General features: G+C 36.0%; 10 protein-coding genes across 21 annotated transcripts; 6 read left to right on the top strand and 4 right to left on the bottom strand.

The window, feature by feature from the left end:
* The first annotated feature begins 7,484 nt into the window (after positions 1-7,484).
* Positions 7,485-12,181, top strand: pnp4a (purine nucleoside phosphorylase 4a). The gene is made up of 6 exons (XM_042734177.1): positions 7,485-7,779; positions 8,159-8,322; positions 8,659-8,762; positions 9,715-9,890; positions 9,987-10,177; positions 11,405-12,181. The coding sequence occupies exons 1-6, from the start codon at positions 7,757-7,759 to the stop codon at positions 11,620-11,622; spliced, it is 876 nt and encodes a 291-aa protein (XP_042590111.1). The 5' UTR covers positions 7,485-7,756; the 3' UTR covers positions 11,623-12,181.
* A 1,722-nt stretch (positions 12,182-13,903) lies between these two features.
* Positions 13,904-17,557, top strand: LOC109098705 (uncharacterized protein C20orf96-like). Its single transcript, XM_042734178.1, has 4 exons — positions 13,904-14,762; positions 14,870-14,956; positions 15,080-15,201; positions 17,018-17,557. Exons 1-4 carry the CDS (start codon positions 14,703-14,705, stop codon positions 17,076-17,078), a joined length of 330 nt encoding a protein of 109 aa, XP_042590112.1. The 5' UTR covers positions 13,904-14,702; the 3' UTR covers positions 17,079-17,557.
* Positions 17,558-19,686: 2,129 nt separating this feature from the next.
* LOC109098947 (GTP-binding protein REM 1-like) lies at positions 19,687-27,530 on the top strand. 2 transcript variants are annotated; one of them, XM_042734175.1, is made up of 5 exons: positions 19,687-20,023; positions 21,260-21,606; positions 24,069-24,151; positions 25,415-25,622; positions 26,292-27,523. In XM_042734175.1, the coding sequence occupies exons 2-5, from the start codon at positions 21,279-21,281 to the stop codon at positions 26,567-26,569; spliced, it is 897 nt and encodes a 298-aa protein (XP_042590109.1). In that variant the 5' UTR covers positions 19,687-20,023; positions 21,260-21,278; the 3' UTR covers positions 26,570-27,523. The 2 variants fall into 2 exon arrangements, with proteins under 2 accessions (XP_042590109.1, XP_042590110.1); XM_042734176.1 differs by lacking the exon at positions 19,687-20,023 and adding an exon at positions 20,045-20,340 and having other exon boundaries at positions 26,292-27,530.
* A 3,961-nt stretch (positions 27,531-31,491) lies between these two features.
* rbm39a (RNA binding motif protein 39a) lies at positions 31,492-38,269 on the top strand. 7 transcript variants are annotated; one of them, XM_042734168.1, is made up of 17 exons: positions 31,492-31,742; positions 32,254-32,319; positions 32,488-32,548; positions 33,651-33,701; positions 33,795-33,982; positions 34,366-34,431; positions 34,534-34,587; positions 34,683-34,800; positions 34,894-35,046; positions 35,134-35,271; positions 35,362-35,427; positions 36,489-36,693; positions 36,808-36,888; positions 36,976-37,096; positions 37,186-37,291; positions 37,392-37,470; positions 37,596-38,269. In XM_042734168.1, the coding sequence occupies exons 3-17, from the start codon at positions 32,543-32,545 to the stop codon at positions 37,694-37,696; spliced, it is 1,533 nt and encodes a 510-aa protein (XP_042590102.1). In that variant the 5' UTR covers positions 31,492-31,742; positions 32,254-32,319; positions 32,488-32,542; the 3' UTR covers positions 37,697-38,269. The 7 variants fall into 7 exon arrangements, with proteins under 7 accessions (XP_042590102.1, XP_042590103.1, XP_042590100.1 ...); XM_042734169.1 differs by having other exon boundaries at positions 32,229-32,319; XM_042734166.1 differs by lacking the exon at positions 32,488-32,548.
* An 89-nt stretch (positions 38,270-38,358) lies between these two features.
* Positions 38,359-41,113, bottom strand: si:ch211-15p9.2 (uncharacterized protein LOC562650 homolog). The gene is made up of 2 exons (XM_019112491.2): positions 40,604-41,113; positions 38,359-40,378 (listed from the first exon to the last, which is right to left on the bottom strand). Exon 2 carries the CDS (start codon positions 40,343-40,345, stop codon positions 38,855-38,857), a length of 1,491 nt encoding a protein of 496 aa, XP_018968036.2. The 5' UTR covers positions 40,346-40,378; positions 40,604-41,113; the 3' UTR covers positions 38,359-38,854.
* Positions 41,114-41,475: 362 nt separating this feature from the next.
* Positions 41,476-46,750, top strand: LOC109061163 (cysteine desulfurase, mitochondrial-like). Its single transcript, XM_042734173.1, has 13 exons — positions 41,476-41,794; positions 41,955-42,031; positions 42,137-42,253; positions 42,428-42,511; positions 42,684-42,836; positions 43,473-43,566; positions 43,651-43,785; positions 43,860-44,017; positions 44,103-44,208; positions 44,296-44,377; positions 44,662-44,746; positions 45,713-45,801; positions 46,033-46,750. The coding sequence occupies exons 1-13, from the start codon at positions 41,686-41,688 to the stop codon at positions 46,094-46,096; spliced, it is 1,353 nt and encodes a 450-aa protein (XP_042590107.1). The 5' UTR covers positions 41,476-41,685; the 3' UTR covers positions 46,097-46,750.
* Positions 46,751-47,198: 448 nt separating this feature from the next.
* LOC109098751 (dynein light chain roadblock-type 1-like) lies at positions 47,199-48,432 on the top strand. The gene is made up of 4 exons (XM_019112286.2): positions 47,199-47,360; positions 47,654-47,729; positions 47,862-48,029; positions 48,224-48,432. Exons 1-4 carry the CDS (start codon positions 47,358-47,360, stop codon positions 48,271-48,273), a joined length of 297 nt encoding a protein of 98 aa, XP_018967831.2. The 5' UTR covers positions 47,199-47,357; the 3' UTR covers positions 48,274-48,432.
* A 2,465-nt stretch (positions 48,433-50,897) lies between these two features.
* Positions 50,898-81,669, bottom strand: LOC109098941 (segment polarity protein dishevelled homolog DVL-1-like). The gene is made up of 15 exons (XM_042734165.1): positions 80,931-81,669; positions 68,111-68,180; positions 67,554-67,675; positions 62,940-63,052; positions 59,284-59,422; positions 59,038-59,131; positions 58,635-58,704; positions 58,414-58,553; positions 56,504-56,580; positions 56,354-56,421; positions 56,168-56,245; positions 55,953-56,087; positions 55,563-55,730; positions 54,709-54,927; positions 50,898-51,697 (listed from the first exon to the last, which is right to left on the bottom strand). Exons 1-15 carry the CDS (start codon positions 81,221-81,223, stop codon positions 51,198-51,200), a joined length of 2,286 nt encoding a protein of 761 aa, XP_042590099.1. The 5' UTR covers positions 81,224-81,669; the 3' UTR covers positions 50,898-51,197.
* A 624-nt stretch (positions 81,670-82,293) lies between these two features.
* Positions 82,294-99,640, bottom strand: LOC109098939 (matrix remodeling-associated protein 8-like). Its single transcript, XM_042734164.1, has 10 exons — positions 99,401-99,640; positions 95,177-95,203; positions 94,301-94,603; positions 94,066-94,167; positions 92,365-92,832; positions 85,299-85,460; positions 85,005-85,062; positions 84,836-84,918; positions 84,680-84,754; positions 82,294-83,995 (listed from the first exon to the last, which is right to left on the bottom strand). The coding sequence occupies exons 1-10, from the start codon at positions 99,447-99,449 to the stop codon at positions 83,970-83,972; spliced, it is 1,353 nt and encodes a 450-aa protein (XP_042590098.1). The 5' UTR covers positions 99,450-99,640; the 3' UTR covers positions 82,294-83,969.
* Positions 99,641-103,561: 3,921 nt separating this feature from the next.
* LOC109098936 (pleckstrin homology domain-containing family G member 5-like) lies at positions 103,562-137,890 on the bottom strand. 5 transcript variants are annotated; one of them, XM_042734161.1, is made up of 20 exons: positions 137,579-137,890; positions 137,259-137,479; positions 129,924-130,003; positions 119,992-120,133; positions 119,713-119,812; positions 118,379-118,439; positions 118,061-118,152; positions 117,833-117,969; positions 116,794-116,954; positions 110,041-110,232; positions 109,119-109,280; positions 108,107-108,202; positions 107,668-107,868; positions 107,101-107,211; positions 106,703-106,852; positions 106,061-106,198; positions 105,786-105,905; positions 105,392-105,640; positions 105,179-105,309; positions 104,366-104,541 (listed from the first exon to the last, which is right to left on the bottom strand). In XM_042734161.1, exons 2-20 carry the CDS (start codon positions 137,311-137,313, stop codon positions 104,517-104,519), a joined length of 2,403 nt encoding a protein of 800 aa, XP_042590095.1. In that variant the 5' UTR covers positions 137,314-137,479; positions 137,579-137,890; the 3' UTR covers positions 104,366-104,516. The 5 variants fall into 5 exon arrangements, with proteins under 5 accessions (XP_042590097.1, XP_042590095.1, XP_042590094.1 ...); XM_042734160.1 differs by having other exon boundaries at positions 137,259-137,452; XM_042734163.1 differs by lacking the exons at positions 137,259-137,479; positions 137,579-137,890 and adding an exon at positions 134,011-134,228 and having other exon boundaries at positions 103,562-104,541; positions 105,174-105,309.
* Positions 137,891-144,179: the final 6,289 nt, after the last annotated feature.

The raw sequence follows: 144,179 nt of genomic DNA, 5'->3' as shown, positions 1-144,179 counted from the left end.
CACAGTCTCTCTACTCCCCAGAGTGCTCTCTGCGTCTCTCTCTCTCTCTCTCTCTCTCTCTCTCTCTCTCTCTCTCTCTCTCTCTCTCTCTCTCTCTCTCTCTCTCTTGTTGGCATGGCTACTAAAATACAGTATTGCCAGAAAATGTAAACTAGGAATTTATCAGTTAAAACAATAACATACAATAACAAAATGTGGATGTGGTTGGAAAAGACCAACAAACAACAAAACAAATTTCATTACAGCACTTACAGAATTTTGAAAAAATGTCTTCTAAGACAAAAATGTGATTCATTCTCTCTATCTTCTTCCTCCCTCTCCTTCTCTCCCTCTCTTTTAAGCAGGATTAAAGCAAGAGCTTCCTTCGAAAATGTTTCTTTAATCCCAGATGCAAGTAGCATCACACAGACCTCGACTGATGGGTTTACACTAATGCTGTTTGAATGCTGTATTCCTGTTTGTTGATATATGCTGAATGACATATATCAGGCATAACTGTCTGCTTGAGTGTATTGTTATTGCATATAGATGAGTTCAAGCATGCAAATAAAAAAAGATCTATATTCTGTTCACAGTAATATTGTAAAATATTTTTACAATTTAAAATGTGTATTTTATATTTTAATACATTTAAAAATATAATTTACTTCTATGGTGACAAAGCTGAATTTTCAGCAGCCATTATGCCAGTCTTCAGTGTCACAAAATATGCTGATTTTGTGCTCAATAAATATTTCTTAACATTAATGTTAAAAACAAATGTGCTGCTTATTATTTTTGTGAAAATAATTATAAAAAAAAAATCTTAATTCTTTGAGGAATATAAACCTTTTATAACTGTCATTAAACAAATATCTTTACTGCTACTTTTGCTAAATTCAATGTGTCTTTGCTGAATACAAATATTAATTTCTTAATTGTATTTTTTTACTGAAATTCTGCATAGACAGACAGACAGACAGACAGACAGATAGATAGATAGATAGATAGATAGATAGATAGATAGATAGATAGATAGATAGATAGATAGATAGACAGACAGACAGACAGACAAATAGATAGATAGAAGCATGTGCTTGATGTATAAATTCATGCTTAAGGGTAACTTAAAAAAATCAGGCTTTAAAAAAATATGTTCTGTGAGTTATGGGACTGACAGGCTCCTGGTGTACTCAGCTGCTGTGTGCACACTTACCAAGAATTACCCATCTCAAAACCTGTCCTGTCATAACACTGCATGCTACCCTTACCGACTTCTCGGAGGTCTGGAGAAATATCTCCATATCTCTGAGCGACAGTGCCACATCCCCTTACAGTAAGTGTAGCCGAGCGTAACCTCCACGCAGGGCCCCCCTCTGCCTGTGTTGGCCTTCCTCACAGCAGGGGTCCCATTATTGGACTCAGCCAGCCGAATGTCAGCAGTCCCCTCTTAATTCACACCGACGGTGCATTCACTCACACATCACATGGATACACAGATCCAGCTGAGGTGGGGCCGCAGAGACCAAAACGTTCAAACAAATCTGCAGATATGTGCAATGTGGAGCGACACTCTAATGTGAACTTATATGTGTACTTTGTGTGTAAAAGAGTTTTAGGACGTGTTCTTAAGCATGTATGCACGACTGAAGTAGATATCAATAAAAATATCAAGGCATTGTTATATACAGTATGTACATAGTGGTGGAGATTTTTCAGTGACTCTTTCTGCTAGTTACATTGTTTTCCAGTAGGTGGTGACAAGTGACTGTCTTTATGAGTAAGTCATTAAATCATTCATTCATTGCTTCAATTAATTCAAAAACACTATTTTAGCAACAAAACTAATTTTTAGTTATTTATTTTTTAACTTAGGGCTCTTCAAATAACAAGCAGCCATTCCCTAGTGAAAAATAAATATACTAAAATTAATTTGAAATGTATTTATTTCATGCTAAGTATACTACAGTACAGTAAGTACTTTTAGCATACTAAACTGGTATACTTAATGTCTGCTATACTGGAACTACTTATTTTGTACTTAATGCATTTTAATTGTGTGGAAGTAGTGCTGAAGTCCAACTAAATGTATACTGAAGTATATTTGATTGTGCTAAAGTGGAACTATTGCAAGTCTTGTATTTAAAGACCAATATAATTTAAAGATTATACAATCCTCATCAGTAGTGATATTAATACGTTTTAGGCTTAATATTAAGATATTTGCATTGTGCACAAGTAGTACTCCAAAAAAAAGTTTAAATAACTTTTATATCAGTAAGTCTTGATTAATATGTCATTAAATATGTTAATAGATTTGAACTTTAAATAAATGTATTTTAAATATGTAACTTTTTTACTAGGGCTATCGTTGCAAAAACCACTTTATCCAAACAATACATTGAAAGAGGAAAAAATAAATATGTATTAAAAATAATAATAACAAAAATATTTTGTTACAAATAATATACATAAAATACACAAAAAACAATTATAGCATAAATTCAATTTAAACTTAAGGGGGGTTAATTTATATAAATATATTGCAAGGTAGTTTTAATGTATTTGTTTTAGCTTCTTAAATGATAGAAATTATAAAATCTCTTTAAATGCCATTGAATCATTTATGTTTTCATTCATATTCACACAGGAAGTGGTCCTGTGACTCAGTAGTAGAGCATTGCGTTAGCAGCGCAAAAGGTTGTGGGTTCAATTCCCAGGGAACACACATACTGGTAAAAAAAAATTATAGCCTGAACGCACTGTAAGTCGCTTTGGATAAAAGTATCTGCTAAATGCATAAATGTAAATGTAAGTCAACACCACTACTGTGAATCCCTACAGCGGATTGTGCTTCAGATTGGTTTGACTGTTTTCATTGGTGAAACAAAAGTAAACTGCAAATACTTATGCAAATAAATGCAAGTTACTCAATATTTAGTTTTTTCTTGAACTGTTTCATAAATTATATATGATCATTTGTACATTGTGGGAAAATAATAGTAATCTAGAGAAGGGTGCCCTTTTATGAAACCGTTTCATTTTAAGATTAACAGTTTGTAACTCTCAACAGCAGTTTCGCACAGGCGTAAGACTGGCCTGACGTGCCTGTTTGTGTTTGTTTATGTGTGTGCTAGCCAAGATATCAGCTATGACCTTGTTAGCCCTGCCCTTCTGTCTGCCACCTCCACACTGATCTACAGACTGCGCAAGAGATTATGCCCAGCGCGGCTAATCTAGAATAATCCACAGCCCAGGCAGCGATGCTCTCAGCGCAGAGGAGCATTCTGGCAATGACAGCAGCTTACTGAACGATACCAAAACAGAGCATCAGGAAGTCCCATCGAGTCAAACGCCAATGCAAATCCCCCCGTTGGGTGGAATAATAACAGAGGTAATCATTTTCTGGCAACCCGATTAACAACACGTTTTCTCAATGCAAGTCCTTGTTGTATTTGTGAGCCCAGTGAGGACAGACTGTCAACCTTGAAATCCTCCCAAGTAAAGGGGGTCACATATGGTTTGGGACCGCAATCGCTGAGCGGTGTGTGTGTGTGTGTGTGTCACAGATGTGTGGCTGAGATTGTTTGTGTGTGCATTGAGCAGTCACGCTTATAACGCTAGATATCTGCCATCATTTCGCCCCATTTTTGAGACCCCCAACAGAGGGTCTGACATCCATGGAAGCAATTACCGGCAATTACAGCCAGGACAGTTTGATGGGAGCATAGAGTAGATTAACTGTAGCTGTGAGAGGTGAAGTGTGTCCTATCTTCATGGACATCTGCAACTGTACTCCAGAGAGGGTCTCCTCTTGTGTACTATATTTCTCTGCAATTGGTCAATTAAGTGGCTCTTAACTTCCCTTTCGCTCTCCGCCCACTTTGAAATGCAATTATGTCCTTTCTTTTCACATGGCTGATTATCAATGCGGGTCCATTAAAATCAGATTTGCATAATATAGCATGCTCTGTAGCATCAGGCTATGACAACAGATTAATCAAGCAGAAGGATGTGTGACTGTAGGACAGAGTCATCTTTTAAGACAGTAATAGAGGCTGTCACAGCTCCTCGTATGCCGTGTGGCACTAGTCGGGCCAGAGTGCACCCTTGATTGTCGCCCTACATGTTTGCTGGCTGTCCTTGGCTCTTGGCACCTGGCAGTGGAGCCAGATGTACATGGATGACCCTGCTCCATATGTGTTCAGAGGATTAGGGTCAGCTGCTTAAGATTCAGGCCCACACTGGCTCCCTGACTCACCTTCATATGGCCTGTGAAAGGGCAAAAGTGGAGAAGGGTTCCCTTTTTGGTTTGGGTCAAGTTAGGATAAATGTGAAACATTCAACTGATAAATTAAAAATGAGTAGCTTCACTGTAGTAAACTACACTGTAAACTGTAAATGTGTTTGTTCATAGAAATAACCAAGTGCCAACTAATAAAAAGAACAGTTGTGAGGTAAGGGTTAGGATGAGGACTCAGACATATATATGACCCTTCTTCAAGTCACAAGTTTCCCAGCGGATTCACCAAAAACGAATTACTGCACACCTCCACATGACCAGCCCAACGTCAGAGCATAGAGTGAGTATTGTGAAGCACGTGAAATACCTCGCGCATGAGAAATGCCTGGCACGTTCCAAGCACTGTGCTTTTATTTAAGAAATTACATAGCCTACAGAGCTCATTTTTTATATTTTATGTTTAGGCCAGAGGTCTTCAGGCTTTTTGAGGCCAAGGATAACTTGATAGATAGAGATATGGAGCAGAGATCCCCTGTTGCATATTGTATAAAATTATTAGTGTTACATTTTAAGCCTGCCTTGTGAGTGTAGTTCCTTATGAATGAATTTACATACTTTATAGTAAATGTATTGCAAAAAAAAAACATTTTCACTTTACTTTACTACTGGGAAGGAGATTTAAGCTTTGGTTGAAGTTAACTTTATGTGTAAGACATTTATAGAATATTACATCAAAAATGAAAATTTGCTGAATATTTACTCACTCTCAGGCCATCCAAGATGTCGATGAGTTTGTTTCTTTATCAGAACAGTTTTGTAGAAATTTAGCATTACATCACCTGCTCACCAATGGATCCTCTGCAGTGAATGGGTGCCGTCAAAATTAGAGTCCAAACAGCTGAGAAAAATATCAGAATAATCCACATAACTCCAATCCATTAGTTAATGTCTTGTAAAGCGAAGAGCTGCATATTTGTATGAAACAAATACATTATTGAGAGGTTTTTGACTTCAAACCGTTGCTTCAGGCTGAATACGTGTCCTTTATCCATAATATTGCTTAATACTCTCATTTTTACGGAACCCATTCACTGCAGATTATCCATTGGTGAGCAAGTTATGTAATGCTACATTTCTCCTAATCTGTTCTGATGCTATTTCAGTATTCACTTAAAAAAAAAAACTGTACACAGAGATTTTTCATTTCCTCTCTTATTTTGTGTTTTTATTTAGAATCCATTAATAATGAGAGAATTGGGCAATCAGATTCCAGTGGGTGAAATCACATGTGCCTCATATGCTACAGATTACGTCTGAGCAGATGGAGAGAGAGCAACATGCATAGGGTATGCTTGGCACTCAACATTGTTAATGAAGTTACAGAGAGAGGGATACGCTCTCTCTCTGTGTCTGTCGTTCTCTGACTTTCTCTTTATCTGTCTTATTACATTGTGTCACTCACATGAGCCTAGTTAGATGTAAACCAGTATGCGTGTTTCCACATTTTTCCATGTCCTCTTGGGACAAAAGGTTTTCATGTGCCTGAAAGCTATCTTGACTCTGGTGTGCATTGTCAGACTGATGGTATGTGAGAGAGCAATGCTGAAAATGTAAATATTATTGTCTGGAGCTGAATTTTCCTCATAGGAATGACCACGTTTACAGGATCGAGTCTGTTCTTGAAATCAAAATACAGCATTTTAGATTCAGTTAGTTCTAGTTTTCTTGTGTTATCAGTTTTGTTTGGGGATGCACTGGTATTAAAATTTTCATTTATACAATAAGCAGCGTGATTAATCGCATCCACAATAAAAGTTTGTTTACATAATATATGTGTGTGTTCTGTGAATATTTATTATGTATATATAAATACACACACATCAATTAAAAAAATTAAAATAAAAAATAAAATAAAATATATAAAAAAAAATATATGAATATAAATATATACATGTAAATATTTTCAAAAAATATACTGTATGTGTGTGTATTTATAAATATACTTAAAAAATATACACAGTACACACACACATATATTATGTAAACAAAAACTTCTATTTTGGATACGATTAATCGTGATTAATCGCTTGACAGCACTAATTGAAATATCCTTAAAAGTGCTGAATATCAGGTTATTTCACTGCCTGATGAATGAGCTCCTTTATTACATGGCTCTCTGGAATACTTGGTCCTGATTGGTCATTCACTTCATTCCACTGACAAATATTTTTCTGCAATGACCGTTAAACTTTATAATTAACCGCTGTGCCAGGCAACTGATCTCCTTCACATCTGTGTTAGTTTCACATATCTTTAATTTTCTAAAACTTGATTCAATATTCCAAGTGCATTTATTTATCTACTTATTCATATTATTCATTTATTTGGTAAGTAGTCATATAATATGCAAGAAAAATACATACATGTGAATCTGTGTTTATTTTGTCATAATGACCTTCAAATTGTGCATAAGTTAAAATCATTGCTGTGTTTTCAGATTTTTTTTTCTTTCAGATCTTGATTCTAAAAGTGAAGAATGTGTGGGAATGCAAGAGCAATGCAAGGGCAATTCTATGCACACCGATGAGAAGCTGGGATAACCACTGTGTGAAATGCATTACTCTTAATAATAGTAATGTCAAGAGAAGTTAAGTTGCATTATACATATGAAATGTTTTTTCAATCCTTTGCATCTGCATCTAAAAGTAGAAAATTGCTTGCAATTAGACAAATCTTGTGAGGTCCCCAAATTAAATTTTTTCTGGTCCCGTGCTTTGGATTTGGGTTGGAGTCTGTACCTCTGGTAATGGGCCTCACATGTTACCGATCCTGTGGCAGAACTCGAGTTCGACCCATTGGCACATGTAATTCTGCATCCTGGATCTAAACACACTTTTTGAGCTGCTTTAAACTGGCCTAATTGTAATGTAAATTCTGCATTAAAGTTTTATTGAAAAGTAAGAATACTGATCATCTGTTTCAGCATACATTAGAAAATACAACAAGAAAACAAATGCAGTGGGAAATTAATGTGTCTAATTTATCTATAGTCACATGTTGGTCTTGTTCTTGTTATTTATTTCTGCTTTCTTCCCAATTTATGATTTCTGGTTCTATGATTATGATTCTGTCCAAAAAATAAAACTTCCCTTGTGAACTGTTAAATGTGCAATGCATTCACAGGCAAAAACATTATGTAAGAAAAACACTGAAGAAAAACAATCTCTATTGATATGAGTGCCAGATATTCTTATGTGGTAGGTTTTAAAATCTTTTGTCCCCCAAATCAGATTGAAAGTTTTGCTTGCAACTGATATTTAAACCCAGACACACCTACAAATTACAAAACATTTCATTAGGCATGACTAAACTATAATACTGAGTTGTAACCAATCAGAGCATTTGTGTCTGTTAGTGAGGTCAGGCATTTGGTTTACTTAAATGGAGAGGGCTGCTCTCTCATTCACACACTGCTAAGAACCAGGATCACTCTTCAGTTGAAAACGTTCTTCAAGACGAACACACAATACTAACATGCATAGTAAAGATCAAATCTGGTAAGTTTTCTTTCCATCTTAAGTTTGAAAATATATCTTAAGATTGTGTGTATGAAGGAAAATAGCATACATAACTATTTTTTGTCAAAAATGTAAAAGTTTAGCTTTGTTTAATGTTAGATATTGTATGATATTTTATAGTATAGAGCATGATTCAGGTTAAGCAAAGGGGTATTTGCAATTTTGAATTAATAATGCCAATATAATACTTTTTAATAGTCACAATAGACCTGAAATGGAACAGTCCACAATATGCAGCAAATGAATAATGTTTTATTTTTGTTGAATTGATGTTTTAAATTGCACAATTTTCTTTAATGAATATAAATAGGGAGTCAGGCTTTTAATTTAATAAAGATTTTCCTTTTTTCATCACCAGCCATGAGGACTATCAGAGAACTGCAGACTGGCTGCTGTCCCAGACACAACACAGACCAAAAGTAGCCATCATCTGCGGTTCCGGACTGGGAATGCTGGCAGATGCACTCAAATGCCAAGACTCTTTCAAATACTCTGACATCCCTGGCTTTCCTCAGAGCACAGGTAAGATACAGCTCAGAGCATGTAACAATGTGTTTGCATCAGTGGTTTTTGTTCATTTGCAAAAATAAAGACAAAGTATTAGCTAAAAATGTCATATCGTGCTAGCAGAAGTCTACAGAAATCAAGGATTTTAGTTTAAATGGTGCCTTAAATTTTAAAGTGACAAAATTAGAGCTAGCAGATTCATTGCACCATTTTTGATTAAATCGGTTGAAACTTGAATAATGTTGACATTGTAATGATGTTAAATGGATGGAAACAAAATTCTAAAACCATTTTTGTAGTGTGTTATGTTGTATGTAGTAATGCTTGTGTGTGTTGTGTGTATTGAAACAGTGAAGGGTCATGCTGGAAGGCTGGTTTTTGGAGAGCTCAAAGGGAAGACCTGCGTGTGCATGCAGGGCCGATTCCACATGTATGAGGGACACTCACTAAGCAAGGTTTGATCTTTTTTAAAACAATGGCACTAAATGCTACACTTCTTTTCCATAAATTATTGTTCAAATTTAGGCTGTAGATGTTTTATTGTTTTGTTCACCAAAGCCGTGTTTATTTGATCAAAAATACAGTAGAAACAGTAATATTGTGAAATATTATTACAAACTGAAATAACTATTCTTCTGTTTGAATATATTTTAACATTTATTAACTGAATTTGCAGCAGCCATTACTCCAGTTTTAAGTTTCACATGATCCTTTAGAAATTATTCGAATATGCTGATTTGATGCTCAAGAAATATTGCTTATTTTTTTATTATTATAAATGCTAAAAGCAGTAATGCTGCATACTATTTTTTTGGGAACAGCATATTTGTATATGTTTTACTATCGCTTTTAATAATTTTAATGTGAATAAAAGTACTCTATTAATTTATTTAAAAAGCATCTTGAACCTAAACTGAACGATATTTTACATTTTTAACAATATTCACTTCAGTTCACCTTGGTATGTTTGCATCTTTTTTAAACTAACATATTTTAATGTCCCATAAAGCTTTATTTGCATAATGGTTCAGGATAATACAAAATCTGTATCTTGGTAGTTTTATCACGTGTCACAAATGCATTCCAAAAGTGACTCCAAAACACTGTTCTATTCATGCTGTGTCATGCTGCAGTCTAGAATGATGATAGAATAAGGAGATTTTTTCTTTTTGGATGCCCGCACAGTATATCCACTCCATACTGGTCATGCTGATTTGAGTCACATGCTGTAATCAGAGCACAATGAACTATTCAGTGAAACTTTTGAGTGATTTATATAACAGAGTTAGATTAAAATGGCTTATTGGAGGAGTCCCTGTACAGTACACCCGCAAGCTTTTGAAAGTTCATTATAAAGGTACTGGATGTTGAAACTGGATTGACAGAATTTGCACTTGTGTTCCTCAGGTCACTTTTCCAGTAAGAGTGTTCAAGCTGCTGGGTGTCGAAACCTTGATTGTCACTAATGCTGCAGGGTCATTAGCGGACAGTTATAACTGTGGTGATATTATGATCATACGTGACCACATTAACTTCCCTGGACTTGCTGGACTGAACCCGCTCAATGGCCCTAATGATGATAAGTGAGTATCAATGTACATGTTGAAGTGATTTAAGAAAGCATCCATTCATTAGAATCACCAGTATAAGGAATGAAATCATTTATCTGTTGCTGTCAAGTTTGGTCCTCGATTTCCACCCATGTCTGGGGTTTATGACAAAAGCCTACGGAAGATGGCGTTTGACATCTGTAAGAGCATGGGCGTCTCCCAGTATGTCCAAGAAGGCGTCTACTGCATGGTGGGAGGACCCAACTTTGAGAGCATAGCTGAGGCCCGCCTCCTGCACAAACTGGGAGTGGATGCAGTTGGTAAGCTGGTGTCTCTTTTAGAAAAATCAATACAATTGGTATTGAATCCAAATCTCTAAATTGCTTTTCAAAAAATTCAACTTTCACTTAACTTTGACTGATGATGTAAATTAGCAACAAATTCACCTAAAGAGATGGTTCACCCAAAAATGAAAATTGTCATCATTTACTTAACCTTTGGTTGTTCCAAACCAGAGTTTCTTTCTTCTGTTGAGCACAAAAGAGGATATTTTAAAGAATGTTGAAAAACAATCAATTGCTAGTAGCCGTTGACGTCCATAGTATGGAAAAAAAATCATATGTAAGTCAATGGCTATTAGAAATGATACAGTTAATATAATAACATTCTATTGTATAGAAATAGTAAGTTAATTTAGTTCATATATTGAGATTAGTGATTACATTTTATTGCATTATAAAAATGTTAGTGTTTTATTAAATGTAACAATAGAAATAATTAGCATGCACAATTAAATATCCAATATCAATCATTGCCAATTAATTATAATAATCTAATATTGACTTAATATATCATGCATCCCTAGTTTTTGTTTGTACTTTTCATGTTTTAATGTCCCTGAAAGTGCTGAATTTTAGGTTATTTCACTGCCTGATGAATGAGCTCCTTTATTACATGGCTCTCTGGAATACTTGGTTCTGATTGGTCAATCACTGCATTCCACAGACTCATATTTCTCTAAACTGTATAATTGACCACTGTGCCGGGCAACTGATTTCCTGCAAAGCTGTGTTAGTTTCACATATCTTATATCACTCTGTGAAATTATAGATTTAAATAATAGTCATAACAGAATTTTTGGTCACACTTTATTTTAAGGTCCAATTCTTGCTATTAACAAACCATTAATTATGACTTTTGCAGCTTAATAATAGTTTGTAAGGTAGTTGTTTAGTTTAGGTATAGGGATGTAAAATATGGTCATGCAGAATATGTGCTTTATCAGTACTAATAAACAGCCAATATGTTAATAACATGCATGCTAATAAGCAACTGGTTGTTGTAAGAATTGGACCCTATACTAAAGTCTTACCGAATTGTTCTACTGACATAATAGAATAATTTCTTAAACTTATATCAATATTCCAAGTGCATTTATATTTGTAGTTGTGAAGTAGCCATATGTAAATACACACCTGTGTATTGTATAAAAATAGTAAGTAATTTTATGCATTTATTTTAAATTTATGTCTAACTTGCTTTTACAGGAATGAGTACTGCACCAGAAGTGTTGGTCGCCAGTCATTGTGGCATGAGGGTCTTCGGTCTCTCCCTCATCACTAACAAAGTGGTGAAAAGCTATGAGGATAATGAGTCTGTCAATCATGAAGCTGTGCTGGAAGTGAGCAAAATGCGTTCGGAGACGCTGCAGGCGCTCGTCACAGAGCTCATCAGCCGCATGGACATAAACAACAACACGGCGTGATGTCATCAACACTAGAACTGCCGATCAAAACCTCATCTGCAGCTACTATGATCATGTTTTTCATTTCTTTATACTTTTCAATGCAATTACAGAGCATCTGTTTCAATAACACATTTTAAATATTTAAATGTTAAGATTTTACTATTTGCAGTGATCACAAATATAATCTAGTTTGATGGTGCCATAACAACAAATGTAAAACACTGGGCTATTCCATATGTTATTCATTAAATGTTAGTCTTTTTTGTGCTGTGAAGGCTGTATATGCATTTGTATATTGATGATTTCATAATATTAATCCCACCTTTATTTGGGGAATTATGCAGAAAAAAAATTTATGTACTGCTATTCATTAAACAAAGTAATATAATTCCCAATGTTAATATGTTGACGATAAAGTTGGATATTTGAATCATTGTTATGCTATTTATAATACATTTTATATTTACTGTTTGTGTTGTAAATGTGCCACTAAATATACACCTTTTTGTATAACCTACTCTTCTATAAACATGCATCTTATCTATAATGCAGATATGTCAGCAATTAAAGTGTATTTTGAAAACAAATATATTGTAAATAATTTCCATTACAACATCATAAACATTTTTATAAATGTATTTACAGAGGGTTAAAAATAGACAATACAATCCTATTCGTTGAACTTATTAATTTCCCATTAAATAAAAAAGAGCATTAGGCCTAGTGTGTATTTAAAGATGACAGGAAAAAATGTAATAATAACAAAAGTGGCATTTTGACAAGAATTGGGAAATATCACAACTGAATTCTACATACTCTCAATTATGCTACAGTCACATAGAATATATAGGGATTTATAGAAATTCATAAAGCTCTTTACTGTTAGGCCACATGTTGTTAGGCTACTGTTAGGTATGTGCACTAGATGGCAGCAGAAGTATGCTGTACCCAGTCGTACTTCTCCGGTTGCTATGGCAAACTTGTGAAATGTTGAAATTGTCGGTAATTTTGATGTCGACGGCTCTGAAGAAGAAAACAACATGGCAGGTCAAGATATGCATAACTTTAATTCCGTGGTATGACTGACTGTGTTATGGTAATGTTTTGTAATGTTAATGTAGTGGTCTAGCATTTTTTGGCATAATGAAAAAGTTTGCAGTAATGTTACACACCCCATTTATTCTTTCATGTATGAGTATTGCTTTCTGACTAAAAACTTACAAATATTTTTCAGATTACAGAAAATGGGAGCAAAATACAAGAGCTAAACCTCTGCTCTGGGCAACTCCTCATCATAAAACAGGCATATCATCTAACACAGGAGAAATCAGACCATCTCAGACTGGAAAATCAGGTGTAAACATGGGTGTGTCTGGATCAAAGCTTCTACTGTAGTGAGGCATATCTGTCTTTATGAATTCTTTTGTAATCTCTGCTTTATGAATAGGAAAGTCTCAATCTCATGTCCACAATGACTTCACAACACTCCCCAAATTCCCTTAAAGAAGGACAGCTGAAAAAGTGGAACAGGACCAGGTCACCTCAAAGACGAAATACAACATTAAAGAACTGATGATGTGTACTATAAAGAAGGAAAGCAGACTTGTTCACTTGTGCTTAGATTGATGTATATGCCATGTCAGCGGCTGCACTCTGTTGTAGTTACTCATCAAATCCAGGAAAGAAGCAATAAAAGACCTGGAGGAGCTCTGTGAACAGCTTCAAGAGAGGAACCTGCAGATGGCCAGAAGCATAATGGATACAGACAGAAGCTCATTCGCCAGAACCAATGAACTACTCATCCAGACAGAGCAAAAGAGGGTGAGCGAAATTGTATCACATCTTTAGATCCTATAGTGTACACATTGTGCACTGAACTCAAACTTTTTACAAATTTAACATACACTGAATATCCCTAACCAATCAAACATGATCTTTTAAGTTCTTTCTAGAGATCAACGGTAGCTTTGAAACGATGGAAAGAAAGTCTTGTTAAAAGTGCCAAAACAGAGCTGAGAGATATAAAGGAAGCATCACAGACACATCTCAGCGGTTAGTTTATAGTATAGTTTATAGTTCATCAGTTAGTTTTCATCAATTTCAAATGCAATATGTACACTACACAGTCAAAAATGTTAATATATTTTAGAACGTAATGTATTCTTGTGACAGCAAAGCTGAATTTTCAGCAGTCATTACTCCAGATTTCAGTGTCACATGATCCTTCAGAAATCTTTTTAATATGCTGGTTTGGTGCTCAAGAAACACTGAAAATAAAACTTGAAAACAGTTTCTGCATTATATTTTTTCAGGATTCTTTGATAAATAGAAGCAGCATTTGTTTGATACACAAATCTTTGGAAGTGTAATTGTCTTTTACCTTTCTTTTTTGATCAATGCAATGCATCCTTGCTGAATAAAAACATTATTTTATGATTATTTTTATTATTATTATTATTATTAATTATACTGATCCCAGAACTGTAGTTCACTTGAACTGTAGTGTATATCAAAGCAGGTGCATAAAATCAAGCATGCTAAAACATTTAATGTAGAATGAGGCCCTCTTCTGTTCTAGCATGATAATGCCTCTGTGCACACAGAGAGGTCCAAATGTTTGGGTATCCACATTCTTTGCGCAGTTATAGTGTTGTTTCTGCAATGGCTTTTAATGGTAAAGCTAAAACAAATAACCCCAAACTGCAGCAACAAATTTCAGCTGACTTCATCTGATAAATGTAAGTTTGCAGAATCAGTTGGATCTGCTAAAAGTGAAGGTGGTAGAGGCTCAGAAAGAGCTCCGCAGACTGAAGACATACAAAGATATGGAGTTCCCAGTCAAGGGTTTGCAGATTGCAGACATGGAAAGAAAGCTGGACAGACTGAAAGAGATGGAGCAGGTAAAATATGACCAGGACTGGATGACTGAGTAAAAAGTAATCAAAGTTATATCCAGGTAAATCCTTTATTTATTAAAAAAACACATGTGGTTCCAGCTCCCATAAGAACTCATCAGTGTGCAATAACATTGTAGTGTATTTGCCCCTTTTATAACTGACAGAAAGAGCAAAAAGAATTGAATCTGTTTTTTAAAAGAAATGGTCAATTTGGAGAGACGTCAATGCGAAAAAGAACAAGTGCTGTCTGCTGTTGTTGAGGTAAAGAAGTTCTTCTGTGTTGATTTTTAGATTGATGTTATTTTAAAAGTAGATAAGTTTTTACGTAAGGAGCTTCATAAAAAATGTGTTTGTGGTTTGATTTTCAGAAACATGCTTCCCACTTCCCTTCCATTGTCAAACTGATGGCCTCACAGAACGATACAATGAGGGAAGAGATTCATAAACAGAAAAGGGTAGTTCTTTCTTATTTAAAAATGTACTTTAAAGTTTATTATTGAGTATTAAAGTGGAATGAATCTTTTAAAATACTACATTTATTTGCATTGTAAATTTAATTTACTGTATATGTTTTTAAGTTGGTAATGGAGATGGAGCGAAAGAATGAAGAGCTAAGGAAGTGTATTCGAGAACTGCAACTATCAAGACCGAAAAACCTCAGGAGAGAGATCTTTCCAGATGTTTTTCTGAAATCAGACAAGTAAGTGGATGAGGACATTAAGTTATTGTGGCAAACAGCTTCATCATCACAAACAGTTCTTATGTCCTCAATTAACACAAGAACATTGCCAAGCTCTTCAACTGAAGCATTCCCAAGTTATACAATAATTGCAGCTGCAGAAAAATGTTCTCACAAAATTGACCACTTGAAGGGAAGTTCAACAAACCCCTCGAAATGTCTAACAGTGTTAGTATGACCCGACCCCTCCCATAAACAGATATAGAACAGCAACACTTTACTTTCAAGAGCCTTCTCAAACATACTGACAGCACACAGCCCATGAGAATTTAACTTCCAATATGAGATAAGATGCTCATTTAATGAATTGAGAAACAGTTTAAAGAAATGTAATGAAAATTCTGCCATTATTTAGTCAATCATCATTCCAAACCTGTAAGACTTCCTTGCAAAAGAAGAAATTCTAACGGAAGTCACAAATGTTTTTGTCCATTTAAAGACAATAGGGTCCAAAATACCTTCCTTTTTTGTTCTACAGAACAAAATCATGTTTCATTTCCTAAAAGCATCATTAGCCTATGGTTGCAAGTTTCATCATTACTAAGATATGAGTGTACAGTACAGTAGTCATCAAGATCTCCACCACTTTTGTTTGACGTCATTAATAACACTCCTATTGTTGTTGAAATAATGTGTGACCATATTGGAAATGACATGAGAGAGTAAGTAAAAGATGGCTGAATTTTAATTTTTGGGTGAACGACCATGCAAATATGTATGATAAGCAACATGTTCACTAACCCATTAAGCTTTTTTGGAGATTGGAGTGGAGTGTTGCTAATCAGATACTGTAAACTAGAGGAAAAAGTACCCTATCTACTTTCAAACAAATGCTTGGTTTGGAAAAAACATTGAGCTGTTGGAGATGGTGTTATATTACACAGTACTGGAAAAGACTCCAAAGGCCATCTTAAAGATAAATGAAGAACAAGAGATTGCTGTGCATTCATGGAATCCCTGGCACCCATTAAAGGTTAATGAAGGTTTCACATTTCCCAACAGTCTGTTCCAAAACAGCATGTCTTTTTTCTCTCCATGACAATCGGTCATATCTCCAAAACAATCAGACACTTTATTCCAAGATCCTGCGAGTGCATGCACAATAGGGTGGCCATATGCACCATTCATACGGGACACGTCCTGGCTAAGATTTTATCCAGATAAGATTTTTTCATATGGACCTTCTGTCCTTCAGTGTTTTGCGCTAGGGGACAAAGAACGTGGAAAACAAGCAAAAAAACATTCACTGTGTTCACATATCATGTCACACTGAGCACTAAGTTATAAAGGTTTCCATTAAATAGAGTTAATGATAAACAGATCTGGGATTTCCTGCTTCGCTCGTGACAGAGACGTGGGTTTAGTATCTGCAGATGTACTGAGCCCCAGCAGAGAAAGTTCTCATGTTTCCTGTCTTAAACAAACTGTCTCAGGCTGTGGTGACCATGTTTAAGGGCAGATGTCCTGTAAGGAGTCCTCCTGATTTACATGATCTTTGCACCAAAAAAATGAAGATTCTGTCATCATTTGTTGTTCCAAACCTGTATGAATTTATTCTGTGGAGCACAAAAGAAGTATTGTTTGTCCATTGTACATAGTTCTGGACCATATTGACATTCATTGTATGAGCAAAAAATGTTCTTCTGAATATCTTTATTTGGTTTGCAGCAACATGAGGGAGAGTTAATGACTGAATTTTCATTTTTGGGTGAACTATCCCTTTAAGGTCATATAATGGCTTTATACAGTTACTGTCACTGTGTTTTCTGTATTTTAGGTGCACTCCAGATATGGACGTCCATCTCAATGTACCCCAAGTGGATTTGCTCCCTGTGTAGCCTTGTGCTGAAGGCATTACCTTTTTGAGTCTTCCCTTGAGCTGCTATATATTACTGATGAAAATGAATGAAGCCCCTTCAGTAAATCATTTTAGTCAGTCAAACAATTGTACAAATCTTCTTTTCTTTATTTGGCTTTGCTTTCAGTTTGTTTTATAGGCTTTATCATCTCCTTTTTTCTAAAAACACAATATATTGCACTCTAGTGCAAATGGCATGATTTACTGATGTGCTTTAAGACATGCAACTGCATACATGTATTTTTGTATTTTCACAAACTAAGCTGCAAATGTTAAATGAACACTTTTATTTGGTAAGTACTAACAAAATACCTCTTTAAAAGCCAGACTTTTTATATTAGCATACCTACAATAGTCTCATTGTAAATATACTAACATTCAGACATTTTTGAAAGAAGCCTCTTGTGTTCATCAAGGCCATTTATTTGATCTAAAATACAGTAAAAATATTTATATTGTGAAATATTACCATTTAAAAGTAATTTAAAACTGTTTTCTGTTTTAATAATGTTTCAAAATGTAATTTATTCCTGTGCTGCCAAAATTTAATTTTCAGCAAACATTACTCCAGTCTTAAGTGTCACAATAAAATGATGATTTGGTGTTCAAGAAACATTTGTTATTATTTTTGAGTGTTGAAAATAGTTGTGCTGTTTAATATTTTAGTGGGAACCAACCGTAATCCTTTTTTTTTCAGAAATCTTTGATGAGTAGAAAGTTCAAAAGAAGAGCATTTATTTGAAATTGAAATATTTGTAACAATATAAATGTCTTTACTGTAACTTATGATCAGTTTATTGTATCCTTGCTGGATAAAGTACTTGTAACGGGGCTGACAAGTCGTGAGATGTGCAGATACATGTGTGAGCTTTTATTAGACAGAGACGTGGTCATAACAGGCATGGGTCAAACAATGGCAAACAGGTAGATAGAGGGCAAAACCCAAGAATAATCCTAGGGCAAGCGTGGGTCTTCGATGAGCGAACAATATCCAGAGGGCTAAGCAAGAGGGGTAATCCAGTATCCAGAGCAAAAGGGTCAAAACACGAGTAATAGGGCAAGGCAAGAAAAAGACTAAACTATGAAAACTAGAAACAGAGACAAGACTATGAAAACAAGGAACTGAAATGAGACTATGAAAACTAGAAACTAACACAGAAAGGCTTATGTATCGCAGCTATCGCTGAGAGGGATATGTGCAGAACAATACTCGGCAGTATGTGAGAGGAAGTCCAATGCTTATAAAGTGTGTATGATGATTATGCTGTCTGTGTGTAATTGGTGGCAGCTGTGTGTGATAGTTTTCAGGTGAATGTGATTGGTGCAATGGAGCATGGGAAATGTAGTACAGGGTGACTGTGTAGTGTGAGAGTCTGTGTTGTGGATGATGACCTCTGGTGGTGAATTAACGGAAGTTCAGTGACCTGATCATGACAGTACTAAATGACTTTCAATCAATCAATCAATAAAAATAATAATAAAAAAATATTTGCCATATATCACCTTTCAAATGTTTGAGGTCAGTAAGATTTTTTTTAATAATTATTTTTATTTTTACTGATTCATTGATTGAAAGACATTTATTACTTTATCCAGCAAGGATACAATAAACTGATCAGAAGTTACAGTAAAAATATTTATAATGTAATTGCAAAAAATTGAAAAAAAAATTGAAAAAAAAAAATTGAAAAAAATTAAGCTGCAATTGCATTTTTATGTGCTTTGCAAACAATACAAAGTACTGTGAAAAATGTTATAATACACCCTGTATTATAACATTTTTCACAGTACTTTGTATTGTTTGCAAAGCACATAAAAATGCAATTGCAGCTTAATTTTTTGCAGAAAATGCTCATAATCGGTCCACGTTCCCATGTCGGCGGACCACAATGTTAAAGTTTGGTACCAATCAGCAAGCAAATGTTATTGCAGTTAAAGACACTTTAGTGTCAATATTCCAAGTATATGTGCTTCATTTTATGACTATATATGACTCATTTCAAAGCCATTTTGCTAACTTTGAAACAGTAGTTTTGTGACATTAATGTAAATGACCAAAGTGTGGGAACAAGTCTTGCTCTGTAAACAGTTATGGATTTCAGCACCCCAGTGTATGGGCGACTGGTTTGATTACTTTTGTTGTTTCATTTGGAAAAGATTCAGCTGAGCCTCAGAGAATTAAAAATTTCTGGTAAAAAAAAAAAACTACAGCGAGATCGAAGCAGGGGATAAACCTACTTTTCTCTATTTGACTGTTGCAAGGATTCTGAGCTCTTTTTTTCCATGTGTATTTGGGGCTGGAATGCTTTTTCCAATAAATAAAACTTATTTTAGAAACAAAAATACTAAATAGATGCAATAAAATCGCAACATTTGTTATCCAATTGCATAAGCACCAAGAAAAGAAACAGCTGTGGATGTTTGTCTCTAAAGAAAAATAAATGCAATGTGTGTGGTTTTGCTTTGCATGACTTCCCAGTGATGACATCATTAAGTCAAGATGCGTTTTACATCAAAGCAGCCGGACTAATGAGAACCTCCTGATAACATGATATCTCAGCTCAGCTTTAAGCAGGAAATGACAGACCATCGACGTCATGGGGATGGAGTGGGACGGTGCTAAAAAGGCACATTATAACACTTCGTGGCCCTGGATGATGTTGAAAGACGCTCAACAAGGACCCACGAAACTTACAATTGAGGGCCCATTTGTTGAGCTGTGTTTATGGATCATGTGAGTAATATAAACAGAAAGCTCGAGCTGAGTTGGCAACAGGAGCCCACCTGTGTTTAATCACAAAGACACGATACATGCAACTTCACCCCGATCCAGCTCTGAGGGCTGACGCTCGAAGTCTACAAGTGGAAGGATGAACTGAGAAATCGCGCTTGGGACTCCTAAAACTTGCTTGTGGGGAGATAAAGGTGAGTGAAAGGTCACAGATGTGAACTCGCCGATGTTTTTCCTTCTTGTGCGCGGTGCGTGTGAGATGAGATGAAGCTGTGTGACAGACAGCGCGGGAGATTAAGAGAAATTCTTAATTCCGCTCTTAAATTTTTAAAAGCGTTGTGGAACTCGCGGGGCTGTTGCTATGACTGCAGCGGTGTAGCGTTTCCCTGCAGCCGGTACGTCAAACTCCACTGCGCGCAAACTGATTGGTTCACTACCAATAGCTTCAAACTTCATTCTGCGGCTTGATGAGAACCTGTATGCTTTAAAACCTTCTTTTACGGACATGGTTGTGAGTACACTTCATTTTCTCAAGATGTTGTTGTCGGAATATGTCTGATTTGTTCAGCTGTTTTGTTATGAATGCATGAAATATGATAAAATGCATGAATTATAGACAAAGATTTCAGCAACTATTATGTTTAGAGTAAGAAGTACAAATAGTCAAATGCTTGTTTTTCGCTCTCAGTGGTTTCGTGTCAAACACTAGTTCACTTAATTAGAATAATTACGTTAAACTTAAATGAGCATTTTTCCCCCCTAGTAAACAAGTGAACACAAAACCACAATGGCATATATATACACAAGAGAAAACTTACATTTTGTTCTTAGAATGGGGTAAGTTGTCACATACTTTAAATGTCATACATGCATACAGTTGACAATTAAAAAAATATATATTTTTTTTACATTTTGAATCCAACAGTGTATTAAGTATTATAGCTATTATTACAATGTAATAACTATTTTAAGTTATAAATATTTGCTGTATTTTTGAGTAGGCATACCGAAATTGACTTCATAAATAAAAAATAAACCAAATTATATTCACTGGAATAAAAAGTGTGACAACTAGCCCCGTTCTCTTCAGTGCTACTAGTTACAAAGTTTACACATGTTTATGTTTCTAATGATTTAAATATCCATTGCTCAAAATAATTTTATGTAAGCACATATAAACAGTGTATAAGGTCTTTATAAAATATGTAAAGAAATCAGCTTTACATTTTTTAACTGGATAATAAAGGAGAAGCAGTCAACAAGTGGCTACTAAAAAAAAGCATCTCAGGATGCACCTGAAGTTTTTTTACTAGTTGTGTATGGTGTATATGCAGTGAATCAAGAATATTCAACAGTATTGCATTAACTACAGGGTAATTGTAACAAAATATGCTCATTCTGTTTGGTTTCCTGTCACTTTTTTTTTTCAGGCATACCTATGTTTATAAGATGACACTCAACACACAGAAAGAGGGAAAGGAACCACTGAGGAGAAGAGCGAGTACTCCCATCCCCTCCTCTCGTCAAGGAGGCAAGGGAGTAAGAGACCCCTCCGCTGACCCCTATCACCCTCCGCTCGCCCAATCAGCCTCGTACCACCCCGGAGACAAGAGCTTCCACTCACGGGCCAGCTGGTCTTCAGACTCAGAGTCAGACAGCTCTGGAGCTGAGTGTCTTTATCGAGTGGTTTTGTTGGGGGATCACGGCGTGGGAAAGTCAAGCCTTGCAAACATTTTTGCTGGAATACAAGAGAAGGATGCCCACAAACACATTGAAGGTATAAAATCCAAAATATATTATGGCTTTTGTGGATATTTGTCAACTGAATGTTATTGTTTAACAGTAAATACAGCATTGATACACTACTGTAAAAACTCATGGCACTGTAGGGCCTAAAATAACCTTGACTAAACTGTTAGGTCTGCCTGATTGATTGCACTCTCAAACTGTCACGTGTCAAGATTGATCCTGAAACATTAATTGTATGGTGATATTGAATAATACATCGGTCAGACCAAACAGTACATACAGTACATTGATTTGCATCTGTTATCTAGAGCATTGTTGCCTATTTTATTCCTTTAAGCACAGATTTTTAAACTTTGCAACAGTTTAAACATTGTTTTTATACTATAAATGTAGAATCATTTCACTTTATTTTGCTGAAATATGGTCATTACTTATAACCGGACAGCACATGTATATCACTATGTATAAACCTACCAATTTAAATATTAAGCACACAGATTTATGTGTCTCCCTAATGCATTGAACTATGCAAAATGCCTTTATCAAAGCAGTAAATGAGCATCTGTGAATGGCAATCTGTTGACCTACATGTTGTTTTTTGTCTAACAGCATAGGACCTTATGGCTCGGCTGTGTTGGCTTTGACCTGAGCAGAACATTATCCTGTTAATAATCATGTCATTGACAGACTGATGTTTGTATACTGATTCTTGTATCAGTGGAGACATATTAGTTGGCTACACTTCTGCATGCAAAATAAAACCAATTTTTAATATTTTTAAATCTCCTTTATGCATTTAGATGATTGATTTAACTGTTTTTGGAACATCTTCTATGCTTACCAAGGGTTCATTAAGAGTGCAATCGTATTGTGAAATGTTATTACAGTTTAAAATGTTTTAATATAGTTTAAAATGGAATTTATTCCTGTGATGGCAAAGCTGAATTTTCAGCAGCCGTTACTCAAGTCTACAGTGTCAGTCTTCAGAAATCATTCTAATATGCTGCTATTTGTGCTCATTTCACATTGTAATCAAAGTAAAAATAAAAAAAATGCTCAATATGTGTTTTTTAGGATTATTTAATGAATTAAATGAAAGTTCAAAAGTATTAGTAAAAAATTCCTCAAAAAACCCATTGGCTTTTAAAGGCTTTATAAGGTCTTAATGGCTTTCCTTGAGTGATATAGTTGTTTTAAATGCTTTATAATTGCATTGCATTAATTAGACTGAAGAGTATTAAAAAGATCAACATGGTGCTATCATATTTGTAAAGATGAAATATGCACTGGCCTCCAAGTTGAGGACACTCTTCTCTGTAGGGCATGTCTGGATTATATTTTAGCTTTGGTCTTAACATTTAGATGTTAGCTGACATGAGGCATTGAAGTTGATTAAGAACACTGTTATTCTTTATGGTGAATTCACGTTTCATGGCCAAATTTGTCCTTAAGTGCTATACATCTTGTAGAGGTCTCAAAAAGTGACAGAGTAAATGTGGAAAATGTGGAAAAATGAGACAAGGTCAGTATCAACCTAGACTGGAGCAAAGTGTGTTTTAACTTCTTGTCAAACTAGCTGCGCGATCAGTTCATCAGACACAGCTCAGTGATCTTCCCACTCTATCACTTCACATGCATTTTTCACGCTTGTTATTGTAATAAAGCACAGATTAAAAGCAGCAAAAATGTTGTTTTTTAACAGTTTGGTCAATTCTTGATGAACAGGAAAAATACTTAAACAAAATTACTTTAAAAAGCAATAATATAATATAATTTCCTTATACATTGTGTTTTGCAGGTTTTGCATCCTTGCTGAACAAAAAAAAAAAAAAAAAAAAATATATATATATATATATATATATATATATATATATATATATATATATATATATATATATATATATATATATATATATATATATATATATATAATTTCAAGATTTAAAAAAGTATGTTTTTGTGAAGTCTCATGTTGTTGTTGTTGTTTTAGTTTTTAATGTAATATTTTTTTTTGTGTGTTGGGTCACATGTCTTTGATTTGTTGACAAAAGTTTTATTTATTAATATGCAGTGAAATGCTTTTATAAACTTTCATAGTTAAAATACACATTTAAAAACAGATTATGCCAAATTACTTTTTCAAATTATGTTTTCTTTTTAAGAATTTTAGAATAAGTCTATTGCTTTATTATTAAATCTTTGCTGAAACTTTGTCTGCCACAAAATAAATAAAATAAATGTAATTGTTAATGTTATTAGAGAAATTAAAAACATGAGCAATATAGAATACATGAGCTTAAGTTTAATTGATTTTATTTATTTCTTTAAGTATTTTTAGTAAATTAAATAGGACAAAAAATGAGTGTCAGTGTCATTGACGTAGCTGTTTGTAGCATCTATCCTTACATGACAATGCTGTTTTGGATGTCAGATTGATGTCACTGATGTTTTGTGCCCAATCAACTAAAAGTAGTGTGCATGTTTCTATAGAGGATACATATGAGAGAACCCTCGCGGTCGATGGGGAGGAGACGACCCTAGTTGTGATGGACACATGGGAAACAGAAAAACAGGTATCATACTTCATACATCTATTTCTCTACATATTCGCCTCAGTAGCCTACTCATTGAATTACCGAATGTAAATAAAGCAAAATCTGAAGTCAGCCACGAGTCTGTGCTTTGCAGACACAAGTCTCACCTATAGGGCCATAATGCCCTTTATGCAGTGCTGTGGAAAAAACGTGGCCACTTGCTGCCAGTGGCTAAACTCCACTGAGCGATGCCCTGCAGTGAGCAAGCAACATAGAGCTGGCCCCTGCTGCTGACCACACAGCCAAGTACACTGATCGCTCTGGGGCCTAATAACACTGCTATCGACGACTCTCCTCTGTGAGGTCAGTCTGGCAACAAGGCTTCTCTGGTCTCAAGAATTGTTTACAGAGATAAATTATTCTGTACTTACAGATTACAGGGGGGAAACATCTTACAATGCACAACTTTTTTTGTTTGTTGTTCATCTCTCAGTACATGCACAAAGGGGATAAAGGGATAGTTCGTCTAATACAAAAATCTGTTATTATTTAGTCACCCTCATGTCATTCCAAATCCAAACCTCCTACCTTTGACTTGCTTTCTTCTGTATCATTTTTGAAGAACATCCTGGCTGTTTTTTTTCCTTATATAAGGAATGAGGACTACAAAATGACAACAAAAAGCAACTTGAAAGTATAATAAGAGTGCCCTGACTATTCAAAAGATTATTATTTTTTTTACATTTTTTATGTTTTTTGAAAGAATCTCTTATGCTCAGCAAGGCTGCATTTATTTGATTAAAATTACAGTAAAAACGGTAATATTGTGAAATATAATTACAATTTAAAGTAATTGTCTGTTGCAATATATTTGAAAAAGTTAAAAATGTATTCCTGTGATGCAAAGCAAAATTTTCAGCATCCATTATTCCAGTCTTTAGTGTCGCATGATCCTTCAGAAATCATTCTAATGTGCTGATTTGGTGATAAGGAAGGGTGTTATTATTATAAGAAGTTCTTATGTTCATTGAAAAAGTTGTGCAGCTATTTTTCTTTTCTTTTTTTTGGGGGGGGGGGGGTGCAAATATGAACCTTTATAAGATTATAAATGTCTTTACTGTTGTTTTCGATCAATTTAATGCATCCTTGTGATAGTTTTAGGGAAAAGAAACAGAATTATTTCTTCAGTAAAAATATCTTGTGTTTGTCACTTATTTGTGTTCCATTAAAGAAAGAAAGTTAATGTGTTTTTTTTTTTTAAGTATTCCTTTAAATTGTTTAACCACTTTTTTGATGCCCAAGGAGGAAGATGAGAAGTGGGTGCAGGATTACTGCATGCAGGTGGGCAGTGCTTACATCATCGTTTACTCCATCACGGACCGCAGCAGCTTTGAGAGTGCATCGGAGTTACGAATCCAGCTGCGACGCATCCGGCAGGCTGAAAACATTCCCATCATCCTTGTGGGCAACAAAAGTGACTTAGTGCGATCTCGAGAGGTGGCAGTGGAAGGTGAGAAGAGTTTTGATTTGTATCATTCCCACAGACAGATCATAGTGGGATGTTATACACTACCATTAAAAGTTTGGTTCAGTATAAGGAAAGATTTTAAGGAAAGAATCTGAAGAAATTAATACTTTTAATAAGCAATTAAAACGATCAAAAATGACATTTATAATGTTACAAAAGATATCTATTTCAAACAAATGCTGTTTTTTCTATTCATCGAAGAATCCTGAATACAATGTATCACTGTTTCCAAAAAAAAAAAATGTTCACAAAACATCACAAGTGTTTTCACATTGATAATAATAAGAGATGTTTCTTGAGCACCAAATAAGCATATTAGAATAATTTTTGAAGGATCATGTGACACTGAAGACTGGAGTAATTCAGCTTTGCTATCACAGGAAGGAATTACATTTTAATATACTGAAATAGAAAACTTCATTTAAATTCAATATTACTGTTTTAGTGTATTAAAAACAAATAAATGCATCCTTGCTGAGCATAAGAGACTTGTTTTAAAAACACTTCAAAATCTTACCCCAAACTTTTGAATGGTAGGGTATATCACAGTCTAACTCATGAATGCACAATTGTTTGACATGGTGCAGATGCATAAGCCTTCAAAGCCTTGTGACGGGTTTGGTTTTACACAATCCTGGTCTTCTGTGGCAGAGGGTCGGGCTTGTGCGGTGGTATTTGACTGCAAGTTCATAGAAACCTCTGCCTCTCTCCACCACAACGTTCACGAGCTCTTCGAGGGCATTGTGAGGCAGATCCGACTGCGGCGAGACAGCAAAGAGATCAATGAGCACCGGCGCTCCATCTACAAGCGAAAAGAGAGCATCACCAAGAAAGCCAGACGCTTCCTAGATCGACTTGTAGCCAAGAACAACAAGAAGATGGCCCTGAAAGTGCGCTCCAAGTCCTGTCATGACCTTGCAGTGCTGTGAACCCATAGATCACTCTCAGTCCTTCAGCTCTGGGTTTATTTGTTTTCGGTTCGTAAGGCAAAAGAGGATTTGTCTTTCTGATAAGACTTTTTTTAAAGTTGGACATTAATTCACATTTCTGATTTGTTTTGTTTATTTATTTAATTCAAAATCTAGCATTAACAACCTTTTTATTGACTCCCCTGAAGATCTTGAGGTTTTGCTCATTGTTCTTCATCTTATCCCTTAGATCACATTTTTGAAAGATGTTTGAATTAAATCAAAGGATTATTATTATTTATCACCAATTAAGTGGACTTTGTTTTGTATTGAACATTTTATCAATGTTTGCCTTATTTGACAAACTGAATAGGCAATAGAATTAACAAGCAATGTTTATTATTTATTGTTGTTTATATGTTTTCTTTAAAAATGATCGTTTCACCTTTTTCACCAATTTTGTATACACTGAAAGACATTAGCTATGAGAAAAGCACTGCCCAGTGGAAAAGTTAAAGCAGAGAGAGCTAAAACCAATCTTTTTTTTGGTTCTTCTTCTTACCAGTTTATTCTGTTAAAGCAAAAAATATTAAGGACATGTCAATCATCATTAAAAAAGGGCATGTGAATATCCTCCATAAGCCTGTTACAGTTTAGTTTATTTGAAAGAGATATTTGGTCAGTAAACATTATAAAGGTATCAGCTATTTTTGCAGGAATAACAACAAAAATAATGGTTTATAGGCTTTTCTCTCAATGTATTTTTGTCTACTTTTTTGGCACTGGACATGGAGGGGAAATGTTTTTTGTACAACTTAATGTTGTTGGTTTGTAAATATTTCTTTCCTAAATTTGTATAATAATAAATGGTTTGAAATATGTAAATACAATTATGCTTTGCATGAATGCAGATATAACTTTCAATGTTTTTTATTATTAAATCCCAATCTGAACTGAGTTTCTGTTTTTTTCCCACCCAGTCTGTCTGTTCAGAAAAACATAACAGTTGTTATATTTCGTTGTCGCAAGTCTTCCATACTTGAATCTTTTTAAAAGATTTAAATTGTTTAAAAAAATAGTATATTGTTTTATCCATAAGGTGCACTGCTGTTCATAATGGAAGTATTTGCTCGTGTTCCATGACCTCACCCTTTGTTCAGATTTGTTCAGATATCCAGATCAAAGTGGATGCTGTCTTGAACAATCCCGTATCGTCCTTGTTCTCTGATACAGTTGAATGCCTCTGAGGGATTTTCTACAACAATATGGAAACAATCAGTGAAATCCAATCACTGAAATTATGTTCCTAAAGGAATACGATGAAATGCCACTGTCACTCCGTTTTAGTTTAGTGCTCCATTTAAAGCTATTAGGCAGATTACTCTCTCAAATGCTAATTTTTAGAGGACGTTTGTTGTATGGGTCATACATAAGGTCAAATATATTCCATACCTAAAGGCAATGTAGCTGAAAACCATTATGCCTCATTGATTGCATGCATGGTGCTATTTGTATTCTTAACATCTTCAGCTATAATACAAAAACAGTAGATATAGACAAGTTCTGCATACCCAAAAGCCAGCCCTCAAAATGTCCAAGAATGCCACTGTAAAGACGTCAAGGTCAAGTTTGTGGATGGTGGCTTTCCCAGATGCCAATTAAACCCTTATGTATAAAGTTACACTCTCAGTTAAGGGTCACCAATAAAAAGTTTACTCTTAGACTAGATTTGATTTATGTCCATCTTCCTGCAAAATTGCTGTTTTATTTAATTTTATTTATTATTATTATTATTATTATTATTATTATTATTATTATTATTTTGACACATAGACATACCCCAGGCATAGTTCACCCGAAAAATTAAATTGTCATCATTTATTCAGCCTAATGTTCCAAACCTGTATTGTATTTTCTTCTTTCTGCAGAATACAAATATGATTTTTTTAAATAAAATAATAATAATGATAACTTTTTGGTTCCACAATGATAGTCAGCTGGGGTCAATATCTTCTTTTGTGTTCCACAGAAGAATAAAAGTCAGGTTTGGGACAACATACATGATGACGGAATTTCTATTTTTGGGTGAACCATTTCCCTTAAAAGGAAAAGTTCACCCAGCAAAAATGAAAATTACCTGAAAATGTACTGACCCTCAGGCCATCCAAGACGTAGATGAGTTTGTTTCTTCAGAACAGATTTGGAGAAATGTAGCATTACATCACTTGCTCATCAGTGGATCCTCTGCAATGAATAGGTGCCATCAGAATCCAAACAACTGATAAAAACATCACAATAATGCAGCTTTTTACTGTAAATATAAATTCAATTATTACTGGATCTCCTTCAATACTTTAAGAATCTTTACTTTAAAATGATTTTGTTTCTGTATTTTATTTTTTATATTTATTTATTTATTATATTAACATATTTTAATCACATTATATTTATTGAAAAAAATGAATTAATTCTTTTATTTTTCAAAATAAGCAGAAAATAGTACAAACTTTGCTTGATTGCTTTGAACAAGTATTAACTTAGACATTATTATTTAAAAAAAAAAAAAAAACATTATTTTAGCTGAAGTACCTTTATCAAAAAAATCCCCCCTTTATACCTCATACACATTATATTTATTGAAAAAAAAAGAACTAATTAATTCTTTTATTTTTCAAAATAAGCAGAAAATAGTGCAAACTTTGCTAAAGTGATTGTTTTGAACAAGTATTAACTTAGACGTTATTTAAAAAAAAAAAAAAAAAAAAAAAAAAAAAAAAAAAAACATTATTTTAGCTTAAGTATTTGTATCAATACTGTGTGCCTTTTGCCCCATGCTGGGGAGCCTTTTACCCTGTGTGTGGGGTAAAAGGCCCCCCTTGCTACCTCATACATTTATAAGATTTTTAAAAAAAATAAACAACTTTTTGCTCCATTAATGTTCAATACAACGTATATGTTGTTTCTGCAACTATACATTTTAGATGCAGTGAATGGCACATTTTTTCTTAATGTGGGCCTTTAGCCCCATTGTACCCCATGTTTTGTTGCAACAGTTGCTTCAGTGTGTTTTAGTATTTATCCACATAGGGAGGACATGTGCTGGGGCAACCACTGTCCAGCACCAGGAAAAGAAGCAGGAGGCCAGAACTGCAATTAGGCCAGTCAGTGTGCTGCGCCTGGGTCAGCTCTTTCCACTGGCCCCCTTGTCACCACTAGAGTGGGGGAGGGGAAGTGGTGTTCTGGCTGGGAGCTCAGTGCATTGATTTGGTCAGGGTAATGGAAAGAATGCTTCACTCCACACTCAACCTTTCCCCCAGCCAATACAGCCTACACACATGTACATGCAGATCGCACGCAAATAAACAGTTTTTGTTGTCTTTCTGTACATTTAACAGGATTTTTTCCCCCTGTATGGTCATGCACACAGTTAACATTTGAAAAATGTTGGAACTACCCAACATATGGTGCCGTCTTCAGTTCAGATGTGCCGTTCTCTAAACAGCTTTGTACTATGATTCATCTTCCAAGCTGTTTAACAAAGTAACAATTAACTTCTGAGCATACCCAGCAGGTATTTTTGTGGTGGAAACGCATGCAAGGCTGTTTCTTCTTTTCATAATAAGTGGAAGTTTTCTCCAAATACCAAAAATAAGGGTGCATTAAGTGTCTGACATGAGATTAAAGGGAGTGCATTCACCAGAGCCATGCAGTTAAAAACTAACACAACAGGGAAAGAGAGAGAGAGGGAGTGCAGAATGGAAAAAGTGAATAAGACGAAGGAGGTGGCAGTGCATACAAGAAGACGAATGGTCCTGCACTGGTCGCACTGACTGGTTCTTGTAACGTGTCAAGAATCTGGCGTCCTCCAGATGTGTGTCATGTTCATACTGTGGAAAGCCTCTGGAGAGATTTACATTTGGCTGCACTCTGCCTCACTGTGAGCGCAGGGAGTGAGAGAGCTAATTACGGAAAGTTGGCAGCCAGCAGAACATCAAGCAAGCTGTGGCGAGAGTCAACGGAAAAAATGAGATTAAACCAAGAAAAATGTGGGGTCATATATTTTTTTATTTTTTACTCATCAAAAAGATGAGTAATGAATTTTTTCATGTGTATTTTACTTTGTATAAGCCTGCTTCTCATGGTATATTTGAGTGTTATGTGGTCTCAGAGGTATGGTGTAAAAACATAGTCAGCTGAGAGACACTGACTGAGACAGGAAAAGAGCAGCAGTTTTTCCCCCCATTGATTTTAATCTTTTTAATCTTTTTCTCCTCATTGTTTGTTTTTCTTTTGTACCCCCACACTTCCCTTGTGGATTTGTGCCTTAAAAGCACATTATTCAATCTATCTATACAAGGGCGTAGTTTTGGTTTGAATGTGAATGTGTGTGTGTGTGTGTGTGTGTGTGTGTGTGTGTGTGTGTGTGTGTCTATATATATATATATATATATATATATATATATATATATATATATATATATATATAGATTTAAGAACTTGTGAAATAAATAAAATTATTTTCAGCCATAGGCTAATACATAAAAAAGCACACATGAGTGAAGTGATGGAGTGAAACTCTAAAACATTAAGAGGACCACAAGACTCAACTAAGAGGTTCTGACCAAGCAGTCTTGGTCATTTTTGTTACATTTTTTTATTAAATTTTGATGCTGAACTAAAATTATGCGTAACATTATATAAATGAAATGTTGCATTACATTTACAAAAATTAAATCATTATACAATCATAGTCTCCTGGTCGGTTTTGACAGCGAAAAACACGAGTGTGACTCGTAAACGAACAATACCAGAGGATTAAAATGAAAAAGAAAGTTTGAAAGTGGGTTAATTGTGCGTGTCACACTTCCGTTGTCAGTGTGTGTGTGACACGAGTTCCCTCTGGTGGACAGTTTCGCGCGTTTCCGCTTATGCAACAAGAACGGTACGTGCACGCGCATTGTCTGTTTGCAGCCAGTCAGCTTGTCGGTTGGAACAGCAACACGAGCCTTGTGATTAATATTAGTTCAAACGACCAAGTTTTGGCTTATTACAATTGTGTTTTTTAGGTTTGTGTGGATTCGAATTAATCTACTGGGGTTGCAGCTGCAGCAGAAGTGGACAGTCGACCCGGGTTATACCGCTCGCTCGTTTGTGGAGTCGGGATTGTAAAGCTTTGTAGGCCGCAGTGTCTGAGGTAAGGCGGAAAGGCTAATGGCTTCTTACTGTTTGGATCTATTCATAAGAACAATGTGACCAATATCAATGTATTATGTATCATACGAGAATCATATTGATATAAAATTCTTGTATTTAGGATGTTTAATGTGGGTTGTTTCAGCTAGTTTGCAAAGACGAAGCGATTTTAGCTAGTTAGCTATTGTGCTAACAAAGCAAGCTTTAAGATTCTCTGCTGATAATACGAAAGGTGTGGATTTATAATATCCAGATCTACCTATAAGTCTGTGATTATGTGTTCATGTTGTCTAAAGCTGTTCGAGCTATGATCTATAAAAAGATGGTTCGCGATAGTGTGTGAGAAAAACAGTTAGCCTGGAAGCTAATGTGGTTAAACGTGCGTTTCATGACCCCGTCCAGTTACGCATGTCAGAAATGTATTCTACAGTCCGAGTTTAGAGTGCTATTTTGGGACACAGTTCAGACAAATGGTTTCTGTGTTTAGATTAAACCGCTTTCCTCGTCTGCAGATCAACAACAACAACATGGCCGATGATTTGGACATTGAAGCAATGCTGGAAGCTCCATATAAAAAGGTGGGTGTTTATGCAAAATAATGAACTCGGTCAGGAATCTGTATAGCTTTCATTTGAAACTGCTAACCAGTCGTGTTTTCTCTAAGTCTTTATTGTCAGATCAATAACTTGAATGTTTCTGTCATAGTGGTTTCAATGAATAAATTGCCCATCTATCTCTTTTTGTAGACTTGCCTATATCTCACCTCTACTCCCATGAATTCCAGTGTGAACTGTCAAAAAAATGAAGGTAGTAATTGCCCAATATATTGATGTACTGTGGTACCCTTGGTTGAAATACATAGGCAAAAGTATACATAGGTACCGCCAGAATAAATGCAGTGGGTGCACATAAGAGCTGGTATAAACTCTGTGGAGACTGTATTCATGTTATTGTATGCATGGTATTCTTAGCTTCATATTTTTATCATCAGGAAGTTTACTTTCTAAATAACTAGAACTAGATTGCATGCTTTATAGTATAAATATATGGCAGGAAACCACTTAAAATGTCCCCAGTGCAGAAATCCTGGAGTTGACAAACACAAGAAAATCCACAGAGTCTCTTTATTCTCCATTCGTCACTTTGAAAATAATCTGAAATGAATATACTGTAAATGTCATCTCTTTTGGTGAAAAAAGTATTTATGCATGCTGCTGACATTTAAAAGTATTTATAAATGGTTATTCTGCGGTTTTATAAACTGGAAATGATGGAGCTCAGCATATAATGTCATAACGTTCACCGTAAGATATATTTACCTTATAAACAATGTAGCCTTTTAACAACTGCAAAAGAACAACTCAACTTTAGATGGTCTGTGGGAGTCGCTATTACTAAGCCGTGTGAATCCCTGTTTGCTTCAGGGCGAGATGTGTGACTGAGGTGGCATCGAGCTCTTTCAATCCACGAAGGCAAATGGGGTGAAGATCACTGGAATGGCATCCACCACTGGAGCTCGTTTAGTGGCTGGCTGCTAGCGTTGCCACTTTGGGTCTTAGGCTCAGATAGCCTTGGTACTGAACATGTTGGGCTGCTTAATGAATGAATGAATGAAGTGTCTAAAAAAGCAATGCAATTTTACATACCCAGCATAGCACTAGCACTTGAATTTTTGGCCGTCTTACACAAGTAATGCAAGCACTAGTAAGGAAGAATGACATTGGCAGCCATGTGGTTGGTTTCTTTCTAAAGGTTCCCCTTGTATTTTTCGTCCTCCCACTCAAACCCTGTAATGAACTCCTATTTAATGATCATATCATATTCTCTTTTGTTCCCATCCCTTCTTTATCCTTACGACTTGAAATGTTTCGCCGTCCTCCTCATGCTGTCTTCTATCGACCCTGCTTAGGATGACAACAAGTCCTTAAGTACCAATGGCCACGAGGAGCGGAGTAAGAAGTACGTTTTGTTTAACCCTTTTAATTAATTTTATATCTTACAAAACTCTTCATTAATGTTTCACTTACTAAGCTTGAATTTTTTTGAATCGCAAAAAAAGAAGAGCAAAAGTCGCAGCAGAAGCCGCAGTCGGGAAAGGAAGAGAAGCAGGAGTCATGATCGCAAGAAGAGTCACGACCGCAGGAGGAGCCGCAGCAAAGATCGGAAGCGCAGCCGCAGCAGGGAGAGACGCCGCAGCCGTTCCAAGAGCAGGGAGCGTGGTGGTCGCTACAGAGCTCCATTGTACGTAGCCATCTTTGGCTTTGGGTTTTAATCTTCATGTCAAGTGTCCACACAGTTCGGAGAAACACCGCTCTTTACCATAGTGAGCATGTTAACCTGAAGTAAAAGGTTCCAACAGTGCTCCTGATGAGTGAGAAAATGTCTTCCAGAGAATACTAAGTATGCGGAGGAGTTTAGCTGCCATCCCAATTTACATGTCTGTTTTGAATCAGCAGAGGAGATGAGTAGATTTCCCCTAAAACAAGGAATTTGTTGTAATGTGTACAACAATTACCCTTGTGTTCCCCGTTGAAGCTTTCAGTATATATTTGGAGTTAGTAGTAGAGTGAGTAGTCGTAGCTACTGAGATTAAAAACCTTGAAAACCTTGTTTTTAAATCACAGTTCTGGCCTGAAATTTAACGGTGGTCCCAGGGGGAAGACTGGCCCACCACCTGCCATCAAACTAAGGTTTCTATGATATTATTTTTGTTGTGTGTGGGTAGTTGCTTGTTCTGTGTATGGCTCAGACATGGAAAGTCTTTCCACAAGTAATCATAGAAATTCTCTCAGCCGTAGAAGGTCTAGAAGCTGCAGTCCTTTCAAGAAAGACAAAAGCCCTATAAGGTAAGTTTATTTCAGCCTTGGTAATTACGTTTCCCTCAACTAAATTATTTGCTGATTATAGTAATTCATTGCTTGTTTTTGTCTTTTGCTAACAGACAGCCCATTGATAATCTCACCCCCGAAGAAAGAGATGCACGCACAGTGTTCTGCATGCAGCTGGCAGCAAGAATCCGACCACGAGACCTGGAAGAATTCTTCTCTGCAGTGGGAAAAGTCAGTGTTTGAGCATCTACAGTTCTACGTTGGTAGCCTATTCTGCTTTGGATTTAGATTGACACCTCTAATTCCTATTGTTCTTCTGTAAAGGTGCGAGATGTGAGAATCATCTCTGATAGAAACTCCAGAAGATCCAAAGGAATTGCATACATTGAGTTTGTGGATACCACCTCTGTACCTTTAGCAATTGGCCTTTCTGGTCAAAGACTTCTCGGAGTACCAATCATTGTTCAGGCTTCACAGGTAACATTGTCACTCTGAATATGAGACATTTGCAAAATTTTTGCTTGTCAACGTTATCATCTAATCGTAAATTGTGTGTTTGACCAGGCTGAGAAGAACAGAGCAGCTGCGTTGGCCAACAACTTACAGAAGGGCAGTTCTGGACCTATGAGACTATATGTTGGCTCATTGCATTTTAACATCACAGAAGACATGCTCAGAGGCATCTTTGAGCCGTTTGGAAGGGTAAATAGTGTCATGTATTTTTTTTTTTTTTTTCTCACTTCATGTTATGATTTTGTTTTTATTCATGTTGATGTTTCCTTTTTCACACAGATTGATAGTATTCAACTGATGATGGACAGTGAAACAGGACGATCAAAAGGATATGGCTTTATCACAGTAAGTTGTGTGGTCGAGTTGATTTGGTGCAGAATTTCTGACATTACAAGACAAGTAGTTGGTGTCAAGCTCCAGAAGCAGTTATTCATCTTCTCAAGAGCTTATTAGCTTTCCTCTTTCTTAGTGGTTCAACGGAACACAAATCTCATGGTTCGGATCACATTATGGTTTTTGACCCACGGATTGGATCATTTTTAGGATCAGCAAGAAAAGAACATTTCCAATTAAACTTGCTTTCCATTTATTACTTTAAGTATCAAAGTAGTACTTTGATACCACAGCAAATACTACTAGATTAACTAAAAAAGTTTTAACATGATTAAAGAGACTAGAGAACAGCCAGTAAAAATAAGAACAAATACACAAATTACAAGCATAGATAAATAGATTTTTATCACAGCTGTTTTGGTGTTTGATGATCATTAATGACAGCAGCAGTATTTATAGGCCGCTGTCCCTTTAAGATCTGATGCACGGATCCGATATAATGATACATATCACATTTGATTTCTTTCTCAAGTGGTTTTGGGCTATATATAGCTAATTTTGCCCCTCAATACAACTGTGAGGGGGTGAATTTTTTTTTTATAACTCTTCCATTTAATTATATTAAGTCTTAAAGTTTTGCATAATTAAGGGTCTGGCCACTGCTGCTGTCACCACTGTCGAGCTAGGTGGGCGTGGTTTCAGCAACTGGCTCCTGCCTTTAAAAATGCTCTTCGGAAATCTACGGGTGACGTCACAGACACTATGTCCATGTTTTTATACAGTCTATGGTTTCAGTTCAGTGTTCACGCACTGTCTGAAATGTGTGCGCGCTTCATGTGTGTGAGGCTGTGCGCATAGAGAACAGTGCGCAAGTAACGAATCGAGTTCCCTTTTGCCTTTTCTCTCTGGAATTGTTAAATTTGCTTGTGTAAATACGAAAAAATGATAAACTTATACTCTATGGTACTCTATGGATCTATTCCACAGATCATGTGCATGTTGAACCATGGGGTTTGGTCCATACGGATCACAGATCAACTACGATTAGTATAACCACTACTCTTTCCCTACAGTTTGCTGATGCTGAATGTGCTAAGAAGGCTCTGGAACAGCTTAATGGCTTTGAGTTGGCTGGCAGACCAATGAAAGTGGGACATGTGACAGAGCGCACTGATGCCTCAACCGCCAGCTCCTTCCTGGACAATGATGAGCTGGAAAGGACCGGCATTGATCTGGGAACGACTGGTAGACTTCAGCTGATGGCCAGACTGGCCGAGGGTAAGGATGTACTCTTTGATCTGCTGTGTAATTTTCAAACTGTTATGAAGTGAATAATGTCTTGTGAGAATTTTTACAGGGATTAAAAATCTTTTTTTTTTCTTTGTCTGTTAGGTACTGGTCTCCAGATCCCACCTGCTGCTCAACAGGCCCTTCAGATGAGTGGCTCCATGGTAGCCATGGCTGCAGCTACGGGTCAGTTCCTTGACTTTTGGGTTCAGTAGATATGCCTTTAATAAGGCCTATGGGGTTTTAAATTAACATCCATTTCTTTTCTTTCAGCTGCTATGAACCCTGGATTGAGTTTTAACATCAATGTGCCCACAAACCAAGCTTTGAATTTACCATCACAACCAATTGCAACACACTGTTTCCAACTGTCTAACATGTTCAATCCAAACTCGTAAGTAGCAGGAGTTAGCAAAATTACAGGTATAAAGAGAAAGTACTGTTAAAGAGCATTTTTGCCTGAACTGCATTGCTTTCTTACAGAGAAAATGATCCTGGTTGGGAAGTTGAGATTCAGGATGATGTCATTGAAGAGTGCAACAAACACGGTGGAGTCATACACATATACGTGGACAAGAAATCTGCTGAAGTATGTTTCTTCCCTTAAACGTTATCATTAATTATTATACTAATAATGTATATGGAGCTTTATATATATTATCCAATATTTACTTTATCATTCTTTTCAGGGTAATGTCTACGTGAAGTGTCCCAGCATTCCTGCTGCTATGGCTGCAGTCAGTGCATTACATGGACGTTGGTTTGGAGGTAAATCTAAATTCTTTACATCTTGATTTGAGGATTGTCTGTCTAAATTCTAAAGCAATATGTGTTGTGTCGGGAAGCATATGTATTATGGCCTAAATCATCTCACATTAAATTTTATTTTCTAGGTAAAATGATCACAGCAGCTTATGTTCCTCTTCCTACATACCACAACCTTTTCCCAGAGTCAGTGCAGGCAACACAGCTTCTTATGCCCAGTCGCCGGTGATCAGTCACCCCTGGAAGACTCAACCTTTTCAGCCTTGCTCTTTTTAACTTTGGACAAATAATAACAGTTCTGCAAGCTGTGGCTCAGTTGTTTTGTTTCCTTTTATGTTGGTTACAAAACCAGTAAGGTTAAACGTTTCACTTGCATAGTGTCCTTAAAGGTCATGGACTTTGAGAGAAGTTCAGTGGTGTAAAAGATGTTTCTTATGTACAGCCTACTTATTGAATTTTGCTTCTTGATCTTTTATTGTTCGTACATAATTTTTTTCCCCTTCAACATATATTGTCTTTGTGATAGATCTGATTGGCATGTTTCTCACTCGAGGAAGTGTACAATATTGACAGATACACAATATAAATGGCTTGGATTTAAACTGCAATATTGATCAGACATGAATATATTCAACTTTTTAGCTCTATGAGCTGTGGGAACTAAATGGCTGACAAATCTTTTGTTCATTTAGAGACCATAAGGTTAAGAAACATCTTGTTTTTCGAATCAAGATTTGATTTTGATTTTTGTAAAGTCCTTGATGAAAGTTCATTTCAAATAAAGCCAAGATAACAAAAAAAATCCTCATTTCATTTGAACTGTGAATTCCTGTTTTAAAAAACAGCAAAAGAGAGATTTGTGTTTTTTTTTTTTTTTTTTTTTTTTTGCTGTTTGCTGTTTGCTGCTATATTTGTTGGTTAATGTTAATGAGTATAAATTTAACTGAAAAAAGGGGTGTCCAGAAAGTATCCAGCCATATATTATGAATAATATGAAATGAGAGTTGCAATAGGATGATAAAGACTGCAGCTATGGGCAACTGGTGACGACAATGCACCTGCCCATGTGTCACATCTTGTACAAAGTTTTTTTGGCAAAACATCAAATTACCCAACACCCCTCCCCTGAAGCCCAGATTTGGTGCCTTGTGACTTGTTTTTCTCAAAACTGAAATCACCTTTGAAGGGGATTGAGTCGTCATTATCCCATGTACAAAGTTTTTTTGTATTTTGTATCTTCTTTAATAAATGTCTCTATTTTTCATATTACCTGACAGGATACGTTCCAGGCAGCCCTTACATATTAACAATCATTATTTAATGTGTAAAATTTAAAAGCAAATTATTATTAAATTAAATTATTTAAAAAAGTAAAGTGTGAAGTAGGTTAACTATTAAAGTGGATGACTATAATTGTTATGTCATCTCTGTACATCCTTGCCAAATCCTGTGGCAGACTGAGCATTTTTGATAAGCGCTTGGGTTCAACGGAGCCGCTGCCATCGCTACCCAGAGCGTGACGGATCAGATGAGTAGCACTGTTCTCATCCTCCAGAGCAGAAAAAGCTCTACTCTTCCTCTCTTGCAGCAGTCTATGAATCTGTCCCACTGTAAAACACAGTCCAGAAACTGGCTTCTTCCACTGCATGTCAGACAGATGTTCCCCCAAGACCTGCACCACAGTCTGCCTGTGCATCAGTTCCCAGAGACCATCAGTAGCTAGAATCAAGAATTTGTCCTGTGGTCGCAATTTGTGATATGTAATTTCTGGATCTGCTATGAGGTAAGGTGGTGTGTGGTAGTTCGGTAGCAGCATTTTTGCATTTTCGTTCCCGATCAGCAGCTCTGGACGTGCCTCGTAGATGCGGTTCAAAAGCTCACCGCTCCACTTAAACTTAATGTCTCCAAAAGCCCTGAAAGGAATCAACAGGACCAATAACCTGCCATGTCTCACCACTGTCTTCCGCTCAGAAGAAGAATGCTCTGAAAGAACCCGTTGCATCTCGTCTTGGTTGTGAGCATTGTGGTCATTGGTAACAGTGACAGCTGACCACCTCCCATCATCCCCTTGTACCCCGAGCACTGCTCTGCTGTCACCCAGATTGGCCACATGAAGATCTTCTCGGTCCACGTGAGCCACACAAGCTGTGCATCCAGACAGAGCCACTCTGAGAGGTGTGAAATGAGCAAAAGGAACCCCAAAGTCCACCTGGGCCTCCAAGGAAATATCATTATCCAGTCTCTTGAAAGCGTTTCTTAAAGCTGTTTGTACATCACTGTCATCATCCTCATGCAGTTCTATCATCTCCTGCCAGTATGCCCTCAGGCTATTGAAGTATAGTTTGCCAGCATCTGTGCTAACATAGTCGTTGGGGTGCTTGTGCCATTGTAGCACCGGAAGTACAGGCCGTTCACTTTCCACAGCCTCCTCTATCTCAGTTAAAGTCTTCAGTGGAAATAGAGACATGGCTATGTAGTAAAAGAGGCGTTCACTAACTGCTTGTACACAAGCAGAACCTGCATGGCCATCAAACACTCCAAACAGCATGCTTCGGCTCTGTAGACACGTTGCAGCACTCCGTCTGTCTTCACATGGGGAGTTTGATGGTAGGATATTACTATCAAACCCTTTTACTGACCCGTTATACCGTCCATCATAGCCATTTGATTTTAAACTATATTCATTAGCCTTCAAAACATGGTTTATTTGTGTTAGAGACATCTCTTTTGCTTTGGCATGGTATTTTCTTCTGGGGTTTTGAATCATTGGTGGATTTGTGCAGATTGTAGATTGTAGAGTCAAATATCCCTGCACTGCTGTTACCCATCGCTGTAATAAACACTGATGTCTAAAGTGGTGCACTGAAGTTGGAGACATTTATGCCAAGAAAAGTTCTGGTGGATTCTGAACCTGTAAATGTGTTTGGTTAAATAAAAGCAAACAAACAATCAAACCAAAGTAAGCAATCAAGATTTACTGTGCTAAGAAAGTAGGCCTATACATAAACATATAACTAAGTAAAGTTCAGCCATACTGTATAGTGGGAAAAACAAAATGATTAAATGTTACTAAAGGCTCTCTAGACACCAAATGATTCATGTTCAATAAATACTAGATATAAATGGAATTGTATACCTGTAAAAGCCGATGTGAATATTGTAAACGTACTTTTCCAGACGTTTTATATTTCACAAATCTGCTTCCTCATTGTCACACGTTGTTTTAAAATAATTTTCAAGGAATAAGAAAGTACAAAGTCCAATCTATTTATATTCTTGCGCGGAAGCGCGCCTACCTTGTGCTGTCTTTCTGCTGCTCGTGGCAGAACGAAAATTTATTTCAGTAACTTTATTAGAAAAGTAAAACTTAAGAAAGCCGAAACCTAACAAACACAAATGTCATAATTCTAACATAAAAAGTCAAGATTAGGACAAAAACGTCATCATTATGACAACGATACACTGAAATATTAATACATTAAGAAGTCGTTTTTTGTAAAATTGTGAATTTTCATCTGTTTTGGCATAAGCTCGGTTTTTATGCAACGATTATGTTTTTAATAATTTAAAAAAAAAAATAATTATGATTCTTCGTAACGACGTAGCTTCGTTTGATCATATTAGAACATGACGTAATTACGTAACGAAACAAACAACCACCGAATCAGTTCTTTTAAACCATCTGTTCAAAAGAACCGATTCTCGGAAATGATTTGGATTTCCGATCACTACTTGTGGGAACATAATATAAACTAAAGACAAACAAGACGTCTTTCATTAAACGCTGTTGATATTCGCAAAATGGACTGGATATTTATATTTCCAAGGACAGATGAACGAACCAGTTGGTTAGAACAGCATTGTATTGGTTCATATTCACAATTTCCGGTAAAAAAAAAAAAAAGACATGCAAGGTTTAGGTTTCAACCAATAAACTCCGTAAACGTCACAAAAACCCGCCCACAAGTGACTCAGATAACCAATGAGAGTTAAAATAACAGTCGTCCCGCCCCAGCTCTGTGGGCTTCTTGTGTAAGCATTGGAGTGTGTTTCGAGGGCTGATGACAAACTGTTCTTTGAAGATAGTGGGCATGTCGTCGCCTCTAAAGTTGCCCGATTAATACATTTGTTTATCTTTTGGTTGACGAGGGCTTTATAAGAAGCTATTTTCATTATTTCTGTCATTGTTTATGCTGAGAAGACTGTAAATGCATTAACATGATGAACAGGACTCTATCAAGAAAACTTCTGGTCTCCATGTGTGGGATCTGCAGCCGTCGACTGAGCTTCGCTCAAAGCGCTGTTAACACTGTGCAGAAGCAGAAAGGTACAGTATAAGTAAATCTAATTCTCTAATCTAATACTCTACAAGGCTGTGCTAATAGAGGTATTAGCAAGCTGGCGTGCAAATACTTTCTAATATGGCTTTATTTATTCCAGTCACTGTGTCCTTTGATGTTGATGAACATGCCTGTCTTTTTCAACAGAGTTGATCAAGAGTAGGGAACTAGAAAAGGATGAACTGAGACCACTGTATATGGACTTTCAGGCCACCACACCCATGGTACCCATCTGCTGTAGTCATCCTAATTTAACTCCTGCCATGTAGATAAAGTAACTAATCAGACTCCTTTTTACATGCCATTGTTTTCATTGTAAAATGTTCCAGGACCCAAGGGTTTTGGATGCCATGCTTCCCTTTCAAGTCAATTACTACGGGAACCCACATTCCAGGACTCACGCTTATGGATGGGAGAGCGAGACCGCAATGGAAAAAGCCAGAAAAGTTAGTCTTTATTCTGCCTTGCGTGTTTTTATAAGAGAAGCAAGAACATTCTCTGAATTATTAGCATTCTTCTCAGATAGCTGAGAGTTGCATTTATGAGTACTGAAGCATAATATTTTGGTTAAATCAAAAATGCACTGTTTTTGATAGCACAAATGTTTATTTCCTCTTCAGCAAGTAGCAGATCTTATTGGTGCTGACCCGAGGGAGATTGTGTTCACCAGTGGTGCGACTGAGTCCAACAATATGTCAATCAAAGTAAGTATGTCATTACTGTGAGGCAAGATTAGGAGGAAGTGAAACGCAGGGACACAAATGGCTAGGCATATTCTAAAATAAACGAATATGTGACGTTAATATAATATGCTCTGCAAGTAACTAAATATCTGTTGGTTGTTCTTTTATGTCTTGTCTTTTTTCTTTTTTAAAGGGGGTGGCTCGGTTTTATAAGGCTAAGAAAAACCACATCATCACCACCCAGACTGAGCACAAGTGTGTGCTGGACTCCTGCCGAATTCTGGAGGCAGAGGGTTTTGAAGTAACATATTTACCTGTGAAAAATAATGGACTGATTGATTTGAAGGTAAGCTTTCTTAAAGGGGAAACGTCAAATTTTACGAGCCAACTACAGCACCAATCAGAATAGCAAAAATGACAATATTACTAAACAAGTTTTATACACTCAACTCCCTTATTTGACAAATTGGTAGTCCTGCATCAAACTAACTCAACTGGATGAAGTAATATAATTTTATGGATGCTTAGGTAGATTGCAATCAGTGTTAGAGAGTAACTAGTTATATGTAACTGAGTTATGTAATTATGGGGTTACATCTGAATACACACACACACACACACACACACACAAACACAGATTTAATTGATTTCTTTCCCAAACTGACTTGACTGCAAATAGACTAAAATAGAAATGCCAGTGTTTCAGAATTTTAAGAAACAGAATAGGACACATGCTTAATTGATTACGGTGTTATTTCCCATTTGGTTTTATGTATATGCTTTATTTTTTCCAAGGCATTGGTAGATTATTACATATCAAATAGGGTAACTTGTAATTGTAATTACATTTCTGAAGTAACCTTCCCAACACTGATTGCAATCCTGCTGGTAGCTAATTTTGGCACATACAAAATAAAAATAAAAATAATAATTTTTTCATATTTCATATATGTATCTTTTTTCTTATATTTTGCGTTCTCAGCAATTACAGGAAACGATCCGTCCATATACCAGTTTGGTGTCCATAATGACTGTCAACAATGAGATTGGTGTCAAACAGCCAATCAAAGAAATAGGTAACTCTTTTTATTAATTTAATGCTCTAAACATATACCTGTCAGTCTTCATGTCTTCTATATCAACAATGTTTTTGATTTCAGGTCATCTATGTAGGTCCAGAAATGTGTTTTTCCACACTGATGCTGCTCAGGCTGTTGGAAAGATCCCCATTAATGTCAATGATTGGAAAGTGGATCTGATGTCCATCAGCGGCCATAAGATCTATGGGCCCAAAGGTAGTTTATTGTACATTTAAATACACAATGGTTACATTATCCAACATATATTAATGAGTGGTTGTGTTTATTAGGAGTTGGGGCTTTGTACGTGAGGAGGAGACCCAGAGTTCGTATTGAGCCTTTGCAGAACGGAGGGGGACAGGAAAGGGGTCTACGTTCAGGGACCGTGCCCACACCTCTAGCCGTAGGCCTCGGAGCCGCCTGTGATATTGCCCAGCAAGAGTTAGAGGTAGAGCCTTCAGAGATAGAGTTAAACTTTCTACTGCTAGTCCAAGTTTGCTTATATGCGGGTTTCACTTCCTGTTTATTTTCAGTACGATCACAAGCGTGTGACATCGCTTGCAAATCGCCTCGTGCAGAAGATCATGTCAGAGATTCCTGATGTTGTGATGAATGGAGACCCAGATCAGAGGTACCCGGGTAAGATTAAACTAGCTAATTGTCTCTTTTTCTTAAAGGTTCCAAGTTGACTTGAGTTTGTAATTTAAAAACACTTTCCTCCTGCAGGATGTGTCAATTTATCATTTGCCTATGTTGAGGGGGAGAGTCTGTTGATGGCGTTAAAAGATGTTGCACTTTCATCTGGAAGGTCAGTAGTTTAAAAATATCTTACCAGGGTTTACCATTTTTGAGTAGATAAAACATGGAGAAAGACTACAGCTATACTACTGATATTTTTACATTACATTTACATTACAAAGCTGGTTTATATATAAATATATAAATAAGTAAAATAAAAGTAGGAATGACAAAATTACTAAAAATTTAATTAAAATGAGAACTACAAATATCAAAATAAAAGGTGATTCAAAATATTGATAGAAACTATAATGGTACATAAATAATACTGACGTAACATTGTTCTTGTTGCAGCGCCTGCACATCTGCTTCCTTGGAGCCCTCGTATGTCCTTAGAGCAATAGGGGCAGATGAGGACTTGGCACACTCATCTATTCGGTTCGTAGAGTTTATATAATATCATTGTAAACGTTGTTTTTTTCCTTCCCCAGGTCATGCTCAACACGCCTTGTTTCTTTCTCTCTATGCTTTTGTTACATAATCTGTGTTCAGATTTTATCTTAACTCTTAATACACATTTACATTTAGTCATTTAGCAGACACTTTTATCCAAAGTGACTTACAAATGAGGACAATGGAAGCAATCAAAATAAACAAAAGAGCAATAATATGCAAGTGCTAACAAGTCTCAGTTAGCTTAACGCAGCACGTAGCAAGGTGTTTTTATTTATTTTTTTATTATATAGTAAATCAAAAGAAAACAGAAAAGAAAAAGAATAGAGCAAGCTAGTGTTAGAGGCCTTTTTTGCTTTTGTTAATTGTATAATACACAAAAAGAAAACAAATAGAATATAAAAAGATTAGAAAAGCTAGTTTTTTTTTTTTTTTTTAAGAAAACAAGCATTTAGTAAATGAATGCAAGTCTAAAAGAGAAAAGTTTTTTTTTTTTTAAAGAATAAAATTAAAATATAGAGTGCTAAAGTTAGAGGGTCAAATAAAGATGGAAGAGATATGTTTTTAGCCGATTCTTGAAGATGGCTAAGGACTCAGCTGCTGGGATTGAGTTGTGCAGGTCATTCCACCAGGAGGGAACATTTAATTTAAAAGTCTGTGAAAGTGATTTTGTGCCTCTTTAGTTTAGCACAATAAAGTGACCTTCATTTGCAGAACACAAGCTTCTAGAGGGTACATAATTCTGAAGTATTGAATTTAGGTAAAGGGGTGCAGAGCCAGTGATGGTTTTGTATGCAAACATTAATGCCTTGAATTTAATGCGAGCTGCTATTGGTAGTACATAAATAGTAGCAGCTATTGTTGAATACATACATTTCTTGCTTGAACCAAGACCACACAAACTGTAATGAGGTGATCTGATTCTGATGCACATTTTTTTCTTTTTTGTAAGTTTGGAATTGGCAGATTTACCACAGAGGAGGAAGTGGACTATACAGTGGAGAAGTGTATTCAGCAGGTCAAACGGCTGAGGGAGATGAGGTGAGCTGTTCATGCTTGATTTGTCTGATAAAATAAATACTGTTATGTAATGTTTTATTTGTTTGATGTTTAGAATGTTGTACAATTTTACAAATCCTTTTTTTTTTCCAATGTAAAAAATCATTGATTAAAATCCCTGTGAACAAAATATTTTGTGGGGAAATTAGGATTGTTCATGTTTTTTTGTTTTTTTTCTTCTTCTCCTCTTTTTTGTCTGTCTTTGTCTCTTAGTCCATTATGGGAAATGGTTCAGGAAGGTATTGACCTTAAAAGCATCAAATGGACCCAGCACTGAGTTGTTCTGAACACATGGAGTATGAAGCCCTGCTGGGGTTGTGAACACTCATTCTGTAAAGCTTGATTAGGCTGCCATACCTCCATAGACCCTATTCTCCCAAAAAACACGCACAATTTTATTTCTTAATTTTGGAGAATTGAACTTGTCTATGTGAAGATGATTTTAAAGTGCAGTTGAATGAATCGCAGAGGTTACAGAGATTTGCATTTTGTCAATTCTATCACTTTTTGTCCTAGTTCTGAGACCAGCAAAATTAATTTCAGTGATATGTTGTTTCATTAAAATTAGCATTGTTTTAGGCAAGTCAGGTGCTAATTAATAATTACAGTTTTTGGGTAAAGTTTTTTTCATAAAAAAGTAAAGCACCAGCTTGAAACATTTAATGTTTTGGCACAAGACAGGATTGAAAATAGGTGTCATTATATTCACTTGCCTGTTAGAAAGGTCTTGTGTAAGAACTTTGTGCTTATTGTCTGGTCTGAGCATGCATTTCTTTCATGATTGCAGTTTACAGATTCTGTAGCCTCTGTTATTGTAAAATCATTGTTTTATTCCAGTATGTGTGTCATACCAATAAACATCCAAACTAACTGTTTTGTCCTTTTTGCTAGATAATAAATGAATAAATACAAATAAATGTAATAAATTACATTTATTGTGAATTGTGTTGTGATTTTTTTTTTAAAGAAATTAAAACCTTACAATTAATCAGAAGTGAGACATATTACAAAATATTTCTATTTCAAATAATGATGTTCTTTTGAACTTTCCATTAATCAAAGAATACTTAAACCATTTCCTCAAAAGATTCAGTAAAATGGATAAAAATCTTTCCTGAGCAGCAAATCTGAAGGAATTTCTGAAGAATCATGTGACAAAACTGGATTTCGTTTTTATATTGATTTGTTTTTATATTGATTTGTTTTCAAAAACGACACCGTTTTCATTCATTTTCATAAAAACAGCCCAACTGCAGTTTGATTGATATTAATTGCAATGGAGGATTAATTAAAAAAAAAAAAAAAATTCCAAATGAACTCTTAATATATTAATTGGTTTGTTTGTTTGTTTGTTTGTTTGTTTGTATGTATGAGAGAACACTTTCCTCCAGTCCAGCAGACCGCGGCTGCGCTGCTGGCGTTTTCACGAGATTTTAGGAGCGACATGTGACTGCCCCTAACCGACCGTTGACATACTACACATAATTTCAAAACAAAACGAACAAAAACTACATTTAGGTCAGCGACTTTCTTTCAAAATGGCAAGTAACGTTACATTTCAGCACTTAAACATGTGTTTCTAAAAGTAACAAAGTACGTGTTTGTTAGCTTATTATTGTCGGTTAAGTTTTTGTAGGCTAGCTTTAGCAAGGCGTTGCCATCTAGATATGGCACTTAGTAACCAGCTACCACTAGAAAAAATAAAAAAAAAAAAAAAAAAACACACATTTACCCACTGACAGATATATAGATAACACACAGATCCTCCTCTCTAAATATATATTAGATACTAAGCAATTTTGCCATTTTAATGACTTGAGGGTTTATGTTGCAGAACGAGGCAGAGAAGACGATCAAAAGGATTCAGGCTCAGAAAGGAGTGGAAGGAGTAATCGTGGTTAACGCAGAAGGTGTCTGGCAAATGAAAATGTTTCTGGTTGTTATTATTATAGTTTGGTTGCAAACGATGTCATGTGCTTCAGTGGTAACATGAAACTGGTCAGTCAAAGAGATCTTTGTTATTTCTGTGTGCTTTTTAATAGGCATCCCCATAGAAAGCAATCTAGACCACCAACGTACACTTCACTATACCTATAATTTCCAACAGCTGCTCGCCAGAACACAGAGAGTGATGAAGGACCTCGACCCTCAGAATGAAGCCTCCCTTCTCGATATTCAAACTGAGAAAAATAACATTCTGATTTCCACAGGTAAAGAAAAGTACATTTATGTAATGCTAATTTTACAGGTGTGATATTTGGTGTGATATTTGGGACACTTTTTTTTTTTTTTTGCAGTTACATCTAAAATACTCCTATAGCCAAGTATACATTTGGTATTTATCTGATATAGACTGATGATTATGATCATAAATTAGTAATGTATTTTATTGTTCTTTCCACAGACAAGGACTATTTTATGATTGCCATTAAAAATTCTAGAGAAGGGCCCTGAATTCTTCATTTATACATCATTTATTCTTCAGAATTTTTTATTTATTTTTTGTAATTAATGCATAAAAGTGTTACATTCCATGTTCCAGGAAAGTTACGTTTATATATAACACAGTTGTGGTGAAGTGAGAAGCTTCCATTAATAAAAATATTGAATGTACTGCCTTTGCTTATTCTTATAGTTTGCGCTCTTTTGTAAGTACTCCAGCTGTTCATCATCTGGAGGCACCAGCATGACACTATAACATACTGTACCTGTTTATATATGCAAAAAGAAAACAATGCATTTTCTTAATTATTTTGTGATTGATTACCCTTTTTTTTGATTGATTTGAATATACAGGAAATACTGTTATATATTGTACACTCAAGAAAAATAGTAAAACAGTTCTGGAGGTCTTCAGCTTATTTATAAGTTTATTTTTAATAGTGGTAGTTTTGTAAAATTATTTATTCATTTATATATTTTTACCCCTCTAGCTGCAAGGTATTATAATACCTTGTAGCCTCTACTAAAGTTTGACATCAAAAACAACAGCATGTTGTGTCAGTAGGTGGTGTATTAGCATCACCTATCTCTCAAATGGACCATTGACACTCCTAATTGAGACTATAGATATTGTCAGTGGTCCATTTGAGAGATAGGTGGCTGTAATGTACTTGCAAGTCTGCGATATGCCGTGAATCGCTGGCTGTTGAGAACAAGCTCAGGACAGTTCAGATATTGCAGTGAAAATCAGAGTTCATTTTTGGGTGAACTATCCCTTTAAAAGGAAAAAGTAATAAATCATTGGATAGCTTTAATATGGATCATAATCATAATAATGATCAAATTCATTACCTTGGTTACTTATTGAAGAAGAGGAGAGAAGTACAGCTGATCACACTTGTTCTGTTAAAAAAAAAAACTCATTGGCAGGCAAAACAGTTAAAATTTTGAAGTTAACGTTAATAAACATTTTAATAAATTATCTGTTAAGAGTGGGCATGACAGTATATAGGTGGATAGCTGAGCTCAAGAGACATAGATTTGAAAAACAAAAAGGCAGGAATAAATGATCTTGAAGGCTAAGAAAATCTGAAATTGCAGTAGTAATTGGCCTACTTCATTGTCTGACAAGACAGACGTTTAGATGAATCATTTATTTCAGACAATTTCACTTACAAATGGTTAGACAAATACAACACAAAAAGCAGAATGAGATTTAGAAAACTGCTTTAAACTCACAAACAGACAAGTCCAATTTACATCATAACTACAAAAAAGCATGACCAGAAGCTCTGTACATAAACTTTTTACAATTATCTATTTTCATATATACAATAAAAATGAACTATGTACAGCATTCCTCCCCAGTCTTCCTAAGAGAGAAAAATAGACAACACATCTAAAGATGTAGATTCACAATAAAAGGGCAGATCAGACCTTGTAAAAGTGCCAATTTGTCAACCTTCAAATGGTTAAATACTACACATACAGTAGTACACAGTCCATATGCTAACTAGTTCCCTTCATTCAGTTACTTTAGCTTTTTGAGCAAATGTTTTCTCTTTGAGATGAACAGGTTACCAGCACCAGATATCACATCATACAACTGACACATTATTCCAGGGGCAAAACATTTGTTAGGACTTACAGACAATATTTAAGAAAATACAACTAATTTCAGATGTTCAGCAAGCGCCAATTTATTTTGTGCACACCGTTTAAGTGCTGGTTTTTGAGTTTACCCTGATATCCAGCAGCTTTTTTTATTTCCTGAAAATACATTATTCTAGCTAGTGCTTAAGAGCCAAGATTCATAACAGTGACATGCTACCATGTTTCCAACCTGAAAATAATTTGAAACGTGTCAAAAAATGATTTATTCCACCTATATCCATCACCTGTGCAGACAGTTTGTAGTGCACAAGAGCTTTAAGCAGTAATCATGTGCACCATCGAAATGAAACGACAATATAAAGATTGTTTTGAATAGCATTTTAACAGGAACAAACACAAAATGAAAATACTTCTTAATGTTGCTGGATCATAAAGGTGATCGATCAGTAATCTAGTCTGTTCATGGACAGCTTTGGAAAGGACTATAACAGCTCCTGACCAGCAGAGGGCATTGTCTGATTGTCTTTACAGTTTGCTAATCTAGGATTAAAAATGTGGCTGCTGGTGTGCTATTTTATTGCTAAATGTTTAATACTGGTCTAAAAAGCTGTGCTGACCCCAATTTATAATATAAACCTTTTGTGTATGTGTTTTGTTAATGGTGACAGAAATAAACAATAAAATAGTTTATTTCTCCTTTTTTGTTGCCATACTTGTGGATGTACACTGCTGTTTAAATGTTTGGGTCAGTATATATATATATATATATAATTTTTGCAATTTTTGAAGTGACCGAAAAAAACATTTAAAATGTTACAAAAGATTTCTATTCCGAATTAATGCTGTTTTTTATGTCATTTTATATTCTTCAAAGAATCCTGAAAAAAAAAAAACGTACCACATTTTCCACAAAATTAAGGTTACATTAACTTTTTTCAACATTCCTAAGAAGAAATGACTTCTGAACATTTATTTTGCCATCACAAAAATAAATTATATATTAAAATAAACTGTTGTTTTAATTTGTAATACTATTTCACAATATTACAGTTCTTACTGTAATTTTGATCAAATAAATGCAGAGACTTCTTTCAAAAACATTAAAAAAAAATCTGACCGATGCCAAACTTTTGAACAGTAGTGTATGCAGGTATTTGCCCTCTGCTAAACACATGATTATCTAAACACATCTGTTCCTCAACCTTCCACGGAAACTTGTAACTACAGCACAGCCACATTTGCCGTTGGTAAAAGTTGAGCATATATTCATGGCTCATCCTGTAAGATTTTACTGTACTGTCATTTATTATTTGTTCATCGGATTACATTATATCCACAAAAAACTCACAAGGGTTGCCCATGGCATGCTGGAAAGACTGGCGACTGGCGGTGAGCTCAGGTGGTATGGCCCCTATTTCCCTCACTGGAGGGGCACCTGGGGGACCGCTGCTGATAGCCCCCTTAGGGGTCAATCTGGCCAAGCTGTATGGAGGAGGCAGGCCTGGGGGTCCGTAAGAGGAAGCGTGGCTCCATTCGCTTAACGCACAAGAGGTGTGGCCATACTTGGAAAAGGGAGCGTGACTGTAGGAGAAGGATGTACGGCTGTGCTGGGACGGGACACGGGAATGAGTGTAGCTGCGAGATGAGAGAGCATGGCTCCAGTGGCTCAACTGGCTGGCTGAACGCTCAACCCGCCTCCCACCTGCTCGCTTGCCTGAATCCGATTCGCTGCCGCCGCTACCTGCTGATTTGCGGCCCTTGTCCCTTGGCACAGGGCGCTGGCTCCTCCCAGCACTAGGGTTGGAACTACTGCTTCGACTTCCTGAAAAATAAACAGAGGTTTTTATGGTTATTTGGAGAACAAGCAGTGATACTGCAAAGGAATAAATCATCCTAATGTATTTTATTCTTCAGTCTTTACATTACAACAGATTTCAAGGTTAACCTGACAAAGAAAAACAAAAATTGTGGTTGTGGACAGCAGGAAAAAATAAATATTTATAGACTGCAAGTAACTACACAGTTTGGGGTTGGTTAGGTTTTTTAATGTTTTTAAAAGTATCTTATGATCAGAAAGACAATCTTGTGACATATTACAATTTAAAATAAAGGTTTTCAATTTTAATATAAAAATATAATTTATTCCTGTGATGGCAAATCTGAATTTTCAGCAGTCATAATTCCCGACTTGAGAGTCACATGATCTTTCAGAAATCATTCTAATTTGCTGATTTGGTCTTCAAAAAAACATTTCCTATTGTTAGCAGTGTAGAAAACAGTTTTGACTCTTAATATTATTGTAAAAACCTGAATTTTTTATGAATAGAAGGTTCAAAACAAACAACAGCATTTATTTAAATGCCTGCTGTCACTTTTGGTCAAATTAATGCAGGTTTTCTGCATAAAAGTTTTAATTTCTTTAAAAAAAGTGTTGATTGATAATTGATTGATGATGTCATAGGCTGTGTCGAATCAAACTCAGTATTGAGTTCTGTCACTTAGCAGAATCTATCTTCATCCTTAAAAAACCATAAACAACACAGTTCAACATAAACTAAAATGAAATCTATAATACACAGGCTCACTTGCTGTAAAAAAGTAATGAACAATGTAATTATTATTTTTATTATTTTTTCATTTTGTTGGGCGTATGCAGCTATTGTTAACATAAAAAAATTATACTGTTTGATTTGAACAATTTTGGTACTGACAACAAATGTAATATCTGGATCTTTAAGCAAAACTAATCAGTGCTCCCTCCTTTAGTATCTAAAGTAACAGCTCATAAGTTTGCAGTTAATAAAGATCTGCCAACGCTTCTGCATTTCTTGCTCTTCATTCAGTCATGCCACGATCCAAGAGAATGATTAAAATCTGATGAAAAATGATGGCAATTAAAGCGCTGATGAAATACATCTATCAGATGTGCAATTAAAACTGGATGACATGAGACGTGAGTCAAGTGATGATGCAAATGAGTTCATGAGGTGCGCCATCCTGAATTTAAAACACTGTCAAACAAAAGCCACATTATTCCACTCTTACATAACAGGCATGGCAAAGCTTTACATACACATATGGGATCTGCATTGATATTGTCATGTGCATTCCCTAGACTAGTGTGTATGCATCTCATTTTTTTCCACAACACATGACATGCTGAGAAATACAGAAGACGAGAGGCGAGGCAGCAGAATAAATCCAGCAACAGAAATACCCCAGTCATGGAGGGAGACATGACTGTAAGAGAGAGAAAGATATAGGGAGAGAGAGAGAGAGAGAGAGAGAGAGAGAGGCTGCCTTACCGGACACCCCAGGGTTGGGACTACCTCCTTCATCAGTCTGCCATTGCACAGCAGAAATAAACAGGAAACAACACAGTTAAGCCGTCTGTCTATCTTAACACCAGAAGCTCTATCAAGTACAAATCATCCTCACAGCCTAAGTGCATTACTGGAATCTGCTCAGTAAAAATAAAATCTTATATGTACTCATATAAGATATTTATTTACATGTTGTGATGATATGTTAGATTTTACAGTAATATAGTGATATGTAGGGTGGTCAGAATGCCAACATTTCAGTTGTTGATACCAGTTGGACTGAAATTTAGTGCACAGTGCTTTATTTAGTTAAAAGTTTAAAATTAAAGTTACATCATAAAAATATTTTTAAAAAGTCTTCAATAATTTCTCTGTTAAATCAACTCAATTAAATAATTGTTTAAGTAATCAGAGCTCAGTATTTTTTTTTTTTTATTTCATGTCAGTATTGTTTGATTAATATCTTATACATAGATATTTTATACTGAATGGAATCAGTGTATTGAATATACTTTTGACATCCCATGTGATATCTATTTAAAAAAAATACCAACACTACCATTCGAAAGTTTGGGGTCAGTAACGTTTTTTTTTTTTTAAGAAATTAATACTGTTATCCAGTAAGGATGCATTCAAATGGTAACATTTCAACAAAAATATATCTGAAAAAAGAATAAAACTTTTTTCAACATTGAGGATAAAAATGTTTTTTGAGCACCAAATCAACATAATACAATAACTTTGCCATAACTGGAATAAATTACATTTTAAAATATATTCAAAAAGAAAACTGGTCTTTAAATTGTTATAATATTTCATTATATAACTGTTTTTAATGATAACTGCAGCCTTGGTGAGCATAAGAGGCTTCTATCAAAAACATTTTTAAAAATCTTACCAACCCCAAACTTATGTACGGTAGTGCAGATATAGTATATAAAATCCATGTACTTTAAATATTTAAATGTTTTTTCACACAGCCAAGCATCTGCTCTAATATTATTTTCTTTGACTGCTATCCATATGCTGCAAACCTCACAACACACCCAAACCTTCACTCAGGAGATGGCAGATCACTCCAACTGCTCTTTACAGGCAACTCACGAACACATACACAACAGGCTGCTGAGTTTCCTTCCTGACATCTTCACTGAGTTAGTGCGTGGCATGTGTGAAATGAGCAACAGGTTATGCATTAATGTGAAGCAGTGGATTGAGATGGATGTGTTTGTGCAATGCATCAGCGTTGAAGGCAAAAAGCACTAGAGAATGAGATGAATGCAAGCACTGCAGATGAAATCATGACAAGAGCTAAAATCAATTCTTAAAATGTTGAGGACAATAAACTGAGAGATGCCTGAACGGTTTTAAATGTATAGTCTTAAGAGACCCCATAAAATACTATAGTAACTACAAGATCTTATTTTTTCTAGTTTTGAACTAGGCTGATATTTATTTCGGAAGCTCTTACTGTGATGTCTTAAGTGATGGATAACCTTTCCGTACTCACCCTCACTGTGATGACTTCCTGCGCTGCCACTGTGGAAACTGTGGCAGGGGTCGGAATATCCTGGGGGGAAACCAGAGGGTGGTGTGGAGAAGGGTGGGTAGGGAAAGGGCTGGCCGCCCATGGGCCATGGGTTTGTGGACGGAGGGGGGAGAGGGGCCAATGTGTCCTGCTCTGAACCAGCACCACTCGAGCCCTCATTCAAGTTGAGTGTAGCCATATCTAAGAAGAAAGAAGCGAATATAAAGAGGTTAAATGTACCTTTTAAATGGATCGGTATAAAACTTAAAGGAATAGTTCAGCCAAAAATTGAATTTGGCTGAAAATATATTTGTTATTTTTTTTTTAATAACAGATTTAGAGTCATTTTTTATTACATCACTTGATCACAAATGGATCCTCTGCAGTGAATGGGTGCCATCAGAATGAGAGTCCAAACAGCTGATAAAAACATCACTAAGTTAACATCTTGTGAAGTGAAAAGCTTCTTGTAAGAATGGGATCCATCTTTAAACCCTAATAACATCAAAATCCATCTACATATCAGACTGTTTTTGCTTGTAAATGGTGCTTGATCTGTGCATATTTCTCACCTGATTAAAGAAAGCAATATTATAGATAGAGGCTGGAGCTAATGGTTTGAAGATGTCTTAGTGATGCATTTATTACAAACATGCAGCTTTCCACTTGACAAAACATTAATTTGTGTTAGACTGTTGTGTGGATATCTGTCATATTTTTTTTATCAGTTGATTATCAGTTTAAGAAACAAACGGCCTGATGGTGAATAAAATTTCACCTAATTTTAATATTTGGGTGAACTATTCCTTTAAAGGAAATGTAGAGATGTGTTGTACTTTGGCAGAGATCTCCAAATGTGTAGTAGCACTGTTCAGAGAAGGTGATCTTGTTGACAGTGTGTCTGAGATAGCCATGTTTCAGCAGACTGCTGGCGTATTTTCTGGCATCCCGTCGGTCTTTGAATCCCTCGACCCGTGAGTACAGCCAGTCTACTACATCACCTCCTGTAACGTGAGATCCAGACAGATTACAAATAAAAACCTATACACCAGGTATATTTAGTTATCTAATCCCATGAAAAACTAACAACATAGAAACATTTCTGTTAACTGAAATAAAGTAAAATATAGAAGAAAAAAAACTTTAACAGTCTAATATAACAAGCATCATTTTTGTAACATTAACAGTAATAAAATCTCACAAACAGGAAGAAAAAGAGAGCTCACCTATAACAGCATTAGCTATAGTAATCTTCAGCCACATTCTGTCCCTTATTTCTAGTCCTGAGTCTGGGAGCTGCATCACCTTTACAATAGTAGCCATGTCTGTCTTTCCCACTGTAAGAGGGAGATCGTCAAACTCTGTGAAAGACAACAAGATGATTAGCATCACGCTTTGCAAAAAGAAGATGCTGTGATCTGTCAGAAAGAAAAGACTGTACCGTTTTGTGGGTAAGATCCTGTAAGTGCAGTTGTGTGGGAAATCCATGCTGCCGGGTCAATGGGTCTAACTGGTTCCGCTTTGGAAAAGAAAAAACAGAGTAAGTCCGAGAAGATGGATAAGTATGTCTGTGCCTGGGTTCTGTGTATCTGAAAGAAATGTAAACAAAGCATTTGTGTATACTGACCTCTGGGTATTGTAAAGTAACTGCGAGGGGAAGGGTCCCAGCATTTGGCAACAGTGAGACTGATGGGCCTACAGAGGACAAGTACAATAGTTAGTTAAAACACACTTACATCTAAAACAATTCTGACATCTTGCTTCTGTTCATTCTTACCCATTCTTTGAGACAATCTCTCTGAGGATCCTGACTGCATCATCATTGCTCATGTTTTCAAAGTTCACGTCATTTACCTGCAAGTCAAAATGTGGCATAAACATACATTACCATTTTGAATATTAATTATTTACAATATATTTATAACTATTTTAAATTATTATGAGGCACCAGCAAATTTCCAAGAGGGCCTCAATATGAGTTAAAATTATTTAAACCATTAATTGTATTAAAATTATTTTTAAAATATATTTAAAAGTGTGATTTATATACTTGCAAATATCTTGCAAATTAATACCAATATAAAAAGTTATTTTTTTTTTATAATGAATATACATTTTCTTCTATGTATGCCAAGCACTATAATGTAGGTAAATTTTTTTAAAAAAAATATTAATATGAGTGCCTTTGAATATTGTTTTGAACTTTGTAGGAGTCAAAAAGGCATAATATATTTGGCAACAAATGGTTGAAAATGTAACCCTTTTAAATCATTTCAGAGTTTACCTATAAACCTAGTATAAACTCAGATCCTCAGCACTATTTTTAAATTACACACAAGCCAACCGGGACCTTCTACATTCCTGTATATAAAAACAGCAACAAATTTGTATTTAACTGACCTAATACTCATACCTTAAGGTAATGTTCCTAATATCAGTGTGCTACACTGTGCCATGCCGATATAAAGCTGCAGTCTAATCCATAACTATTACTGTAATCTGCTGCTCAACAGGGATCAGCAGCTGCTGCAGGCATTGAAGGCTGCGTCTGCATCTACAGACGATCGCTAAAGCCACAGAGCACGGAGCCAGAGGCCAAATTTCATCCCTAAAAACTAATGTAAATACAAGCCGCATGTTCCTGCAGTATATAATCGCTTTAATACACCACAGTATCTTCAAACGGCAGAGCCAATCCATTGCATTATACTAATCTGCTTTTCAAACAAGGAGTAAAAAACTGAACTATTAGGTGTTTTTACAGACAGTCCACACAAAAATTTACATTTTGTCTCATTTGCTCACCCTCATGTCATTCAAAGGAAGATATTTTGAAGAATGTTGGTAAGCAAGTAGTTTTGGTTCCCATTGACTTAAATTGTGTGGTGAAAAATAAAATGGAAACAAACTGTGTGGTTAACAACATTCTTCAAAACCAGTGTTGGGACCCCTCAACATCTGGCCACATGCAGGCTTCTGATGACAGCGACTCAGAGATGAAGTTTGGACCTTCCCAAGGTACGTCTAGTTATTTATCTATTGTGGTCATTTTTTAGGTAGGGTCAAAAAGTGGTTGGTTTAGATAAACAGCTGTATTCTGTACGTTTAACTCGTGTACAATAATTTTCTTCCAAATACGATAATTTTGAGCTTCTGGTACGATACTTGGACATTTCCAATCTGGCAGCACTGTTCAAAACATTCTTTCATGATTCACAGAAGAAAGTAAGTCATAGAGGTTTGAAACAACATTAAGATGACTAAATAATGACAAAATTTGCATTTTTGGGTGTATTATCCATATAATGCATTTTTATTCTTTTGTTAAACTACAGGCCTACATGACCACTTTAAACTTTTTTTTATCCACTTATAATGTAGTAAAATTATTACATTTAATAATTCAGTAATTTAGTTTTTCATTATTATTTTCCACCATCTCTGAGCCTTTGTCTGCAAAATAAGAGGGAGAACTTTGCTCTTCTAAAATCACAGGCTGCGGTTTTGCTTATTTAGTATTTAAAGCCCCATCTTTTGACAACAGCGTCTTTGCATTTTCTTTTTACATTGTCAAATTTACAAAAACTATTGCTGCTGAAATAAAAAAAATAAATGAAAATTGACTAAACTTATCACAAACAGAAGTAACCTTTCACAAGAAGTTTCATTCTGGACACTAGAACCTACCTGCAGCAGCATGTCGCCTGGCTCTATCCTGCCATCTGCTGCCACCGCTCCTCCCTTCATTATAGAGCCGATGTAGATGCCGCCGTCTCCTCTATCGTTACTTTGGCCCACTATACTGATGCCGAGAAAGTTATATTTCTCTGTGCAAATGAAAGAGAACATGGAAGAGGTGAATTTGTGAAGTACTGTATGTGTACGTGTACAAGGCAAGCTGATCTTACCCATATTAAGGGTAACTGTGATGATGTTGAGGCTCATGGTTGAATCTGTGATACTGCTGAAGGAAGATGACTGTGCAAACAAAACCAGAGGAGATATGTGAGACCCCTAGAAGCCACATACAACAAAAACATCACACACATACACATTTACTTAACTATCTAAATTATATTGTTTTTATGTACAGTACTACCAGTTATAAATATTGTAATTCACAACCTAAACCTAACAGAAAACATTTAGCATTTTCTTCTAAAAACTTTATTTACTTCATTTATATACTATTTTTACATATGAGGACATGCTCAAAAGGATGTTTTTCGGGGGTGTAGCTATTTTCTGGGTACAAATTCATCCCCAAAATATGGTTAAGTAGGTGCACACACACACACACACACGTCTAACCCTGTCGATTTTTGCCACTTTGTGTCGCCGGCGCCTGCGCTTATGTCTCTTCATTAACTGAAAAGAAGAGCTCTGCTCTGTGGAACTGCTCAGCCTGAGAGAGACAAACAGAGGAGAGAAGAATAGATTGATTATTGAACATATAACTATGCTCCAAGAGCCATGGCTAAATAATAATTCAGTTACAATGCTGGCACAAAGTGTCAATGTCAAAAACTTTATGCTTATAATCATTCCAAACCAAACCTGCTGGCATTCTCATCCTCCTCGCTGTCAATGAAGGAGCTTGACTCCAGCTCACTGCTCATCATAGAGCCGCTGTCACAGGCCATGGCTGTGTCCCTCACCACCCGCTCAGATTTAGAGTGACCATTCACACGTGGGACTGAGAACAACGAGCATATACACAGTGAGGATTGTCAAGGCCTTGTTGCAAAAACAAAATACTAACAAAGAGGTACAAATACGTGGATATATTCATGGCTTGATCAAACCTCGAGTGACAAGCTTTAAAAGAAGAAAACATACACTCCCGTGGGCGTGGCTCTGCCTCAGGGTGGCATCTGATTGGCTGGAAGGCTCTGATGAGGCGGCGGCATCCCAGTGAGCTGGGCTTTGTATATTCCCTTTGGTGGAACCCGAAACACTCCAGGAGAGTTGGGTGGCCAGCGCTTCTTTCACTGGGCTGATATCGCTCTCTCATACTGTCTATGATATGCTCACTTACATGCCAGTCTTTTGATTTTTATTTGATTTATTTGCAGTGGTAAATTGGTATAGGTTGGTATCTACCTATAAATTGGTATAGGTAAACTAGTAAGTTTGGTTAACAAAAGACAGGGAGAAGAACAGAAGAGATGCAGGGAACTGCACAACAAACGGAGAACAAAATATGTTTAAAAATGTAATTTATATTACGTATTTTATTTAGGATGGAGAGCAAACCAACTACAAAAGATGGAGATATAGCTCAATGTATCTAGACATAGAGAAGCAATCCTTTACAGAGCCATGTTTGGCTTCCAGCAATGAAATGATAAAGTACTCAATACATCACCACTATTCGTGTGAGCAGCCTATTTAGCCTAAAGATATATAACATGTTTGGAGGGATAATATAACAATACATCATATGTGGTGGATAAAGATATTATTAGATTAGGTTACAATCGACTGAAAACTAGTTCTAGACATGCTAGTCAAAATTGTAGATCATTCCCACTTATTTTATTTTTTGTAGTCTTATAAAATGTACTCTTGAAACTATCAAATAGGGATAAAAAAATATAAAATTAAAATAAAATATATTAAAACAAAATAATACCCTTTTAAAACAGCTTTTAAAGCTATGGTGTTTAAATATTTTTAAATATTGTAAAAATTGTGTTTAAGAAAATCACCTCATATATATATATATATATATATATATATATATATATATATATATATATATATATATATATATATATATATATATATATATATATATATCATCTGTAGATATTAATTTACATTTTTTTCACTGTCTACCCTTTTCACTTGCTCTACCCAAAATACACGTCAATTACGAAAGTCTTCCTGATAAATTAATAATATTGAAACACTACAAAATATATATATATATATATATATATATATATATATATATATATATATATATATATATATATATATATATATATATATATTTAAAATCTGAATACTGTTTATTTGAAATAAAATATGTAAATAAAAAAATGCCTTACCTCAGAAAGCGCTAACGAGAGAAGACCTGCTCTCCGCGGTACACACAAATAAACTAATACTACACAGACAGAGCTCCCGCGGGAGCGCGCAATATGAATTTATTACCCGCCCCTTCTGTTCGCGCGCTGCCATTCATCAACAGCGGCACTTGGGACTGTGCGCGCGACTGTTTCGACTTTTGCGTCCGATGCTCGAGCGTGAGACCATGTGCAATTACAATTTACGAGCAACATATGACCACGACGAGATAATGGAGCTTGTTCACAAACCCCACGAGGCGAGAAAAGAACCTGTAAAGTAATTTGAGGATAAAATATATACTGTCTGAAATGTAAAGTTATCTTTGAAAATAAATAAATAATTAAATACTTAATAAATGTTACGCCTGACTTTTCTTCACGTTCTTCAAATACACGTCTACATTTTAGCTAATTAAATAATTGTATTTATTTACTTTATTACTACTTTATTTAATACTAAATATTGTAATATTTAATCAATGTTGTATTTCCTGGAAAAAACATAAATAAATAACTCCATGTTCTCTAAATATAGAATACATTTTTTTTATTTTTTTTTTTCGATATGTGACCCTGGGCCACAAAACCAGTCATAAGAGTAATTTTTTTTTAAAAATTGAGATTTATACATCATCTGAAAGCTGAATAAATAAGCTTTCCATTGAGGTGTGGTTTTAGGATAGGACAATATTTGGCCAAGATACAACTAAAAAATCTGTAATCTGAGGGTGCAAAAAAAAAAATTTAATATTGAGAAAATTGCCTTTAAAGTTGTCCAAATGAAGTCCTTATCAATGCATATTACTAATCATAAATTATATTTTGATATATTTACGGAACATTACATATCTTTATAGAACATGATCTTTATTTAATATCCTAAAGATTTTTGACATAAAATAAAAAATTATCATTTATCATCTATAACTACAAATATACCCATGTGACTTACGACTGGTTTTGTGGTCCAGGGTCACTTATTAATTAATTTATTTTCGTAACAATACATTGCTAGCTATTTGGACGTCTTGTTATATATGTAAATGCTTTGTGTTGGGTGTTTAGCATTGGGGGAAAAATATACATATATGCATGCATACATACATACATAAATCCACATCTGTGCTTTGCATTTTGTTGGAAAATCAAAAAGGGGCACAGCACAAAATACAGCCCGGATGTCCAGAATTCGTAGCTTCTGCTAGGCTATTCCCAGAGAAACAGTACATCTTGTATACCTAATATTTGTTTCTCCTTTCTGTCCTATTAATTGTGAACTCAGTGTTTCACTGTCACCACTGACACTGTCTCCAGACTGGCTGCCTAATTAAGCCACACTGATTAATGATCAGCAGGAACTAATGGGCCAACAGAGAGCACCACGCTACCATCACAAACACACAGATAAATTACTTTGAGAGGTCTGGGTGTGTTTGTGTGTGAGAAAGCATTTGTTTTGGTAGGGTGAGGACTATGTTGAATGGACGACAGGAAGGGTGTGTGAGTCTGCCCTGTTGAATGCCTGTTGTTGTAAATGAATGTAACAGTTTTGTCATTGTACGGTCTACAGATGTGTTCATTATTTGTGCAGTTATTTATTGTGCCAACAATCAGTGAAGGGAAAATCAAATACAGAACAAAGTAATAAAGGGAAATAAAGTGCACAATGAGAGTGTCTGTTAAACGTCATTTAAATGGCAGATTGCTTTATTTGCATTGTTCTGTAATATTAATGTGAGAACATATTTTAAAAAAGATGAAGTTGTTTCAGTCTGCCATGGCAAGTAATTAAGGATAAATTAAGACTTTCCCCTGAGATGATAAATGAGCTTAATACAAGCCAATGCACACATAAAAAGACTGCAAAGATGAATACAGCAATATTCAAAAAACAAACATACACAAAAAGATATGACTTTTTGACCCTGCAATGACAAATGTATTTAGCACTCTAATGAGGCAAATATTCTACATAAGAGGGGGGTAAAAAAACACTTGCCATTCTCACGGTAGGATCAAGCCATGATTATATCACTTTTGTTCAAGAATGTTTTTGGTAAAAATAAATGGCATGTGCAGAAGGAATTTGGTCACATATGCTAAAATTACAGTGTTTATTCTCAGAGCTACACTCACATTCATCTCTCCTCCGTCTTGTCCTTTCTCGTTCCCGCTCTCGACGGTGACGGAGAACAGACTCGCTTCCAGTTTCTGTGTCCATCCCATCTCGGCTGTTCACTGCATTAGCACTGCAGCAAGCACACATACAGAAACATGTGCAGCAAAAGCTCTGAGTGACAGGAGACACTGCAATAACTGCATTATCTGATACACACTGCTTATGTGTATGTCACCTATGTGCATGTAAGATATACATATGCAAGTGATGGAATGCAGACTGTTATAGCTTTCGTGAGAAGGGCAGAAAGGGGACAAGAGTGAGAAGGAGAGAGATAGTTTACTCAGTGAATAATGATTATGACACATAGGGGGTGTTTCATCATGAAAGATTGGTTTCTGAATTACACCCCTGGGGCAGGCAACTGTACATCTATATGTGCTTTTGGCAGAAACCCGAGCAAGGTGAGAAATTTATTCCACCTTCACTAAGAAATATTACAAAGCCCTCAACCAACCAGACTTAATACAGTACAGGTGCCCCATGAAGGACATGTATATAGGTCATAACCCCTGAATGTGATAACCGTTGGATTTTTTTGTAAATATAAAGACTGAGTCTTTCCTTTCCAAAGTGGAAGACACAATACTTTTAAATACACAGCAGGCCAAAGAAATTGATGGATCTTTAAGGACAAATTAATAATTAAACCAGAAAAAGCCATTTCAGTTATTGCTACTTTAATACAAACATGGTGATGTAATAAAAATAATTGTAACTAATTTTTAATTAGCACTGAAACAGTGACACTGAAAAATAGACTAATGTTTGCTGAAAATTCTGCTTCGCCATTACAGCAATAAATTATATTAATTAAAATTAATGAATATTGAAATGAAAATAGAAAACAGTTGTTTTAAATACTTCTTTTACTGTATTTCTGGTCAAATAGATGCAGTATTACAACAAAAACTTTTGAACGGTAATGTATTACAGTATATTATTTCTAACCAAAAATGTTAGTTACGCTGCATGAATGAAACAAATGTGCAAGCAGCGAATCAGTCAACCAGTGTAAGAAATTAAGGATATGCCATCATAGTTATGTAATCTGATAAGTTTTTGCTTTGCTGTACATTTTAAAAATCAACCACAAGAGGGCAGAAATATCACAGCAAAAGCATAGTGATGTACTGTACATTCCCATCTGTATGGCTCAAATACAACTTCATAGCCACCAACCATTTTCACCATTGGATATCATTTGGCATTATCACTAATCAAGTTAAGAGCTGCAAAAACATAACTTTATATTCTGCAACAAATATAATTTGTTTTGCTTTCTTTCCTTATAAAAGTAAAACAGGATGCATGAATGTGTGACAAAAAAACTGTTAAAAACTGTTAAGTTAAAGTTACCTTTCCATACACAGTAAAAAACAACAACAACTGATTATATGTAATTTTACTGTAATTACTATTTTTTGCAAATAGAATCTATGAATTACTGTATAAATAATGAAAACAGCAGTTTAACAGGATATTTTGTACAGTGCAAGCATCATACATTATAGCTCCTGTATAATAGTTACTACATCAGTCCTGCCCATGAAACATTTTTACTATTTCTGATATTTTAATGAATTCACAGCATTTTCTCTATTTATAGACATTCATACACTATCATTCAGGTGACCTATTCTATTTATAGTCCTTTTCATCTGCACAGTACTGTTCTCTTGCATTCTGAACCCCTTTTTTCACTTTCAAAATATAGTGTTCTTTTCAGTTCTAGTTAGATGTTAACTGTACTCTGCATAATGACAATAAAGATTAATTTAATCTAGTCTAAAGGTCATTATCTATGAAAATGCAAAAGATGTCTCTCTCTGTCCTCCCCTCTGCACATTAAAATCTTATTATCTATTATTTTTATATTTTGTCATTCCATTGCATAACAGTGAAGCAAATTCATAAAGATCCCTTCTGGGGTGTTCTGCTCTGGGCAGATACACCATTCATTGTTTGCCACAACTCCCTTCAACATTTGTGTCTCATGCTTTCTGGATGACTGAGCCCAGTGGGGGAGCAAGAGCCAAAGGGATCTGCCCTCGTTTTGCTGTTGATATTCCTACATCCACAATATAAACATGTGTGTGTGAGAGAGATTATTATGTAAATCAGGGATTCCCGACCAGGGGTAAAGGTTCCCCGGGGATTACATCAGCAGGATTTAGGGGGTTCTTGAAAAGATTTTCGATTTTGCTTTGAAAACAAAAATTATAAATGAAAAAATGTAGAGCTGTAAATTCATTTAATAACTAATTGTGGTTATTGGGATAGTGTTGTATTGCCACAGTCATTGTATTTTTTTATATATAACTTATATATAATTCTATATAATTTTGTTAAGGCAATACACCAAATGTAAAAAATTTTTCTCCAACAATATATATATATATATATATATATATATATATATATATATATATATATATTATATTACATATACATATATATTTATATACTGTAATTTTTTTACTTAAAATTTAATAAATGAAAAAAATAAATTATTAGATAGAATTATATTAAAATATAGATATTTTTTAAATATATAATTTTTTTCTGATTTATGTCGTAAGAGAATGAGATGTCAAAAAATCTTTGACTCTAAAAATGACTGAAATGAAAGGAGATTTTTGAACCTAGCTTTATCCAGATTTTAGATTTATGTTCTGGAAATGTATGCAAAATGTGTGCACATTTACTTAGATAATGTCTAATTTGCATATTTAAATTAACATTTCATAAAACTTGTGACAGAAAAATGTTTGCAATTCTTAATGTTATCAATCAGCTGGTGAAGTATGGTGATATCTATAAGTTAAATTTTTAAGGGTCAGAGAGCTCTTGGATTGCATCAAAAAATATCTTAATTTGTGTTCTGAAGATGAACAAAGGCCTTGCAGGTTTGTAACAACATGAGGGTGAGTAATTAATGACATAATTTTTATTTTTGGGTGAAAAGAACAGAGGTGTGACCTCGGCATCCTGGCTAAATTCGCCCATTGGCCTCTGACCATCATGGCCTCCTAACAATCCCCATACACTGATTGGCTTCATCACTCTGTCTCCTCTCCAACAATAAGCTGGTATGTGGTGGGCGTTCTGGCACATTATGGCTGCCGTCGCATCATCCAGGTGGATGCTGCATACTGGTGGTGGATGAGGAGATACCCCCTGACAATGTAAAGCGCTTTGAGTGCCTAGAAAAGCACTATATAAATGTAAGGAATTATTAATTATTATTATTAATAACTTTTCCTTTAAGCAAGAAAGCAAAAAGACAAAAAACGGCACACTTCCTTTAAAAATCAACCCTTTTCTGGTTTGATGTTGATGAAGGACTACTTGAGCCTTATAGAGGGGGGCTGTAGGGATACATAAGACAAGTTGTCTTGGGAAACAATGATGTACATGAATGATCAGAGAGTCTGTGGGACTGAAACATTTAGTTCATGTAAAAGAAGCATGGAGGAAGGAGGTGTATAAATGTGTGCAGGTGAAGGAAACACAGATTGTGCAGAATGTGTGAGAGGGAAGGAGTGTATCAATAATGCAAGTGTGCATGTGCATTTAGAGATAATCAGCACATCTGGTGCACACTAGAAATGGATATTTTCAGTGGTTAAGCATAAAACACAATGAGAGCATACAATTAAGTATTAAATAACTAGAACACTAAATGATTACACTTGACCAGGCCCACACAATTTAGTTATATAATACAATTGTATCATACCAATATAAAGAGGTCAAACCATTTCTCACATCACAACATATGTTTAATTGATCCAATTGGAACAAATAGCATTTTGTACCTCTTAACTTTTTAGCAGAAGATCAGGTGAATGAGTTTGATTGAGCATTAAAAGGAGGGAATTCATGTTTATTTATATGTCCTAGCATGTGATTAACTAAAGAACATATGCAAATCAGGTAGTTTTGCACTCAAGCTCCAAAAAAAAAAAAGAAAGTATTTTAAAATGTCATTTATTCCTCTGATGCCAAGGCTGAATTTTCAGCAGCCATTACTCCAGTCTTCAGTGTCACATGATCCTTCGGAAATAATTCTAATATGATGATTTGCTGCTCTAGAAATATTTCTTTTTACTATCTTTTATTGATAATAGAAATCTTTTGTAACATAACATTATAAATATATTTAATGTTGCATATGTTTAATTGAATGCATCCCTGCTAAATAAAATTATCAATATCTTAAATACTAAAAAAAAAAAATTTAGCAGGATGGCAGATGGAAATTTTGTAATGGGCTTTTTTATGCTTTTATTCAGACAGGACAGTAAAGAGAAGACAGGGAAGTATTGGGTGGAGAGAGGAGGGAGCAGGATCGGCAAAAAAAAAAAAAAAAAACACGAGATGGGATTCAAACTCAGGTCACCGTGAGCAAAGTTGTGCTGTATGTCGGCACACTAACCACAGGGCTATCGGCGCCGATGCAGATGGAGATTTTTGTGCTGAAATATGACATGTACAAGCTGTGCATATGTTTAGTGGATTTGTCCTGAAGTGTTGGCTGCACAGGATACATGTGTGTTGATACTCACTGGAATGAGGGGGGTCTAGAGTCTCCGATGCCTCCCGTCCTCTCCAGCGGTGGGGGCAGCTCTGTATGACTGTCAGTGCACACCGACATCCCATCTGTGTGGGAGCTCTCAGCCAATACAAGCTACAAACACACACATAAATGCATGTTTAAAAAATGTAATCATCTAGTTGCTTTTTGTGCACTGTGCAAGTTTTAATGGCTCTTCTTTATCCCTCACTCAGTTTGGATGAACAGGATGTTTGAAATTTTCTACTAAACTCATGACAAAAGAAAGCAACGAACAAAGGTGTCAAAGGCGGTAAATAAAAATGCCATCCAGCAGAATGCAATTTCCTGAATTATGCATTACACTTCAGAGTCTGTCTGACTTCAAAGTGCCTTTCAGGCTTAATTAGTTTAAATGAATCAGTGAACAAAAACTGCTGATGTCCAGTATGATGCAGCGTATGATTTAGGGCATGTGCTGCATCTCTCTTATGACATATGAATGCATGACTGCCTGCCTTTTCCACTCTGATTCAGATGTTATATAAGACAGAGGTTATCGCAGCTCACCCATGACACCACTCTCCCGTTGAAACAAGGCAGTTTGGCATTATCGTCAGAGACTTCCTCTTTGACAACCCTGCAGAGACACAAAGGAAAAAGAGGCATGTATTAACTTTATTAATTAGAATAGCGCTTGAATAAAACTGCTGTTTTGTTTGTGGATGTTGTATATACCACTGCTCAGTCCCACCAGGATTTTGCAGGACCTTTTGTCCTGACTGAATATGAATTTGCTGCTTTTCTCAAAAACTGCTTTTTTGTGTTGTTTTGCAGTGAAAACCCACCAGTAACCATGTACAACATGTGACACTGATTATATACTATATATTTTAAATGTTATAAATTATAAATAAATTATTTCATTATTAACTATTATTAATCATTTAACAATTATATTGTCTTTTGTTTCAATATTAAATTCCATTACATCCCACACTCTTAACACATGAAGATACACAAAGCATTGGATTGCTTGCGCAGTATTGATTAATTTGTTGCTGAAATAAGACAAAAATGCAAGCTGCCACAAATAATACTAAGTTTGCATTAAATTATTTTTGCTAAATCTTGGAGGGACTGATTGCTGATGAAGTGCATGATGTCCAGCGACATGTGCTGACAAATGAGCTCTCATAGGGATTAGATGACATCTTCATTTGCTCTGTGATTGTGTAACTGTGATCCTGTTTGAATGTGTTGCTCAGACTGACTTTGCTAACTGTAAACTATCACAATGGATTTGAATAAAGGGGCATATGGTGAGGATCCCACATGACAGCTTGTCAAGAATGTGTTAACTCAAGTATGCCAACCTTATGCACGCAGACAACAGCAAACCAGCCTGAAAAATAATGTTGTAGTGTGAGATATCTATTGAAATGAACATACATTACATTTATTATATCAATGCTGACATATTATTGCTTATTTTACATGCTGTTGAAACAATCTAGACAGACATTTAAACCATTTGAATTAGGTTTAGTCCCAAAAGTTAACATAGGACTCAAGAAGACTTGAAATACACCTGTGAGCCTTTACCAACTTCAGCATTTGTACCCGACAAAAGGAAGAGTGTCTGTCTGAGAAAAGAGTGCATATATTTAAATGAAAAGTTTCAGTGAGGATTTTAAAGGGGTCATAAACTGAGAAATCTAATTTCCCGTTATCTTTTGGCATATAACAGTTCATTGTAATATAAAACATTCAGTAAGTTTCAGAACGTTCTCGTTAGTTCAAAGAGAGCCTTTATTAAAACCAAGCTGAAAAATTACTATTTTGGATTTTGTTACATTATGACGTCATAATGTGTCGAAAAGCCCACCTCTGCAGAAGATCAACATTTATTTCTATATCGCTGCCTCTTTAGCCCCGCCCATTGAACCATGTGACAATGTGTAGTGTCTACATCGGACATGATAGTTCTTTGCATTGCCTTCCTTGTGATCCTAACACTGTATCTACATCGGACATGAGTGTTGTTGGCTCATGTCATGAATTTCAGCAGTAGTGTGAGCACGTCCAGGGCCCTAGCTAGTGGGGTGAAAGGTGGTAACGATTATAGGGGCCAGCGGCTGTGGGGAGGTCCCCTGGCGACTTCAACCAACTGCCCAAGGCCAGCTTGAAAGATGCTCAGAACAGTTGATGGCACACTGCTACACGTCATCACGAAAGCTTATCATTTGCATGTTTTTAAGCCTTGTCGATTTAAACATTCAAAAGATTTAAAAGCATTCAAACACAAGACACAGAAGAACTCAACTGAGTGCTCGCGCTCCGTGTTCGGTGCACACACAGAGAGCCGTGTCTCAGGCTGCGTGAAAAACAGAATTTTTTTTTTTTTTTTTTTGCGGTGTCTTGCGCTTGAATGAACAAAACACATGTACCAATTTAAACATGCAAGCACAAAAATATGCGAAATACACTTAATTCAGCACCCGTGCGCTGCGTTCTGTGTGCACAGCACACACGCAGAGTGCCATGTCTCACAGTTCTTGTACAGCGAATTGAGTTTTGCCTCTTCTTTCACTTGAGCGGACAAATATATTCAAAATTGTTTCTAAATCCACGCCTTGGCGAGTATCCTCAAAAAACTCTCGGTTATGTTCTAAGTGAATGTAAACAGTTGAGAAAGAAATCGGATGTGTATAATTATGTTGGATCCATGCTTTGCCTCTTAATGTGGCTGCACTTAATTTGCTAGCTGCTGTCAGATCCAATAAAATAAAATTCACCCAAAGAAAATAAAAGAAATAAATTCAATCACTTATACTAAAATTAATCTATATTTAATTTATACACCTTGGCTTAGACTATGCAGACTTATACAATTGATTATTCAGTTTCTGTACCTTAACACTTGATTTGATTCAGTTTTGTTCGATTTATTTGAAAAATCATTGTACAATTTCTGTATTTGGCCGACACCGAAATAAATAACTTAAACATTGTTTAATTCGAAAAACATAAATAACTTAAACATTGTTTAATTTGAATCTATTTTCTATTTATATACACATTTTCAAACAACAGGACACTTACACAAACAAAACCCACACACATTTCTGAATGCTTCTTTACTGCATATAAAATGTGTGCAATTTGAACAAATCACGTCATCGTTCCACACTCAAACGAAAAATCATTGTAATTTGTTTGGTCTTTTCGCTTATTTGGCATTTTTGAAAAAAATGCATCACCAAAAAACTGTTGTAATTGTTGGAGGGTGGTCTGATTTTTTTGCTATTTTCAGGTCAGTAAATTCAATTTAATAACATTTACCCAACACAAATCCTCTAAAAACAATTTCACCACAATTTCATTATCTTTTACATATACTTAATTTCTGCACAAGTGTTTTTTTTATACTGAGCATTGTTACATCTAAAACACAAATTTCACTTGCTATTTTCCGGATCTTTGATATATACTGAGCATTGTTATGTTTTTAACACAAATGGCCCTTGTTGTTTTCAGAGTAGATCACAGCAGCACCCATCTAATATGCTGCTTTCACGTGCTATTGGAATTATCGTAAATACGAGTTTCCTATTTGGAAATTGGACATGAACACCCTCTCTATTTGTATTTGGAACTGGGAGACTCAGAGATAATTTTGATACCCGAGTTTCTGATTTGGGTGAGCCTTAAACTTTAAATAAGGTGAAGGAGACAAACATAGCAGGTGTACTGGAAAGTTTTATTAATTTTTCTCACAACATCTACATTGCTTTCTCCTACCATTACAGTCATGTATATCAACAAACACAAATAAAAATATCACTCATATCACAAAAATTAAACACAGCAAAAGCAGCATTTAAACTTCCTACTTCCCACTTCTGAAGTTGTGATATTCAAGTGCTTTGTTGTCAGAAAGAACAGAAATCATGGTAGACAGCCTATATATTCTTGCCTGTTTCTTGGGGAAAAAATACAATTCAGACAGATTCAGTAAAGAATCATTCATAGCCTAACTATGGTACAATACAAAAGTAAACAAAACAGATTCCATTATTATGGGAATTGTGTGATTCTGGACTACACATGAGCATCTATTTTAACTATGAAGGAGATTACTTGCAAGACTAAACACCAGTTAACAAAAAACTTAACTGTGATTTGTTAAATATTTACTGTGTATATATTATTTTAGGGTCTTCAAAATTAACTACTTTGAAATGACTGCATCATTATCCATTTGCAAAAACAGAATGCTTTATTTTCTGTTTCTAATAACAAGCATTATAGTAGACTAATAAATATTTAGCAATTTTTCAGTTTCTCTTTATCTCTAAGTCTGAAAACAGAGAAATTCCAGTCTCTCCTCACAAGGTCTTGGCTCCCACTTCCCGTTTGCTACAGTGAGGGCTCCACAGCGAAGAGCGACTGGACACTGTAGGTTTGCACCAGTCACCCAGTTCACATACTGTGTATTATCCCCAGACACCCAGACCCAACTACCCACCAGAAAGTTCAGCCCAATCCACACATAATTACTCTGGACGTCTTTAACTTTATTCTCAGCCACTTGCTGCTCTATAGCTGTTGACAGACTGGTCAAGTCCACATATCTGTCTCTACAGTGTTTCAAGGCCTCTATCCATGATTTGGGTTCTGACACCAGGATCATAGAGCGCACTGTGGCCATACAAAAGAAGGGGAATGCATCAATACATGACTCATCAAACATCTCACCATCCTTTAAAGCTCCACACGCTTGTCTGTTTGGTGAAATGGTTCTGTTCTTGAAATCTACATTATCAGGTTGCATGCTATTCCAATACTGAATCTTTAATCGGCTATTAACCCAAAACCAAGGGTTATTATACAACCCCATCCAAAAGTAAAGATTATCTGCAAACATGTGTATTCCATGGATATAAACCACTAACGCAGTCAATTCTGATTCCGTTTTCACCATCACTAGGTTCATGTTCAACAGCTTGCAGTGAGACTGAGCTTCTTTCCAGGCTTTATTTTCATTGACCAGAGAGAATTCCAGAATGTTGTTAACTTTTCTGAAGCAGATAAATGGGTGTTCCTCAGAGCAAACACGGTCATGCCAGAATCCGCTCCAATCAATCACTGAACAAAACAAACGGCTATACCACTTGGAGAATGTGACAGGCTTGTTGACTCCAACAAATCTCCATGTCTCTTTCAAAGAAGTATTTTGTTGAACTGTAGATAGACCAATCCAGGCGAAACCAGTATCTATCAGAACACAGATAATGTTGTTCTCCGCTTCATTAGATATAATCGCAAGACCAGCGTGATACGTTTCACACTGTTGTTTTGCCTCCTGCCAAGTTTTGTTTTCTCTGACTAAGACCCAGTCTCCAGATACCTTCTTGCACACAAAGAATAGCTTATTGTCACATGTCGTGGTATACCAATATCCAGCCCTGTTCAATGAGGCACACTTTCCAAACCAGTTGAAATAATTGGATATGGTCTCATCCACCCAGTACCAAGTGGCATAAAATCTAAACAGTCCCACCCAAGAGAGCTGGTTGGCAGAACTGCTGCGTATCTTTAGATTATTCTCATCTGTAGCTACAAAGGGTTGTCCAAATTTATTTAGACAATATTCCTTTGCATCATACCATGACAATGTCTTCTCCACATGGATGATTTCATTCACTAATCCTGGTACAGGTCCATCGGCAGAGGTATGAAGAACCAGAAGCAGGAAACTAAGAAGCCCAAACGTCTCCATGGTGAGACAGACAACAACTGTTTCAAGAACATGTCATGTTAAACTAGTCTTGAGATTTATTTGCATGATGTCAGCGATTTTGAATAGAAAGCTCTGGGAGTCATTCCACGAAATCGGTGCCTTTTCATCCCAAGAAATAAATCAAACATAGAACTAATACATAAATTTGTTATTTAAAAATATTAAAATTCTACGTATTCGTTCATTGAATTAAAGTCAATTAAACATTATTATTTTTTTAAAATTTAAATTACATTTATGCTGATAATGGTAAGGTTTTTGGCCTGTTCCTCACTATGATTTTTCTTTTCCAGCAGGAGTTTTAATTTTCAAATTTAAGGAAAATGATACAAAAATCACATGTGCATATTGTTCTATTGTTCTTTTGTGACCTTGACTATTAGCTAGCAAATAGCAAATTAGTTTGAAATTATCAAACCCGTTACTGTCAGCCTGTTACTTTTCAGAGTAATGGGTTTTGACGTGGATAACAAGGATGACATAAATTAGGTGTCACCCTATTTTTAAAGATGGTCTGTGTAAAATGCAAACATTTTAAAGATCACCCTGGGTGTATTATTGAGCTAATGCCTATATCATCTAGTGTGGTTGGCATATGAGCATCAATAAATCTCAATAAAACTAATAACTCATTGTCAAAAATGCATCACAGGAAGACCAAAATGTGATCATCTTCCTTGCCTAATAATTGAACCAGATCAGTATATGGGACACACTCATACAGACAAACAGATGGACGCATTATCTAATTACAATACTTAAGGATAAATTATGCCTTCCAGAGCTTTGTAGATTTATAAAATGTAGGTAAAATAAATGTATTGCACCAGATAAATAGCCCTGTTTATTGACTCAAAAATTGGTTTTCAACATCTAAAAATGGGTATTATTCAACAATTTGCACATGAAGCCAAACTGAGATCACTATATCTCTGGGATTTAACCATATAGAAGAAGACACCAAAAGAAAAGTAATTTAAGAACCAGAATCTAAAAGGACACTGAAGTATCTTTAATAATACAGGCACATAAATTTGCAAAAAGTGACAAATGCTTTACCTATTTTTTAAATGTCACTATAGGAAAATAAATGCAACAAGGATTGAAAAGTAAACAGGTTTTACTAACAGACCTATATACCTCTGTGTGAAAATCTCATTTTGACCCCATCCTATAAAATACTGGATTACTCAGCAAATATTCATGGCATTTAGAGCTTTGGCTTTCTTCTTCAGTTATCTATTTCTTTCAAACTATGGTAGAATTGACATGGACAAGTTGACAAGTTTCATTTATTTCCCCAGAATTCCATGTTGCAAGCAACACTGTATGCAACCTTTTTCTAAAAGCTAACACTTTGGTTACAAAGTTAAAAAAGGTACCGCACAATGGAAATAAGTCAATTCTGAACCTTTACCAACTCATGCATGTGTATTTAAATAAAAAGGATCAGTGAGGATGTTGGTATCTGTGCAGCTAATCTGTACTTTGCAATTGAAATTCACCTCGTCTCATGAGAAACCAAAGCCTTGTGATAAATAATAATTCAAATACAGAGACAGAGGGGAATTTAATGTTTAGAAGCTCATGTTTGAATTTCATTTTTATGACATCGGTCTCTCTTCACTCCAATCAATCACCATGCAGACAAACTGGAGAATGTGACAGGTTCGTTGTTCACCCATCTCCAGTTATCATTCAAAGGAGCTCTACATAAACCAGTGCAGGCCAAACTGTAATTTAGCACAGCATGGATATGGGTTTTATCTGCTTCACTATGTATAGTCACCAGACCAGTGTGATCCATTTCACACTTTTGTTTTGCCTCTTGCCAAGTTTTATTTTCTTTTATTAAGACCCAATTTCCAGAAACTTTCTTACACACAAAGAATAGTTCATTGTCACATGTTGTGGTATACCAATGTCCTAGCTGATTTATTAAAGCATATTCCCCATACAAGTTGAGATATCTGGTTTTGGTCTCATCCACCCACTTCCATGATGAAAACATGCTTATAAGTGCAGCCCAAGAGAGCTGGTTGGCAGAACTGCTGAGATTATTCACTTCAATTTCATCTGAGACTACATAGCCCGAACACCTCTGTTACAAGAACTGATATAATGTCAAACTAGTCTTGAGATTAATTTGCATGGCAACATAGTGAGTGCTTGAATAAAAAGTTTGCATATTAGAATGATTTCACTAAAGGATCAAGTGACACTAAAGACTGAAATAATGGCTGCTAAAAATTTAGCTTTGCGTCACAGCAATACATTACATTTTCAAATATATTAAAAAAGAAAGTTGTTATTTTAAATAGTAAAAATATATTTCACAATATTACTGTTTTACTGTATTTCTGATCAAATAAATACAGCCTTGGTGAGCCTAAGAGACTTCTTTCAAAAACATCTTTTTAACCCCAAACAATTAATTGTATGCCAGTTAATTATGTTTTTCATTACTGTGAGAACCCTGAAAAGAGTACAGAAACAAGAACCATGTTTCAGTACTATACAAACAAAAACTACATTTTTAGACCAACACCATCAGCTATGAAAGTGTGGACCCATTATCCATTAACAGCTACTGAATAGTTTACTTCCTGTTTTCATTAGCAACTGTTAGGCTGATGATACACAGGGCAACTTTTTGAGCAATTTTGCCAGACATCTTTTTTCGAGCAATGTGTTTTGGGCACTTACAAACTGAGAATGGGTAACAAATTTTAATTGGGATACTTTAGATCGGTTGTGGGCCCTCTGTCTCACTTGGTTGCCCATTGACGGCAACATTAACCAAAGTTGCAAAGCAACATAGCTCAAAAAGTTGTCCCGTGTATCATCAGCCTTAGTAGTGATCAAAACCTCCACAGCTCCAGAACACTTGGGTTCTGACACCAGGATCATAGAGCATACTGTGGCCATACAAAAGAAGGGGAATGCATCATTACATGACTTATCAAACATCTCACCATCCTTTAAAGCTCCACACCCTTGTCTGACTGGTGATAAGGCTTTATTTTTTAAATCTAGATTATCAGGTTGCATTCCAGTTTTGGATCTTTATTACATTATCAAACCAAGTCCAAAGGTTATTATACAACCCCATCCAAAAGTAAAGATTATCCACAAAAGAGCGGTGTATGCCAAGGATACAAACCACTAACACAGTCAATTCTGCTTCCGTTTTCACCATCACTAGGTTCATGTTCAGCAGCTTGCAGTAAGACTGAGCTTTTTTCCAGATTTTATTTTCATTGACCAGGGAGAATTCAAGGATGTTTTCTAATGCAGATAAATGAATGTTCCTCAAAACAAACACGGTCATGCCAGAATCCTCTCCAATCAATCACTGAACAAAACAAACGATTGTAGCACGGATATAGTAGCTGTCCACAGAATTACGTATAATAGCAAAACCAGTGTGATGTGTTTCACACTGTTGTTTTGCCAAGTTTTGTTTTCTCTGACTAAGATCCAATCTCCAGAAACATTCTTACACACAAAAAACAGTTTATCGTCACATGTCTGGGCATACCAATATCCAAGCTTGCTCATTGAGGCACAGTCTCCATACCAGTTGAAATAAGTGGACATGGTCACATCCATCCAGTACCATGTTGTAAATAAGCTATAAAGTCCCACCCAAGAGAGCTGGTTGGCAGAACTGATGAAATTCTTCACATCTTTCTTATCTGAGGCATAATAGGGTTCTCCAGAATTACTCAGGCAATAGTGCCTTGCTGAATACCATGACATATTCTCGTCCACATGGATGATTTGCTTCATTAATCCTGGTACGGGTCCATTGGCAGAAGTATGGAGCACCAGCAGCAGAAACCTAAGAAGCCCAAACGTCTCCATGATGAGACAGACGGCAACTGTTACAAGAACTGATATAATGTTAAACTAGTCTTTAAGGGTTACTCCACCCCAAAATGAAAATTTTGTCATTAATCACTTATCCCCATGTCGTTCCAAACCCGTAAAAGCTTTGTTCGTCTTCGGAACACAATTTAAGATATTTTAGATGAAAACCTGGAGACTTTTGACTGTCCCCTTACTGCCAAGTAAAATACACTGTAAAGGTCCAGTAAAGGAAGAAAGACATCATCAGAATAGTCCATCTGCCATCAGTGGTTCAACTGTAATGTTATGAAGTGATGAGAATACTTTTTGTATGTGAAGAAAACAAAAATAACGACTTTATTCAACAATTCGTCTCCTCTGTATCCTTGTGGTGCGGCAGACACAGAAGAGCGTACACTGCCTGCGTTCAGCGGATATTCTCCAAAATGGTGCTACGGTGATGTGGAGAGACACAGAGAATTGTTGAATAAAGTCGTTATTTTTGTTTTCTTTGCATACGAAAAATATTCTCGTCTCGTCATAACTTTATGGTTGAACCACTGATGGCAGATGGACTATTCTGATGATTTCACACTTTTCTGGACCTTGACAGTGTAATTTACTTGGCAGTCTATGGGACAGTCACAAGCCTCCCAGTTTTCATCCAAAATATCCTCAGTTGTGTTCCAAAGACGAACAAAGCTTTTACTGGGTTGAAACGACATGGGGGTAAGTGATTAATGACAAAATTTTCATTTTGGGGTGGAGTAACCCTTTAAGATTTATTTGCATGATGTCATAGTGAGCATTTGAATAGAAAACTTTGAGCTACACTGTAAAGATATAACAACCTTTTCACAAAGAAAATCATATTAAAATGAGGGAAACATTCAGTGTTATAGTTACCAAATTTCATAAGGTTTAAAAAAAACAGAACAACAATAACAAATCATGCTGTTTTACATCAAACTCTACTATGTGTAGAGTTCACTGTCACTATGATTTGTCCTGTGACAACTGACCCATCTTTGTGTAAAAATACAGAGATGAATATGTACATTTTGGCTCCAAATCTCAGGTGAAAATGGTTATTTTGACTACAAAATATAGATATTAATCCATACAACATTTCATCTTTTTTCTTCATTTATGTATTTCTTCTTACTGATTAGCTGGGATCTTCCATTTGAGTTGACACAGAGGTTTTATTTCTCCAGAACGTGTGTCAACGTGTGATTTAGTTGACACCCTAACATAAACTAACACTCAACAAAAGCATATATTTCACAAAGATGAAAAAAAGGATCTGTGTAACAGGAATAACTGACCTGTGACCCCTTGCTAACTCATGTACCTGACAGAAGGAAGAGTGTTTACCTGAAAAAAGAAATCATGCATTTGAATAAATGCAAATGTACATGTATTTAAATTAAAATGTTCAGTGAGAATGTTGGTGTCTGTTCATCTAATCTGTACTTTGCAATGGAAATTCTTATTTCATGAGAAGGCAAAGTTTTGTGATAAACAAATTAGAGTATATGAAATTTGTGAGACAGTACAAAGTAAATTTAATGTCAAAGTAACAGCAGGAAGCTAAGAAGCTTAAACTTAAATTAGAGGTTAAATAGTCTTGAAATTAATTTTAATGACACCATAGTGATTGTTTAAAATGAAAGTTTAATCTATGTTGATGAAACAAATGTGGGAGTCAATCAGAAACATTAAAGGGATAGTTCACACAAAAATGAAATTCAGAATTCACAAAAAGTAGTGAGTAGTATTTACAGGCTCAATGAGCAAAATTTATCTCTACAATGATATTATTTAAATTAGATGTCTAAGATGTTTGCATAAGAGTTCTATTATTAAATGCAATCAAATGGAACACATTTATGAAATTTCACTTAAAAAAAAACAACAACTTCATATCTGAGATATTTGTACAGTGAACCACTGCCATGATAATACAAGATAAATATTTTGCCAATTTGTAATAAAAGCAATCATTATGGCAAAAAGAAAACAATAATTAACCCCGCATTTGATGCCAGCTGCAAAAAAAGTCATAATGAGTAATAATCAACCACTTACAAAACAGTTTGTAAGCTAATGACCTTAGAAAGGATCTAATGGTGCATTCTGGTATGAACAGCCTGAGGCAACAGTCTTTGCAAAGAATCCTTATCAGGATCTAAATATAATGGTCTGAAGTTGCTTAAATCAAAGAAAATATTCAAAATCACTGTTTTGTGACTATCCTACACAGAAATAAGTATAAAATATGAGCTGACATTTGCATAGCAGACATAAAAGCAACACATTTACTTATTGCTTTTCATATAAGAATATTCTGATATATTTTATCTGTGTGTACATATATCCTATGCTGTACATTAAAAACAAGCATCTGTTACAATATACTCACATCACAAGATGGGTACACTATGGTCATAAACTGATGGACATACTCAGGTAGACTGTGACATTTAAACAATGCTCAATTTGTACTTAGGGGCCCAAAGTGTGCCAAGAAAATATGCCCCACACTATAACACCAGCACCAGCAGCCTGAACTGTTGATGCATGGCTGGATAGATCCATGCTTTCAAGCTGTTTCTGCCAAATTCTGACCCTACCATCCAAATGCTGCAGCTGAAATCGGACTCATCAGAGCAGGCAACAAAGTCGCAGGAGTGGCACCCAGTGTTGTCTTCTTTTTCTGTAGCCCATCTTCTTCCAGGAGATTGAACGTTCAGAGATGTTCTTCTGCATAGCTTGGTTGTAACGTATGGTTATTTGTGTTACTCTCGCCTTTCTATCACCTGGAACGTTTCTGACCATTCTCCTCTAAAATCAACAAGGCATTTACAGAAACCTACAGAAATGCTGCTTACTGGATATTTTCCTTTTTTCATTCTGTAAACGGTTGTGTGAGAAAATCCCAGTAGATCAGCAGTTTCTGAAATACTCAGATCAGCTTGTCTTGCTCCATGTTTAAAGTCACCTGACCTAATATATGATTATATTAGAGAATAATCACAATCACATCAGACTGCTCTGACAAGACTAGAGTGGACTCATAGAAATACTTCACCTTAGCTTTTTCATGCCACCAAAGTAAAATCCATCCGAATTATCTCATCAAATTATAAGCATAACATCACAAATGTCCACGCTGACACATATAGAGCTTAGGTGGTTTAAGATGGTTTCAACAAGAAAAAAAACACTAAAGCTGACTAGACTGTCCAAGCCCGGAGACCAGCAAACCATCTTAGACTGGTTTAGGATGTTTTTTTTTTGTTTTGTTTTTGTTTTCAGCAAGGTTGTAAAGCAAGATGATTTCACAAGATGAAAGAAAATCATGAATCAGTCAAAACTAATGTCATTTTAGTCTGTTACTGACAAGTGTCTGTCATTGCTGGTTCTGTTCATTCCTCTTGCTAAAGGTCAAACTTCGGTTACCATGCAAACAAACCAGTTCAAATGCAAATCAAAGGAGCAAAAAGATGAATAGTGTATTGTGCTATGGTATACAGAACTACTAAAGGAGCATACTGTATACTGATGCTGATCCCACAAAGGAGGAGATATACAGTCATCATCACCGATGACAGGCAGGTGCCAATGATGACAAATCATCGCTGCCATGATGACAGATCATTCGCAGCCTGGACTCAATACAATGAATGAATGAATGAATACAGTGACGATTCCCATCATTTGACTTACCCAAAATCTTGATCCATAGATTTAAAGAAAAATTTGTAGCTGTTGACCGGTCGGTTGCTGAGCACATTTTTGAAATCTGCCAAAGTTACCTTCTCTGGAGGTACTGACAGTTTCACCAAATAAGGAGTTTCCTCCTCGTCTATATGGTAAATGATTTTAGTCTCCGCCATGAGAATATGGTGAGAACAATTGCCGGAGGACAGCGCGTGTTCCTGATGCTGTCTATACAGACGCGCAGCGACAATAAATAAAATGTCTAAAATAATGGATGCTAAATGAATAGAATCACGCATTTGGCGCGACTGAAGATATGACTTAAGCGACTTTGTAACGCTAAGGCTAAGAACACAGCCATTATGCAGGCCTGATAGATGTCTATTGCAGTCCACTATGCGGAGGATACGCTGCCTGTGTTACCGAAACAGGAAGGAAAGGTTCACATCCTTGAGAGAATCAGCCTGGAATATCCGAGCTGTTCTTCTGCGCAGTGCCGCCATCGTGTGGGAGACAGAAGCCATGCACTCTTCTTAGTCTGGATTCGAGTTGGCTCTTGGCTGTTTATTAGTACTTACGAAGCACATTAATGCCTTCTACATCCTTTAACTCTACCCCACAACCAAACTAACTACTACAACAACTACCTTACTTCCTATCAATAAACAGAAGCAAGTTAGGAGTTTACTAGTTTACTAATAGTGAAAATGTGACCCTGGACCACAAAACCAGTCATAAGGATGCTTTTTGGAAATTGAGATGTGCACATCATCTGAAACCTGAATAAGCTTTCCAGTAAAATAAGCTTTACATTGATGTAGGCTATTGTTTGTTAGGATAGGACAATATCTGGTCAAGATACAGCTATTTGAAAATCTGGAATCTGATGGTGCAAAAAAAAAAAAAAAAAAAAAAAACTAAATATTGAAAAAATCTCCTAAAGTTGTCCAAATGAAGTTCTTAGCAATGCATATTACTAATCAACAATTAAGTTTTGATATATTTATGGTAGGAAATTTACAAAGTATCTTCAAGAAACATGATCTTTACTTAATATCCTAATGATTTTTGGCATAATTTTTTTTTTTTTTTTTTTTATAATTTTGATCCATACAATGTATCCCTGTGCTACTTACGACTAGTTTTGTGGTCCAGTGTCACATATGTATTCCCAACAATTAATTTACCAAAGATAAAGCTTGTATAATAATCTAAAAACAATGTAACGTAAAAACCCTGGTTTCCAGTATCAAAACTGAGGTGTACTGAGGTGTTTGATTTTGTTTGAGCATAATAAATCTTCTGCATTACTGGCACATCAGCCTATTTGCTGAGAACAGAAAAAATACCACATACATCATGCAAAAGATAATCCAGAGGCTAAAATTTTATTCTGCTTTGAAAGAGAGAACATTGGCAGTGAACTGGAAAATTAAATCATCAATAATAAAACTGCTTCAGGATTATCCATTATGTGGCATCATGTACCAAAAGCATTGTAGTCTACCCAGCAAATTCCTCTTGCAACCTCAATCAATGATATTAACACATTCTTATTTTGAAGCCTTTAAGCAAATCAGAAGGGCGGCTGACTGAGTGTCATATAATTATCATAATGGGGAAAAGCATTGCTTCAGCTTCACCATAATAAACTGTTAAAGATAAAGCAGCACACATTGCATAACACTGATTTGAGCAAGCTAGGAAAGAAATGTTTGCATCTATCATGCCTGAATATTCATAGCCATACTATTCAAATGAAATTATTTTCATGTTGTACCAGTACATGCATTTGAATCAGTTTCACACTTAACTGTTTGCTGCAAATGACTAAAAGCTGCAAGTATGGATAAATAATGCCAGAATATTCAAATAGACTGTGACAAAGGCAGTTAGTAAGGTTTGTAACATGAGAAAAGCAAATATGAAAATATACAAACAATAACATGAAAAAACTAGATGACAGCCAGAATACATAAGATTGTGATAGAAAATGTTACACATTAAGGGAATTGTAGCTTTTTGTGCTAACACAGTTAATAATGGGAATATAATATCAAAATGAGAAACAAAACAAAAAAATACTGATTTAAATGAACATTATGACTTAATATATTGAAATGTTTTGGCTAAACTGACTGTGCATTCAATAACAATAAGAATGTAGATTTTAATCTCCATGTTTAAAACTGTTATACAAAACCAGCATAGAAAATTCCAAGATTCAATCTGGGCTAAATTATGATTTTAAACATAACCACATAGACAGATCAAAAATATAAGCAAAATCTACTTGACCTAGTATAATTATTCAAATGGAACTTTTAAAAATCATGCTGTTCATATAATACAGTAAAGGTATTAAAAATGCTTATGAATTGTATCTTTCAGAAAGCACAGCTTAAACCTATTGAGGAGATATGAACAACGCCTAAAAATGCATTTTGTGATGTAGCAATAGCTTCTGCAATATTTGTGATCATACAGGTATGGATTTTTAATTACATGTTTAATTACAGAATCATCTAAAACTGTACCGTCTAAATTGCAAAGTTTTTTGATTCCACAAAGAATAAAAAGGTTCTTCCTCACATAACTGTTCATGCCCCAGCCTCGGCCAGGCCTCATCCTTAAATAGCTCATACCTCACACCAGTATAAACATTCTGACACTTAGGACACAGAATTCTGGGGGTGTTTTTTCTTACTCATAAAGCACGCGGCAGCACTGGGCAAAATTCATTAAAAAAAATGCTGACTCTTGCATTTTCTAAGCTTTTTGATTATCATTTTGGTGCTCTGAAACAGTTGTTTGCCATTAGTCTGATATATCAGTTGTACAAAATACTGCTGGTGAGACTCTGGTGCTTCCTGCAAGCTTCACAAGAGCCAAACATACGAAGGATCTTGAGTCAGGATAAAAAAAAGAGACAACTGTGTCCTTCTCTCCTTTCACTTATTTCCTTGCCATATTGTCACCTCTCTGCACTTCATTCTTCATCCGTTTCCAAATCTGCCCCTGGACCAGCCAGTGGCAAGGTGCCTCTTATTTCCAAGATGGCTTCACCATCTCTGCAGAGAAAATAAATTAAAGACAGAGAATTTGTGAATTTTGGAAAACATAATCAAATTTCAGAGCAATTTTGGTTTGCAAGCTTGGCCTATGATTTATTTATTCATTAATTTTTTTTATTATTAAGAAATCTCATCAAGGCTGAATTTTTATTTTTGTTTAAAAATACATTAAAACAGTAATATTGTTAAGAATTGTATACAGTGTCACATGATCCTGAAATCATTTTAATATGCTGATTTGTTGTGCAAAAAACATTTCTTATTACCACAGTGCTGCTTAAAGGGTTAGTTCACCCAAAAATGAAAATTCTGTCATTAATTACTCACCCTCATATCGTTCCAAACCTGTAAAACCTTCATTCATCTTTGGATGATTTTTCATTTTTGGGTGAACTACACACAATTAAAAAAAAAAAAGTCAAGATTCTTTGATGAATAGAAAGTTCAAAAGAATTGGATTCTTTACTGAAGTCTTTACTGTGATATTTAAACAATTTAAAGCAATTTAGTGCAATTTAATGCAATTTGATTTATGTTTATCAGCATCCGACATCTAGCCTGGTATTTCTAGTTGTCTTAGTGAACTTTTGGCTTTATTCTTTGAAGTGAGCCACATGTTAGCTTTATAAACCTCTCTCAGACAAGGAAAATGGCGAAAACAATCACAACCAATGATTCTACCTCTGTCCAGGTCAATAGCTTTCTGGGAGCAAAGTTTGGACATTTCCGCTTCCTTCAGAAGATTGTTCTTGTAGTCTGCGGAGATGAACAGAAATAAATTTGTCCAAGTCTTTTCACAGGTGGTGCATTTTGAGAATAAATATGAGGTAAACTCACCCAACTTCGTCTCCTCTTGGTTGCTTGACTTCACTTCTGGGATGCTTCGCTCACATTCTTTCTTAACAGATGACGTGTGGCCCCTAGATATATGACACACATTGACAGTTGATGCTTTATGCACAACTAATGTTCACAGATGGTGTTTTTAACATCAGTAGGTACTCACACATACGTCACCATCGGCAGAGGTGGACTTTCGACTTTCCGTGGATCAAAATCCTGGCCTATGTTTAAAAAAATGCAAATATTAAATCAAGTACAGAGTACATAATATTTGAGCATACAAATGTCATATATAACAGACATGTTATATATAACAACATGGCTGAAAGACACTTCTGAAGTGCAACAAGTATATCACATTTACGTTATATATAAAACTGAAATATAACTACATGCCTTTTAAGAGCAATAAAAAGCAAAAAACAAATGGAAAGGACCAATAAAAGGACAGAAAAACCTTGTCTTTTCCGGTGACGTGTGAGGAAAATGACAGCCAACACGATAAGGGCCAGTAAGAGAAGAGTCGCCAGGATGTAGCCCAGTTGCTGCAGGAAGTGACTCCTCTGCTCTGGCAAGATGACGTTGATTACATGTGGCGGCACTTCCACCATATTGGTGCCTAAAAGAGAAGATGATCAAGTATATGTATTGAGGAGTTTGGCCTTGAACTTGATCTTTTTTGGTTATTTTCAGTAACCACCAGAGGGCCCTGTGCTACTTAAAAAGATTTATGCTACACAGAATCTTTTGCTGTGTAAATGCACACTTCATCACTCCTTAAGGCGAGATATTACAGATGTAATCATAATCTGATTCCATGCCCTCTGATAAATGAGACCAATATCATCTATGCTCCTGAGCTATTTATTCGGCTTCACATTAGCTTACATGGTATGACATAATATAAACACTGCATAAAAAACAAAAGTATTACACACCAAACACTAAACAACTCAAGGTAACTAAAGTATATTTAAACAAAATAAGGGCTTCACCCTCAGCTAAAGACTGAAGAAGCACAGAGAGATCTGGCATTAGGGCTAAACAGATGTTGGAGGTGATTGTTTCTGGAGTTCAAAACATTCTGTTGGCAACACCAAGGCCTTGGGATTGACTCTCAGAAAATACACAAACTGATAAATGTATACCTTGAATGCATTCTAAGTGGCTTTGGACAAAAATATCAAACTTTCAAATGTAAATGTTTTAAGCTGCACAGTTCGTGCACTAGTTTATTTTAATTGTACTCTGAATTCTGTGAGAAGTGCCGGAAACTGCCACATGTTTTTCAGCTAGAATGAGATCCACAGTTTTTTTTTCCTGGCAGGAAAACATGGATTTAAATAAGATGAGTGGTGGAAAACAGAGGGAGAATGGGGGAAATGGGGAGGTACTACGTGGTTTATTTTACTGATTGACTTTGTAATTTTGCTTCCACAGGAAAATTGAATAAATCAAATAAATAAGCCAAACTTGCACCTCTTTGTCTATGATACAGACATAATACAGACAAGCAGCCTAAAATGATGACAGTAGCTTACAAAATACTGTATGATATCATAGTTCCTAGAAAAGAAGTATTATGAAATGTGGAAAATCACTCAGGGACTATTAAGTTTGGACCTTACAAAAGAGCCATGGCAGCCCTAGTGAAAAATAAATATACTAAAACGTATTTGAAATATATTTATTTTATGATAAGCATGCTAAAAAATACATATTTCCGTTTTAATGTACTTAATATAAATATCCTGCAACTGTACTAAACTAGTATACTTAAAGTCTACTAAATTGGAACAACTAATTTTGTACTTAATGCCCTTTAATTGTGCAGAAATAGTGCTGAAATCCAACTAAAGATGTACTGAAGTACTGTATATTTGATTGTGCTTAAGTGGAACTATTGCAAGTATACTTCGAGTACACTTTAATTATCGTGCATTTAAAGGGATACTCCAACCCAAAATGAAAATTTTGTCATTAATCGCTTACCCCCATGTCGTTCCAAACCCGTAAAAGCTTTGTTCGTCTTCGTAACCCAATTTAAGATATTTTGGATGAAAACCGGGAGGCTTGTGACTGTCCCATAGACTGCCAAGTAAAATACACTGTCAAGGTCCAGAAAAGTATGAAAAGCATCATCAGAATAGTCCATCTGCCATCAGTGGTTCAATATTGTAGGGTAGATTATAGGGCTAATATTGTAGGGTAGATTGCTGTAATCAGTAACAGCTGAAGGATCTTCTACCCTCGTTTTTCAGAAGACCTCATAAAAAAAGCCGGATATGACTGGTTACTGGCAGTCAAGAGCCGTGGTAAAGAACAACATAGTGTGTTCTGTCACAACATTATACTGTTTTGCCTTTAATAAAATGCATTTTTACTGAAATGGCAGCTACATAATTTCAAAACACATTCATTTCTGTATCTTTCACCTTAGGTAAACCACAAAGCAGACTTCTCCACAAAAGTATTTCTCTAACAGTGATTTTATGGTTATTATGCAAAGATGTTTTTTGCTTAACTTTAGACTTCCCTTTCATGTTCACATCACAGATCATTTTTTAAAAGCAAACAATTGCTCAAAAGCAATAATACTTCTTCCAGATCTCGAGAAGCAGTCTTTATTTTCTGCTTGTTCATGAACAGATGTCTTCAAGAATAGTTGTGCTTATGATGATGTTGAGTTTGGGCTCATCATGAAAGCTAAACATTTATAGGCCAAACAATCCAGAACAGGGCTTCCATGGGGACTTGTCTTTGGACCGTCCTGCTTCTAAGACCTTAGGGGAACATCAATATGCTTAAACCTTGCAAATTTTGAACAGTTATTGAAATGCCAGATCCCAGGGAAGCTGAAAGTGAGTGATTCACATGATTAGAACCACCTGGTCTAAAACGGCTTAACTATAGAGTATAAACAGAATTATGAAAAGACCTAAAAGGAAGTGATTTTATGTAATGGCTGTGCTGAATCCAGACAGTTGTCTTTTTCTTCATGCTTAAACAAGACAGAGGAAAGGACTGACAAATTTTGGATGGCTTAAGAAAGGGGTGAGGGAAGGTTGAAGGGGGAATAAGGGGATGTTGAGGGTGGGCTGACCTAAATCCACAACAGTCTCCTCCTTATGGCTTATGGTCTGACGTTGAGCTCTAGCTACAGCTGGCCAGATGCTTTACAGATGAAGCAAACTTCCCTTTTCCTGCAGATAAACAAGACGCTGTCCAAAAACACTCCAGAAAGGACGGAGACGGAGGGTAAAAAAGAGAGAATGGCCAAAAAAGAGAGAAAACTATGCATTAAGAAATGAGAAAAAGAGAAAATTAAAGAAACAGAAGAAGGGAAATGGAATGTGCAAGGGAGAAGACAAAAACCATTAAAGAAAACAAGCAAGGAAAAAAATGGGCAGATAAATAAGTCAAACCACAAAGAGATGCAGCAGTTAAAAAAGAACAAGTGAAAGCTTAGAAGACGAATAGACTGACAATTTGTATGACACTCTGTGCAATTTAACAAAACATAGTGGGGTGATGAGGAAATCTGATGCTTTACAGGAACAGTTTACCCAAAAAATAACATTTGGTCATCGAAGTACCACATTATTCTTTTGCTGCTCCTACTTTATTTGTCACATAGAAGCACTGCTTAAGAGCCCTGCTGGGACAAATTAAAAGCTCATGAATGAATCAACCAGACCAGTGTGAACCAGATTGACGGATTCATTAAAAAGGATAATCAAAAGAATGATTCAAAACAATAAATTAAATGACTCAAATCCATGATTAGCTGATCAGTCACAGCTACTCATCTCACAAATATGCAAAGGCGAGCATCACGTTTTTCAGTGAATAATGACTTCAATTATGGTTTGTTCTGAACACAAACTTGTCATAAGGCTTCATATAACTTGTAATATATAGTGCACAGGTTGTTTGGACTATTTTATATGATATTCTAATGTGTTTTTACAGCCTTTTAAAGCTTCCTTGATGTGTTCCACTTAAGAAATAAAGTCATATGGGTTTGAAAAGACACAAGGGTGATTAATGGGGTGGTTGATTGCGATTTCACTTTTTAAACATTAGTTAGTGTGTAATGTTGCTGTTTGAGCATAAAAAATATCTGCAAGGTTGCACCACTGAAAGTTCAATGCAAACGGAGATATTGTCTTTTAAAATTCTGGCAGTTTATTGCCTACAAAAACGGCTGGTAAGGGACTACAACTAGCTTCTTCCCAGGTCCGTTACGTCATGAACCGGGCGAGGAAACCCCCCCCGGGAACACGCAACAAAGGGGGCGAGGCAATGTTGTGCTGCTTTAGAGAAAAGGAAGAGAAAACTAGGGATGCATGTAAAAATCTGTTCATATAGGAATCGCGATTCTGTCTTCTAACGATTCTAATGGATTCACAAGTTTCAAAACCAATGTTCTAAAGCAGCGGCTCTCAATCCTGCTCCTCGCATCGCCCTGCTCTTTCTCTCTCTCTCTCTCTCTCTCTCCCTCTCTCCTCTCATTCAGATCGTCAGATCAGTTTCAACAATCTGTTCCATTTATACACTTTTTTTTCACATAGCAATGAGAAGCATTATACATGGATGCCCGTACGGTTGCTGTGCTGTATTAAAGCTTTAATCAGAATAAAACCATATATTAAAAGCTAACAGAAGCAGTAGCATTTACAAACAACAGCCTATCTAAAAGTATGAGACAACAACAAACAAACATACCATTAAAAGCCATGCTTGCACAGGTTCTGCGTGATCCTCTTCATTAATATTCTCTGCGTTTCAATCGGGCTCATATTGATAAGCAATATAATGGACGTCATTGTTTACAATACAACCGGAGCACATTCTGAGCTTGAGAGGCAGGATGTTCAGACCATAGATTTTATAAAAACATGGACAAAGTGTCCGTGACATCACCCGTAGATTTCCAAAGTGTGCTTTGAAGCCTAAAGTAGGCGGAGATGGCTGTCGCCATCTTGGCAGTGCGTCACTGCGCGTCACTCCTGGATAATCAAAAATGGGCAAAAAGGCAGGAGCTGGTTGCTGAAGCCACGCCCACCTAGCACGACGGCAGTGTCAGCAGCGCCAATCCACCTGTCACTCAAGTGGCCACACCCTTAATTATGCAGAAATTTAAGGCTTAATATAATTTTAAATGGATGAGTTGTCATGAAGGGTAAAATTAGCTAAATAGACCAAAATAATTTTTTGAACCAGGCTGTAAACGTTTTTTTTTTTCTGCTGTAAAGTTGGGCATTTTAACATGGGGAGTCTACGTGGTTGACTCCCTTTTGCAGCCATCCTCTAGCGGCCAGTTGACGAATTACAGTTTAAGTTACTTCCTTGTTGGCTTCACAAGCGAGAGCGGGAGGTTGCCGCTTGGTTCAGACAAGCTCTAGAGGCGGTTTAGCGAATCACAACACACTGAGCCAGCTGACCAATCTCAACCCATCGCGTATTTCTGAGGGAGAGGCTTCATAAAAACAGGAAATAATTGAGGCTTTTGTTAGAGAAGGGACAGTTCGGTGTGGAATAAGGGTAAATTATGTGAAAAATAATGCGTTTTTTAAAAAACTAATCATGAACACGTTAGACTGCACCCCATAAACACAATCAAGCCTAGAAAAGGCTGATGACAGAACTATCCCTTTAACTCAAGGAAGACAGCCAAGACAAACAACTGACATCAAAACAAAATACAGACACTGAACAACACAATGTATAAATAAGCAGTCACTGCAGATGCTCAATGCTTTTTGCCAAAAAAAAAAAAAAAAAAAAGAGGCCATGCAGAAATATTTAGTTGTTAATAATAAATTCGGTAGCGCAGAAAGTGTTTAGCTCTATCCTTTCTTGCCCAAAAGTCTGTGATTATCCGCAAGATTCCACTGAGGTTTGTGTAGTCTTGGGTCCAGTAGACGCAGTATTACTAAACCACAGAAAATGACTTTACCACATTCTTTTATTAGTGGTTTTTCTGCCAAATCCCCACCCGTCCTTCACCCTTTCTCTTTTGTCACTGTAAAAAAAATCATTAAAACATATGCATCAATCCCTCTCTGTCACTTAAATATTTCCTTACTTATTTTTATCTCCCAATTCACATCACCTACCTCCCTGTCTTATGCAAATAAAAGAGCACTTTCTTATCCTCCTTTCCTCCTGTCTCCCTGGCAATACCTCAAAGAAAAACATAAGGCTATCGAATGATCCGAACCAGAGCAGAACTCAAACTGAGAAAGCGAGCTGTGACAGTGGGAGAGAGAACGGCAGTGGAATGCAAGTGAAAAAAAGATAAAGAGAGAAAAAGAAGCATGCTTGAAGCAAAAGCAGAATAATCTTTAAAGGAGAACTGCTGCATTTTAATGAATGTGAACGTGGCAACCCAGACAGCAGGGTAACCAGATCTGCAGACTTACCACAAACTGTTTTAGGTCAGGATTGTTTGTTTGAGTTCATGCCCTGTGATTACATCCAACCTATTTTCTTTCTTCTTTCTTTTTACTACATTTGTTTAGCATTTAGTTAATACAGATTCAATTCTGTAGACATAAAAAGGAGTCCCAGGGTGGTGGGTGTTTTTTTTTCTTTGGCTCAATAAATGCTAATCAAGTAATTCAAAACTGTTCTGTAAAACAAGTGTATACTAACCATCAACCCTTGCCTTTTTCTCTTGTGAATATAAGCCAAACCAAGAACTTTAACAAATAAATAAAGGCTAATTAAATCAGGAGAACTCCCTAGCCTGGGACACTAAGTTGCAAATATAGCATTTAACACATTACTTCAGCAACATGCTGAAGATGCTCCAAGAGGGACGTTCTATTTTCTTACATTTACTTCTACCTGTTCAAGTGGTTTGCACTGGCATTTATCCACACGCAACTTGCAACAATTCCGCTGACAACTATTTTAGACTCTCATTCAGACTTGCATTCAGAAGAAAAATATTTACTGGAATCTGTGGTGCAAACAAATCATAATGAGCCAAAGCAACAAACAAGAACTCCTGACAGCAGCAACTATTCTGTGATAAATTGGAGTAATTCTGGAAAAACCCTTGTGTGCTGTGAAAGTGTAATACATGACTAGTAAAAAGCTGAAATAAAGAAAATGATGAAATGATGAAACTTGATTGAATTCATGCTTCTCGTGATTGATCTCTTGATTCTTATGTTGAATATCTTTTTATGGTCACACTTTATTTTAAGGCCCAATTCTCACCATTAGCAAACCATTAACTACGGCCTTTCCCTTAATAAATTCCTAATTTGCTGCTTATTAATAGTTAGGTAAGTTAGGTAGTAAGGTAGTTGTTAAATTTAGGTATTGGGTAGGATTAAGGATGTAGATTATGGTCATGCAGAATATGTGCTTTATAAGTACTAATAAACAGCCAATATATTAATAATAGGCTTGCTAATAAGCAACTACTTAATAGTGAGAATCGGTCCCTATACTAAAGTGTTACCTTTTTTATTATACTTTACTGTTACTGTGGGTGTTTCTCTTACTTGGGTCTTCATTTGGAAGATACTGAGGTTCATCTGTGGGTTCCTGAGGGATCTGAGGGACTGGAGGCGTCACGGTAAGCTGGAAGATGCGTCTCTCATGCAGACCGCAGTAGTGATGGTGGAGATGACAAGAGTATAGCCCCTGATCCAGAGGCTGGGTGTCTGAGATGATCAGAGAGAAATCTCCCTGCGAGAACGCTGTGGCAGAAATATTCATCTTTTGCTGAACAAACAGTGGTCCATAGTGACGCCTCTCACCAGAAGCGTACAGGTCGATGAGCCGATCGGCACGGTCGTGTCGGACCCCTGGAGGTTGACGGTCCCAGTGCACTACTTGTTGTTGGTCCTCCTGACTGTTGCCCTCTGTCCAGATAGGCCGGCGGTTAATGCAAGGGAGAACCACCGTGCTGCCCACCAGAACCACAAACACTGCCTTCTGACCATCCCAAAACCGCCTCTCCTTACGTGCTGAGAGAAAACCACAGCAACATGGATATGTGAGAATGCATATATAATCAAAGATGGGTAGATTACTTACAAATTGCAGTCTGTTATTGATTACAGATTAGTCATGTAATATAGGTTACTCATTTTAGGTAACATAATTCAACTATTTTTAAGATTACTTTTAGGTTACTTTCATCAAACTTGTTTAAAACATACTTTAAACATACCATATTCATATAAAAAGCAAAGAAAATAAAACATATTCCTTTTTTTATATCAACATCATAAAATGCATTAAACATTACATTACACCAGGGTTTGCCAAACTGGGGTTAATGTAAGAACTGCAGTAGGTTTGTGAGTTGATAAAAAGCTAAAAAATTTATTAAATCTTAAAAATGAACACCAAAAATATTAATATAAACTATTACTTGTTTACCTGCATATCAATAAGACCATTAACTGACATTACATGTGAATGTGTTGCTAAATTACTTGAAATATTAACTTCCTCAGAGATTCGCAGCTGACAAAAACATTTGGGAATCCCTGCATTATATGAGGAAACATTAATAAACATGAAAGTAACGACATTACACGCCCAGACTCTTTCAGGTTTGAAATGTTTTTTGTCCAGACTTCCATCATGAATAATTTTCTTCTATTATGTGAATAATATATTATCATGTAATCCATAAAAAGTGACTGTAATCGGAGCAAAATGTAATATACTCTAATTACAATACTTAATTTTTGGAATCTGATAAAAAAATATAAATTACACTAAAAAAATAAAAACCAATAAAACTATATTAAAAAATTAAAAAAATAAAAATATATAATCTAAGCAGTATAACTATTTTCAACACTGACAATAATAAGAAATATTACTTGACAACAAAAAAATCAAAAAAACTTCAAAAAACATCATAAAACAATTTAAAATTCAAGGAAAATTTCAGCTTTGCCATCACAGAAATAAATGACACTTTAAAATACAGTATAAAGTAATTTTATATTGTAATAACACAGTATTACTGTTTAAGCACTATATTTTTTAATAGGTTGCTGACTGGAGATGAACAGAAGAGTGCAAAATTTTCATTTCAAATGGTCTTCACATTCTTTCCATTCTTTAATCAGCAGCCAGTTCCTTATTTGGCATGAACTTGCACAGACTGAACAAGACACAGGTTAACTGCCAAGAAAAGCCAGACAAAAACCTCCTCTGAAATATGAAGTGAATTTACCAACCTGATTTGGTGACATTGAGCTGAACTTTGATCGACTCGTACAGGTGGCAGTAATGATGATGCAGGTTACAGGAGTAGATTCCTTTGTCACTCATCGCAACATCTGTATGAAACCAAACAAAATGTATTAATTTATCTAGAAAAGAAACATCAGAGATTTCCCTAAAAGTTTTGAAGTGTGATGATTTCTATGGAGTTCCAAGCGGTTGCCTTTGTATTGCCAATAAGTATCTCACCTTTGATTACCAATGAGAAGTTGCCGTCCTTAAAAGCAGTCTTGGGCATGTAAATGCGGCCCTGGTTGTAGCCGTTGTAGATGCGCTGGTCTCCAGCAGAAAACATGTCTATGACACGTTCCATTGCGTGGTCTGGGCCACTACGAAGTAAATCCCAGTGCGCTACCCTTTGGCGGTCCTTTAAGCGGTCTTGGGTCCACACCATGCGCTGACTATGACATTGCAATACTGCCTGAGATCCCTGGGAGGCGCTGATATTGTACATGGCCACCACCACGCCACTGCCATCACTTTGGCCTTGCACTGAAACACAAAGGGCCGGTTTCCCGGACACAGATTAGGCCTAATCATTGAAAAGCAATATCATATGTGATTACCCAAAGTAAATGGAGCAGCGCTGTTGTTATAAACCATATGTTGCTTTATCGCCAGTAAACTAGTGTTTGAAGTAATTATAGCATTCTCAGTCCTGCAGTTGCAGATACACTAGGCCTACTGTTCAAATGTTTGGGGTCAGTTTATTAAATGTTTTTAAAATAAGTCTCTTACAATCACCAAGATGCATTCATTTGATCAAAAATACATTAATATTGTGAAATAATATTACAGTTACAATATTAAAATTGCAACTCTTTTCAAATATATTTTATTGAACACATCTATTGTAACAATGTAATCGTCATTACTGTCACTTTCGATCAATTTAATGCATCCTTTCTAAAAAGAAAAAAAATTTACTTACTTTAAACTAAACCAAACTGACTTTAAACTTTTGAACGGTAGTGTATATTTTTGGACATATATACCATTAGGTAATACGCTCGATACACTTTTGATTAACATTTTATAGTTTTAAGATGCAAGTAATGTGCTTACCATGGCAGAAGAGGAATGAAGCCAGAACTGTAAAATAGGCAAACAGAAAACCTAGTTAAAATTACATACATAGGCCACCTCATGTTTTTTCTCACTAGGATAGAGACTAGAGATGCGGGATTTACAGGTTTCCCTGTTTGTGTAACATTTCTGTCAGCAAACATTTTGGGAAAAATTAGCAGCATCAATATTTTGCAGCCCTTATGCCTGGAAGGACTATTTATGGATGTTTGTATGAGTCTGTAACCCTCAGAAATAAACACCTCTTCGTATGTCTGCAAGAAGAATCAAAACACTCCTGGCTAATAAAACACTCATTTGTAATCTCTGGTAAACTTTAGACGTAGAATATAAACATTTGACTAGATATTACCTAAGCCCTAATTATTCTTAATTACTGAAATTTTTGTCAAGTTAAAATTCAAATCAACTTGAAGGGTATAGTTTGCCAAAAAAAAGAAAATACTGAAATGCACTTGTTCATGATAGAATGTTTGATCTGTTGAAAACAGTTATATGAATTCATACAGGTTTGGAAAAACATGAGGGTGAGTAAATGATGGCGAAGGGTCTGGCTGCAGACTTGCACTTGCACTCTCAGACACTTGCGTGACATCACTAACAGTCTTTTTTATTTTTTATTTTGTTCTATTTGTTGATTACTTTTTGTTCAAATCTTTCAACATTTTACAACAGTAACCAGGTGTTGAAGACAAGAAAAAGAAACTAAATTACGAAGTCACTTGCAATCACCACTTGCACTCTCAGCTACCTGCGACGTCACTTGCAGTCGACACAAATCGTGCATGTTGCCAATGGAGACAAGACGCTGTGGTGATTAAACAATTAAAACTAATTTAGTACCGTAACGTACAGCGTCCTGCAAGAAAAAGACAAGACCCGCAAATCCGCGGCCACAGAACAGCAGAATATGAACGCGATGCAAAAAGTCTCTCGTTAAGTGTTTAATTTCCTCCCGTAGAAAAAACAAACACTTAATATGGCTTAATGTATTAAGATAGGCCTGCATAAAGTGAAATTAAAATATCAAATTCAATATATAGTTATTATTTAATTTACTACAAGGCAAGCAGATGGCCATAAACACAATGCGCAAACATTCACTTGTCCTCCAATACAGCAAAACGCTTAATGTGGCCTAATAATGGACTATAAAGACAATTCAGGAGCCTATATGTCTTTCTGTTGACTTAAAGTATATACAGACCAACAAATATGTTGGTCTGTATATATGCATTATGAAATGCATTAAGTGCTATTAAAAGCATCAATGTGTTATGCGTTAATGTTAAACATTTTCCTCCCATAGAAAATCATTATAAATAAAACACGTAATGTAACATTAGCTTAATGGACAAAGACAATGATATAAAAGAGTTGTAGACAGTTATTCTATATGGAAAAACGCTTAACGCGAAACTTTGCGTGTTGCATTTATTCTGGGCTCACCTGCTTGCCTGTACATACCTATTAGTTATGCATATTTTAATTATTATTATTATTATTATTTCACTTTTAGAATAATGAAGAGGAGCATATTGAGTTTGGTCTTTATCATCTTAGTCTATTATTATGCCACATTATACCATGTTTTGCACATGTTTTGCCATGTTTTATAAATTATTCATTATATTTATAAACTATATTGAATTTGATATTTTAATAGCATCTTAATACATTAAGCCATATTAAGTGTTTGTTTTTTCTACGGGAGGAAAAGGCTTAGCGAGAGACTTTGCGCACTGCATTCATATTCTGCTGTTTTGTGGCCGCGGATTTGCGGGTCTTGTCTTTTTCTTGCAGGACGCTGTACGTTATAGTACTAAATTAGTTTTAATCGTTTAATCACCACAGCATCTTGTCTCCATTGGCAACAAGCATGATCTGTGTCAACTGCAAGTGATGTCGCAGGTAGCTGAGAGTGCAAGTGGCGATTGCAAGCGACTTTGTAATTTAGTTTATTTTTTCTTGTCTTCAACACCTGGCTGCTGTTGTAAAATGTTGAGAGATTCAAACAAAAAATAATAATTAAATAGAACAAAATATAAAATAAAGACTGCGGAAGCGCAAGTGTCTGAGAGTGCAAGTCTGAGAGTGCAAGTGCAGCCAGACCCTCTTGAAATGATGACCATTTTTATTTTATTAACTTTATGACTATGGGAGTGGTTGGATTGTCCCAGATCCTCTCGCATTATGAGGGTCTGGGGCAATCCAACCACTCCCTTAGTCATAAAGTGGGAACATTTTCTGTGCTTTTTTTTTACAACATGCTGAAAATATGAACGATTTATATAAAATGGGTTGGCTTACTTTTTTTTATTCTATTCTCACAACCTACACATTTAAAGACATACAGTGCAAAAGACAAACAGACAGTCTGTTGGATGAATAAGACAATTTAATGGTTCACAACCATGTGAAACACACCTAGCATTTCATGAAAATTCAGAGCAGTGTGTTTTTTTTTGTTTTGTCTTTCACAGCTGTGACTACCATTCAGATAACTTAACCACTGAAACAGTAAATGGTCAATGTCTGTACAATTATTTCAGTTATCAATTGTCCTATTTTAGACTGCTCTTTCAGTTCCTCTGAAAGAGCAGTCTAAAATATAATGCTTCTTAGAGACTTTTACAATAAAGAAAGAAATTCATCATAGTTGCACAGTAAATACTTCTCACATGGGTTTTCATCTTTGTTTGGTCTTTGAGGGTTGTTGTAAATCATAATGATTTTGTGTCAAACGAGAGAAAAAGAAATGTTCAGCAAATCCCGAGGGCAATAGAAAGGCAGTAATAAGGATGTGTTAGAAGCCAGAGAAACCACAAACATCAGAGCGAAAGGCGGAGGAGGAGGAGGGAGAGGGTCAAGGGTTTGGAATCTGCTGAGGAAGCACTTTGAAATGCAACGACTGCTCATATATCTGTATTTCATTCACACAAGCACACTCATATTCACACAAACATGTTGAGGGCAAAGCTACACCTGCACATGAGATTGTAAACCTAAAAAACTGAATCTCTCGTTCTATATCTTTCTCATATTTTCCAAAAAAAAAAAAAAAAGTCAATTCTGTGCCATTTACTAACCCGCATTCCATTATGACTTTCTTTCTCCAGTTAAAAATTATTTAAAAAAAAATATTTTAAAGAACAACAACTTTGGACCCAATTGACCATCTTTGCTTGAAAAATACTTTTACGAGTCAAGGAATTTCATTACACTTGGACACTTTCATGTTGGAAAACTGCTAATAAAAAGCTTCTTTCTTATTTGACATTGCTCTATTAAGTCTGAAGTCAGGGCTCAGATGTCCTTTCATGACATTCATGCAACAAGGAGGCTTCAAAGGAACTGAATATAACTGAATAAAGAATTGTATTTTTAATGAGGGAGATTATAAGAGGGCGCTGACCAATGGGGTCAAACTTAACTGACACAAAACTGGTTAAGTTTACAATACTGAGTCAACCTGTGATAAGATGAGTAGATTTGAATAATATTTGTTTTAAATAAAACCTTATGCCTTTGCTGTTTGTTAAGTGAATCACCCTGAGTCACTCCTGAGTTCTAAATATGCAATTATGTTAGGTAAGGGGAAATTTCTTGATTCATTTGAAGAGAAAAACAAGGTCATCTTGGACAAACATCTCATACTTACCACCACAAAATAAAATTACATGCCACATCTGGCATTTATTCCACAGATTGTCCAGAAATATAGTATTTCGTTTTGTGTTTCTATCAAGCAGAGCAGTTTTTTGGGAGCAGAGACTTTTCTTTGGGTTAGTTCAAAACAAAGTCAGTCCTGTACACGAGTTTGAAGTTATCTGCGCCAGATGGTTTTGGCATTTGGGTCTGGGTCTCAACAGTGCAAAATACAGACTGTAAAACCATTACATGACATTATAAAACGTTTAAACAGTAGAGAATATTCGCAAACGTGTACTGTGACTCTCAAGACACGCAAAGATATACACTCATGTGAGAGTGGCATGTTTCTTGCACACCATACCACACAAACACGCACACTTTGATAAGCATTTAAGCCCAAATTAGCATTTTAGAAGTCTATATAAATATAACAGACCATCTTTATACATTTACCTATTCTTCTCTCAGCTGTCAATGTAAACAGAACAAAAAAAAACTTAAAGAACAACACCAACTTTGTCATTGGATACAGCTAAATCAGATACTCACATTGAGCCAAGAAAAGCGCTCGAGCGCACAAGGGTACAGCCAAATTCATGTCCGTTATCCTCTTGGGTTTATCACTCTAGGTTGTGTTGAAAGCAGAATAAAGCTGAATTAGCACGCCTAGTCTCCTGAAAAACTTCTATGGCGAAGAAAGACTTGCTGTTAGTCGACCAGCGACATCAGCAGCAGCGGCAGTCTGCTCCACAGACCCACCTTCAGCTCACGCGCTCTCCGCCTGGCCTGCCCCCTTTAAACACCAACAACTAACCATGAGCTACTGTCTTTGTCAATATCCCTGTAATCCATCAGGGGTGCGAAATTAAAATATATTTGCTGATGACTCAAGTTTTGCCAGCAAATGACAATCTCAAAGACAGTTCATATGAGAAAATTAAATGCGCTGCAGCATAAGATTAATGTCTTTTTCAGATCTTGTGTTATCGGAATGTTGTGTAAAACTTTTATATGAGGATTTATGTAGCTATTAGCCTACAGCAGTGAACGGTTCGATTTGAAAGATCAAACTATTTCCAAGCTAGTAAGTTTGCGTTTCTTTTCTAAAAGAATTTTCTCTTCCATATATTTCCTCCCCCATAACCATGTCACCTTATGGAATAGAAATCACTGTCACTCCGTTCAACTCATATGCTGTGCTAGCTCGGCTTTGTCAATTTGCGTACAGTATGAGTACTAGTTTTGAAAACCCTTTGCGGCACAAAATATACAAATATATTAATTAATACAAATTATATATATATATATACATATATATATATATAGATATATATATATATATATATATATATATATATATATCCTACCATATGGCCTACCATATCGACAGATACATGTGGTGTAAGACCTGGTAATAGTTAGTTAGGCCCCAGTCGCTTTTCATCAGTGTTGGTGGTGTGTTTACAGGCGTTGCTCACAGCATGGCTATAAGCCACAGTGCAGACTCAGCTTCCGCAATGAGCAATAAAACTCCGGGGTAACAACACTCAAGACTCTGCTAAGAACCTAAAAACGTCTGCCAGCTAAGAGAGAAGGGACAAGTATTACTACAGTTAGGCTACTTATGTCTATACAATTGTGGAAGCAGATTCTTTATACTGAAAACTATTTGTCATAACTGATATAGCATGTGGAACATTTATTTCTAAACATTATACCTTATTTATAACCATAGTGCCTATTCGGATTTTACATCTCGGCCTGCTCATATTTGGATTTAAATAAAAATGATGATGATGGGAAAATAGGTTGCATGCATGACCATCTCTCCATCAGCTGAACAAACATATTAAGTCAAAGATGAAAAAAGTAGATATTTGCTGCCACCTTGTGGATCACTGGAATATTCCAATTTTATATTTGACAGCTCACCAGTATGATCCTGTAGTCTTTCGTCATTGCATTCTATAACCATGTTGCTTGAAAAGGTTACAAAATGAAAAATATGCACATATTGTAAATTAAAACCATGATTAGGGTGAGACAAGATGCATTCAGATTTACTTGGAAGGACAAACATTTTTGGAATATCTTCTCATTAACAAATTTCGTAAATAAACAAAATTGGACACATTTTGGTGGTGGATTTGGCATCTGAAGCATTTTAATTGGACGTTTGCCGGTTGTGTTTTCTCTTTAGAAGCACTGTGCAAATTTGTAACCTGTAAATATTGAAGCTACATATGTAAACTGATCAAATCCAGGCATAAGACATGGATTCAGCCCTTATTTTGATGTCAATCGACAAATCAGAAACAGTGCTAACCATTCAAATAGCAAAAAGAAACATAACAATCAAAAGGCATCAACAATAAGGATATTTTCTACAAAACAAAGCAGGTTCAATAAATACCATATTTACAGAACACTGAAAAAAACAAAACAAATGCATGCAAGTTGATTATTGTGGCGTTTGAAGCAATAGTAGTCCACAGTTGTTCTTTTTTTACTTTTTTTCATCAAGTGTGATTCAGTAAATTCCTATAACCTAAAAGAGTAAATCTATTTTAGGCGTTACAGGAGCTACATCATCTAGCATTGCAAATAAGCCCTTAGGACTCAGAGGTCAAATTACAAATGAAAACTCAGGTAAATTCTGTAATTAAGAGTGCTTTAGAGTTTATATTCATACTTTTTGTGAAAACAGACTTCCCCGGGGCAGTAATGCATGGAGTAGAGGTTAAACATTAGACACAATGTCCCTTTTACTCTGCAAAAGCCCTGACTGGTGCATCGTTAAATAAAAATTGACTCAAGTCTCTTTTTGTCAGACAGGTATTGTACAAAATGAACGTCTTTGTATATATGACCCTTTAGCATCATATTCATTATTAAATTAGTGAATTATGATCATGGCTTTTAACTGAGAGTTCCACAGTGTTCTCCCTGGTTCTGCCTGTTTATATTTGAGTCACTGAGTTGTACGTCCTCTTGGGTACAGATGTAGTCTTGGACTGAAGACTTGGTTTAAGTCCCACCAATAGACCAGCTAATGGCATCAGCTTCATTTACTCAAACACTATACTTCCCTAGAGAAACAGAGAGAAACAGAAAAATGTTAATATAAATAGCAAATTTATAATATATCTGTGATGTGACATCATTTATATCATTTCAAAGCAACTGCCAAGCATTTCATAACAACAGATCATCACTCAAACATAAGGGAACAATTAGAGACCTTCCACAAGGTAAAAATAGATTCAATACATGGAAAAAGATGAACAACTCCGTACTCAGGATTCTAGATCCAGTCATTCTGGGTGGAGTATGAGATTATTAGATAAAAGACACTGGGGATAAAAGCACTGGATGTTGAAATGCCAACTTCCCATGAAGGCTAGACAATAGGGCCTTGGCTATCCTGTGCCTGCCTGACTGAGATCAGTGCGTCTCACCCTATTAAAAGCTATATCAGAAGAGCACATTGTCTTCTAATGGGCTGAGTACACACTGATGGCTAATGGTGTGCCACACTCTTTGGAGAACATTAACAATGAGGAGGACATGCTGTACGAGCATGTCTGGACAATGAGGGAGAGTTCTGTGACAACGTGCAGGAACAGACTGTCAGCAAGCTATTAAAGAGAAGACAAGTTTGAGGGGTACATACTAATGCCTAGTGTTGTTGACATCTTTTTATAGCAAGTTTATAAGAATGGCTAATTTACGACAAGTACTAAGCTTGTGGATACAAGACTGAAATTATATTTTGCATTAAATATCAAACTTGTCTTAGGAACATTTTCATGACAAAATATTGTCAGTAATAAAAATCATCATGTCCAGGCAGGCACAAGCACTGAATTAAAATCTGCATGAATTAAATTTAGTACAACAAATACTACCAAATTCTATTTTACAAATGTGTACCACTGTTCAAAATTTGGAGTCAGAAGGATTTCTTTTAAGGATGCATTAAATTGATCAAAAAATAACAGTAAAGACATTTACTAAATAAATAAATGTAGTTGATTTGAACATTCTATGCATCAAAGGTACCTAAAAAAATCAGTTTCCACAAAATATTATGCAGCAATATTAATACAAATATTGCTTTCAATATTAATAAAAAAGAAGAACTGTTTCTTGCAACAGCTACAAATGAAGACTGAAATAATAATTGCCAAAAATTCAGCTTTGTCATCACAGGAATAAAAAACATTTGAAAATATATTAAAACAGAAAAAAACTTATTTTAAATTGTAAAAATATTTCATAATATTAATGTTTTTACAGTACTTCAGATAAAAAATGCAGCCTTGCTGAGAATATGAGACTCCTTTCAAAAACATTTAAGAAATCTTACTGACCCCGTACCTTTATGCACTTTGTGCACTTAAAAAAAAATTATTAAAAATTATTTCAATTTTTTTTTTTAAATAATAGTAATTATAATTATAATTTTTTTTATTACAACAAGCTACTGATAACTGGAGACATCAGTATTCTTAACTGTCATGAAAATAATGTCACAGTTTAAAAATACCCTAAAACAGGCTTCCTTATCCACACGCAAAATAAATATAAAATGTAATAAATAATATATATTATATAAAATGTATTATATATTAGATTTATGAAAGGTATTGCTGTCATGTTATACATTTTGGTTTGAAATATGACCTAAATATGTGAAATATTGTAGACTTACGATGCTGTCAGTGTTGAATTGAGCACCATGGTAGCACGTATCCTGTGCAACTGAGCCACCGTCAGTTTCTTATGCTGCTGATGTGGCTGCTGGGATAGCATCAAGTCACTCTTTTCCTCCAGACCACCAGAGGGCGGTGTCTCATTCTCTTTAGTCTCACAGTCCGCCTCGCCATTGGGGCAGCTGAGGGTCCTTTGCACTTGCCTGGCCTCTGCTCTCCTAAGCGTGTTGGTCAGCTTGCTCGACAGTGCTTTGGGGTCTCCACTGAAATCTTCCTCGTCAGACTGGAATCGCTCTGTGCTGTGAGACGTCTGTTTGGCGAGGTGTGTCAAGCTCTTGCTGACGTTGTTCCTGCCAGAGGAACAGCGAGGAGCTGTGAGGCATTGAAGCAGGTCGTCCTCGGAGCGTGACCTGAGGGCAAAGTACTGCAGGTAGTCTGGACGGGGCTGGACGGGTGAACGGCGCCGCAGCGTATGTGAGCAACAACCCGGGGCCAGAGACATCCCAGAAAAATCATTCTTCTCATTGTTTACATGGCCATCTGAAACGTACGACTCATTTACAGTAATCTGAGAGCCGTTCCAGGTTATTGAATCCTCGTCATCACCATCTTCATCATCCTCAAATGCCTCTTCTTCCTCCCCAGCATCGGTCTCTTCTCCCTCGCTCTGGCAAACCGCTCCCTTTAAGTCCAGCTCTGCGACCAGGGACTGAGGCGAGAGAGTTCCGTACGCACTGTCTATAGAAAGAGAGCGACTTTCTGGATCCACGTCTGTGGCAACCAAATCACTCAGACCTTCCAGAGTTTTGCTGTTATTAGTAGAGAAGGAATCCCGCAGGCTTGATGAAGACAGCAGGGAGTTTCTCAACGATGCAGTATGAACGGTCGACAAGGACCCAACCTCATCCGTTTCTTCCATAGCTGCCACAGAAAGAGTTTCCGTGGAGCCATCAGAGTGCTTGGTGAAAGAGAGAGCTTTTGGAAAAGAAAAATGAATATTTATTAAACGTCATTTAAGAAAAGATCATGCTAAGATGGTGACAGTGATTCTGATAGTGACTAGTACTTTACAGTAGTATGTAAAGTTTGTGATGATGATTTTTTTTTTTCATATTTATTCTTATCAATATTTAAAAAAATTGTCCCTCTATCCCTTGCACTCTCCATTCTATTTTTATTTTATCTATATTTCTTTCTTTCTTTCTTTTTAAAAAACTTGACCCTATAACACTTGCACTCTCTATTCGTTTTCTATTCTTTTGTCTTGTTTTCTTTTTATATATTATAAAAACCCTCTAACACTAGCGTTCTCTATTCTTTTTCTGTTCTATCTACTTGTATTATTTTTATTTATTATTAAAAAACCTGCGTTATTCTAACCAAGACTTGTCAGCATTTATATATTGTTGCTATTTTTATGGTTTTGATTGCTCCAATTGTCCTCATTTGTAAGTCGCTTTTATGCATTTTAGATTTTTTTTTCTAAAATGGCTTACTGTATATTGCATGGTCTTGTTAGCCCCATGCTGTACTGTTTGAGGCTTTGAGCTACAGGAATAATCTACATGCACTATATATACAGAGTACATAAGGAACACTTTATATACAGTACCTCTTGCCTAGCGGCTCTCTGTGCTGTAGTGATGGAGAGCTGGAGGTGGACATGCTGCTTTCCGTCTCATCCTCATCCCTGTCATCTGTGTCATCTGTCTGGGACTCGGAGCGAAGTCTCTGGAGCTGGTTCTGCATGGGGAAACTCTTCATATTAAAACCAGTAATGGTTTAAGTAACCAACCGGTAGTAACCAAAAGGTTCATTTTAATACCTGTGCGTTGTTAATGGCCTCAATCCAGCTGCGGCCCTGAGTGCCACTGTTGGCCTGAAAGCAGTAGGAGGCCACGGCACAGCGAAACTCGTTGAGGTAGATAAGGAGGAAGCTTCCTGGGTCTTTCAGCTCTCGGCACACCACGTTATGGATGACGAGAGGCTGCCGGATCACCTTCACTTTCTCCACACGCTTCACCGACTTAGTAATCAACAGAACATCAGTGAACAGGAAACAGTATACATCCATCTGTTGGAAAAAGGAGTTAATGGGGACCAGTGAGAAGCTTTTAGACAACTATCGGCTGTTAGTTAAAAATATATTTCTTACTAAAGTGCACTCAGAAATGCTGGCTCTGTTTCTTCGTGTAACAAATATAAAGAGGAAATCGTACCCTGCTCTCTTTACCCTCCTTCATCTTCAGAGCTCCCTCTAGGAGCAGCTGACGAGTCTCTTCAGGTGGAGCGCCCATGACTGGAGCGGTCAGGTCAAAATTATTATATTCCCTGAGGATCTATGAGTCAATGCAGACACAATGGATGGTAATGCAGACACAATGGATGGTAATACAGACACTAAGCAGATTTGGAGTTGCTACTTGTTTCTTCAAGATCTCATATAAACCATGCAACATTCTGAAGATAATAACTTGTAGTTTATGCATCTCACCCTTTCCACCTCCTCGCTGGCCCCCTCCACAGCCTCATACGCCTCTATACGTCCAGCGATGGCAGCCAGCTTCTGTTTTTCCTCCCTTTGTCTCATTTGTGAGTCCACATTGTTAATGAAGCATTCAACAGCAGCCACCTGACCACAAAAATATAATAATATAGAAAATTATAATATAAAGCATTTTTATATATATATATATATATATATACACACAAAGCCTCTAAATACAGTACACGAGTCCAAAATGCAAGTAGTTTTCTAATAAAAAAAGAGATTTTTATATTATCAGCAAAACAACTTAGTGTCAAATGATCAAAAAATGTATGTCTTAAATATATATATATATATATATATATATATATATATATATATATATATATATATATTAAACTTTTACCAGGTTAAAATTCCTAGTATTTTTTTTTTTTTTTTTTCAAGAATTTAATGTGGTCTTTGACATCTGAATATTTCACAATATTATTGTGATTATTATATAATTTAATACAATTTGGCATGGACTGGCAATCCCTAAACCCCTAGTTTGAATACACTATTGTATACAACATTAAAATAAACAATTTACTACTGAACAATGTGTGCATGTGCCCTACTGCAAAGATTTTAGAAAGAATTTCTTACCATTTTGTTAAGGGCCTCCCGAGTTGGCGGGGCATCTGTCTTTTTCAACACACTTTTGAGCAGCAGTGGATATTTAGTAAGTCTTTGATGAGGCTTCACCAACATGTCTGTCAGCTTCAGCCGGTTGCACTGTTTATGAGTTTCTGCCCACTACAGGATGGAAAAGTTTATTGAAAGTCTCATTTGGTGAACAATCATAAACATGAACTGACAGCACAACCAGACCACGACGGAATCACTGAGTCATAATGAGAGTGCAGTTACAATACAGGTGATCTCTCATATACAGTACAATAAACCTCCAGACATGTCTTCATATTTATCGCCAGACTGAATCCATCAAAGGTTAATGTGTCTGGCTGAAGAGCAACCAGATATGGAGGGTGATGAGTACTCACAGTTACATATATTCTGAAGAGTTCATTGTCTTTCAATAAAGTGCGCATGTACTCCATACAGGCCTCTTCCTCCATGCAGTAACGGATGTAGGGCTTGAATCGGAAACCAAACTGCACATAAAAAAAATGTAATCAGGCCAGCAAAATGATGTTTAAAAATGTAGGGGCAATTCTGAAAACTTTAAAGGATTTTAGTTCACAAAATTGCTGAAAATCAACTAATGAGTGCTGTAAGAATGAGACTGATAAAATTCTGATTCAAACAAGACAACTTTTTTTCACTGGAGAAAGCATTCTCATGGATAGAGGACTCGTATCTAAGCCAAAAGCAATGGTTTGAAGTGATGATGAATTTACTACAAACATGTAGCTTTCTGTAGGACTGATGGACTGTAGTCATGTGGATTACTTTTTGTGTGAAGTTTTGGACTCTCGTTCTGACGGCACCCATTCAGTGATCATACAACAAACTCATCTAAAACTTCAAGGGATTCCTATGGATGAGTACATTTTCAGTTTTGGGGAACTATTCATTAAAGTCTTGACAAATGATATACACACACTCACAGTGCTGAAGCCCTGATGTAGTTCAGTGGGGTTGATCACTGATCTTTTCTGTCTGGCTTTCTCTAGCGCCGGCAGCATGACCTCAGCCCACAGGGATGTGTGCAGTTGCACAATGTCTTGAATGTTACTGAAGAGGCGCACAGGTTCGACTTCACTCAGTAAACCACTCTCCTGCAGGTTCAGCAGGCCACATAGAAACAGCTGGCGAAAGAGGAAGAGATTCTGATTGTACCGTGCTATAAAGTTTCACATACAATCTGTCACAAGACACATAAAAGTACCATAAATGCTGAAGTCAATGAGCACATGACAAGATAAATATTATATATTCCTCTCATGGGCGTGTTGAAAACAACAAGGCCTATTTCAATTGCATTTTCACACACATTGGTGTAGATACTAAGATAATGTACTGAAGTAAACATCAGCGGGCTCTTACATCAGTAATGACATGCAATTTCTTGATGTAGCCTGACTCTGTCTGCAGCAGTTCCCATATAGCCTCTTGCTGATGGCACTGACGTCTGGTTAAAATCTACAAATAAACAAAAACATGTAAAAACACTATATTTTACATGAACATACCAGGGTGACTCTCTATTCATCAAAGAATCCATTAAAAAAATAACTAAAACATCATTAATAATAAAAGGAAATGTTTGTTGTGCATCAAATCAGCATATTACAATAATTTATATATATTATATAGATATATATATATATATATTTATATATATTATATAGTACAGTTTGAAAAAAGCTATACAGTTCTATATACATTATAAAATACAAATAAAAAATACAGTTACAATACAAAAAAACAATTCTATGGTCATGGGAAAACACTGGATGTTTTGTCTCATTTTGTGAATAGCTCTCTCATGTTAATGATAATGTGTATGGACTGTAGTCATGTGGATTACTTGTAGATTATTGTGACATTTTTGGACTCTCATTCTGACGGCACCCATTCAGTGATCATACAACAACTCATCTAAAACTTCAAGGCACTTTAAAACTTCAAGAAAAAATGTATTTCACAGAAAGTTAGGTCATTGAGAGTAAATTATGCTTATTTGTCTGGCTAACAAAAATTTTGGGAGTTAAAGTGCCTCCAGACTGATCTGTCAGAAACTTAGAGTGCAGTGTTGATTTTGCTTAAGAATAAAAAAAGCACTGTTTTGTTACTGTAGTTACATCTAGAAAATCATCACAACAAGAGCAATAAAACATCCATCTCCATGACAGTGAAAGCCTAACACCAAAACATTAATGGAAAAGCTATCATGAAACCATTCATAACTGGTTACAGTCATTAACCTGACAGAATTATTATCAGACATAAACTCATATTATGTTAATCCACATTTTATTATGGGTTATAATGTCTGAATGAAACTTTATAAAAATTCCCAAAGTGACAAAAGCAATAAGCAGAGTAGCGCATTTACCTCAGGATTGTCTAAAAGCTGCTTCCAGCTCTCTTCTAGCTCCAGGTTGGGCTCCTCTTCCCATGAGTCTCTGTGGAACGAGAGCTGAGGAGGCATCTTGGGTAATCCGAGCATAGTATATGAGTACAGTTTACTCTGAAGCTGTTCCACGCGATCACACTCCTGAGAAGAGAAATGTAAATATTTAAATTGGAGAGAAAATCAAAAATGAATTAGTTACTAGTTTCTTTGAATAAATAAATAAAAAATAACCCAGTTAAAGCATTTTTCTATATTATTTTTTCCTAAGCATAACGAAATATTAAAAACAACAACAGTTGAAAAATACTGTATTTATTTTACCCCATTATGTTAAAGGGATAGTTCACCCAAAAATAAAAATTCTGTCATATTAGACACAATATGATTACTCATATACTAGACACAATATGATTACTCATATCAAGAATATGGTTTATTGTTTTTAGCATGGAGTAAATCTCAAGGCACATTTAATGATCTCATAAGCAGCAGTCACCATTAAGCAGGCATTGTTGTCCATACCGGACCAACGTCAAGCTATTATGTGATTTTTACAAGAGTGACATAGAAAGGGAAAGAGCCCAGGCTGAACTTTAACCCCAACTTTACACTCCTGAGCCAGAAATCTCTAGGGCATGCTAACAAAAAAAACACAAAAGGTCCTGCACGTGAGGGAAAACTGAGTGTGGACTTATAGGAAAAGTCTACTTGTACAGTTTTCCTGTTTTTGGTTGGCCAATTTCACCCTTAAGTGGTGCAATACTTTAACAAATTGATATCTCTCACTCACTCAAGTGTGAAATGCAAAAGGCTTGCCAAGAATATGTAAGTGCTTGTTTTGCATACAAGAAAGTGCCTTGCACATGTAAAACAACAACCTTGGATGCTCACAGATGCTCACCTTCCCAAGAGAGCCGTTTCCTGAGTTGGAACTGAAGAGGCCGCTGAAACGGCTGGCGGCACGGTTCCTCCAGCGGTCTGTACCCGTGGCAGATCCTGGGAGAGAACCGCTCAACTGGGATACGGAGTCTTGACTGGCGGCGCTGGCATCGCCCAGAAACTCCGGCATGTTCTTTCGCCTACGCGTTTGACCCTGTCACAGACAGAGAGTGAGAAAAAGACAAAAATAAAAAACAGGAAAAGTTAACAGAGCCCATTGTTTGAATTGAGGCAAGCTGGGCAGTCCTGGACCCCCCATAAGACTTAAAAGCTCAAAACACAAAGAACACAAAAGATAAAAAAAATAAAACTTTGTGTGTGTGTGTGTGTGTGTGTTGGGGGGGGGGGGGGGTTCATGTACTTTTTAAAATAATAATAAGTATTTACAAATATTTAACAACAACTGTAATAATGTAACGTAGTAATAATGATAATACTTATTATTTAAACTATTTATAGTAGTATTGACACACTTACAAAATTGACTAATTTACTAAATTGTACATGTGCCTTTATTAACTTCTGATCACCTTTAGGAAAAAAACACTCAAAAATATTTATTAAAAACAATAACAATTATTTTTAAATTTAATAATAATAATAATAATAACGTTGATTACATTATTGATATTTTATTGCAATTTTTGTTAATTCTATCATTAATTATAAATAACAATAAAACAAATTTAAAACACATAACAAAACACACAAAAAAACATATAAAAATAAAAAGATAAACAGATATATATAAATAGATGTTTCAGATGGATTTAGTTTACCTAATGTGTGTGTGTGCGTGTGTGTGTGTTAATTCTGTAAAATATAATTGACTTCTGATCACCTTCAGGAAAAAAAAATGGGCAAAAATGTTGCATTTTATTTATTTATTTACTTTTAGAACAGCAAACAAAACACAGACAAGTTGAATAAATCAACAATGTATCAATAGTCAAAGAGGAAACACTTCTGTCATACAAACTTTGACAACAAGTCAAAGCAGCCACCTTTTATGAAATCGCCAGCCTAAACTATGGAATTTTAAGTGCCAGACATAGCCCGGCTCTGACAGGTAAGGAAGTGCAAGCAAAACACTCAGGACATTTATACATAAACAAAGACAGGCCTGTTCTCAGACAATCTCTTTACGTTCAGGGACATCTTTCACCTGAGGATGGGACAACACGTGTGTTAAAAAAGAAAAAAAAACTCTGTTGACCTTAGGGAGCACATTCAGCTGTCAACAGGTGAAAAGGCCATCTGGGTTTTGCCAACATTCTCTGCTCAGAAAGGTTAAAGCATTAGAGACCCGACTGACAAGAATCATCGAACCCTGTGACCCGAGCCAGCGAGAGGAACCCTACGGCAACAACAGGAAAAGAGGCAAGGCATGTCTCGGAAAACAGGGGAACGGCTTTTCCCTGTTCACGACAATGGAAAGAAATGAAGAATGCATGAGTGTAGCGGGGAAAGCCACTCGATGTCCCTCGGGGCTCATTACTTGGACATTGTGTTCTGATGATGCTTTTCTTTTCAATGGAAAATGTCCTTTCAATGGGTTATTTTTCATCAGAGAATTATCTTGAAGATCTTCAGGCTAATTCATTCGGCAGTGTTCTGTGCCAATGCCAATGTTTCTTAACCAACAGAATGTTCTGTGCCCAAGATGGTCCTCATGATGTAGACAAAAGGAGATTTGTTGCTTACCCAGATCGATAAACATTTCTAGATCAACTCAATATGTCTTAGCTCTGATCAGAGAAATTCACTCACCAGATGAAAAGCAATGCTTCCCTACTTGCTGCATTTGACAGACCATACTGGATGCAGAAAACTAATTAAAGTCATCCTTCAAAGATGACAAGCTGACATTGTCTTGGTCCTTGTCCATCCGGAGAACCTGTTTGACTCATTTGTTTGGTCGGTTTCTCTCTGAGGAACACAAAGTCAACATTGCGCCTTGACAGCATGTGATGATATTACATTATTATATTTCCAAGAGCGATCCCAGAGACCTCTGTATACACTTAACAATGCCAACAAAGTAGATTTTGGCTCAACCGCTAATTTTAAAACAAGGACAAAACCATTATATTTGTAATGTTTTTTAAGAGATGTGGGGATTTGATTAGAAAGAGCAACACAAGCACTGCAGGCAACATTTTTTCCTGTCAATTCCCAGACAGACACTCTTTGAACATTCATATTTGATTAAAAATGGTTTACACGAACCTTGCAGACAAAGCCAAAGTGTCGAACACAGAAGACAAGCAATAATACGCTCACCGTAGATGTCAGAGGCATTTCCAAGGCAGTCCACAGCATTGCACGGCATCAAAAGAGAGCCAGGCCCATGCTGCTCCCAGAATGAATCTCCTACAACCTGCTTCCCTCTTGTACCCTCACAAACGCTACATTGATGTCAAAGGACTAGTGCATTCAAATCCACTTCTACAGGTTTGTCGGTTTGCGTGTATATGTGCGTGCGAGTGAACCTGAAAGAGACTGAGAGGACTGAACTGTAGACCACTGCATTGCTAAGGAGGGCTGGCCGGGTGTCATAGTAACTGCAGAATCCTGCCCTCCTATTGTGTGAGCAGGAAGAGAGGGGAAAGGAGCAGGGGAGGAGGAGCTCCTTCTGCTACCTCAGCTACCTCAAACAACCGATCCTAGCAGCGGCTCGCTTTCAAATCAACAGCACTGAACGAGTGACATGAGCGGACTGCAAAACAGTGTTTATAAAAAAAATTTTACGAATCAAAAATATTTTCAAAATCAATACTATAATTAAAAACTAAAAAAAATTAAACAAATCACCATAATCACTAACAGTTATAACATAAATCCTTAATACGGTTTGCTTGATATATGTGGCCACAGCTGGTCATGCATACAAAAATTTACTCACCCTAACATTGTTCCAAATATGTATATAACAGTACAGAGTGTTACAATTAAATGTGCAAAAACTACTGAAATTATCATTCATTTTCTTCTGAACACAAAGTACGATATTTTTAAATGAATCACGATCGTTCATTTGGTTAAGACACAGTGATCCAGATAATTCTATGAGTAATTCTTGTTAAAAATTTATTCCAACAATTTCTTCTCTCAGCACTGTGAATATGCAAACTCGTTTGGGGTCCTTTTGTCTTTGTTGCTGAGACGCAGCACACAATTCTTCACTTTCTGGGCCTTGAACATGGTGACAAATCCAAAGGTAACTTAAATGAGTAATTAATGACTTTTCATTTTTGGTTGAACTGCCTCTTTAAAAATAAAGTGACTAAGCAATAGGTGCTTGCGAACAGTTCTCACGTCTAAACTGTCCAAAACCAACACTGAGATCATTTGCATTTTGCCAAGAGTCTCTCTGAGTCTAAACTGTCCAAAACCAACACTGAGATCAGGTAAGGAAAGCAAGATTGGTATAGTCTCTGCTGAGCTCTCTGTCCTCCTGATAAATCTTAACAGCATACAATATGCTAATGGATATATTATGTCTGTTTTATATTATATTAAAAAAATACGCAAAATAGCTGACCATGTTGTGTTTAAAATGCATGTTATTTCGTGTATAAGCACTTTTGCTCATGTGATATTGCTAGCAAAGCATCCACAATGTGACACCTTCAATAAATAAGTTAAGAGGTGATGAAGATGAGACATTTTACACATAAAGTACAGAGGGGAAAAAAAAGAAAAAAGAAAAAAATATGGCCAGCAAACCCATTAAACTTTTCAGGTTCTTCTGTACATAGTTACACATTTACCCAGATTTCCCCAGTAAGTAACACGCGTCTAATCATATGATACTGCATAAAGATAACAAGAGAGATAGTTTAAGTTTCTATTTCCCACAAAAGATTCTGACCTTATGACATAAAGAGAATAAAACATGTTATTAATCTTATATAATATATATTAATTTAGCTATTTGGAATAATATTCCATTGTAAAAAATATGACTGACAATTGTCACTGTAAAATGAATATGCATGTACTTTAATGAGCCCTTTATTATCCTAGCTATTATATGACCTGATATAATATTATAAAAACAGTTTAGATTCTGCTGTCACGTGAAGTACATTTTTTAAGGTTATCTGACTTGTTTTTAGAGAAAATAAACCACAAGCTTCTCCTGAACTTAGAGGATTTGAGACGGATATTGAATGTGCATAATGCAGAAATACCTTGATCCCTTGTTTAGTATCTCCCGAGGTATACGTATGGTTGTTAGGAGGGGTTGGTGTAGTAATAGGCATGGGGCTCTGAGGTGGCGTGTCTCCAGCTTCAAAGCGCTGTATGCGGGCAGCCACCAGCCCCTTAGTATGAGGCCTGTGGGCATTAATCCGGGGAAGCTCATTCAGAGGACTGTAGTGGATCAGCATTCCACCTGGAACCTCTGGGAATGTAAACATGTTGGGCACATTCCATGTTCTCTGACGGAAATTCAGCATTTCCACGCTGGCACGGGTTTCACTATGTAAGAGACGTAAAGGTCCGGATTGAATTGCTCCAGTAGATCTAGTCCAAAAATACCTTGAGAATGATTTTAGTCCTCTTCAAATTTCCTGTAGTTTTTAGTCATGGTTGAAAAAAGAAACATAATGGACGATGACTGCACTCGAATTCACCTCTGAACTCCTTCAAATTTGCTCTTCTTTTTCTTCTCTATCTTCCTGTGTTATTCCACGTGTATCTCTCTGCTTGTGCATCAGTCTTCTGATACGACCTTTGACCTTGGTGCCAATGCTGATGGAAGGTGGAGCGAAAGCCACTCTGCTCCTCTTAACGGAGACTCTGTTATGTTTTGTGCCGCCTTTCTCTGAAAGGACACACACTGCTGCCTCTCCAAATGGCATTATCAGGGTGTAGAGCTTTATCTTATCATGTCTATATAGCTTGACAATCACTTTTATGGCTAGTTATGTAAGCCTAACTGGTTACCACACATCTGACTTCAGTACAGTTAAAGCAAACTTACAGTACCGAAACAGCACTGCTGCATTATATCTTAAGAGCAAACTTCACCTGTTACAAATCAAATCAGTCTGAGCTGAAACAGAATCAGTATGTATGAGGACTGGATGAGTACAAATACATTTTGCTGAATTTCAGAATCCAAAAACCCCCAGAATTTATGATAAATATTTTCTGTGTTTCCTCTTGAAAAATAAAAATGAGGTTGTTTATAAAAAGGGGCCAGTCTTTCCCACTAATTCCACAGAATTTTCCATCAGGAAAATCCCGGGTGAAATCAGTTAACCTTGTGCTCTACTGAACTGCTGATGATGCAGACAGAACTTTTGGACAGTCACAAGGAAATAAAATCTCATGAGCTTTGAACTTTGCTCCTGTTTGATACCGTATGCAAATGCTCTATGGGAACTAGAGGTGGCTGATTTCAACACAGGCCTAAAAACACACTAAATTTCACAGGATTGAAATGTGCTGTATCAAAAGGACATGTGTGTTTACTTTATTGGGAAGGTTTCTTTGTTTGATTTTGAGTTTGAATACTCAGGCTGGTACATGTTGCTTATGTGGAAGTCGAGTCATTTGGCAGTGCTATCAGGATTTCCGAGACACATCCCTGTATTCAAACAAACTCAACCCTGAAAGCATCTCTGATATGATCCTAAAAAAGGGTTTAGACTCCTTGCGGTCACTAACTAGGAGTTATACCAGGAGTAAGTGACAGGTGGCAACACAACATTGTCATAAAACAATGATTCAAGTCATTCACAGGGTTTGCGGTAAGTGCTTAAAAAACATTGACTTTGGAAAAACATTTATTGTAATTATGTTTTAAAAAACATATTTGAACAATGGGTGGAAATGCTAGGTTTCAGATGAGAGCAATCATAAACAATACACTCCTACAAGAACAGTAAAAAATATGAAGGAAATGTAACCGGATGTGATAGAAGTGCTAGAATGAACGAGATAGTGATAAAGAGAAAGAGACTGGGGCTAGTTGTCACCTTCTTTACTCCAGAGGCACATACACTACTGATCAAAAGTTTGGGGTAAGTAGGTTATTTTTAGGAAATAATTTATTCAGCAAACTGATCAAAAGTGACAGCAAAGACTTTTACATTGTTACAAATAATTTTGATTTAAAATAAATGCAAATAAATTTTATATTCATCACAGAATCCTGAAAAAATGCATTAAGCAGCACAACTGTTTTCAATATAAAAAATAATGAGAAATGTTTCTTGGGCACCAAATCAGCATATTAGAATGAATTCTGAAGGATCATGTGACACTGAAGTCTAGAGTAATGATGCTGAAAATTCAGCTTTGCCATCAAAGGAATACTTACATTTTAAAGTATATTAAACTAGAAATGTTAACAATATGTCACAATACAAAAAAAAAATTTCTAGCAAAGGCAACCTTGGTAAATATAAGAGGCTTCTTTCCAAAAATTAAAAAGCCCAAACTTTTGAATGGTAATGTATCCTTGCCAAAAAAAACAAAAAAAAAAAAAAAAAATAGTTAATGCCCAACAAATAAAAACACATTGTGGGGCACACAATCACACCAAATACTGTAAGGTAAGCTTCCACCATGGATCCTGTTATTAAGGCTTTTTAATTAAAACTTAAACAGTAAAAGAAACAATATAATTCAATACAAAAAAAGAACAAAGCCCTTGTGACAACTAGCCTATAGTCTTCCCTATATAGAGAGAGTGACCTACCAGGCCAACTAGCAGGTCTGCCGCCTCTCGGCGTCCCAGAGATCCATGCTCTGCTCGGTCAGTAGAAGAACTATGTGTGCTGGAGGACCTCATGATAGGCAGACTGAGAGAACGGGGGTCTTTCACACACCTCTCCACTCTCAGCTCCTCTCCTGGTCGAGCTGCACACACACACACACAATCGTCACTTATGCAATTGTGATAATGCCACATACATTTATCTAATTTCTGATACATTCCCCTTTTGATTAATAATACAGAATTCACCCACAGAATTATTAATATTTGGTCATTTTAATTCCTCTGTAAGGTCAGACTGCTCTTTGGATCATTCTTAAATCATAATGAGATTCTAGAGAATTTTATGCTTACAGCTCTATTTGATGGGGGCCGATTTATTATTTTAACAAATATCTTTTATTCCATAAAATATTTTTCATTAGAAAACTTATAAGAAAGGCATTTCCTCAAGCTCAAACAGTTAAACATGGTGCTAGTAACACCAAGATCATGGGTTCCATTCCTAGGGAATGTATGAACTTTATGTCATGAATACAGTGTAGGTTGCAGTGGATAAAAGCCCATGCTAAATGCATAAATGTAAATGTAAGAAATGCAAAAGTACAAAGTTCTATAGCCATTTCAAGTCTAAAAGTCAAAATCATATAGCATTTTTTCCTCATGCCGTTACAGCCACTTCTATATCATGACAGATGATGGGAAAATTATGCATTGGTATAAAATTCTCCTCCCCTCTGATAAAATGCTACATTGAGAATCACTTCTCCAGCTCATTAAATCAAATATTCAAACTTTCAATCACTCAAAATACATTCCGTCTGTTTATATAGATTTTGAATTTACTTTATATATTAACACTGCAAATATATATTATCTTAATCTGCGAATACTGGCAAATATTAGCTGAGCACAAGTGTTACATCTCTATTTGTACAAAAAGAAAATGAGTGAAGAGATGCAATCAATGCTCTAATATTTACACGAGTTCTGAGATACTTCTGTTTAAGCAGGGCATTACCTCGTACTCTGAGGTAGTGGCCACCAAAGCGGTAGGCTTCAAATCCCAGTGAAAGTGGGGTATTGGACTGATCTAGGAACAGGTTGACCCGTGACAGCTCAATGCCTTTTCTTTCAAATACAGCTCCCAGGACTTCTCTGAAACACAAAGATAACAGGTCAGCTAGCCATGATTCTAAAGGCATTGATTAGTTCATTGCACCACCTAGGGGTTCAAACACAAAATCACCTCAAGGTTTTCTTCTTCACAGCTGGGACGATCTCCATGCTGATGTCAATATTTAGGTCAAACTTCAGAGTAAAGCACTCCTTGCTGGGGTCCTGCAGGAGTGAAGAATAAACCGTCAGCTTATGCTTTAGGGAAAAAAAGCTATCAGTTATCGAGAATACAAACTATGATTAAATAATCAGACAAAGAAATGTCAGGAGTACTGACTCAGAGGTACAATAAGTCTAAAAATCTTGCCTGCAAAACTAAATCACTTGTTTGAGACAGAAGACTGGTACACAGACTTAATAAAAATCAGATCTCTAATTCTTCTCTTACATCTGTGTGTCTGCGTCTGGTCTTCTTCTTAACCAGTTTCATTCCTCCACTCCTGCGATCCCTGAGAAGCACAAAAATAAATAATTAAATAAATAATTAGGAAAGACTGAACCCACAAGCAATGCCAAGGTGTCTTTTTCCCTAACAATAATCCAGTTTAACCAAGCACAGGTATTTAAATTAAGTCATTGTCATTCTTTTCAGCACAAACCACCCACCTTTTATGCAAATCAATCATATTATAGATCACACCTTGTTTAAAAAAGCCAGTGTAATGGGCCTGGCACAACAAGGCACTACTGCCATCCACAGAAAAGAGGTGGTAAACCGAGTTTTGCTAAAACAAGATTAATGTTTACATTTTCTATCGATTATAGAAGCAGAAATACATGAATGATGCGAGAGGATGAAAGACATTTGACCACAAATGGGGGGCAAGAGCATTATAACAGGGCCTGGGTGCAGAAGAGTTCATTTCAGCATTTTAAACAGGTGATTTCACCGATGTTGTGTGGTTCTGGTAAAGTATGCCAGATTGAGGTAGTCTGCTGCTTCAAAACTAGAATTTGTACTGTGCAAACTGAATTAGTCCAAACTTTTATTTCCTAATTTTAATAACTGAATTGTACTTATTACAATTAATTTACACTTTTCCAATTTGTGATCAGCAATAATTTTTACTCACAAACAGCAATTTCTACTTAATAAAATAATGCAGAAATTGACAATGTATAGAATGTTTTAAAATATACATTAATTTTTAAAAGATGTAAAAATCCTTTTATTAATTTCCACGATTTTTCCATGCCTAGAAATAAAAAGAAATATGATCTGAAATAATTTCAAGCCATTCTGGAAGTGTGCTTAGGCCCTCTTATGGGTCACGGCCCCCTGTTTATTACCATATTTGCAAATTTGTTTTAGTGACTTGCGTGCTAATCTATTTTAGTAGTCATAAATCATTCTTGGTGAAATCCCCCCAATGTGCGTAACAAGTAAATATCAGACGTGTTGTAAGCTAAAACTACTTAGACTTTCAAATCAAATTAATTTGTGTAACTCTTCAGCAAGCCTGCCAAAAACACAGTTTGTACCCATTAATTTATAAGGCTGCTCAAGAGGTCAGATTTACACTCTCTCTTCCATTTTTCCATTTCCTAAAGCAGTTTGACCATTAAAAGGAAAAGATAGTCCAATCCCAGATGTTATCCAGTGGATGACGCCACTGGAAAGTACACAGACTTTCTCTTTCATTATTACAAACATTAGCAAAACCCAAGCGTGTGCCCATAATGGACGTAATAATGGAGGGATAAATTTGAAAAAGAACTGACCCTAGGTCAGAGTATCCATCCTCTCCATCCTCCATGTCAGAGGGGGGACCGGTGCGAGGCGGACAGGAACGAGTGGACACGTTCCGGGCCAGGATGGAACCTGTGAAGGAGAGGAAGTGAGGCAACACTAACATCCTGCCAGAAGCTGGTAATAATAATTAACCTTTACACATTCAGTGACAAGTGTCATGCTCATCTTGTGGTCGGCTGATATCTATTTTCATTTTTCAACTGAATTAAAATTGCTAAAACAACTGATAGTTTGAAAACGAGCCTTACTTTGTGGTTGCAGGTCAAACCGTGGATGCCTGTCAAAGAGCATTCCGTCATGGACGACGGGATGGCAGTTTGAGTCACATGACTCACAGAGGTGCAGTGGGCTGCCGTCTCTAAGGTCCTGACACGACAGGTGGTGACACACCTGAGGAATAAATCATGCAGCAATAATGTCAAATTAGCAAACACAACAGTGTGAAATCAAACTGTGTGTGTATCATTTTCTTTTCGGCAGTATGACCAAAACCCAATTTTCCCCAAATTTAACACTGATGTTTCTTCAAATATGGGCGCTTCTGGCCCCGGGGGAATGAGAATAAACCTTCTTCAAGCAATATTTATGCTTTCATTTGTTCATTTCATTTGTCCTCTAAAAATTTTCAAGAAATCCATAATTTAACCATTATTTCTGAAAGATATCAATCATATTTGTGTCTTTGTACTGAAAGCGCCAAAATATCCTTGTTTGTGTGCGAGCACACTTGTCAGAACAGTTCAGTTACGTACAGATTTTAAAATTCAATAGGCTAATCAATGTTTTGGTAACACTTTAGTAGGGAACGAATCTCACTATTAACAATTTGCTTATTAGTAGGGGTTGGAATTACCAGAGGCCTCACGATACGATATTATCACAATACTTGTGTCACGATACAATATTATTGCCATTTTAAATATATTGCGATATTCTGCGATATATTGCAATTTATTACCTTTTTCCAACTTCAAATTATGTCCCCAAAGGAAAACTTTGACAAAATCTGATTTAACTAAAAAGAAATATTTCTCAGTTTACCTCACTTCAGTTTTATTGCTGCGGTGCAAAATGGGATTGTCAAGCAGACAAACTGACCAACACTTTCACAAAACCTGTCAAAAATGTTGTATGCACCTGGCAAACACAATTATTTGTATTACAGTCTAATCTAGTCCACCTTAATTAAATGTAAACAGGTAAGCACCGCTGTGCTACTACAGGTATTTTGAACAATGCAACTTGAACTTGTACAAAAAGTTGTGCAGACCCTTTAGCAATTTGGGCTTTGAAAGTAAATTACTGTTAAATAATAATAAATAAAACATAGGCTTACATCTGATTTGAAAGCCTACATCTGATAACTTTCCGTGATGCCACTATCTTTATTCTACTTACTGCATGCTGAATGTGAACCAGCTGACCTCACAAGAAAAAAAACTCAACACCACCATCTAGTAAACTGTAAAGAAACTGATTTTAATATTCTACCAAATACTAGTATAATAAAAGATAGATACTTTGCGTCCGTGTGTCGATTCAGTATTGCCGCGGAAAATATTGCGATGTATCGATTTTGCCCCACCCTATTAGCATCCATACATATTGGCTGTTTATTAATACTTATAAAGCACATCATTCTGCATGACCACATTCTATATTCCTAATCCTACCCAACACCTAAACTTATCAATTTACTAACTATTAATAAGCAGCAAATTAGGAGTTTATTGGGGCAAAAGTTGTAAAACATTTGTTAAAAGCGAGAACTGGACTTTAAAATAAAGTGGACCAGTATTTTTACTTCGGTGATCTAAGTGTTATAAAGCTTGGATCTAAGATAAGAGTTAAACAAAATCTATACATAAAAGGCATTTATTTATTTAGCATTAAGTGCCGTAAACGAGCAAGTATCAAAGAGTATCACAGTATCAAAAATAAATCATGATGGCATCATAAAATATTTCCAGGAGCACTTATCACATAAAAAAAGTTGTAATCTGTTAGTTTGAATAAAAATCAACCATTTAGACACAAAAAGTTAAAGAAACTGCCTGCTGTGCTATTATGCAACATTATGTTCCCATAAAGCTCAACATACCATTAATTTACATCATCAGCACTCTTACCAAAGGCTATTTGAGAGTCAAGTTTTAAGGCCACAGCAGCGGGAAATGAAGTGTGGAAAGATAGAAAAAGAAAGAGGGATTAGGACCTCCTGGTTGTGTGCTTCCTTCTATTGTTCTCCTGATATGCTTCACAACAGAAGCAGCTCACACTCAGACAGAGAACAAAGCAAAAACCTGAGCCCTCATATGAAAAGTGGCGATTTTTCTCTTCATGGCTACTTCTCAAACAGCTGATTCATAAACAAATTCAGTACAGGATCAAATGAAATCCACTCAAAATATATTCAAGTACACATACTCAAACTAAACCTTCTGAAGGTGCCAAAACAAACGCGTCTCCATGCTGAAGTAGTGATGAAGCGCCTGAGCACTTTCTAAGAGAAAACCACAATAAGTGAGTAAGCAAGACTGAGGGCATGTGCCAGCAAACCGACAGGAAAATGGGCAGATTCTAGCGGTTACATAATCTCAAAAACCACACACTGAAAACTAATCATTATGACTGAAAATGTGAAGACTTGCATTCATGATCAATTATATATTTATATATATTTTTATCAATATAGTTTCCAGCTGGGAACAAAGCAAAGCCAGATTGCTGCTCATAAGTTAAAATTTAGGGCTAAATAAGGCTAAGAGGAATTACTGCCAAGCCAAACTGTTACTTTATCCTACCTGGGACTTTTCCCCCCTATTTTTCCTTTGTCTTCTTACTAGAAATGCATTTGCAATGAGTTACAGTAAGGAAAAAAATGTTGCGAAAGCCAGGAGAAGCACTCTGAAAGCTGAAACAATGCCCTTTTGTTTCTTTTGTTTGAGCTTGTCTTATTTGTTTCATACTTCAAAATGAATATAATTTTGAACACTTCCAAATGAATAAGTTTCGAAGTCAAGGAGAATAACATTAACCCAGCGACCATTGTTGCATCCCTCATTGCAATCTAAAATTATTCAGGTATGTGTCACTGCTAGAGATCTGCTATCAAAGGCCATATGAGTATTTCTCATGCATATCTTTATAAAAACACACACACACACAAAAGTCTGATGAGAAATACAATATAACAGTAATACTGTGAAATATTATTGCAATTAACATTTTGTATTATTAGCCATGTTGAAAAGTTTATACTGTATATAAAGATCTGTTCAAAGTCAAACAGCACAGCAAGGTTTACAAGGCCTTGTAATTACAAGATCCGTCTTTAGTTTTGCCCCACATGACCCCCTAAAGTCATGTTAATAAAATCAGCTTGTGATTATCTTGTGCCGACGTTTCGAGCCTGGAGAGGACTTCAAAAAAGTCCATTACTGTTCTCTACTTGCAGTTATCACAACCTAAACAACCTCTCAACAATCTCAAATCAGTGTACGCCCATATTTAAAGGTCACTGTAAGAAGAAAAGTTTTTACAAATGACCACAACGTGCAATATCTACGAAACAATAAGGAATGGCACTGTAAACAAAAAGCCATTGAAGGAAAGCACACAGACTTTAGCTACCTCTTAGATAACTAAGAGCGAGAGACAGAGAGAGCGAGAGAAAGAGAGAGAGCTAACTCTGTCATCAGTTTGGCTATGCCTCATTTATCTGAGAACTTTCACACATCTGTGGTAAAAACCGCTGCTCAGAGACTTTTTAATAACAACCATAAAACCTCAGCTGTCGCCGTGAAATAACATAGAATGATGCATTCATGACACACACCTGATGCCGGTGTCACACACATGTGTGTGTGTGTGCGTCTGCCTGTCTTTCTCTCCCCCCAAAAGTGACGGCTTCTGTAAGAATAGCAGAGAACGATGTAGAGTCTCGGGACAACTCGATCCTTTGAGTGGCCAACGCTCCCCTCTCTTGCTCTCCCTCTCTCCCCTTTTCCACTTCCTCTGCTTCCTTCCTTTCTTACTGGCTGCTTCTGAACAGCTCAGAGTCTGTGTGTGTGTGTGTGTGTGTGTGTGTGTGTGTGTGTGTGTGTGTGTGTGTGTGTGTGTGTGTGAGGTAGGTGATTCAGATAGAGCAGCTGTGTGTACAGACTAATAGATCTAAAAGAGGGTGTAAGAGCAGTTGCGGTTTTCCAGCCACACCCGCTCCCACTGATTTTGCAGTTGTCCAACCACCCATACAAAAAACAAACACACTAAACTCTGCCTTGCTTATAATCTTTCATTGCCTATTCTCATTCTCTGTTCTCGTTTTGACTTCAGTCATTTATCATCTACAGTGATCAGATGAAACATGCAAATGCATGTACAGTAGGTGTACTATTAGTGCTAGGCTAAAATATTTGCACTGTAATCTTAAATCTGGCCGTTTTGAGATGATCAGCACTAATTGTGTCTGTCTGGTCCCTTAAAGGCAAGTCAGTCCATTCGGTGGCCATGTTACTGACAGACATACAAGTATAGCTCCTGTTACTGGGAAAGATGGAAAACTACAAAATAGGATTACCAGCTAATTAGCAAGTGAATTCTAATTAAAAAGAGCATGCATGCTAATGAAACGGTGTTACATTCTCTTTTTTTGAGAATATTAAGCAAAAGAACCAAAATCAACATAGAGTAATTTCTAAAGGATTATGTGAAGGACAATTCAGCTTTGCCATCACAGGAATAAACTACTTTATAAAATATAACTGCAATAATATTTCATATTAGTACTAAATAATTGCAGCCTTGGTGAACATAAGAGATTTATTTTTTTTAAAAAGTCATAAAAAAATCTTAATCAACCCTAATCTTTAGAATGGTAGGGATAACATTTGTATCATAGTAAAATCATGGGAAATTCACATATTTAGCTCAAACAAACAAACAAAAAAATAATATTCTAAATAAAATAAAAAATTCTAAAGTGTGCATGGTGATTAATCTTTCTTTTTTAAAGAAATAATGTCCAATGCCCATATATTTATATATAACACAAATTGGTTTAATTTATAATAATCACATTTATTTAATTAAAAATTATACACTCACACATCTGTGTACTAGTGGTGCTGATATAAAATGAAGAACGTTATTGGCACTGTAACAGAAGTTAGTAAAAACATAATATTTTAAATGATGAGTAAATACAGTGTTCTGAAAGACTTATGTCTTGGCCTTTTCCCTTAGTCTTAGTAATTTCTATCTTATATCTACACCAACTCTCTCCTGCCATCATCTACTTCAGACCCTTCTCAGAGTACACCCCTGCAGGGGGCTGGGTCATGTGGTGTCAGGATATCCTACATAAAAACAGAGTCTTTGAAGCCTGCGGCTGTGCTTACTTTTACCAAATCCAGAATATTACAGTATCAAAACCCCCTTTCTTTTACTCTCTCCATCCTTCCTCTCTTTCTTTGCCTGTGCTTTATATAGCAGGCTGATGTAAGGCCTAATTCATAAAATGCTGTGCTTTATTAAAGTTACAAGAACCTCAGAATGATAAAACGACAAAGCGCAAACATACAAAACTCTTCTACAACCTGCCATTATTGAGGACTGGGATGTATAAGAGGACTATAAGTTTGAGCTGAGCTATAAGTTTGAGCTCATGGTTTGTCCCTCATTGAATAATGGGAAGCGCTCAAACAATCAGGGTATCACATTGTACCTTTTCAGTAAACATTAGTAAACTATAATTTACACAAACTATAGCATCTAATTCATATATTATTTAATATAAGATATCAATGTATTAATTATCAATTAATTACAATCTTTTCTGCTCTATTCTTTACATATACTGTAAAGAGGTATATTACATTCATATTTTGAAAAAAATAGAAGAAAAATAGTATGTTGATCCTATATGCGCTCATCAAAACAACTGACATTTGGCTTTATTTCAAAACATGTACACATGAATACGCCTTAGGCAAGGAAGGTTCCAATATCTGATGCACAGCTGAAAATAACTTTTACTCCTTAGGGGTCATGCATTGTGACCTCTTTGTTGATCCAGAGTCTTAATTCTCACTTGGTGACATCAGAGATCTCCTTTAAAGGAGTGAATGAGAAAGCAGAGAGCTGTATTTGGCAAAAAAAAAAAGAGCAAACAAGAAGGAGAGAATTAGAGAGCTTTATGCTGACAGTTAGTACAGCATGAAATATGAGAGGTAATATAGGTTGTTTTCACATTTGGTCTGATGTCAGTACCACAGGGAGAAGAAGTACAACTAGGGAGAAGAAGTTATTTAAAGCTGAATCATGTCTATCTGTCTTGTGTCTTTCTACTACTATTATTGCCGTAAAACAGTATTGTAAACAATGACTGTTTCCAAAAGGTTTCGCAAAATACTTATAATACCTTCCATTGGTCAGGGAAACACATTTTTGGCTTAACACCATTGGTTAAGTCAATGTTTCCAGGCAGGGTTGGTCAAACAATAAAGATTAAAATGATAATACACATAAAATCTGCTTTGATTTCCTGCAAAATATTAAAAATAAAATAATTGTAAATAATTATTACAGTTTTTGTAGTTTCATTTTTCAATCCATGTATATTCCATGAATCTTTTTTTATCTGTATTTTATTTAAATATTTTGTCCATACATGCAAAAATACGATTTCCTCAAAAGGTTTTTTTTCTTTGGAAGGTTATATCAGGTTTAGCTTGGGTACAGATTTCTCTTTGAAATATGGTACACACAAAGTAGAACTTTTCCTAGTTGCTGAGTATTATTGCTCCATCTGGTGGTAGAAAGCAGCAGTGAGGCTTCACAATCCAAAGAATTCCATGAACACTAATTTACTCCACTTTTCACTTCTTTTGTCCTTGAAATATTTTAGGCAGCACAGTTTTGAATGCGTGCGTCTCCTGAAACTGTTGTGCTACAGGTGTCAGTTCAGCTTCTTCTCACACACAAATGTTAGGTAACACAGAGACAGACATCAAGCAGTGACAGAGGAGACAAAGCACAGACCTGCTGCTGAAGTTTAAATAATCCTTTCAATCATTTTAATGGCTGTAAACGAGTCTGAGAACCTGCTAAGGGAAAGCAACACCAAAGAAGATATTTTGAACAATGTTCAGTGCTGTTTGGATTTATTTTTAAAATCCCATATTCCTCAGAAAAAAAGTCATAGAGGTTTAGAACAACCTGAAAAATTCATTACAATTTTTGTTTGTGGGTGAATGATCAATTTATTAAGCTCATTTCATGGTTGTGAGCTTCTTGATGTCTTTAAAATTACTTTGTGAGGAAAAGCCATAGAGACAAGATGCCAGGTTAACCTCAAACCAACAGATTAAATATATTATTGAACACTGAAAAGCAATTAACCTACTTTTCTAACTGAAATCAAGCCTTTGAATCCAAGACACATTGGCAACCCTGGGACAAGGCGATATTCTGGCATTTTCATGAAGAACTTGTCTGAAAGACTCCATTATCCCATCTGCTAACCCATAAAACTCTGTACTGCTCCAGCTTTGTGTCTTTGTAAGCAGCATATTCATCTTTTACAACACAAATTACAGTCAGCTGCTAATGTCTGTGTTTATTATAGTGCAGTCACTGTTTAGTCTGTGTTTGTGTAAGGGATAAGGATGGCCGGCCTGTTTCGCAACTTTTTCACACACACATTAACACATGCACACAAGCATGCAAATGCTCACACACATATATTATCAATGCATAAACACACACATGCACACACGGTGCTAATATATTACAGATCCTGTTCTGTGTTGGTTTCATGTGGAATTAATCTATAATGGATCCAGTCTTGCCACATACTCTACTAAAATAAAGACATACCAATTTGTTTACACACAAGAAAAAAGACAAACTTAAACCTGAAGTGTGTATTTTCTTGCTTCTAGCTACCGTTGGTCAGACAAACAGTATCACACTTTTCGGGGAAATTAATTTATTAATGTCTTACTTAATAAACCTGGCATTGTATATTACAAATATTGCTTTTGTTTCTCCTTTACGTGTCATTTTGGATAAAAGCATCTGCTAAATATGAAGGTCTGTTTCCACCATGGATAAAAAAAAATAAAGAGGGGTTACTGCAACTTTTTATCTCACAATTCTGCCTTTTTAGCAATTTTGAGATAGCAATTCTCTCAATTCTGAATTTTTTCTTGCAATTCTGAGAAAAACAACATCATAATTGTGAGTTTTAATTTGCAAGAAATAAACTCAATTCAAAAAGCAAGTCAGAATTGTGAGATATAAAAAATTCTACCTTTCTTGCATCCAATCTTGAGTTTTCATCTCACAATTCTGAGTTTACATCTCGCAATTCTGGGTCTATCTCTTGCAAATCTTACTTTTTTCCGCACAATTCTGAGTTTACATGCAACAATTCTGACTTTTATCTTGCATTTGCAAGTTCACAATATCACAATAAATACAGATACAAAATCAAAGTTGCGAGAAAAAGTCTAAATTGTAAGATACAGTATATATTCAGAATTGCGAAAAGTCTGAATTGTGAGATCAAAAGTTAAAAGCGTAAATATTAATGTACACACCAAAAACACACTTCAACATTAAATGACAGCTAGCAGGATGAGCATGCAGTTAAACGTCAACAGCAATCTATCGTCATCATCTTTGTGTATTTTCACCTCTTGACCCCTTGCAGGAGACAGGAAGAACAAACCTACATGAAACTTGTAGTGCACTAGAGACAAGCCACAAAGACCACAAAACATAAACAGACTCATACGCGCACACTTAAACTCTCCTTCTATCTTTTTCAGCAGAAACCTTTTCAAATAAACAAGAGTCCCTCTCATCTTTCCATATTTTAAGGGTAATGACATAAGTGTGTTCCTGGTTCAGATAAAAACATTGGGTACATTAAGTTAAGTCTGGCTTCGATCAGAGAGGACTAGAAACAGAAGTGTTTACCCAGAGACTCTTTTCAAAAGCTTGCTAAAGTTCAGAGGACACTGGCAGAGTTGAGCTGACAGGAAATGTAGGATACCAAAAAAACAAGCAAACATCACTGTGATCTCCTATAATGAATCAGACATGTTCCGTGTAAACAAACTTTATTGATGTCCTTTATACAGGGTTTATCTGTATCCAGAGTTTGAAGAGGGTTGTTACTGGCAATTATTTTTGCATACAGAAACTGTCAGTACTCTCTCATCTGTACCTGCTCAAAAAGATAGGCTGCCTTGTTGGTCTTACTAAACAAAAGATTGCTAGTCTCGGAAACCAGGTTTGATAATCTGCATTATTTTGGGCAATAATCATCCATTCAGATATGAGCTGTAACCAAATCTGATTTGCACTTCATTTGTTTCTTCAGTTGTTTAGTTAAGTTTTTTTTAACTATATACACAGTACATACAAATAGATTTTTTAACTATATACATACAAACGTGGGGAATGCTGGCAGATGTTTTTTTGTCCAATTTAAGATTACTGTATCCAATACATCAGTATTCATATTGTGGCTGCATTTTAATCAATGATTTTAAAGGTAAAGGAGCACCTGTTAAAATACAAAAGTGGAAAGTGTTGGTAATGAATAGGCACCAGGTTTGCCAGTGATAAAAAAATGGGAGTGACTCATGTTTAAAAGAAAGAGGGACACAGGAAGGAATACACTGACTTTTTAGTCAAACCAGTTTGGCAATGGTCCCAAGACAATAAAGTGCAATCAAAAACAGAGAGACATAATAAGAGAGACAGTGCGTATAAAGGGAGAGAGAGAACAACAGGAAGGGAGAGACATATTGTGTTTTGTGTAAGCGTGTTTATATGCGAACAGCCTCATATACCCTACAGTAATCTCTCTTTTCCATGCCTGCACCCCCAGACTCCCAGGAGAAGGCTGGTGAAATGTCGCCTATAACATCATATCCGTCCTCTCACCACTGAACTTTCAACAGCACAAAGACAAACAAAACTTTTGTTTTTCCTGTCAGTTCCCTAAGCACACATGCTGACAAATGATTATTGTGCTGGAATATTCTATGTGATAAATGCAATTGGCATGCCTGGGATTTATGTCCACGAAAACACTAAGAGGTGAACATTTACCAGCTCGCTTTGCCCCTACAGGGCTTCCCTGTGACACATTCTGACGGCTCACCTTGGAAGCAAGCCGCCGTTCGGGACAGTTGGGATGCTGACACAAGATGCCAGTTTTCTCCTCCTGTGCAGGCTTCTCACCTGAAACAATATCCAAACAGAGGTAAAAGATCAACCATATGTGGGAGGGAATTAAAAGTAAGGTCAAGTTGTAAGCCAAACTGGAATGGCTTAGTCACGTTGGGGTGGGGGGGGGTGGGGGGTTGTTGCAATATGACCAAAATCTTATATCACAATACGAGTCATTTTATTTCACAATAACGATATATTTATATTGCACGATATAGTTATAAATAAGAAATGCCACATACATTGAATATAGTAATCAAATGTATAAAAACACTGCATATTCTTCACTGTGTAAATTAAATATATATTTCTTCTTATTAAAGTTACAAAAGTGATTTCGTTAAGAACAATGAGAGTTTTTCTGTTTTGTTGTTTGATTAACATGAATGACAGACAGCAGGAATATTAGACTGCTGTCACTTTAAGAGCTGCCCAGATCCAGTATACTGTTCTACATGTGATTTCTTCCTCAGCTGTTTGCTTCAGATCTAAATTACTGTGTTTATGAGGATACCTGCAAAGACAGGCATTTTGACACATACAAGTGTGTGCATTTAACTGTTTTAGGCCTATAAAGTGGCAAAAATAACTTGATAACTTCAATACTCCCACACTCTATGAGCACCGTCTTCACGTGCGTGCCTATCTGACAGCTTTCAGAAACTGTCTCTCAGACAGATTGTGCAAATAGCAAAATGAGTTCGCTTTCATTGCTGATTGCATTTCAATAGCTTAAAATCACTTGTTTTAAAACGCAATGCTTAAAAATGTGTGCAAACAATATGTTTTGTGACCACATAGCACAGCAACGGTACATGAATGTGTAACCTCGGTAGAGACATCCAAGATAGTCCAAAATCTCCACCAGTTGACAAACTGTACATATCACACATAAAGGCTAATTGCTCTGGGTTCCCTTCCTATGTATTTTTTCAAATGGTGATTTATGACTAAAATAAGGTCTGCCATAACATTACTTGGAGACTTTCACATTATGCTTAAGCATAATTTACACACAGTCCTTAAATGTGAATTTTTAAACTGCTCTTGGAAAATGCTGCTGCTAGCAAATTGATACATAAGGATAGTTCTACGTTCTGAATCAAGTATGTAAACTTACATAATAATGAATAATTTACAATTACATAGCACATAGCACATTTCACAATGAAACAAACTGAAACATTCTAAAAACCAATTAGAAATACAGGAGAAAACTATGCTAATTCTCTTCAGAGCCACCAACTGAACAGCTCTACAGTATATGGAACTATCATGTATCCAGGAGTAATATAAAGAAGATAAATGAAGCAGATAAATATGATTGAGACATTTCATACTAGGATACCATGGAGAGACTCTTGTGAACTCAGTGAGCCTGTGGGGGATATGTCCTTGGGCAAGAGCCAAAAGACATAACAGCAATATGGTACGCAAAATATGAGGCAGCTGGAGGATATGTAGGAGAGAGCGACTGAAAAAAGCAACTCAATCAGAAAGCCCTAGACCACAAACAAGAGCTAGTGATACAACTCAACTACTTAATTGCATAATATGTTGACCAAATAAACTGAATATGTCAGTATAATGTATAACTTGATTTAGCCATGACATCCCTTCCTTCAGCCATGCTGTTAAGTCCATAAAGACTAACTGGCCGGGGTACCATGGAAAGATGATTACAATGACAATTAATATTAAACTTTAAGGGAGGGATTGACTAAAAATTGAAGAACTGACAACAACACAAAAAGGAAAAAGGAGAGAAAAACAGACAGAGCGAAAAAAGTTGGCGGAAATCTGAGATTTCCAGACATTACAAGTTTGCTGGCAGACTGGTTGATTTTCCTTTTACTGATATTCCACTCACCTAGAAACCCACAGGTTTTAATGCGAAAAAAGTGTATGATTTTTTTTTTATCGATTTCACCCCTCATTCTCCTTTCTAGCAATGCTGCCACTTTAAAACTGGTTGAACAGAAGCGATTGATGTTTACAGAGTTCAGACAACCATAGACAAGAAACCAACTCTGATTTTTGAATATATTATAAAAAGAAGGCAACTGACAGAGTGCTCATAACGAATTATAAATTTGGATCTAGGATAACAGTAAAGCAATATAATCTATACACTAAAGGCATTATAGCAAAAATAAACAGATGAAGGCTTGGAAAGAAAAAAGTAAGAGAACAAGGTGAAAAACATCTGTTCTTTAGGACATAAAAGTGTCAGAGGTTGAAGAAACACCCATATACAATAGTTGTGTGAAAGTTTGCTGTACTCATATAGCATGGCATTTACAAGGTACACACACAGTGCCTACTTCATCAAAGCACTGCATTTTTCCCAGCATCCTAAAAGCAGAACAACATCACCACATAGCTCAAGCCAGACTCTAGATATTATCCTCTACACTGCTCACATTCCAACTCCATACTCGCCTCCATCTCTCCATGAAGAATATTCCATTTCTCCTTCTTTAGTCACAGAGGCAGAGGGCACCTCCTAAGAAATCCTCTATGTAAGGAATGTGCAGAATGCCAGGATCTGTTTTTCATGCCCCTTTGTTTACCCAGCCATTTGCCGAAGTTCCTGAGGAGAGTTAAGCACATCTAGTGTCTCAAGTGCTAGAAGGGAAATATTTTATTTAATACTCGTTTCCTTTGTCTCCACTGGAGAAACACCAAGATGATGCCATGGATGCCAGTATATGATTTGGAAGGTCTGAGAATTTCAAAACATTACCAGCTAAAGGGCTGGAAGGGGAGTTGTCACTGACTCTTTATTTCTGGTTAACTAATCCTCTTGCGTTTTGGGCCCAAATGAGATTAGGTGATAGAGCCCAACATGGCAACATTGGCTCAACCGATGTTGTGAGTTTGAGGAGGCACAACCTGCTTATGTAACCATAACAGACAGGCTTTTTTAGGAAAACTATTTGAAAAAAAGGTCCATTTGAAAATTGTCATTTTTGCTATTCCATTTGGTGGCACTAAATTTAAGGTGCCACTGGTGCCACTAAAGATTTAGGCAATATGAAAAAGCCATTTGTTTGACTGCAAAGACTGAAAGAGGCATAGAGTGAGTGATTAGACAGACAAAATACTTCCAGGGGCAAAGGTCAATTTTAGTGGGTCCTAACTGGGTCATTAGTGCACAGATCAAACAGTAGGGGTAGTATGGACAAGCTAAAACTCACTCTTGTTCTGCACTTTGGTGTCACAGTGGTCTCTAAAACTTTCTGACTACTTAGTGGAAACCAAACAGGTGGTGGCTCTACAAACAAAGCCAAAAAAAAGCCACTTTGTTCCACTAGATTTGAGTGTAAGACACCGTTCACTGCCAAAAAATTTAATTCTATCATTATTCATTCACCCTAGTGTCTTGAAAAACCTGTATGACTTACCTTTTGTCCATGGAACACAAAATGAGTTATTTATAGCAGAATGTCCTTTGTTGTTGCTCTTTTCCAAAGAATGAAAGTATTATGGTGACCACTGATCTTTTAGGCAAAATTTTTTTAGCGAGTAACTAAAACTTCAGCCAATTCCTCACACAAAACTTTGACATTACTTCAGAAGATTTCGAAAATTGTGCATATTTTGTTTGGACTGCATTTATGATAGTTTTATTTAATATTTTTGACAGCTCCTGGTCCCAATCCACTTTCATTATGGAAGACAGCATCATGAAGATTTTGCTAAGTTTAGTTTTCCACAGAAGAAAGAAAGTCATGCATGTTTGGGAATGACATGAGGGTGAGTAAATGATGACAAAATGTTAATTTTAGATGAAGTACAAGCCCTCTGAAAAAAATATTGTAATCTTATCCTACTATTCATTCAGTGAAAACACATTTGAGAAGAAACATGGCATGGGAAATAAAGTGCAATACAGAGCCCATCCACATTAAACTTCATGTAATATCTTCAAAAAATAAAAACAAACAACTTTAAAAACAATTACCGATTCAATCGAACTGTCTCACACTATTTGCCATTCAAATAAAATCTCTTACCACAAGACTTCTGGGTAATGTCCATGAGGGAGGTCCAGGTGTACTTCTCCACCCCCAACTCACTCTGTGTACATGGCACAGTTTCCAGTTCATAAGACCCATGCCGTCGCCAATAGAACATTGTGCCTTACAATCCAAGCACAACCGATAAATCTAACACCGCATCTCACTTGTGAAGATCAAGATGATGTTCTTCACACCTTGAACAAAACATCAGTCTTTAAAATATCACTGCTCTTCATGTTTCTCCATATTACAGAATGCACTAAAACTTGAATGAGTTCTCTTTTGGAGAAAAGTTCTCAGAATACTGGATTTCTATAAAGTTTCCAGGCAGGGTGATTTGGACTTTGTGAGCCAGTATGTGAAGGGGAAAAAAGAGGGGGGCTTGACCCACACAGTACGCCAGACAAGCGATGCATTCATCCACATGTGAAGTGCATGCTGGGATGTGAGGGAGACTTGGACCTGTGACTTTTCAGAATGGCAAGAGATACAAAGCTGCCTTTTGAGATGTCCACCTACTTGTAGCCCACAAACTTCATGCATCTCAAATTTATAGTATCATATAGAGCAGAAATCATGGTTCACAAACACTCAAGTCACAGTCAGGGATATAGAGAATAATGGAGGATGAAAAACTTTCAAAAGCAAGTTTAGTGAGTTGGAAGTAAGAAAGGGTTAAGATAAAGATAAAGAGAATAGCTGCAAGAGTTCGCGGGTGCCTTCCAGAACCCCCACAATTTCTAATTTTGCTCTAACAAATTAGAGAGTAGAATGGGAGAGTCTAAGCTGTTGGGATCCAACATTTCCAGGCATATGGTAGTGATTTGGAGCAGTGTGACGTGCAGGGGTTAGTTTTAATGACCAGGCTTCCAGTGGCAGTGAAGCCAATACGCCGCAGTCTCAGACTTTGTCAGCTTAATCATTCTCTGGGACATGTACAAACAACAAAGCTCTTTTGATCTTCACCGAGACATTTCTCTATGCGAGCTGGTGTACGATCTTTTATATTTTAGCTTGTTTCATCTGGCTATTAAATTAAATAATTAAGGTTGAACTTTATTGCTGAGGCATACTAGTGTGGTTTTGTTTCTGCTGTATGTTGCTCCGTAGCTGTTGTTTGACTGTTTAAATCATTCATCTGAAATATTGTTGTTTACTTATGATTCTTAGTACACAAAAGGCTTTAAATAAACTCTAAGACTGTCAATCAATTTAAAAAAAATCTAATTATTTAATCAAATAAATCATATAATTTCACAGATAAAAGCAACCAAAAGAAGAAAATTTAAGATTTTACGAGTTGGCAGACAGAAGCATTGAGTATACATTACAGAATGACAGAGTCATTTTAGTTTTATTACGTCTTTATTAACCTATCTATCTATCTATTATAAATAAATAAATACATTTAAAATGTAAAGATATAATATTAAAAATATTATCTATTCATTTTAATTATTTTAATTGTTAACTGTTTATTCAAATTGTATAATTGTACATATTAAACAAAATAAAAACACTTTTGCTACAGACACCCACTATCTATCTGCATTTGATGACACATTAGCACCCTTATACAAGAATTTTCAGTTTGTTTGAAGGCTAATGATCATCACATACCATAACACACCCAACTTTTGTTTGCAGCATTGCATTTTGCTAGTCAAAATGCTATATTCAGCTCATGATACGCAGCATGAAAAGCATATGTTACCACCAGCATGTTGGCCACACATGAAAGACCACTGTGGTGTGACAGCTACTACAGTCAATTATAATAACTTGGCTAATCCTCTGATCTGTGATTCTCCTGACATTGTTTATCTTTGTTTAAAACACTAGCATTAGGACAGCCATGCACATTGCGAACAGGCCAGTCAACCTGAAACTAGTAATGGGCTTGGTTTGGAGGCTAGATGGCAAATTAGTCAGCCAAGTGACAGTTCTCAAATAGACAATATTGTTCCATGTAACGGTTCCTATTCGAAGCCAGGTAAACAAGTCTATATTACTGGTGTTCTTTATCATAAATTCAAAAGCTTAGACTATATTTGACATTATTTTAAGAAATACCACTCAATAGCTTCACTGATAAACTGTGAGCTTCATAAAAGCCCCATTTGTTAGTTTGAAGTTTGGATTTAATAACCATGGCCCTGGACCTCACAGACAGAACATAAGAGGAATTTCCTTTGGATAGAGTCACTTTGTTTCCACTGTAAAACTATTTTTTATATATATAGTTTATAGTTAAGGATTTCAAACTATTTATATTTGCCAAAAAGAATTTAGAATAATGAACTTGTGGCCAATCTTGCTAAAAGTAAAAAAAATAAATAAAAAAAAAAACATGAAACTATTTTTGTACACTAGTTCCTTGTAAACAAATACTAAATTTAAATGAGAAATCTATAGAGAGGAACCTTTAGATGGGAAGGAAATTAATTTTACTTTTAATATTTTATATTAATAGTAAAATCAGCTGGTCTATTATCTGGATAAATAGTAAGTATAGAGGTTTTTCAAATTTTTTCTATTTCTTATCACTGCGTCACCATTCCAACATATTTTTCTATCTTTTTCCATGTTGTTTCAAACTAAATGCAATCTCTGTTGAAACAGAGCTGTTGACTGTTGATACAGAGTGAATCATATTTCCTTATGATAAGCCAGTAAAGAGGTAAACCACAGAGCTGTCTGTCTACCTGTCACAACATACTGTAAATATCATTTATCCCAAATCTAATACTGAGGAATGAGAAAAGCCAAGACCAAGAGTGGCGGAAAATCAGGATTTAAATAGCCAAAATAGGAAATAATCCTGTACAGACAGACAAACATCCAGTAATTACGAGTTAAACCAGACTATTTTCAGTTATCAAACATACAGTCCAGAAATCAATTAACTATAACCATACAGTGTCTGACTAGTCTATTTAAGGGTCAGAATGTCCTACTGAAATTACTCAGGCATTGCAACCTTTTTATCATACTTGTAGGATGATTTTGCAACATCTTAAAAGTTTGATATCATTCATACTCAAAGAGGGACTGAGACATCCAGCGAAATTATATGACATGAGGGTGAGTAAATGAACTATCCCTTTAAGACATCCTCGAAATTTATCGCGTCAGCACGCTGTTTTTAGCCATAACTGCCACAAAGAAACACCATACACAGGTACACCATTTTATTTTATTATAACTGCAGTCAGTAACACGTAAAACAAAATTCCACTTACTTAGTCGCAGACGAAGCCCAAGCCAGCTCTTGGGTGGCGATCCGTATCTATGCATTATGTGCTGTTAACCATGTGGCTTAATTTCCAAGTCAGTCGTATTCATGTGTTGTCCTCAGTTAAGAGACATCCGACCATAGCGTCCTCTTAGTATCAGCTGTAGAGCAGACATGAGCTCTGTCGCGTTGTTGGCAGTCCTCCAAAACAAACCGCCAGACAATTCACTTTAACCAAGTTTGATATTGCTGTTGACATGTATATTCGTGTATAGTCTGTAATGGTCCTTCTAGTATAGCGCAAAACTATTACGTTTCTTTAAATACCTTATCTGTATGCTTAAGTGCGTCCAAAGCGCTTCACCTTGCGTGCGCTGTGGAGACACAAAAGGACTTGTTGACGCACGTAGTTTTTGTCTCCTTTGTGGCCTCAAGGTTTACTAGCTGAAACTTAACTGAACTGCGTTGTAAGAACGTGGCATATCCTCTTTCAAAGTCAACATGACATCTTTTTACACACACAGCTTTGTGTCATGTTTAAAAAAAAAAATAGACATGCTACAAAAAAACCTGTTGTCTCCTCTGTGCCCTATATGTTACCACCAGCAGCTTCATTGTGTCTCACCTACTTTCAACAAGCAGGCGTTTCCTCAACCTCCCCTCCTCCCCATCCTCACTGGTCTTTCATGGAAATCTGGACATTTCATTTTATCTTTCAGACATGACATTTAAAGGTGAAGGTTACATTTATTCAGTTTTCCATCAATATACATCTACTCAATTTACTGCCCCTCATTTCTGCACTTGACTCATGACTCCCAGTCTCTCAAGCTCTACAATATGGTACAGTGATGTATAGCATGCTATAGGTTTATTACCAAGTATAAATAGGCCTACCATGGTATTACATTGTGCTTCGAGGTCCACTAACAAAAAGCACCATTTGTACATCTACCATTATCATGATATTCTTGAAACTCATTTTGTGTACCATGTGAAAATACCATGTGGTACATGAATTTCAGTAGGCCTATCATGGTATGTTTCTAATGTCCAATAATTACAATTGTCATGGTAAATCTTTTATTTTTCAAGCAATAGTCTACAGATATATTGGCCAATATTGCTCATTTTTAATTATAACCATCTGTCTGTAAGTGTTGGAAGCAGATTTTATTTTGACATGCATATAATGCACACAAGCTCACATTAGGTTGCTGTCTTTATTTAACAGTTCTGTCTAATAGAATTGTAAAACAAACAAACAAACTAAAAAAAAGGTATGACAAAATTATTATAGCTATTATTAGAAACAGAAAGCCAAGTGCTACTTTCTTATACCAGTGACATATGCATCTATATAATTTAAAGTGTTCGAAAATCGAATAAATATTTACATTTGTAATGTTTTTTTTTAAGATTAACAGTCATAAAAGTGACATCACCACCCATGTTTGAGAATGAGAACTTTTTATTTTCTATTTTTAGTGTTAAAAATGGCAAACAGTATACAAGGGATCCTGATGCTGTTTGCTTACATATGTTACAATCACCTGATAAATATATTAAATATGAAGTGAGCTTTTCTGCCCAAATATTTACTCAAAGAAAGAAGTCGTAACTTTTATTCTCACTGTAGTATTGTTGTTGCCGCCGCCATGTCGTGGAGACAATGTGTGTTTCCAAATATGGTAAGGGGTGTAAGATATCCATCACACATTAATGTTTGCCTACAAAACCACCTCTGGCTCTGCACCCCTTTACCTAAATTCAATACTTCAGACTTATGTACCCTCTAGAAGCTTGCATTCTGCAAATTAACGTTGCTTTATTGTGCCATCCCAAAGAGGCACAAAATCACTTTCACAGACTTTTAAATTGAATGTTTCCTCCTGGTGGAATGACCTGCCCAACTCAATCCGAGCAGCCATGTTCAAGAATTGGCTAAAACACATCTCTTCCATCTTTATTTGGCACTCTAACTCTAGCGCTCACTATTCTAATTCTATTCTTTAAAAAAAAAACACACACTAGCTTCTCTAATCTTTTTGTATTCTGTCTATTCATTTTTATTTATTATACAATTAACAAAAGCAAAAAATGCCTTGAACACTAGCTTGCTCTATTCTTTTTCTATTCTATCTGTTTTCTTTTTATTTATTTTATCAGCGTACCGCCATTTTGGAAAATCTGAGCAGTACGCAGGCTCTTCTGTGTCAGCAGTGCTGCGTCGATGCGTTGTTTTCTTTCAAATCAAAGCGTAAATACACGTAAAAAACGTATCCTTGCTCAGATTTGCCAAAATGCCGCTACGCTGATTTGGAGAGACACAGAGGAGAGGAATTGTTGAATAAAGTCGTTATTTTTGTTTTCTTCGTGTACAAAAAGTATTCTCGTTGCTTCATAACGTTGCGGTTGAATCACTGATGGCAGACGGACTATTCTGACGATGCTTTTCATACTTTCCTGGACCTTGACACTGTTATTTATTTGGCAGTCTATGGGACAGTCTCAAGCCTACCGGTTTTCATCCAAAATATCTTAAATTGTGTTCCAAAGATGAACAAAGCTTTTACGGGTTTGGAACGACATGGGGGTAAGTGAATAATGACAACATTTTCATTTTAGGATGGAGTATCCCTTTAAGCTAACTGAGACTTATTATAGCACTTGAATATCATTGCTCTTTTGTTGATATTGATTGCTTCCATTGTCCTCATTTGTTAGTCGCTTTGGATAAAAGCGTCTGCTAAATGACTAAATGTAAATTACATGCTTGAGGTATTTGGCCAATCACAAAGCACTGGATAGCTGGCCAATCAGAGCACACCGCGCTTTTCAGAATGATGAGCTTGTAAAAATCAACACGTTTCAGAAAGGTGGGGCTGAAAGGAGCAACAATAATGTATGGTTTGTAGAAAATAATGTGTTTTTTGAACCTTAAACTGCATAAACACATTGCATTACACCAAATGCACAAAATAATGCATTTTTAGCATTGTCATATGACCCCTTTAAATTCTCAATATGAATCACATACAGACGTTCCTCAAAAATGTCTGGTCTCTATTCCAAAGGTGACTCAAGTGAGTTAAAATAATGGAGGCTCTCTCTTCTCAGCCTACCCCCCATCCCTTTTCATCTTTTTTAAGTACAAGCAAACCTGTTCCTGGCTTGCCAAGCTGGCCATATGTGGAGTATTAACCCTCTGCAGCTCTTTCTCCCCCCTCTCCCCAACATTAAACATCTTGTGCAGAAGCCACAGTTCCTCAGACAGCCTATTGTCTCGATGTACTGTGCTAATACTCAGTACTCACCATCACTAGTATTTGGGCTCATTCCTGACAGAGTGCATCTGGAGAAAAGATTTTATTCCGTCACTGATGCAAATAAAACCTCAGTCATGGTGCTATCCATCACATTTTAGAATTATCTGTCTTTGGTAAATAGACGGTGAATCATGTGTATGGTATGTGAACATGTTGAAGGTGTCTGGACCTTTGAGATGGACATAGTGTTCCCGACTGGTGAATTGTTAGGATTGGTGCCCTGAGCTGGTAAACGCCAGACCTGGATGATCTATACCTGTGTTGTTTTGGATCAGATCCCATCGAAGTGTAAAGGATCACTCTTATCAGGTGTGACAAATCCCTAATCTATTCAGGTTGACAACAGCTATGCTTTTATAAATTGGGTCTGTCAGACATTTCAGGGGAAGGTAAATCTGTTGTATTCTTGGTCTTAACCCTTATCCCACAGCTGACCGTGGTCCATAATCTAAAAGAGATTAAAACAGATTACCTCATCTTTGATCAAATGTGCACGCAAATATACACAGGCTGTCCTTAACGCCAAAGTAAACATGCTTGTATGATCTCACTACCCTCTTTCAGAGTAATAAATTAATACATTAATGAGAGTCTTGATGATATACTCATCATCATCCTCACATATGATGTCTGTTGGAAATTATCACTGGCTTTTGTGAGTTGAACGTGTGTCTGCTCAGACTCATGGCTAAATGTCTCTACAGGCTCTTAAGCTGATTAGCAGCTCAGCAGATTAATTCATTAGTTTGGAAATAGAATGAATACATTTAGGCCATTATATCAGCAGGGGACACTGGGGCCAGTTGCAGTTGTATTTCACATTTTTTTTAACTCGCTCACTAGAAAATCTATCTGTCATCTTTTGGTATTGGAAACATCCCAAAAAGTATTTTAAAATATTTACGCTGAGAAGACTTAAAATTAAGTTTTTTAAAAAAAATCTATTATTTTTAACCATAATTGCTCGTCTTGAATTAGCTCGACTTCAAGCATTATAGCTACCTTGGAAAGGTCACGTGTGACGTATGCTGAAGTACCAACCCAGTGTTTACAAAGCGAACGTGCAAAGAAAGTCAAATTACCTTTACAAAAAAAAGGTAAAACGAAGATGTGGGATGATTTTGAAGTTGGAGGAGAAAATGAGATGGAGTTTTTCGCCCTACCCTATCTTTTGAATCGAAGTACACAGACAAAGAACTAACCATGCATGATATTTCCAAGGTGATTAAATAATGCATGAAGGTTACAAACTCTTAAAGCTATGAAAAATTATATATATATATATATATATATATATATATATATATATATATATATATATATATATATATATATATATATAAAAATGTGTGTATGTGTGTGTTATTGTTTAGGACATTACTATTGTAATTATTTGAAATAAATTTGAGTCACTGATTTTTTTTTACTACAATATTATGATCAGTTTCCAACTTACAAGACATTTTAATTAAATAATGTTCCATATTTCAAGACTCAATCTTTAAATCAACTCACAAAATCTTTATTTTATAACTTGCTACTGTTGCTGCCAGCTGTATGGTAGCTACCAGTGATAGTGTAGACAGCTTCTAATCCAGCAGGTACAAAAGCAATATAGAATAGATATTACTTTAAAGACGGCATGAAAGAGAAGTTGCGATTGTCCTCTCTTTCCTATTGTGACTTATGTCCGACAGCATGTTGAACGAGAAAACCTGCAAGACAGGACATGATTTTGTCAACTGATTAGAATCATTGTTGATTGCTAAATAAGAATTGGGTTCTCACATGTGACATTTTGCTGGAGGGGATGAATAATTGTCCCGCCCTCGTGTTAGTACATACATCATCAGAGAAGAAAAGAGATGTCGTTCTGAGGAGAAGTTAAAGATTTGGCCATTTTGATTTCATTGTTTTCAGAATTCTCAGAAATTCTGACATCTAGTATGTTATAATTCCTCCTGTCACAACTGCCTCCAGTCTCCCCCATTATATAGCTCAACTGTTCATTTTTCTTCAAGGATAAATTTAGATGCTTGAAATTGGAACTGCCTGCAATATACTGCCAAAGTCTGCAGTCAGAGAGAGTGAAGAGAAAAAGAGAAAACCACCCGAGGTCTTGATCAGATGGTTTTTAATCAGTTCCTTTCCTTCACTCCCCTGTCTTGACCTTTCCATCAGTTTATTTCTTTAGTTTCCCATGCCTCATGTCTACAGTGAGTTTTTATACTTCCTCTACTCTTTTTCCTCCATATCCACCTCTGACACCCCATGAATAAGATGTAACTAGAATCTATGGACATTACTGAATTGCTATTGCGAAATCTGCACAATCAATTAAACCTGATAAAGCAAGTTAATGCAAACTAACTAGTACATGCTTATTGGGCTAAACTGCTAAAGCATAAAACTATTTAAATCTTTTAATAATTAAATATACACAGTGCATAGCTTACTGGATGTTTAGCTTATCGAATGACAATTCTGAGCTCTGCAGACACAAATTTTCAGTGTAGGCCTGGCTATGACTAAAGTAAAATCTTTCTTTGGGTTGACCACATTTGATTTGGGTACTTGTGCATCTACTCCCCTCTGGTGGCACAATCTAGTTAATACAGAACTGTTTGACAGGCTGTGAGAGTGATTTTGCATCACATGAAATCGACAGACTGAAATTCTGAGTCACCTGGGCCTTTACGCTTTGTCTCTGCTGCTTTCCTGGTGACAGGATCTGTTAACACTTGCGTGTGAGAGTGAGTGTGCTGTCAGATATCCCTCTGGGCTCACGCTGTCAGATTTCATTCCCTCAGGCACAAATATACTGAGTTCAGTGTATCCAGCCTGCAGGCTATCATCAACAGAGAAAGCGCAGAGTGTTTGAAGTTAGCTAGTTCCTGCTGCATTGCAGGTTCATATTTATGTGGGAGGGGTTAACCCCAAAAATCAAAAAAAACCTAAAACAACCTCAATTTTGGGAACAACCAAAAATTCCCAAAAAAGGAAAACTGCTTTATGATCATACTAAATAATGTTGTAATGAAAATGTACAAACACAGAAAGGTTTTGCTCCACGTCATTCCTAACAACGCCCCTTAGCTGTTATAAAATCACTATAATCCACGGCTTCTTGGGGCTTATTGCTTTATTTGACCTTTCCGGATTACACATTACTTGTTTTCAGGATAAATAGAAAGTAGAAAAGAACAGCATTTACTTGAAATAGAACATTTTTGGAACATTTTTGTTTAATATTTTCAATGAAATAGAAAGTCTTTAATGTCACTTCTGATTAATCTAATGTGTCCAAACTTTTCAAAAGTGTAAATACATTTGGCTCAAATCAAAATGGAAAAATCTAATCAAAATGGAAAGTAACCACCATAAAAGAAAATAAACAAGTAAAAAGTGTGATGGTTGGGTGTCTTTGGGAATTTTTAAATGCCTCCGATTTTTGGAATTTATCGTCGATAGTAGATATATTAATTGATATTTAATTCAATAATTGTGAATGCTCATTTGCGTGATTTACTGAACTAAGAGTAATGGTTATCTGTGATTAAATTATATAGCACCCTACAATTTTTGCTGTGACAAGTACC

This window comes from Cyprinus carpio, chromosome B11 (genome assembly GCF_018340385.1).
Source record: "Cyprinus carpio isolate SPL01 chromosome B11, ASM1834038v1, whole genome shotgun sequence".
Lineage (NCBI taxonomy): Eukaryota > Metazoa > Chordata > Actinopteri > Cypriniformes > Cyprinidae > Cyprinus > Cyprinus carpio.
This window is presented reverse-complemented; position numbering and strand designations above follow the sequence as displayed.

Coding starts and splice junctions, on each gene's coding strand:
- LOC109098705 (XM_042734178.1), top strand. CDS start 14,703: ATGGTCAATTTGGAGAGACGTCAATGCGAAAAAGAACAAGTGCTGTCT. Junction 14,763..14,869: donor TGCTGTCTGCTGTTGTTGAG/GTAAAGAAGTTC, acceptor TTTGATTTTCAG/AAACATGCTTCCCACTTCCC. Junction 15,202..17,017: donor GTTTTTCTGAAATCAGACAA/GTAAGTGGATGA, acceptor TCTGTATTTTAG/GTGCACTCCAGATATGGACG.
- LOC109098941 (XM_042734165.1), bottom strand. CDS start 81,223: ATGCGTGATTCTATTCATTTAGCATCCATTATTTTAGACATTTTATTT. Junction 56,422..56,503: donor GAGATTGTCTCAAAGAATGG/GTAAGAATGAAC, acceptor TGTCCTCTGTAG/GCCCATCAGTCTCACTGTTG. Junction 56,246..56,353: donor TTACTTTACAATACCCAGAG/GTCAGTATACAC, acceptor TCTTTTCCAAAG/CGGAACCAGTTAGACCCATT.
- LOC109098751 (XM_019112286.2), top strand. Junction 47,730..47,861: donor AATCGTGGTTAACGCAGAAG/GTGTCTGGCAAA, acceptor GCTTTTTAATAG/GCATCCCCATAGAAAGCAAT. Junction 48,030..48,223: donor TAACATTCTGATTTCCACAG/GTAAAGAAAAGT, acceptor TTCTTTCCACAG/ACAAGGACTATTTTATGATT.
- LOC109098947 (XM_042734176.1), top strand. CDS start 21,279: ATGACACTCAACACACAGAAAGAGGGAAAGGAACCACTGAGGAGAAGA. Junction 21,607..24,068: donor TGCCCACAAACACATTGAAG/GTATAAAATCCA, acceptor ATGTTTCTATAG/AGGATACATATGAGAGAACC. Junction 24,152..25,414: donor CATGGGAAACAGAAAAACAG/GTATCATACTTC, acceptor TTGATGCCCAAG/GAGGAAGATGAGAAGTGGGT.
- LOC109098936 (XM_042734163.1), bottom strand. CDS start 134,131: ATGTTCTATTGGCGACGGCATGGGTCTTATGAACTGGAAACTGTGCCA. Junction 130,004..134,010: donor CATTACCCAGAAGTCTTGTG/GTAAGAGATTTT, acceptor ATATTGTTTCAG/GTGAGAAGCCTGCACAGGAG. Junction 106,199..106,702: donor GGGAGGCCCTTAACAAAATG/GTAAGAAATTCT, acceptor TTTTGTGGTCAG/GTGGCTGCTGTTGAATGCTT.
- LOC109061163 (XM_042734173.1), top strand. CDS start 41,686: ATGATGAACAGGACTCTATCAAGAAAACTTCTGGTCTCCATGTGTGGG. Junction 42,032..42,136: donor TTCAGGCCACCACACCCATG/GTACCCATCTGC, acceptor AAAATGTTCCAG/GACCCAAGGGTTTTGGATGC. Junction 42,254..42,427: donor CAATGGAAAAAGCCAGAAAA/GTTAGTCTTTAT, acceptor TTTCCTCTTCAG/CAAGTAGCAGATCTTATTGG.
- LOC109098939 (XM_042734164.1), bottom strand. CDS start 99,449: ATGAATTTGGCTGTACCCTTGTGCGCTCGAGCGCTTTTCTTGGCTCAA. Junction 85,461..92,364: donor TCTTCCAAATGAAGACCCAA/GTAAGAGAAACA, acceptor CTTCTCTTTTAG/GCACCAATATGGTGGAAGTG. Junction 84,755..84,835: donor CCAAGAGGAGACGAAGTTGG/GTGAGTTTACCT, acceptor TCATCTCCGCAG/ACTACAAGAACAATCTTCTG.
- si:ch211-15p9.2 (XM_019112491.2), bottom strand. CDS start 40,345: ATGTCTCCAACTTCAGTGCACCACTTTAGACATCAGTGTTTATTACAG.
- pnp4a (XM_042734177.1), top strand. CDS start 7,757: ATGCATAGTAAAGATCAAATCTG. Junction 8,763..9,714: donor AGGGACACTCACTAAGCAAG/GTTTGATCTTTT, acceptor TGTGTTCCTCAG/GTCACTTTTCCAGTAAGAGT. Junction 10,178..11,404: donor ACTGGGAGTGGATGCAGTTG/GTAAGCTGGTGT, acceptor TTGCTTTTACAG/GAATGAGTACTGCACCAGAA.
- rbm39a (XM_042734166.1), top strand. CDS start 32,269: ATGGCCGATGATTTGGACATTGAAGCAATGCTGGAAGCTCCATATAAA. Junction 33,702..33,794: donor ACGAGGAGCGGAGTAAGAAG/TACGTTTTGTTT, acceptor TTTGAATCGCAA/AAAAAGAAGAGCAAAAGTCG. Junction 36,694..36,807: donor GATGGCCAGACTGGCCGAGG/GTAAGGATGTAC, acceptor TTTGTCTGTTAG/GTACTGGTCTCCAGATCCCA.